Below are 144,179 nucleotides of genomic sequence, written 5' to 3' on the forward strand. Positions count from 1 at the left end.
AATGAGGGTTTTCTTGGCAATAGGGCTGAAAGTCAGGCGCCCATGAGCAACCCGACATTGGGTTGGGCTTGAGTAGGATGTATCGGGTTTGGTCCCAGGCTTGGGCTATACAAACACCAACCCGATAAAACTTGGGTCGGGCTTAGGTTGAAGTCTCGGGTTGCCCAACCCAACTTGAACCCGATCGATATATAAGTTACTTATAAATTATAATTGAGTGTGGATCGGCTGTGTTAAAGGCACAAGAAATTCCAGGGTCGTCAGGTTTCATTGGTCCACATCATTTTTGATGACCCAAGCTAATAGGATATGCCAAATTTCTCTCCCAAATAGATTGCGTGCTACACAATATGACTTTTAAAGGAGTAGTTGTCCTATATTTTAGCATGTTTGTTTAGAAAAATGAAGTTCCTTATAATAAATAACTACATATATAATTAATAAAAGGATAGTTACAAGAAATATAATGAAAATATAATAGACTAATGTTACAATGAAAATATTAGCATGTATGAACCCAGCCAACCTGACAGAGCCTGCTTGGGTTGGGCTTGGGTTGAGAATTCCTAACCCGAGGTTGGATTAGGTTGGGTTAGAGTTGAGATATAGGAACCTTGGGTTGGGCTAGGGTTGATCACCAACCTGCCGGCCTTCCAGCCCTACTTGGCAATTGGGCGATGAGTGGAGATGAGAGATAATAGGGCTGAGATAGGGACCCGGATTTCCTAGGAAAGCCTTTCGCATGAGGTTCCGGTGCTTGAAACCTAGGCAGGATCCACTGTGATGTTTGTGAGAAATATACCTTATCCGTCCATTTTATGAGCTCATTTTAGTGCATGGGGCCAAAAATGAGCAAGATCCAATGCTCAAGAGGGCGGAAAATGAGATGATTGAACATCCATAGTTGAAATATTCATGGAGCTACAAAAGTTTTGAATCAAGCTAATATTTATGTTTCCAATTCATCCAAGTTGGAATGACATTATGAACAGTATGAATGGCCTGTAAATATCACCGTCGACCTCGTGGAGGTTTCAATGGTAAGAGATTCCCTATCCAACCTTTACTTTCACCTTAGTGCGGCCCACTTGATTCTTGTGAATCCGGCTATTTTTTACTCTAGCTCACAAAATAGATGAACGAGGTAATTTGTCACAAACATCGGCCCCACTTAGGTTTACAGCGGAGAACGTCCTGCGAAGGACTTTAGCAGGAAATCCGCGTCCGGATATGGGGAAGCGGATTGGCTGATGTACCACACACCACCGACCTGGCCGGTGTGCGTATCTGTCGAGCGAAAGAGCGTCGACTCCCCTCGAGCTTCGAATTGTAATAACGGATCAGATGTTATAAAAGTAACATGGCCCCACAAATGTATTTATTTTATTTACACCGTTCATTCATTTGGTGATAATATTTCAGAGCAGCATGCCAAAAATGACCTGCATCCAAATTTCAAATGGACCGCATCACAAATAACGACGGGACAATGATTCTAACAGTTAAAACATTTATAGGGCCTGACATAACGTTTATTGTCCATCCAATTTGTTCATGAATCACAAAAACCTGTATGCATGGGAAAAACAAATATCATATTGATCTAAAACTTATGTAACCCCAGAAAAGTGTCAATGGCAGATGTTCAATCCTCCACTGCTTTTTGCATTGTGGTCCACGTGATCTTTGGATCTGTCTTATTTTTAGGCTCAAGCATTATGACCAGCTCGCCAAATGGACGGACGGTTTGGATATAAGACATACCCCATGATGTGACCGTAGAACTTACTGACGTTACCTACCATTAAAATCCTCCTAAGGCATACTGTACTGTTTATTTGACATCCAATCTGTTGATTAGGTCATGCAGACATAGATGAAGGGAAAAAACAGAGATCAGCTTGATCCAAAACTTTTATGGCCCTCAAGAAGTTTTTAATGGTCGACGTTCATTCAACACTGTTTCATGTAATGTGGTACATTTGAGATTGGGATATACCTCATTTTGGTCTCCTACCTAAAAATAATCTAGAAAAATAAATGGATGGCATGGATGAAACACATATATCATAGTGGGGCCCACGGAGCACTGGCTGGTGGCAGGGGGAGTAGCCAATCCGTTTCCCAATCCGTTTCCCCAGTTAGAATGGAACGGGAAAAGAGCTGGAAATGAGGTTTTAAAAAATAAAAATAAATAAATAAAAAATAAAAATAAAAATAAAAAAACTGTATACGAAGCTGGGTACATGTAAGGTCCAACGTCACGTTAGTTCTGACAGTAAGATCCTTCACTAAATCGAACTGCCAGCGATGATGTAGGCTCAATCGTGTGTGTGTGTATATATATATGGGAAATATCTATGCAGTCGAGCTCGTGAGAACTTCCCATGAGGTAGAGCTGTGTGGGCCGCACTGTGATGCATGCCTAACATCAACCCCATCAGTCAGATGTACCATTCCATAGTGGACCTTGAGATTAAAAATCAAGTCAATCGATGACTTTTGTGGGCCACACCATGTACAAAAGTTTAGAGAGGTTATCCTCCCATTAAAACATTCATAATCATTTGTTGATCCCACTGAGGTGTGGTTCACAAATCCAGTCCATTAATTATGTGTGTCCCACTTAAATGAGGGGTCAAACCAAGTTTGAGATGCTTCTAAATTTTAGGTAAGCCCCACCAAGTGCTTTTATATGTTTTAGGTATGTATTCACCTGATTTTAGATGGTATGGCCCAATTGAGTTTGGCTGATTTTTAGGATATCTCATCATTTAAAAGGAACCCATCAAATACAGAGTGTTGATTTTCAGCACGCATCATGGTGGGGCCCACACAGCTCGATCTCATGGGAAGTTCTCATGAGCTCGAAGATAGGGAACCATTTCCCCTGCATACATACATACCTACAAGGAAATGGTTCTATGTTGTTGAGCTCATGGAAACTTCCCAGGTGGAGCTGTGTGGGCCTTGCCGTGATGGTATCTAACATCAACACCGTGCATTTGATGGGTCCCTTTAAATTATGGGATATCCCAAAAATCAGTCGTATGCGGAACTCAAGTAGACCATACCATCTAAAATCATGTGAAGACATGCCTAAAACATATAAAATCACTTGGTGGGGCTCACCTAAAATTTAGATGCATCTGAAACTTGGTCTGACCCCTCATCCAAGTGGGACACACTTAATGGATGGGTTGGATTTGTGAACCACAACTCAGTGGGCCCAACAAATGATTATGAATGTTTTAATGGGAGGATAACCCCCAAAATTTTTATACACGGTGTGGCCCACAAAAGTCTTCGATTGACTTGATTTTTAAGCCCGAGAACTACTATGGAATGTTGCATCTCACTGATGCGGTAGATGTTCGACACTAATCACAGTGGGGCCCACATAACTCGACCTCATGGGAAGTTCCCATGCACTCGACTGCATAGAACCATTTTCCAGCGGTCGAGCTCATGGAAACTTCATATATATATATATATATATATATATATATATATATATATAGAGAGAGAGAGAGAGAGAGAGAGAGAGAGAGACTTTGATGAGTTCTACGTGACCAGAACTTCCCATGAGGTCAAGTCGTACCATCCGTTAGATGCACCATTCCATGGTGGGCCACCGGCTTAAAAAATAAGTTAATGCATGACTTGGGTGAGCCACACCATATACAACAGTTGAGAAGGGTTAGCCTCCCGTTAAAACATTCATAATCATTTATTAGGCACAACGAGATATAGTTCACAAATTAAACCCATACATCGTGTATGTCAGATGAGGGGTAAGAGTAAGTTTCATCAGCATTCATAACATAGGTGGGCCCGATCATGTGCTTTTATATGTTTTATGCATGTCTTCACGGCATAGCCCGCCTGAGTTCCGTGTACAACTGATTCTTAGGATATTCCTTAATCGTAACCTAAACCACACAGCTCGACCTCATGGGAAGTTCCATGAGGTTGACCTCATTGTACCATTTCCCACACACACACACGCTTGTTGCTTCTATGTCTTATTTGTGTCTTAATCGTCTATCTCTGTCTAGTCTGTCGAAGAGATTGTTTGTCTAGGGAGTGGGTGGGAAGAGGAAAAAGATGAAGTTTGGGAAAGAATTTGCATCACAGATGGTGCCGGAGTGGCAAAGAGCTTACATGGACTACAACAAGCTAAAAGGAATATTGAAAGAAATCCTCCAAATTAAGCGGCAAAGGAATCCAGCTATGGCAGCGACTCCAGAGGGTGGGTTGAAGAGAAAGATGACAATGTACAGGGCCTTCAGTGGCCTAACAGGAAGGTACAGCCCCAACCAGAGGAGTGAGAAAGGGGAGTTAAGTGAGGATCAGGTGATACTGGTGAATGCGGTGGAAAGAGGTGGGGAAGGAGAGGAGAAGGTATCAGGATCGGGATCATCATACGAGACGATGTTCCTAATGTCATCGGATGATGGAGGTGAGTGCGAGGTGATATTCTTCAAGAGGCTGGACGAGGAGTTCAACAAAGTGAATAGATTCTACAAGGCAAATTTGGAGGAAATGATGAATGAAGCCAACTCCCTTAACAGGCAAATGGATGCTCTCATCGCCTTCCGACTCAGGGTCGAGAATCCACATCATCCCACCGCCTTTAACTGGTCGCCGCCCACCCCAACCATGCCAACTACTCCTGGACCAGGTCCGTGTTACTTTGCTATCTTTCCCTTTCTTTTAATTAATTAATTTATTTTATTTTATTTTATAAGAAAGTTGATCATCATCATCATCCCCAACTACGTACTCCCTGCTTCAGGTCAATCAAGGTAAGCAATTCGTCTTCTGTTGGGTCTCTTTCTCTATTAGCTCCACGGTAGTCATTTGCTGTCAAAACATATTTACCCTTCAACTCCCATCAATTATCATCTAAGACAATAAAATACAACTTAGCCATCCAGAGTCAAAACTGGAACAAAAAGTCTGCTCTACTTATTTAACAAAATTAATTTATTTTTTTTTTTAAAAAAAAGAATATTTGTTTATAGCACACCTGGTTAATGTTATGCCACCGCTCCAACCGATTGGATCACAAGTTCCCAGTACATCAGGGGATAACTTCCAACGTTAAATATACCAGCGACATCAAACCTCCATAATGGACTCGGATTGCCTGGTGTAGCACACAACACCGGATGCGGACCAACACCACCTCGACTGGGTGGTGTGTCAAGGTTTCGGGCGCTGTGGGCCCATCGTGATGTATATGTTTTATATCCATGCTGTCCATTCATTTTACCCTCACATTTTAAGGCATGAACAAATTTTATTTTAAAAATAATAATAATTGAAGTAGAAAAGCTCAAGTGAACCACCTTACAGGAAATTGTTGTGGTTGAATACCCTGCCATTGAAAACTTCATGGGGCACAGAAATTGTGGATGAGCTCATATTTGTGTTTTTCCTTCATCCAGTTCTAAGTGACCTTACACAAAGGTTTCGGATGTTGAGCAACCTTACCAACAGATTGAATGAAAAGTAAACATTACCGGTTGTTTAGTAAGGTTTCAACAGTGGGTTTATTCTCTCACTATTTCCTGTGTTGTGGTCCACTTAAGCAGCCCATCTGCTTCATTTTTTAGTGCATGCCATAAAATTTACCATGGATGGACGGCATAGATGTAAAAAAACATACATCATGCTGGGCCCACAGCTCCCATTTCATCAACACACCACTGCTGGGGTGGTCCGTGTCCCATAGCACCCACAACGCATACTATGTGCCCCTCACCGTGATTTTTGTGTTTTATGGATGCCATTGATCCATTTCGTAACTCATTTTATGGCCTGAGCCCAAAAATGAGGCAGATCTCAGGTTGGCCACACCACTGGAAACACTAGTGAACGGACGCCCCCATTAAAAACTTCCTAACGCACTATAATGTTGATTTTCCATCCAACTTGCCGAATAGATCACACGGACCTGGATGAAGGGAACTTTAATAGCCTCAAGAACTTTTTAATGGTGGGCGTTCAATCACCACTGTTTCCTGGTGTGGTCCACCTGAGATTTGGATCTACCTTTTTTCTATTATTATTAGTGTCCTAAGATAAGCCGGTAAAATGAATATTTGGTGTGATAGGCATATAGATCATTGTGGGACCCACATAGCCATTTCGGTAGCAGAGGCGGACCCATCTCCAGCTGGGGAAAGCCACTGTGATGTATGGGGTCTTAGCCACACTATCCATCCATTTTTTTCTGTATCATTTTAGGGTACAATCTAAAAAATGAGGCAGATCCAAGGTTCGAGTGGACTATGCAACAGGAGTCAGCGGTGATAATGATTCTTACCACAGAAACTTTTTTAGGGCCCACCGTGATGTTTATTTGCTATCCAATCTATCCATAAAGTTACATAGAATTGGACGAAGAGAAAACACAGATAACAGGTACCCTTCCCAGTATGGGACACCGTGTGCTGCACTACATAATCGGAATCCCTCTACAATAAATTGGATAGGCCCCATTGCGCGTGGATCAACTTGTACAACATCAGCCACATCTACTCTTACAGCATTCAGCAGCCATTCAATTTTGTCAACTACTCGTTCCACATTGAGCAGACAAAATCAGCTGAGTAAGAGTTCCTCTACAATTAATTGGATAGTCCCATTTATTTATTTATTTATTTATTATTATTTTATTTTATTTTTTTTTAATTGTCAATAAGAATTTCTCACACCCAACCGGTTGGACACGTAACTTGCCATCCAGCTAGCTAATGACTTCCAACATGCTCGGCATCTCACAACATTTTAACGGTTGCAATAGTTGGCTCCACCATAAGGATCAACTTATGTAAAAATTAATTAGACTCATCAAGCGGACCACACTTGTATTTTATTATATATCAACTGTTATACATTATTTCCTATGATGTAGCCTACCTGATGAGTGGATGGCATTCAATTTTGCATATTTGATCATCATGAGCAGGCCAACTGATTCAATGGGGTGGATGTCTCAAGCACATGACAGGCTGCGTTGATGACAACTTAGAAATGAGAATTTAGCTTTATCAGTGGCTGGACATTTGTTTTCTATATTGTGGGCTACCTGATGATCATACAGGATTGGTTTTCACAGTAGGTGAACTTCATGGTGGGGGCAAACCTAGTACAAGGGTTGAATGTGCAATGCACGTGAAATGATGGAAGTTATCAGCCGGATGCATGTTAACTTGTCATCCAATCGGCTGGACTGAACTTCTCTTTTTTTTAAAATAATAATAATAATAATGAAATTTGAGTGGGTAAGCAGTACAATGGCACCATAACACTAGAAACAGTGACGAAATGACCATTAAAATCTTTTTGCAGGCCACCAAAGTTTTGGATTAATTTGATCTTTGCATTTCCCTTTCATCCAGGTAATATTGACATTATCAACAGATTGGATAGAAAATAAACATTATGAAAACCTTATGATGGGCCCTTTGAAATTTTTAATGGTGATGCACTCAAACAACACTGTTTCCTGTGATGTGGCCCTGAGATTTGGACTGCTTACCTTTTAGGAATGCGCCATAACATGGCCCTGAGAAACGGATGGATAGCATAGATATATAACACATCATCAAGGTAAGTCCCACCGCAAGGGTAACAATCAAGGTAACACCTAATCCTAAGTGGTGGGTGGTACCTAGTGGTAACCCTTTCTTTCTTTCTTCCTTTCTTTATTTATTTATTATTTTTATTATTTTTATAACACACGACACCAGACACCCGACACACACACCTACGCACACCATAGTAGGATTTCACCACCTATAGGTCTCAAACCCAAGACCTTTGTTAAAACTCCTCAGAGTCTACCTAGGGGCAACCTAGATATATATATTCACAACATTCATCTGTACACTGTAAGAAACCCAGGCTATTGACCATTAAAAACCTTTTGTGGGATACAAAACTTTATATATATACAGGTTGTGTGGTCATAACATTTGGTGTACGCTATAAAATTTTTATTGTAGGGCATTCAATGACCACTTGTTCGATCTGTTGGGTCCGCCTAAAATTTATATCTGATTATTTTTGGAAATATATTATAAAATAAACTGAAAAAACATGTACAATGAATACGTGAGGTGGCCCTTATGGTCAGGGTCTCACCTACATCTCGGGTCGCAGCAAATTCGCGCTGTTACATTTAAGTTGGGTCCTACAATTGTTGCTGTCATCAGCATTAATGTCTCTATGCATGATATATGCATAATATGTACTGGGGCGGTGGATTCCTGACCGTGGGGGTTATCTTGATGTATCTGCTTACATCCACACCGTCAATCCGTTTTGACAGATAATTTTATGGCATGTTTGAACTAGATCTAAATCTTAGCTGAACCACAGCACAGGAAAAAAGTAGTGATTGATTATTAAAAACTTATTACGGGCTAGGAAAGCTTTGGATCAAGCTGATAATTATGTGGTCCCTTCATCCAGTTATTTGTGACATTATTAACACATTGTATGGAAAATAAACATTAATTCCAGTGGCCTTCAATATGTTTTTAATGACAGGTATTCAATCACCGTTATTTCCTATAGTGTAGTCCACCTGAGATTTGCATCTACTTTATTTTTTATTATCATGCACTAAAACAAACTGTCAAAACGATGGAGGGCGTGGATTTAAGGCAGATATAGCAAGTGGGCCCCAGAGGGAACCACCGAAGCCGTGCCCAGCTTGCAGATGATCTCAGCTGAGATGGGCCTGGTTCGTTCACTCGTCAGGTTGGCTCTCCAGAAGAAAATGGATGATTAAAAACTTTCAAATGAGACCATATTCAACGTCCCCATGTGGAACATGTGATGACTGGACTAGCCTCGCTTTCCTGCCGCATTATTTTCACTGTGAAAGACGTGGATTGAGTACTATACCAACCAATCCCTAGCTACCAACGTACAGACTCTTAAGGGATCACAAAACACGTTCATTCATTTTTACATATCATTTTACGTAGGCGGATTCAAGGCTCAATTAAATAACACCCACTATTGAAACCTTCCTATGGCCCACTGTGATGGTTAATTACCGGCTAACCTCTTCTCAAGGTTGTATAGACCTGGATGAAGGGAAAAAAACAAAAAAGAAAATTGTTAGCTTGATCCAAAATGATCTATCAACGTCGATGAACAGCATGGATATAGAATATATGCCCCATAGTAAGTGCCTCACGATCTTTGATGTACACAATTTGATGTAGAGAGGGTCGCGGACAGTTACATGGCCAAGATGGATCAAAAAAGGCCCGGTCGACGAAAGAAGTGGTCCGGATCGTCGGACTATAAATCAGGCGTATCTTGTAATCCGGAATGAGTTATTGGATGTAAAATATATGATTTTGGGGTAGAACGAGCTACATTAGCCAACCAACCCCGTTACGCCAGGTTGCACAAGCTGGATTTACAAAGCCGGATTTGCGAAATACCTCTGGATCGACCGTCGTTTTCCTATTTTAATTTTGTTTTTACTATAAATAGTAAATTTTAGTTTGATTATAACTCTTCATCCATCAAGCTTTAGGAGTTAAGCCCAACGTGAAAAGAGCTTAGAATAATTAGGAAAACAGTTTGGTGAAGCTAAATATGACACTTACTATTTTTGGCCGAAAACCATATGCATAAGTTTACTATTTATAGTAAGTCACGAATTCTAGGAGTTTTAGTCGTAGGTTGATTCTGATTTCTCTTGTATTGCTTGGTATCCCTATTTAAAGGGTTGTGAACTCGTTTTTATTCATTCATTAATAAATTTCGAATTTATTAGAATTTATTTCTATTTTCTTGTTTCCTTTCCTCGTAAATTCAAGTCTCTATAAGGAGTCTAAAGAAGTTCCGTGGATTCAGAATAGTTATCTTCTACTCGACCTCACGTCCTTCCCTCCGTCACAATTTGTAAGGATTAGATGTGCATGCGACTTGCCTATCCCATGCCCATAGAAAGTTCGCCGAGATAATAGAGGTGCCCCTGAAAAATCCACTCCATCCATCAATTTCTTGAGGCAATGAGGATCGGTGTCAAAGGTCCAGGTTAGGGCCTTAAATTTTTGAATTTTGAATAGCCCGTCCTGATGGCTCGGCCCGAAACATTTCAAAAATCTGGGCCAAGGCCTACCTCAGGCTCGGCCCATTCACAGACCTACTCCACAGACGGGTTGGAAAGGGTACGGCTTCGGTGGATCCGGGTGCCACCGGGGTGGGTGGAATCCTGACCGTAGGTCCTACGACCTTTGATGTATGTGCCTTATATTCATGCTGTACATCTGTTTTGAAAACTCATTTTAGCATGATCCAAAAAATGAAATAGATCCAAATCTCGGGTGGACCATAAAGCTTTTGACTGTACGGATTCAATCACTGTTATTTCTTATGGTATGGTTCACCTAAGATTCGGAAATGCTTCATTTTGGGTCACGCCCTAAAATGAAACGTCAAAATCGATGAACGGCACGGCACGTATGTAAGGCATATACATCACAGTGGCCCCACAGTTAGGGATCCACCTAAGTTTTGGATCTGCCTGAATTTTGAACTCATAGCTATACTAGTCTTGCGAAACTGATGGACGGATTGGATTTGTCAGGGGCATCTCTGTGGGGCCCACATAGCTTCCGACCACACGATCTTCGTGTGGCCAGGGGCACAGGCAAGTCGCGTCCATTAGATGTCAACTCACGTGTAAAGTTCGAAGGTGTGCCAGCTGTACAGGTGCGTGTGGGGCTAGCTAGTCTCCAAAAATATTTATAATATTATGGAAATTTTACCAAAATAAATTTATTTTAGATTTTATTTTTTTTATTTTTTTCAGAAACTACTGTTTTAACTGTTTAAATTTTTGATTGAACGTGTTCGCGGTCATTCCTAGGAAGAAACACTTTGTTCTAATGGAACTCAACAGTTTGAAATTGGTTTATGCTACAGCAGAAATGCAAGACACAATAAAAGTTTCAATGAATCAGTTTTTAAGTAGGATTGGGACGCGGTTTAAATAAATTAAAAAAGAAAACTTTCATGTTGGTATTGAAGGATGGACGTATGGAAACTCCCTGTGATAGAGAGAGATTCAGAAAAAGAAGAGAGATTGGTCAAAAAAAAAAAAACAAAAAAAAAAAAAAAAAATTTAACCCGTGCATTAGGTGCTCTCCAGTGTTAAGATTAGACACCTCAAGAAATCAGTTGAATGATACTACTTTTAAGACAAAAAGGAAATTTATTATTTTTTTTTTTTTGTAAATGGAAACGGTGCAGGAAAGGCAGCGGCACGCATGGATGCAATACAGGAAGTCGAGATGAGCAGTGAAGGGTACTCAGCAGAGGGGAATGAGGAGGATGAAACAGGAATTGAGATGAGCAGTGGAGGGTACTCAGCAGAGGGGAGTGAGGAGGATGAAACAGGAATCAATGTGACCAAACCCACAAGCAATGCTAGTAATAATAGTCACCAGGAAAGAGAAGAGAAGAGCAGAAAGATGTCATCATCTAGTAGACCATCTCCATTACAAGTCCTAAAGCATGTGAAGATCAACATCTCACTTGAAACTCCACGTTCAACTTTAAAAGGCATGTTAATGGATTCCAATCATAAAGAGTTGAGTTTCAGTAAGGAGGAGCTGAGGAAAGCTGAGGGACAATTGAAAAGGGCCTTTATTGAATTCTACCAAAAGCTTCGTCTCCTCAAGAGCTACAGGTATTTTACATGACAAAAATAATAGGTTTTAGGTTTATTTTGATCCATCTATGTTTGTTAGTTTTCCACATTTATTCCTCCTATCTTTAAAGTGGGATGGTTTATTTGCTTGATGAAGTGTATGATACTTTCGCTAATGGATGCAACAGCTTTCTGAATCTTTTGGCTTTCTCTAAGATCATGAAGAAATATGACAAGGTCACATCTCAACCAAAATGCTCAAATGTTTTCTCTCTTTTCCTCCTCTCTTTTTTTTTTTTTTTTTTGTCAGCTTCAAACTTGAGTTTTTCTTGCACAATTTTATACGTAGGCCTCGTTTGTTAAATCTGAAGTCTAAAGACCGAATCTGAAATCTGAAGCCTGAATCTGAAATCTAAAGCCTGAATCTGAAATCTGAAGTAAAAAAAAACTTGTTTGATAATTATGGCTGAAATCTAAAAATTAAGTACTGAATCTGAAACAAACTATTTGTTAACAAACATCTTAAATGTGTGAAATATGTTAATTTGACACATTTGTCCCTATCTCTCGTTTGGAAATGTTTATTTTTTTATTAAATGAAAATAAAATCATTATATTTAATTCAAATAAACTAAAACACTTAATAAAAAAACTAAAATATCATCATAAGGCCCTCAATTCTTCTTAACAAGAAGATTGTCACTATATGTTTTATAAGTTTGAACACCAATATCAACAAAACCTTCAAATAAGGCCCACCTTATATTTATATGCTATCTAAACCCTTTTTATAAGGTCATTCCCAAATGGATGAAGTGAAAACATATTGATCCAAAACTTCCGTGGCCTATTTAAGTTTATTTTCCATCCAATATGTTCATAAGGTCACAAATACCTGTATGAAGAGGGAAAAAAAAAACCATATTGATCTAAAACTTCTGTGACCCTAAAAAGGGTTTCAATGGTAGACATTTAATCTCCCACTGCTTTCTGCAGCTCATTTTTCATCTCAAGCTTTAATACGAGTTCGCCAAATGGATGGATGGTTTGGATATAACACATACCTCATGATGGGACCCCATTTTACTTGCTGATGTGAATAAAGCAGCAATATAGTTGGTGTGAGGTACACCAACCAATCCGCATCCTACTTGGACGTGGATTAGCTACTGACAGGTTGAAGAGCGAGATTCGCTACCGAAGTGACTGCATCAAGTTCCATGGGCCCACTATGATGTATGTGGGCCCACTATGATGTATGTGCTTTATCTACACCGTCCAACTGTGTGGACATTTAATTTTAGAGCATGAGTCAAAGAACGAGGGATCCAAATATGTAGTTGACCCCACCACAAAAAACAGTGGCCAAATTGATGCCTACCATTGAAACCTTCCTAAAGCTCACCGTGATTTTTATTTGAAATCCAACTTGTTCACAAGTTAACACAGACATGAAAGAAGGGAAAAAACAAATATAGCTTGATCAAAAACTTTTGTGGCCTATTTAAGTTTTTAATGGTGGGCGTCACTCTCACCATTGTTTTCTGTGGTGAGGTTCACTAGAGCTTTGGATTTGACTCATTCTTTGGATCTCTACCTAAAATTATATTTCCAAATGGATGGACGGCGTGGATACAAAACATACATCATGATGGACCCACATAACTTGGTGACGTAACTTCAGTAGCCAGTCTCGCTACTCAACCTGGCAGTATCCAATCCGCTTCCACGGAAATAGATTCGTTACTCCCTTGCCACTAGCCAATGGCTGATGGTCGGTGCTATGTGAGCCCCAACATGATGTATGTGTTTCATCCATGCCATCCATGTTTTTAGATCATTTTATGGTATGAGACCAAAAATGAAGTATATCCCAATCTTAAGTGGACCACATTACAGGAAAACAGTGTTGAATGAATGTCGACCATTAAAAAGTTTTTGGGGGCCATAAAAGTTTTGGATCAAGCTGATCTTTGTTTTTTCCATTCATCTAGGTCTATATGACCTAATCAACAAATTGGATGTCAAATAAACAGTACATTGGGCCTTAGGAGAATTTTAATGGTGGATATCCAATCACTATTGTTTTCCTATGGTGTGGTCCACCTGAGATTTATATTCCTCTCATTTTTGGTATCAAGCCCTAAAATGATCTTTAAAAATGGATGAATGGAATGGATGAAACACATACATCATGGTAGAGCATAGAGAAGTTTCACAGGTTAAAAGTTGATTTTGTATTGCGCAAACAATTTTAAAAAAAAATATTGCCGTAGTAATTGAAAAGGGGTAATTTGGGAAGCAAAAATTTTTGTTTAATGAAAAATTCATTGATCCGCATTCACCATTAAGCCAGACTCCTATCACAGAAAGAATTCAGTGAAAAACCACTTAGCACTTTCCTTCTTCTACGTTAACGATGCATAAACAAACACTTAGCCCTTATATAGTATGTATTCAACTCTCTTTCGTTTTGCTTCAGTGTTATAATCAGGATAATCTACATCGGATAATTGATGATGGTTTTGTACATCACATGTCTAGTCACCAAAACTCTGTTTTAAACTCTGTAATTTTTGAAAAGCAAAACTCTGTTTTAAAATAATAATAATAATAATAAATAAATAAGAAATAAAAATAAAAATAAAAACTCTCATAATTGATCACGTTTAAAACTCTGGACATTTTGAACGATAGGCAGAAAAAAAAAAACTCAATTTTTTGGGCAATCTGAATTAAACATTTTTTTCTTCAATAAAACATGTTTTATCAAAAAACTTTTGATACCAACTTAAAGAATAGAAATTGGTAGTCACCACCCATCAACAAAATTGAGTAGAAGGTGAAAATTGTTTAACAGAGATAGATTGATTTATACAAGGATTACCTGAGAAGGAAGGATTTCAGAGAAGCAAAAAATGTGTTTAATATAGAAAGATTATTTTGATTAAATTTTCTATTTTTCTGAGTCCAAACTGTACTAAACCCAAACTTTTCATTCTCCAAACCTTTGGCGTTCCCTTTTTTCCGTCTTTTTAACGATCTACACCAAATAAAACACGAAAATTTCTCACACCATTTTTTATTTTTTATTTTTTTGCTGTTTGCTGTTTTGCAACTATGGTCGGAAGTACGATACGACCATGAGCCCATAAAAAATTTGAAATGGAACCTTTTTAAGTAAAAAGACTTTTGACAATATCGATACATTAGTGATATTATTGAAATATCGTTGATACACTGGCAATACAAGCTACACCTGGAATTTACACAGTAAAAAATATTGGCAATTTCAATACATTGGTGATACAAGCAACACCTGAAATTTACACAGTCAAAAATATTGACAATACATTGACAATATTGATACATTGGCGATACTCAGCGATGCCTATAATTTCTGAGACTGCCAGTGTTATCGGCATCGCTACCAATGTTATCGGTATCACTGAGCTGGGCTTATGGATGATATCAGGGATACTCCTAACAATGCATGTACCAAAACATGTTGGTGAACCTCAGTTCATCTTGGAACATTGCCTCAGATTCCGTATCATCGACAGTGAAACAGAGAATGTTGTAAATCCTCTGTATGTATTGGCTCTTCTCACAACTCACTTTCCTGAGTTACATCAATCAATGTTTAGAAGAGAAACAGTGACATTTGATTGGTCCCGAACTAAGACAAGTTGAGTCTTGGTTGGGCCATGAAAACCTAGTCCAAAATTTACATTTGTGAGAACTACAACCTATTTAATCATCGACTAGATCAAGGTTTTACATTCCAGGATTATTTTTTTTTCAACATTCAACTGAGTTAAACTAATAGAATTTGAAAGGCCTATTTCCTAGTTAAACCTGAAACTTAGAGCATTAATAAGTACAACAGAAGTTATTCTGCTTAGGAAACTCCACCTGATAGCAATTGCACTCGTCGGTCCCCAAACCTGGTAAAGGAGGGTTGATGTCAGGGGAGTAGACGATTGTAGAACTTTGGCCAACCTACCATGAGAATTCCTGTTTCAAATTTTATTTTTTTGACGAAACAGGATTCAGGAAGCTTCTAGGAAAAGGCTATGATGATGTTAAGTAATTTTGTCCATGCAAGCTTATTACTCTGCCTTCTGTGCTTGAGTTAGAATAGGCAAAGGTTTCTCTGGGCTGTTAAGCTTAAAAGTCACCATAAAACTGGATCTGGATTTAGCAGGCTCTTTTTGGGGGTCCAATATTCCTACAGAAGAAAACAACCTCACCAGTTGTCTAGCTAACCACAAAGTCGTTCATTTAATTGCATTTTTATGTTAATTGCACCTTAATTTATATGTAATCATGGTAATCTAAGGTTTATGCATGTTCATTCAATACAAATACATAAGGACTACTTGGAGACTCTCTACATATTGAATGTACAAGCCATCTCTCTTAAAGCTACTTTAACGACACAAGTCGTCAAAAGGTTTTAATCACGAACATCACAGTCAATGTCTATCCTTGTCCATGTTTTATAGATGGGTCCTTACACAGCTTGCTATAGAAAAGTTATTGAAAGAGGTTGTTGTAGAGGGAAATGCATTATTTCTTGTTTGCTTCCGATTGGGTAGGCTTGGAACAAAATTTCAAGTTTTACTTTCCTTTTGGGTAGCTTTGGATCATGTTTATGTTTTCACTCACTGTAATAAAAATTTTCTTCTTTATAACTGCAGATAACTTCGAGGAGTGCGTCTAAACCTTACTTGAACATGGTGGACAATTCCTATCTTGGCAGCTCTGATGAGGTGAATTTTGCATTCATCATCCTTGTATGAAATTCATGGTGTGGTCTATAGATGAAAAAGAGGCACTCCACTAGTTGAAAATTGCCTTGTGTGGAACGTGGATATGTTCATGGAAATGGGTATTCAGACATCTTTTCTCATGTTCTCTTTTGGACGTAACCTTTCTCCTTTGCATATTATGTGTCCTGGTAATATCTTTCTACCTATGTAGCTGGATTTTCCTAACATAGTGCTTCTATGAACTAATATTTATGTAATGATACATCTTTTGGATTCCAATATTATAAATTGACTAGAGAGAAGTTTTGGTATATATGGTTTGTCGACGGAGCCATCTAGTACCCTGTGTTTGTGTTTGGCACTGAAACACATATATCTCATAGGGCCTATGGTATCGGTTGCCATTGATTCTTTTTCCGTGCATCTGTTGCCTTATAGTTATCAAGTACCTTGATTGTACCCTTCACCTTCCCTTCACAGGTTACCAGGCTCTTGCAGAGGGTGGAGGATACCTTCATCAAGCATTTCTCCAATTCAAACCGTAGCAAAGGCATTAACACCTTGAGGCCAACGGCGAAAAGAGAAAGGCATAGAATAACATTCTTCCTGGGTAAAGATAGATCCAATCATATGCATCACACATCTTGTCATATCTTGAATTGATTGCCATGATTTATGAATCCTTGGACGCAAGTGTAGGAAAACCTCTCAAGTTCAATCATTAGATGAGCATTTTGAGACTACATGCATGTTCATGTGCAAGACTAGCATATGGTAATAGAAAGGATATCTTTTCATATTTATTTTCCAACTTTTCTTTTATGGAAAGTTGTTTGCTGAGATCCTTCCACAAAACATTTTTTGAAATTATATCCCATTCTCTACTGTTTCTAGATGTAGGGATGTTTCTATGAAGTTTGAATCAATTGTTTGTAGCTTCAGTGGTAGCTTATTCCAGTTCATTGCCTTTTAAAATTGGTTCGTAAAGGTTGTGAGCTTACCTTTTAGTGAAGTGTTGCCAGCATTGAAGAATTAGTGCATTACATTTCATCGGGCAAAAATAATGAGAAAATACTATTAACATAAATCACTATATATCACTCACATGCTTGATAAGAAATGGAACATATCACAAAATGCAATCTCATGATAGGAAAAGAGTATCTAATCTTTCAAATGAAGGTCATATCGTCCTTGCAAACATGATATAGAAAGCATAAAACAATGCGATAAATTTTTTTCCCAGGCAGTAAGAGTAGGTTCTCCATTTTAATTGATTTTGTTGTTCTTAAACAACAAAAATTTTCTTTGTGGAATCTTTTGTAGGGCAAGAGCTCTATGGTAACTTTTCTCTATAATCATTTGCAGGCTTTTTTTCTGGTTGCTCAATATCACTCTTGGTGGCCCTTATTTTGATAGTGCGAGCCCACAAAGTTTATGATCAGGAAGGGAGTACTACATACATGCTAACCATGTTTCCCCTTTACAGGTAAGCAATGACTAGGCATACAACAAAGACTTTGGAAACACATACATTCCTCTTTTTTTAGGAAGGCACTACCATTAATAATAGGGAAAAAAGAAGCAAACTAGAAGTAATTCTGGTTGCTTCTCTGTCCAGTTACAGTTTTTCTTTTCTGTATTTAGCTCCATCAGGGTGTATATGATAGGCGAGGCGAGGCCTGTCTCTTTTTGTTGGGACCCGCCCGAAGATCTGTAAATTTCTGTGGTTAATGAATTGGTGGCAAGAGCCCACTCTTTTCTTTAAAAAAAAAAAAAAAAGGAAGAAACAGAGAAATGCCCAAAAGACTGCTTTCAAACTTCTACAGGTATAGTTGATTTGGCCCTTTACTAAAATTGATTTTCAAAACACTGATCATGGCCTTTTGCGAGAATACCTTCACATAGGTGTCTCCAGTTTGCTCTATCATTTTCATAATGTAACTAATGATGGTAACTCTCTCGAATTCAACATTTTAACCCCAAAGTAGTATTCTTTCCTAAGTCAAAGTTGTTTATATGATAATAGTACTGATCAAACTCTTTCCACTTCTTTATCCAATATGTTATCAACTTCCTCGCAGCCTTTTTGGATTCATCATCCTACATATGCTTATGTATGCTGCAAATATCTACTTTTGGAGGCGCTATCGTGTCAATTATCCATTTATATTTGGATTCAAGCAAGGAACCGAATTGGGTTACAGAGAGGTCTCCCTTCTCAGCACTGCTCTTGCAGTATTAGCACTGGCTGGTGTCCTCACTAACTTGGATATGCAGATGGACCCAAAAACGAACGAATACAAGCCATTAACCGAATTGGTCCCTTTGGGCTTAGTCACAGTAAGATTCTGCCGACAAACTTCTCTCTTAGCGATAGCACATTGATTTGACAATGATAAAAATGTAGCAAGCACTTCCCCCCATCTAAAAATCTGTCTTCAGATAGCGTATGCTCAGACATGCCTATGTGGATGTCCAGTTTAAAATCTTTTTTTTTTTCCATTTCATACTTACTATTTATATACCTCTAACATACTTCTGTTCATCTAGATAATTTTCTACACCTTATGCTTTTGTTAATGTAACCAAGTGGTATCAGGTTGGCCTCACTTCTTGATTATTACCAAGCTACCATTTAAGGGCCAATTAAATGGGTCTGCCTTACCTAGCCATGTGACAGATGATGGGCAAGCTGATGCATGTGTGCCATTGCCTTGTCTTACCATTTTCACTTGTTAATATATCTCCCCAGATTATCATACAACTGCATGAACATATAAGCTAGTTGGATTTTCCAGGGTCACCAAATCAAACACTAATGCATGTCCAGGTCTAGTTTGTCTCTCTCCAGCATTTTGTAGGGCATCCTTGAATTGTAGATGTCAATTGTAGTATATCTCCTTGGATGTAATGGATTCAGATCACCTAACTTATGATCATTTATGCAGTTTGTACTTCTTGTGACATTCTGTCCTTTCAACATCATATATCGTTCCAATCGCTTCTTCCTACTCCAGTGTGCATTTCATTGCATTTGTGCTCCTCTGTACAAGGTATGATATGAAATGAATTGTTCCACAATTACAGAAGAATCATGATGTAACGTATGCTTTTCTTGCTCTACAGGTTACCCTGCCGGACTTTTTCTTGGCAGACCAGCTAACTAGCCAGGTTTGGTATCATGATCTCATTGGACCTAGTTTTTATTAGATGTATCAGAAACTCTTTTGCCTGGGGAGGTGGAAGCTAGAGACATTAGATTTAAAGCATCCAAGTCAATGTACCACAGTTGCATTACTATCATGACAGTATCATCTAGTGCAGTTATGATAATTGAATTGTAACAGGTCAGACACTTTGTGAGCATTTGTTACAATTATTTCACGAAGATTCATGCAGCCACAAAGGAGAGAATTCCTTGGTGTGGATAAGTTTGAGCCTGTAGTTCAGATGGTGCACCTTCTCTAGCATATAAAGGAAAAACACATTCATTTTTGTCTTCTTTTTTCTTTTCTTTTTTTAATGTCTTAACATGCATTACGTAAGAACTTTGAAATAGTGGCTCATTTCTAGCTCAATCTTTTTCCCAACATCTGCTAAGTTTATCAGTTGATGCAGTCACTAAGTGGACAGTCTCTTTATTGTACAAATTCATTCAATGCAATGCAACACAATGGGTTTGTTTGATGTGTTGGGGTCATGAAATTGCAATGCAGGAACTTAATCGATGGATTGGAACCTATATTAAAAGGGAAATACGTTTTTTAAAGAATGCCATTCTAGACACTGGATTCTAGAACTTATTAGGATAGTCTAACCTTTATGTAGTTCTCATTTGGCTTTATCTATAAGGCACGGGTAGGTGACCCGTATGTTATGCTTGTATGAATTAATCTCAATATGATAAAATATCTTTCAAAGGTTTTCATGTTTGTCACCTATAGACATGCACTAGTCTATTCCGACACATGCCATCACACATATCTATGTATCTGTTGCATTGATTAGACACAAGTTATTTTATGGAAAGTTTAGATTATGACACAAGTTGAATTGTATTTTGTTTCAGGTGCAGGCCATTCGTAGTCTTCAATTCTACGTCTGCTACTATGGTTGGGGACATTTCAAACAAAGAAAGAACGACTGCCTCAGATATCCTGTTTATAAAACTTTCTTATTCATTGTGGCAGTGATTCCATATTGGGCCCGTCTCCTTCAGGTATGTATTCCCATCATCCTTGTAGCCAAAATTCATCTTGTCATTTCGTTACCATTGGATGGCTTATTTTCCTTCTTTTTCTTTTTCAGAATTAGTGGAAAATCAAATTTTATTAACAATATTATTAGATTGAACTGAACTGGGAGGGTTGGTTTTACTTTTTTAAAACATCCAAGCAATGAGAAACAAATTTCAGTTTCTTTGAATCATATGTACCTGTGCAAGTTAACCAGATTCGAAACATCTCTTTGCTTTCATTCAAATGATAAGTATACTACTTTAAAAAGTGAGTTCGCACTCTTATTTATATATATAGACACACAGGCACGCATGCAGTATTTATAATGATCTTTATTTTTTCTAGAATTTCTAATCCGCTCATTGAGCATTTCAAAGTCATGGATTGTTACAGAATGTTTATTATGCTTCTCAATTTGGTCTTTTGCATTTAAAAATGGGAAGTATCAGTCATTTCAATCATCCAGTTCGGTTGACACAAAAGATGAGGCCTTCTATGTGTATTGCCAGCTGTAGATACCGAATTGGTTGGAAAATACTTCACATTTCAGGATTTTATTTGCCTAAACCACCATTCTAATGCCCAGAATTCCAAGCTACTTTTAATCACACGACATTCTCAGTACTCATTTGCTGAAATTTTGATTTGCCTAAACTACCTGGTTTTGCTTTTATTAAAACTGCATAAGCACTTTTAAACTTTCTGCTTGAGGCTGCAACCTCTCCACTGCATGTTGGATCGGGCATTGCGAACCGTTGCCAAGGAGAAAATTTACACACACAGTCACAGGCCTCCTTCGAGCAGATCGTAAAGGGGCTGCTTACCTGAAAGCAAATGGATGGGTGTTTTCGAAATCCCCCTGACCATCAAGTGTGTGACTCAATTTTAGGTAAGGCAGGCCCGCAGTCACTCAGGCCAGGCTTGGACTGGTGTATCAAGCCCAACGGCCAGGCTCAGGCTTAAAAGTCAAGCCCACCCACCCATTAGAGTTGCACACCTAAATCACAAATGGGTCTGATCTTTGGCATCAAACCAATGGTTTGAATGAATTTTACATAATGATCATAGTGGGCTATGTTAAAAATAAAATTACGGACATCTCTCTCCCAAGTGCTTCCTTTGGTGTGGCCCACCTAAATCACTAGTCAATCTTATTTTAGGCCCCAGGCCTAGAAACGGATGACTCAACTGATGATCAGAATGAATTATACATGCACATCATGGTGGGACCCATAAAAATTCAAGGTTGGTGTCTACTTTTTGGGCCTTGAGCCTAACGTAAGTTGATACATCAATGGTCGAAGTGGATTTCAAAAACATATCAAGGTGGGGCCCACCCGAGCCAACAACCCCTTTGCTCGCCTAAGTAGACGGTCTGGTTTGCGGGAGACGCCATGGTTAGGGGTGTTAATAGGCCAGGCCAAGCTCTATCCAAGCCTGGCCCTCATTGTCCATCTAAGTCATGGATTGGCTTGATTTTTTGGCCCATGTCTCACGAGTGTATATGACTGATGGAGGCAGATGTCTGACACATCACGAGTGTATATGTATGTATGCATTGCAGTGTGTGAGGCGCACATTTGAAGAGAAAGATGTAATGCAAGTATACAATGGACTGAAATACTTTGCGACGATCGTTGCAGTCATCATGAGGACTGCTTATGAAATCCAAGGGGGGATGAATTGGAAGCTAGTGGCTGGAATCACTTCAGCAGTTGCAGCTGTTGTCAGTACATACTGGGACCTTGTCTATGACTGGGGACTTCTGCAAAGGACATCCAAAAACCGTTGGCTGAGAGACAAACTCCTCATCTCGCACAAAAGTGTTTACTTTACAGCCATGGTAAGGGAATGAACTTAAAAGAGAGAGAGAGAGTGATTACTGATGTTCAATGCTTCCACATTGACATTATCTCCCAAAATGCAGGTTTTGAATATCCTACTGAGATTTGCTTGGCTGCAATCAATTTTCAATTTTCAAGTGTCTTTCCTGCATAAAAATGCCTTCAGTACAACTGTTGCCTGCCTGGAGATACTTCGACGTGGCATGTGGAACTTCTTCAGGTTGGTTGTGTTTCTTTTCTTTAATTTCTATTCACTTTAATGGTTGAAACTCACTTGTTCTGACTGGGTCAAAACTATGGATTTTTACAAAAGAATATATATATATATATATATATATCTTTTATTGAGTTAACCATCAAAGATTTACTCATCTTGCATCAACGGTTTAAGGATATATGAACTACAAACATCTTTTTCCCAAATTAAAACTAAGAAGCTGAAGTTGAAGAAGAAAACAAGGGAAATATACAGGATATTCAGAAAATCACTTTATTCGAAAGCAAAGAGGCCTCAAATATATCTGGTTGTTAAATGCAACTTTATGCAAGATGATGTAGATTCTTCTCATAGAAGATTCTAAGCTTTGGACTTGTTTACTCCGATCTGAAGGTCTGGAACACTGTTAGTAGGGGCTAACAAATACATGCTACATGGATGTACCAAACATGGCATGCGTAACTATTGATTTAATGTTTGCCTCTGAAAAATAGTGCCAAACGGCCATAAACACTAATTTCTCAACTTACTAAAAACCATGCCGCATCAGGAGTGACTGAAAACCTCATACTAATAGCTTTTGTCTATATATTATTCCTTTCACCAATAGTGGTTGGTTAATTCATTCAACAGGTTGGAGAACGAGCACTTGAACAATGTCGGAAAGTATCGTGCATTCAAGTCAGTGCCCCTTCCTTTCAACTACGATGAAGATGAAGATAAAGATGAGTAGGTACATGAGGTCTTGAATGTGAGATGATGGATGAAGCAGTCTCCTTAGGATGCTAGAGTGTTATATTAACACAATGTATAGAAAAATTCACTGGAACAACAGAACAGCCACATGCCATGACATCAAAGACTGAGAATGGAATACCAAAGGAATGTATCCATCTTGGCCAGTACCCTGTTTGTGTGATCCACTATCAATCTATCATTCATCAACTCAGTACGCAAACTAAAAGTGACAAAGAGTCATGAAAAATCCAACATCACCTTTCCTTAAATATTCTTGTTTCACCATTTGTCTTTGCTTTTTCTTTTTCTTTTTTCTTTTCTTTTCTTTTCTTTTCTTTTTTTTAGTGGTTCCATTTACATACAGTCATACTTGAAAACATTGTTGGATCTTCATTGAGTCTGTACCAGAACTCTTGCTTTACTTAGTAGCAGCTGAATTTATTCATTCATTTTTATGAAACTGTAATGTATAACATGGTTGAGATGTCATACCCCTTGGATGATATCTTTTTTGTTCTGTTTAGTAGAAGCCAAATGTATTCATTTTTTATGAGCAACATGGTTCGGATGCTATAACCTTTTGGAAGGCGTCTGTCAAGTTCAGAATGTTTGTGTGCAAGATAGTTCCTGATAACTTGATACTCTACAGCCTTGTGAGAACTCCCACAGGCCTTATTTCAATAAATCAGGCATTTACAAGTTGACCTTAGAATGCAAATGACCCATAGGATTCATTAAAAGAGGGGATGCGGGGTTCGAGATTATTGATGGCATAGACTACAGATCTTGTTGAATGAGTGGAGATTTAATGAATACAACAAGTAGCATGCTGCAGCTGATTTTCGCCCAGTATCTGTTTAATGTGCATGTGCTGGGTGCGCCATGAGAGATTATTAAAAAATTTAAATTTGATTTTATGATTTGGACGCTGTATTCTGGAAAGCTTTTAAGAAATACCTTTTTTTTAGGCACAGACCCTCACACCCACACACCACAATGGGTACTTGAACCCATGACAGTGTTGAAACTCTTGCAAGTCTACCACCAAGCCATGAGTAGGGACACAACTTTCAAGAAAAACTTTTTACTAGTTTCATATAAATTTAAACGGATCACTAGAACAAGAATTCAATATGAATCCAGCCCCTTGCGGTTTCCCTATAGGGTAAAGATCTTCAGAACGTTGGTTTTCACTATTGGTACAGAAAAAGGAACTCTAATCCTCAGTACAGGCTGATGTATGGCATGGTAAAATGATATTAGCTTCTCCAAGACCCAGTTCCCACTTCTCTTTCAATGATTTACATTCATTCTGTTGATTCCAATAGTTCTGCAGTTCTCTTACGGTAAATACTACCAAAACTTCCAAACAATTACCATGATTTTTATAACTGTTGTTGCCACAGATTTGGAGTCCTTAGAATTACAAACCTGTTATAATAGCTGGCCATTAAGGGCCCGTTTGGATCGTTAAGTTGCTTGAGATAAGTTACTCATGCCACAAGTAATTTATCTTAATTTCTACTTATTAAGAAGATGAGTTTGTTTGGTAAACAACTTACTTATCAACTTCTCTCTTTAGTCTCTCTTATGCTTCTCTTCAGCAACTTATAAAAGTAGAAAAGCTTTTTTTTTTTAAATAACTGAAGTGATTAAGTACTTTTAGGTAAAAAAGTTACTTATAAATAATCATAAACCAAACTTACTTATCTGAAATAAGTTACTTATCCACTGTTGTAAGTAGAAAAGGTAACTTATTTGGTGGTATCCAAACGGGCCCTAAATGATGTTAATTGTTATAATGGTTGTTGCTTGAAATTGATTACGGCATTCAAAGTAGCAGTTAGAACAGAAAGTTAGGTGATAACAATTAAAGAAAGTGAAAAAGATCACTCCAGGAAGGAAAAAAAAAAAAAAACAGGAACAGCTGCTATAGCTGTTGTAAGAGATGTCATAAGCTTAACTATTGTGGCCATAATGGTAGGAATACAATAGTGCACTTTTTGATAGTTTATCATCTCTTTATGGCATATAACAGCCATTACACCTGCAAAATGCATTATGAAAGCTAGGATTTTTAGAATGCCAAGATTTATTAAAACAAACAGAAATATGAAATACAACTCTTCATTGGCTAGTGGCCATTATGTCGGAACTCACCTTCCTCTAGGACAGCAGAAGGAATTTGCCCCCTTTGCTTATGCAGGGCTAACAACTTCCATGTGCATGATATCCAAACTGCTGTCCTTCAGGTGGGCCATCTAATGTTTAGACTTGAACCTAAATGTCACACTTGTCCCAAACTCAAGTGGGCCTCATGCCACAGGAAACAATGTAAAAGCATGCCTAAACAAATGGTACAAAACAACATGATTTTTGGAATGTCGAAATTAACGAATTGGATGGCATATATAGAGCTTGGTGGGCCTAACACTCAGCTAATGGTAAGCATCTTGTCCAAACTCTTTCCAAGGGTGTGGCCTTGGTTTTAGAGGCACACCGTGTTTGGTTACATGTAATTGGGACTTAGGAAGATGCCATCTTTTTTTAGAGGCACGCCGTGTTTGGTTACATATAAGAGAATAAAAGGAAGGAAGAGATATGGGATAACCTATTCTTCCGTCTTTTTTTCTTTTCTTTTTTTTTTGACAACACAAGGTGTCCCTGTCCCCTTTTGAGGCGAGACTATTCCTTGTGGATGCACGCAACCACATGCATTGGGTAACGCTGGGAAGGGAAGTCAAACCCATGCCTGTTGGGAGAAAACCCATGGTGCTAGCCACTCGCCCAAACCCCATCAGATTTCTTGGAATACAGAAAATAAATAAATATTTGTGAGTTATGGGACAAGTTATTCTACTGTGGAGGGAGAAAAAAAGGTTTCCTGGAATACATCCCATTGTATTGGGATAACAAATGTTGGGACTTGAGCCGCTGGATTTGGGTTTGTTTCAGTGACCCAAACTGTTTATGTGATGGGGCTACCCTTCTAATGGCGATGCCTGAAATAACTCTTAGATTGAATATTTCAACCCTTTAATTGTACAAGGGCTATGATGATGATCCATGTCCAAAGCAAACAAGCTGAATTATCAAAGGGTTGAAATAATCCAACTGAGGGCTTTTTTTGTTGTCCGTCCACGGTACAAAGTGATAAACACCATAGAAACGATTTGGAAGATGATCCAAATTCAAAGGCCGGGGTCCTGAAGTATCTTATTGCAATAAGGGATATATTCCAGCAAACCTCAGGGAGGAATAAAAAAATTTAATATATTCAAATTGTGTGGGTTGTGCAAAATCTGACTTTTTCCTACTCTTCTTGCCTCTCTCATTTGCCTATGTCAAACTTATAATGATCTCCAATTCAAAGTTCACAACTATCAATTTAAGAAGTCATACATTCCAAATCAAGACAACGTAAGTCATAAACAGACTGATTCAAAACTGGAGTCAGGAAATCGTATATTAATTATACAGCAGTCCATTCCATTAAATTGATTGTAGAAGGGAATGTGACTTCCATTTTTATTAAGTGAAGGACAAGATAATACATACCTTGTTCCAGAACCGACAAGAGAAATGCAATGTTGTGAAGATTTACATTCCAAGTACTTGATTAGGGGGCATGATTAGGATAAGTTAATTCAGCTAATTTTGGTGGTTGGCTGAGTTTGGGTTTGAGCAAAGGTGAGGATTGGGGCCACGGTTCATCAGATATAAGACAAGAAATGGGTTAGACATCTAACCACCATTGCAATTCAAAGTTGGCAAGTATTGCCACTTCAATTGAAGTTGGCTTCTCCTCACAACTAGTAACATGAAATGTTGCTAGTTCATCCACCTACATTGCTGCAATCTTACAAATGAAACCCCGCCCATCTTTTAAAACTCCAAGTCCCACCACCTTCAGAAACTGCCATTCCAATCCCTGTCCTCCCCTCCTTGCACATACCTCTGTAATACAGCCTCCACTCATCATCTCCATCCATTGGAACCAAACATGGAGAACCGACTCCTTTGTTATCCCATCCATCTTCTTCCATCAATGGCAATAGAACTGCTCCATCATGGATCCTCTTCCAAGATTTTAACCCGTCTGGAGACTCCACCAGTCCGATACTCCTCTGCCCATCTGCTGCGACTGCTTCATATGCCATCACATACCCCCCATCTTTCTTCAGTACCACGTGTCCATTCATAACACCAGCCTCATCAAAAGAACCAACTGCCCCACCACCCATGATCTTTCCCAACTTCACCCACCTGATTCCATCTCTCGACCTTGCAATCCCAATGGTGAAACATTGGCATTCCATGTCAAATGAATGGTAATACATCCGAAGATCACCCAGGGTGTGATAAACAACCTGAGGGCTGGAGATGAACAGAGAGTCCCAGTCCCCATCAGCACCCACATCAAATAGTGCGCCACTGTGATGTTCACCTTCAATTCTGGCCCAATGCCGGCCATCTTGACTAATTGCCAGACCTGGCAAGGACCTGAAGAAGGCATGAGTGGGAATTGACTTTTCTGGGTTTTGTATGGGGAACCTCAGAGGTAGAGAAGCATCGGATAGTTGGACCACCTTCTCCGAACTAAACCCAGTGTAGTAGAGCCAATAAACAGCGGTGGCAGCTCTGACCTTGGAGCTGGACATGATGAGGACCTCGGAAGGCCTGATGCTGTAGGTGTCGAAAGCCCACCAATCCCTGCTGCATTGCATGACCTGACCCATGTCGCTGCTGGAACGGGCGGGTCCGGAGCCTCTCTCCCAGTGGATGCCATTGCTGGAGATGGCCAGTCCGATCGAATCGACAGCATTGGTGGCACCATGGTACCACAAGTACCAGCGCTCCTGGTCATCGCTGAGGTAACGTTTGACAACAGGCGATCCAATATCCAGACAGTCCCATGATGGAGTGGGGCCGACATGAAAGACGAGGCCGTGAGAGGAAGAGGGGGTGTGGGAGTCGGGGGAAGGTTCTAGATGAGTATTTGAATTAGAAAGAGGGGAAGAAGAAGCAGAAGAAGCAGCATAATTGCCAGTGTCACTGCCAACATCTGGTTTGGTGGAGCAGCAACAGCGGCGACTGTGGAAGAGAGGGTGTCTAGGTTTAGGGTTGGGGGAGGGAAAAGGGATGAAGGTGGGGCTGCGCCTGCGAGCGCTGAAAGATGAGAGCACGTTTACTGCACTTTGGATTTGGAAGGTTGGTGTTGCTGCGGCTGATGCCTCCATACCAATCAATTAAATAAAATTTAAAAAAAAAAAAAAAATTATATTCTTTTTATAAATAATAATAACATAGATTACAAATAACTGATACCAGTATTTGTATATACAGAAGCAAGAAGAAGCAGCTGTAGGCAACAGATGTATTGATCGGATAAAGGAAGGAACAGGAGTCGAGTAGATGAATGAAAGAACAAGGGAATCTGCGTTGCTTCTGGAAAGAAGACGAGAAGGTCCAGGTCAATAGTCAAAAGTGGAATGGCGCCTTTTGATTTTTGGGTAGGGTGTGAAGACTGAATGGAGGAGAAATTTGGAAAAGCCACAAAGGCAGGGGGTCTTCGTTTCCCCTATCCACAAGAAACGAATGTGCCGGACACTTTTACAACTTTTTAAGATTGGAAATCTACATGATTTAACTTTGGACGATATAACCGTTGTCCCAATTGATTCGGGTCCACGGCATGGATAAGCACACTGTAACAATGTACACAGACTATTACATTAACATAAGTTAAGTTGATTACAATCAAATGCTATTGAATAATCTATTACATATATTGATTAATTTGAGACTATATGCATTAATTTCTGAATAACCACACTAGCCTCAGCCTTGTGTCCTAACTCCCAATTACATGTAACCAAACACAGCGTGCCTCTAAAACCAAGCAAGGCCACACCCCTTGGAAAGAGTTTGGACAATATGCTTACCATTAGCTGAGTGCTAGGCCCACCAAGCTTTATATGTACCATCCAATTCGTTAATCTTGACATTCCATCAGTGATAGTGTTGATTGGGTTGCTGGAAGATCTTGGGGTTTTGTCCAGGATTGGGGTTAATGTTTTGTGAGTCTTTTTTTATTTAACAGGACTGATGGGCTGCTTTTGTTTCTTATATTTTTTGTCACCTTTTGGCACCTCTCTAATAAAATTTCAGTAATTCTCCAATTAATAATAATAATAATAATAATAACAACAAAGTAGAAGAAGAAGGGAAAAAAAAAGAAAGAAAGGAAGGAAGAAGCATTCAATTCCCAGGAGTTATAAAAAGGGCAAAAACAAGCCATCTGCAGTGGAATTTTGAAATCATTTCTCACAAATCAGACAAAAGTGTTTTAAATGAGAAATCACTGTCTCTGTGACTCATGAACCGTGCTGGCATTTTCATGTCAACAATAAGGATTTTCAGAGGACACAGATGAGCATATTTTATCACCAAACCTTCGAAAGGTCTTTCAACTTCCACAAAAAGGACACTATAAGAAAGCCACTTACATCCATTCAGGGCCATCTTGTGCTTATAAGGCATCTCAGGTAGTGGTTTTAGCTGTTTAATGTGGGAACCTATTTCGCCTTTTATTTTTTGCTTTCCAAGTTCACAAGCTGCTTGTGTGATGTGAAGTCAACTTGTTTTCCCTTACATTTGTTCCTGAAACATCATCCCCTGGTGTTGCACTTATATTTTTGCCAATCCATCTCTTGTCTGCCCATTCCTGAATTTCGGGCCCCAAAAATAACAAGGCCTGACTAGGGCAACAAGTAACAACCCAGCCAGCCCGGTTCTAGGCTTGAGCCATGGACAGGCCTCACTGAGAAATACACATGAGGTCATGCATGCCCTTTTATACTCAAGACTCCAAAGCAAGATGTTTGTCTGTTGATGACATTTATCGGTACCAAGTAATGATCTGGCAATTCACAGTCTACTAGAGACGTTCAATTGGTTGGGAAATTTGTATACAATGAGATCTGTGGGGCCCACACCCAAGGAAGGTTCCAATGCTGTGCATTCCATCCCCGCCGTTTCCCTGTGGTTTCTCCCACTTGGGGTATTGGATTAAGCCTGATTTTTGGAATTATGTCATAACATGAGCTGGCATAAATGATGGACAAATAGATGCCTCAGGCACATTGCAGTTGGACCCACAGATTTGTGTAGCACGCCTATGGTGGATTGCTATCACATTACAAATCATCCATGCCAGAACCTCTATGAGGGGATGATCTTCTTCTTCTTCTTCTTCTTCTCTCTCAGTATAGTAATCAACTGTTTTCACATTTCAGTTTCATACAAACCTTGCTGATCCTTTCTTTACTATCTATTTGCAGCTTACAAGTTTGGGGGCATGATCCGTCCACCATGGAGCTTTATCTCAGGTGAATGGTCTGAATCACACCAGTGGTACAACTTAAGGAGTTGTGCAAATTGGAACAATATTCAGGGTCTTGACCTGTGATTGACTTAAGAGGGGGACAATCAGTCGATCCATCCTCCTTGAACGGATGCAACATTCCAAAGAAACACAGAGCTTCATTAGTCTTCAGAAGTTACAGTTGGAAGTAAATTCCAGGAATAGGCAAGTCCGTTGGAAACACTTTTAAAGAGTGGTTGTTCTGTCTAGTATTGCAGTAAGTGGATGGGAATAAAGACTTTGGGAGGAAATAACCAGTGAGTAACCCGGTCCTTCTCCAATTGTATAACCCCCAACTGCAATTACTAGTCCTCCAATTGTATAACCCCCAACTGCAATTACTCAATTGAGGATTTGGATGTCACTGTGAATCAAAATGAGGCCTCCCATTCTTGTCATTTTACGTAACAACCAGTTCATGTGAAATTGAATTCCATGTCAGCGGGTCATTATTTTTTTATTAAAAAAATAAATAAATAAATTTACAAAGGGTCTTGCTCATCTTAGTTTTGCTAAAAGCCCACACCAGTTTATAAACGCCACCTCGTATGTCAGTGCCACACCAGATGCCTCCTACCTTAAATATGTTTTCGCCCAAAATATCAGGCTGCTGCTCATCAGTTGACCCACATCATTAGAACAGGTGGGCAGCTTATAAAACTTCATCCAAGTTTTCTTCAGCCGTAAATTTGTTTCATGAATTGTGGAGAAACTGATTAATGGACCCACCTTCTTCTTGGGACATGGCATCTACCTACCGGGCTGCCTGATTCTTGGATCTAATCTGGTAGCTATGTAACATGCCAAAACATAGAGTGGCCTCAATGTGAGCTGCCTTGTACACCTGTTGTAGGCATAGCAACACTAGTATTCATTATATTTGTTGGGTATGCTGATCCATATCTCCCCATTCTGCTACCTTCAGAATCCAGTCTCAAGGGCCTTCCGGGGCGGACTTGATCCAGAGTCCATGAGTGGAAGAGCAAGTTGTTATTTTTCACTCAGGTCAGCTGTTACCGGCAAGGAGAATGGCCTTCCTAATTCCCAAGGCATTCCATATCATGCCAAGGTGACACTCCAGGGAGGAAATAAAATAAATAAATAAATAAATAAAAACCAGCAGCAGCAACAACAACATCCTTATCCCAAGGCTACTATAGATGGCGTAGAGCGACTCCAAAGGGATTTCGTCTGGAGTTTCAGCTGAGAATCATGGTCCCCACCTAATTTAATGTGAAAATGTTGTCTTGCCAAAGGATATGTTTGGGGATCTGCACCCTCAAAACGCTTAACAATGCTTTGATCATGAAGTTAGTGGTGCTTCTTGAAAGCCACTAATGAACCAGTCTGTCAAAAGAATAGATACTTAAAAAGGAACATGAGCTTCTGAGACAGCGACAGTAAGCCAAACCAATCCTGGAGAAGAAAGTGAAAATGTTCCCAACTGTTTTGGCATAACAGATTATAACTCATTTTATCCATTAGTGTTGTCCGGATGGCAATGTCGCTTTTTTTTTAGCACTTGCAATGTTGTTAAATGTCAAACAGTTTTTTTCTTTCTTTCTTCTTTTGGGTTCACCAATAAAATCACTTGAAAAGATAATTTCAAAACATTAACATTCAATACTTGAACAACAAAATATTACCAAATAACCCAAAATCATCATCTGTTGAGCCCAACTATGGATGAACCATATGTGGGAGTGAGACAGTTGCTACATGTCAGACCTAAGGTCCAATAATCATCTAACAACTCCAATATCTTGATTTCACGCTGGGGTATCTAGCCGAATTGACTGCTTGGGCCACACAACCCTGTGCCTAGTACACGTGCTGTCACGTAGACAAGCAGCTCTATGCACACGTGTAGGCTAGGCGAAGAATAGAACTTCAAAAGGAAAAAATGACAGCTAATCAGAGGGAATGTTGCCTGATCCCACACACTGGCTATCAGCCTCCACAAGCCTGCAACACCCCAATGCTACTTGAAGTCATGGCTTCATCTAATACCTTAGCTCTCTTGCTTGTGCAGCACTGGCACAACACCCAAATGCTACTCAAAGCCATCTTTCACATGTGTGCACAACCAAATGCTATTCTGGCACTCACACGATGCTCAAATGCTACTCAAGGCCATCTTTCACCTGTGTACACAACCAAATGCTATATCATAAGAACCAGGCTAAGATGCTAGAGAACACAAATGCGAAAGATCTTCTAGTGGACTAAAGGGAGAATGTTACAATTTTACTAAATGAGGAGAACTTGCCTGCAAATAAACCAAAAAACACTTTGGATATGTTACATAAATAGCCCAGATTATGCCACTTATAGAGGGCATTTGGATAGGCCTGTTACTTAAGATAAGCTACTCATGCCTCAAGTAGCTTATCTTAGTTTCTACTTATTAAGCTGATTAGTATGTTTGGTAAACAACATACTTATCAGCTTCTCCTCTCTTCCATTTCTCTTTATGCTTCTTTTCAGCAACTTACGAAAAGTAGAAAAGCTTTAAAAATTAACTGAAGTGATTAAGTACTTTTAAGTAAAAAAGTTACTTATAACTAATCATAAACCAAACTTACTTATCTGAAATAAGTTACTTATCTACTGATGTAAGTAGAAAAGGTAACTTGTTTAGTGGTATCCAAACGGGCCCTTAGTGTCCATCCAACAGTCCAAGAACCATCCAAAACTTATAAACCAGAGAAATCCTAGAAAACTCCATAATTCTTCAGAGATCTCTACATACTGTGGGAGTCTATCCTAATCTAGAACCTCCTACATTCATCCATTATTTACAAACTTTCTGGTGCAACTGGCTGATAGGAAGGATCCGCCCAAATGTAGGGACCTCCAAACTAAGCAAAAGAATCACAAACAAATTAGAAACAATAACGAGAACTTTTATTCATTTCTAAGATGCCTTAATAATACTCATGACAGACCCTTAAATAGGACTTCAGACGTACAAAGAATGGAGGTTCTTAATGTCATTAACAACTAATGACTTTCTATAAAAATGAAAAAGTAAATAAGAAAAATCCTTAATGGGTAAGAAATGTCTAATGAGATTTTATTGCATAGCAAGTTGATTGATTTTGCATAGGAGGCTTGGGCCTCCTTATTGATGGGCCAGCTGTGGGACTTGGGCTTGGGCCAAGCAACTGGGCCCAGTTCAGCTCCCATCACTTTCCTATTGTAGATATGTAGAGTCAAAATGGATAAATCCATGGTGTCAGCCTCTTTGTATTGTAACATTTGACTTGTGTTTAAAGATAGAGAAATGATGTACTGCCTGGCAAAAATAGGATTTTGAATCATTCTCACCCTATGTGTCCTAAGTTGGCATGTGTGTAGAAGACTTGTATCGTTCATCAGATGTTCAACATCATCATGAATTTGCCCTGGCAAAAAATCAAGTCTTCAGTTGGTTAAATATCATACTCTTGAGAGTAGCCATATTGACCTTTCAAAATTCTTGTGGGTTTTGCGAGTATGGACCAATCCAAGCACAAAGCAGACCCAACCAAGTAACTACCCTGTCAACTGTTATTCTTGTATCTCTTGAGAAATGATAAGGCTGTTCATACACAACAGGAAATTTTGGAGTCCATTCAACCCATTGTTAGCAACATGCTAAGAAATTGCATGGGAAATTCTCGCGTTTAATATGGTTTTAATCCTTAAAAAGCAGTCAAAGATTTGGTCAAGGAAATGTAAACCTAAAAATTACATAATGAATGGTAGGTTTCAACTCAGAAAAAACCAGAGTGAAAAAGAAAAAAAAAAAAAAAAGTTCTATATAATGTGTGTACACATTGTATATAAATAGTTAAATACTATCAAAATATGGAACTTCAACTAAAACGGCTAGAATATATGTGCATGAGTATATAAGTAAGCAATCAGTGGGTTAATATCATTTTGTCTCTATCAAATCCTTCATTTCCAAGTAACCCTATATAAATGGATCCCCCTCCACTAAAATTTCCACCTTCCACTCAATTCTATCAATCAATGATGGCGATCAATCATTGCCGGACCACCCTATAAGACCCTATAAGGCCCTGTTTCGCAGATGCCTAAAAATCAGTTCATCTCATTTTAGTTAACAGTAGTTATGCATCAGAGATCTTGATCTCTAACACATATTAAGTTCATGTTAACAGAAATTATGTATTGGGGAAGGATCTCTAATACATTATTGTTATTAACTAACATGAGATGAACACATTTTTAGGCGTCTAACAAACAAGGACCGCAGGTTCTTCCTCTAATACATGGTATGCTGGGGGTAGGATCATGTGGGTTGCTCCAATACTTACATTACATTTATGCAAAATATACTTTTACATAAGCATTCAAATTGCAAGTTATATAGGAAATTATGAATGTTATTATTATAGGCCCTGCATGCATAGTATTTTATATTATAGGCATGCCACTGAATGGTAAGCATAAATCTCTACATTGTAGATATACATTTGGATTACAACCTAATTAACAGTAAGAGTATAGAACCATAATTAATGGCAATCCATATCACAAATGACCCATAATTGTGTGAATGAAAGACGCAGGGGGTTTGGTGATCTAGGTAACAATTTATTTTTTTTGGAAAGGTATTTAGGTAACAATAGTTTGAACATGGATCTTCTGAAATACATGGGAGTTTTAAACATAGAAGTAGTAATACAATTTTTTGTCCAAATATGGAGTTCTACACGGAGGTCTACTAACCATGATCCGACCACGTTTTAGACAGAGCCCTGCATGTGCCACTGCATGTGAGGATATGGATGTCCATTTGGAGGACCTACCACAGATGCGAGTAAACCTGGAAAGGAGGCTCATTAGGTCATCAAGTTGGACACTCCTGCACATCAAATGTGGACCATTGGCAAATTCTTCTTAATCACCCATTTTATCTACACGTGCAGCACCCATCTGATGACCAAACTGATAAACAACCCAATTCTTGCAGAAACGAGCCCATCTGGCAAGCATGTGTGGAAGAGTTGCGAGTGACTTCACATTTCTCTTGACCCAGTGGGCCTTTATTTTTCCATCAAATTTCATGGATTTTACAGTTCGGGCATGATTTTGATTATACCTGAAGCTGGATAGATTTTAACGAGAGCAAAAGAGTAGTCACCTGAAAGATGGTTTGGGCATGAATTTGATCATATCTGAAGCTAGCTAAATAGATAGATTGTAAAGGCGCAGGACCATTCACTAGAAAGATGATAGCCCTGCTAGACGCCGGAACTTTTCATAAGAAACCCAGAATACAAACTGCCAAGGGCCAAGCCTAGCCCATGTAGGGAAGAAGCCCTTCCACATTGCCAATATGCCTTCATGTTTCACTGTCTTGAGCAGACAATCATAAGAATTTCTGTATAGAAATTTAGTATCTTTGCCGGAAGACTGATTCATCATTCTCGTCTTCACTACATCGGCAGGACAACTCAGAGTGGTTGCTGAAAGGCCAGACATGATAGACGCCAATGTATGGGCATAAATGTTATCCCCACAAACTTGGTTACCGACAATGAAACGCTTGGCATGGTCATAGCATGCTAGCTCCCCCATGTTTACCAGAAATGCTCTCTGGGAATTGGGGAAAACCCCTCTCCAGAGCCCCCAAAAACCTTCCGTCCGCACGATCTTGCTTAAAGCATCAATGATGCCTTTGTATCTAGGTGGAAGACCTTCGCCCACCAGGCGACTGTCTGCTTGCATCCTCACCTTAACAAGATCAGCAGGACTTGCCACAACCTGTATTGTATTGGAAAGACAAACAAGTTATCAAGTGTCTCATCTCATGTTTGAAAGATGAACAGAAGAAAACTACTTGATTATAAAAAATTTTAAAATAATAATAATTAAAAAAAAAAAATTAGTGAGATGAAAATATATCAAAAAAAGAAGGAAGATCATCATATATTCTGCCCAGCCATTTATGAATTGTGATTGGTTCTCTTGTGTGTGTGTGTGTGTGTGAGGAGAGAGAGAGAGAGAGAGGTGTGGTAGAGTGGGATAGGATCAGGAAGGGTACCTGGGCGAAGACGCCAGAAATGCCACCGACTAGGGCCTTGGCAGAGAGGGAGTCGGAGGGGACAGCGAGGCGGAGGTGCTCGTAGGAAAGGATGCGAAGGGGGGTGTAGAAGAGATGGCGAATGATGGCGGGAGAAAGGCCCTGGTAGAGACCGGAGAGACCTTGTCTCTGGAAGATGTCGGAGGCAACTCTAAAGGCGTTGGGGGAGGGAAGGAGGTGGGAAGATTGAGTGCGGAAGAGTTGGAGCCTGGTCTTGGTGATGTCTATGGGGAATGTGGCTGTCTCTGCAACCATAGCTGACATCGACGTTAGCAACATCTTCTTGTACGCTTGATTTCCCTCTTTCCCTTCCCCGCCTTCTGCTACCATTTCGTTTTTCTTTTCTTTTTTCGTTTTTTCAGATACAGGATACCCCGGTCCAGCCGGAGTTGGAGCCTTTCTTAAGTGCGGAGGAGTTGGAACCTTCTTCAGAACGGGGTGCGTCCTGCCATCGCTCGGACGGATTCGGTCCAGCTGGAGGCATGCGGAGCTCACTGTCATGTATTGGTTTTATTCAATCCGTCAAATCCATTTTTCCGTATCATTTGAGGGGGCGCGACCCTGGCTGATGTATGTGCCTTAAATCCGTACGGTTTAACCATTTTGATAGCTCATTTTAGTGCATGATCCAAAAATTAAAGCTGACCTAATCTTAGGTGGACTGCACCGCAGGAAACAGTCATGATTAAATTCCCACCATTAAAAACTGTATGAATTCCATTGGAATGTTTATTTGTCATCCAACCTGTATATAAAGTCACAGAGACCTAGATAAAGAAACCACACAAATATCATCTTGATCCAAAGCTTTTGTGGTCATGAGAGGTTTTTAATTATCAATTATCACTATTTCTATGCTATGGTCCATCTGTTTCCTTTTTGGACCGTGCTCTAAAATGAACTTCCAGTAAGGATGGATGGTGTGAATGTAGTCACATACATCACTGTGAGCCCTGCAATCAAGGGAGCCACCCACCTAGGTGATCCACCAAAGCCACCTCATTTTAGGGTATGAAAAAAGAAAAATAGAAATGGGGTGTGTTTTTTGGTTCCTTACTCATGGCTCAGTGATAGCCTCACAAGAGTTTCAACACTAGTCATGGGTTTGAGTACCTAGTGTGGTAAAAATCCATGGTGTTGTGAGTGCGTGTGGGGTGTGAGTGCGTGGGTAAAAAAATAAAAATTTTAAAATGGGAATTGGATTGTGCAGTGGCTATTGGGTAACAAATTTTAAAAATGGGAATTGGTGTTGTGAGTGTGTGTGGGGTGTGAGTGCGTGGGTAAAAAAATAAAAATTTTAAAATGGGAATTGGATTGTGTAGTGGCTATTGGGTAACAAATTTTAAAAATGGGAATTGGTGTTGTGAGTGTGTGTGGGGTGTGAGTGCGTGGGTAAAAAAATAAAAATTTTAAAATGGGAATTGGATTGTGTAGTGGCTATTGGGTAACAAATTTTTAAAATCGGAATTGGATTATGTAGTGGCTACCGGGTAACTCATACACTTTGCAAGCGCACTAGGTAAACTATGTGGGCCGCCCCAAAAAAAAAACCATTTTAACACAATAAGAGAGTGAATTGAGCACTTACCATTAAAACTTTGGGGGACGGGGGGAGTTGATATTTGTGTTCTATTCGTCTGTTGGCTATCAAATAGTATCAATAGAGATGATTATAAAGCATGAATTTGGGTGCTTGGTGGAGTGTAATGGTCTATACGCATGCACTCATCAAACTGTATATGTGTCATGGTTGAAAATTTCATTCACTTTGTATAATTCTTCAAACCACTAATAAAGGGTGTTGCATTGCACAATGGATGACAAAGAATGAGGCAAATCCAAAGCTCAAGTAAATCACACAATACGAAACAACAAGGATTGAACACCCATTTTAAAGTTAATCAGCACAGGATTCTTGTTAGGCCAATCTCAAGCTCAAGTGGGCAACACGAAATGGAATAGTTGGATTATAGGCCCACCATTGCAACATCTTGGACCGTGGCTCACTTTGAGTGTTGGATCTCTCTCATCTTTGGGCCCATCCTATAAAGTAAGCTAACAAAATAGATAGACGGTATGGATTTCTCACAACTATTAGGGCCTATATGGCTGGGCAGATTGGAAGGGATTGGATGGTATTGGAAGGGATTGGAAGTTAAATCCCAGGATTGGCCAAGCGTGCCAAACAGATTGGGTGATCTGATCCCGGGATATAGCAATCCCATGGATCTTAAGACAATTCATTGACAACACCATCACTACCTTTAAATCCCATCAAATCCACCCTAATCCGTTCAATTTTGCTTGGGACATGTTTGGTTTGAGGGATTAGAAGGGATGGGAAGGTTTAATCTCAGGATTGGCTGAGCGTGCCAAACAAACTTAATATAGCAATCCCGAGATATAGCAATCCCATGAATCTTAAGGGCGTGTTTGGATTGCAGGCCCAAAACGTACTATATTGTTTTATTTTTAAATAATACATTATCTTGCGTTTGAATCGGATTTGAAATCCGATATACATTAGCCGCCCATATACATCTTTGAACCATAAACGGATGGGCACGCGTCTCTATTCTAATGTCTACTTCGACAACGGATCTGCAAACAACCCCAATTTACCATCAAAACCCTAGTCTTCAAAGAAAAACCCAAATTTTTATAACTAATCAAACCCACCACAAGACCATAATCCCGCTTTACCCCATCACACTCTCAATCAACCAAAGACACAAACAAATCAAATCTAATCCCGCTTTGCCCCATCACACTCTCAATCATCTAAAGAGGGATTTTGAATTCCACCCCCTTCAAATAGTTACTTCCATCTCAAAAAGGCAGCTTGTTCGTAGCAGGATTTTGCGAAAGCAATCAAAGGAAACAATGATATTTTTTAACAAATTCGGCATGTTGGGGTGGAATTATCAACATTAAGGGTTAAAAAAAAACAAGAAATTATGGTTTTTTCAATGGAGATACCTGCTTAAACTCTGGAATCAAGCTCCTTGTGCTGGAGGAGCCTTTTCTAGTATTCACTGATGATGCTGCGGCGACGCACTGCCTCTTCTCCATCGTTCATCTTCGGATCGACAGTTAATAATTAATCTGATTTTTAAAAAATATTTCGAGAGACAAATAGGTTACTTTGGAGAAGGGTAGCGAAAGAAGAAAAGCAGGGCTGTTGGAATATTTATAGAGGGGATGAGATACAATAGAGCTGAAAGAATTGTGATATGATAGAGCCATCTCTCCACGGGATAAATGATTAGAAGATGTACAAATCAGGTCCTCAGAGCATCGAACATCATCCATTAAGGTGGTGTCGAGTTTTAGTAGTCAATCTGTGGTCCATACCAACCATAGATGTGGTTTGTGTTATGGACTTTTCGCACTAGGGAGTTCATTCCTTAAACAAACATTGATTTTGGTATATCCACTGATTACATTTCCAAGGTCGCTCCATACCAAACATTCTACTGATCAATAATAATACTCATGGATACAATGTACAATGTCCAAAGTATATGCGTTGTACGGTATTACATTGCAATACAATACTATACGCGAATCCAAACAGGCCATTGGGGCGTGTTTGGGCGGATCGATCCCATGGGATTAGGAGGGATGGAATGGAATTTAAGGTAATGATGGTGGTGTCAGGTCTGTTCCCTAATCCCATGGGTTTGGAATAGCCCATGGGATACACAGCAGAGTGTTTGGACTGTCACGAATGGATGAGTTTGCATCTCCACTGCTTCTCGCGGTGTGCCTCACTCACTGATGGATATCTGCTTCAAAATAGGTTTATGGCTAAATGTAGGTTGGTGAAAATGATGGAGGGAGTGGATATCTCTTTGATATCTCGGTGGGCCCCACATAGCGATGAAAACATACATCCTAGGATTGGCAGGATTCGGGTGGCATTTACAAGGGCACAGTGGATGAAATCCATCCCTGCCATCTCAAACAACAGTTGGGATGGGATGGCGCAGGATAACCCTCCTAATCTCACCTAATTCCATCACTCTTGACTGTCCAAACACACCACAAGACAATTCACTGACAACACCTTCACTACATTGAATTCCATGCCATCCACCCTAATACCATGTAATCCCTTCCAAGTCATCCTGCCAAAGGTGGAATTAGAAAGGATCTGGTGGGATGAGATTCAAAAAACATAATTATTACCCATGGCAGGGATTGTCCCCTGTTGCCATGGGATAAGATTAATGCCATGCTTTGTTGGTAATACGGTAGTACATTGAATGGATGTACCCACCATCATTTGAAATTATTGAGAATAACACACGTGTCATATGTAAACATTTCATTTGTTTTGTAACCTCATCTTATGGCATGGGCCTAAAAATGAGGTAGATCCAAAACTTATGTGGCCCCAAAGGAGTTTTCAACGGTAAGTATTCAATTCCTGTTGCTTTTTATGGTGGGGTCCACTTGAGCTTTAGATTTACTTGATTTTTTGACCCATGCTCTAAAATAATCTCGAAAAATGGGTGGACGGTGTGGATATAGCCCACACATCGTGGTGGGACCTACACAACTTGCTAACATTGAGTGAAATTGGCACGGGCCAATGCAATTCCATCTGATCTAATTCTAAGCTTTCCCATTCTTCCCAAACATGGAGTGGAATTGGCACAGGACCGGATGAATCCCATCCCACCTAAGCCCTTCTAATCCACTGCCCAAACACGCCCTTAAGGTGGGGCATGTACAATCGAGGTTAGAGGGCAAGGGTTGCCCCACCGTGGGTGGGGATATGTTTGTGACACACTTCATCCATTGAAATTTTTGTATCATTTGATGACACGTGCCAATATGAGGCCGAATTAAAGCTCAAGTGGGCCAAAGGAATAAAAAAAAGAGGATTGAATGCCTATGGTTAAAACACTTTTGTGACAAATCTACCTCGCCCATTTGTGTTTCCAGATCATTTTAGGAAATGGGCTCAAAATGAGGCAGATCCAAAGACCGAATGGGCTACATGATAGAAAATAGTGGGGTTGAACGTGCACCATTGAAACATATTGAGCCATTGAGGGGCCCACTTTGAGCTAGGATCTGGCTCATTTATTTGGCAGATGCCTTAAAATGAGCTTGGAAAAACAGATGGGCGGAGTGGATTTGTTAAAAAACATCAAGGTGGGCCCCACATACGGTCTGGGTTAGGTAGGCACAACAATCCAAGTCAAGCAATGTGCCCCCAGCCAGAAGTTGGAGGTTTTCGGGAAATTCCAAGTCAAGAGGGTGAGAGGATTGCTCGACCGTCGGTGAGGCCACCATGATATTTGTGACAAATCCACTCCGTCCACCGGATATTCAAGTCAAAATGGTGAAGATTACTTAACCGTAGGTGGGTCCCACTACGATGTTTGTGACAAATCTACTTTGTCCGTCGGATTTTTCATTTGATTTGAGGACCAAAATGAAGCCGATCCAAAGCTTAAGTGGGCTAAAAGAACATGAAACAATGAGGATTGAATGCTTACCGTTGAAATATTCATGGGGCTATGGGATGTTTATAACAAATCCACCCCGACCGTCTGTGTTTTCATCTCATTTTAAAACGAGGTTGATACAAGTCCTGGGGCATTGGAAACAGCAGGGTCTTTACTCATACCTTGGTGGCAGGCTACCAAGAGTTTCAACGGGAGGTCATGCATTCAAATACCCGTTGCGGTGAAATCCTACTGGTGTGAATGGGTGGGTAAAAAAAATCCCACCGTTAAAACAGCTTGGGGCCATCTTGCAGCCACTTTTAGCTTTGGATCTGTCTCAGTTTTTCGGAACATGCCATAGCATGAGTTAAGGAAACAGATGGATGGGATGGATTTTTCACAAATATCAAGATGTGGTCTACGTCGGGGTTAGTTTGGCACGCAAATGAATCCAACGCCTATTGAACGGAGATTGCTAAATGCCAAGCGCGGCAAAGAGGTAGTTTCATCAATATGAAAAAATACAAATATTCATTCGTACCGGTAATTAACAGCGGGCAGTGCAATGTCTAACAGTGAAAACTATGAGCGGGTTTCAGTAAATAGCTTAAAGGCGGTTGGTTTTAAGTACATAGCCTAAAAGGCAAGCGGCCATATGGAAAAATCCTCTAAAAAAAATCCCATAGATTTTCATTCCTCATCGGAGGTCTGTTTCTAGGCGGCAAACCAAAGGACGAAAATGCTCTCCTCTCTCTGCCTCTCTGATACAGTCATTCTAGCGGTTGGGGTTCTGCCCTATGTCGTCGAAATGAGTAGCTGCAAGAAGAAGCGGTGGATTGACTTTCAGATAGAGGGCTATCATAGGTTTTGATCCTCAACTCCATCTTCTGGGACGTTTCTCCCGCAGCCTCTTCTTCAATGCAGAACCTAGCTATTTTTGACTCGCTGACGGATGACTCCATCAACGAGATTCTGCAGAGCTCCGCAGCCTCTTCTTCAATGCAGAACCTAGCGATTCTTGACTCCCTGACGGATGACTCCATCGACGAGATTCTGCAGAGCTGGAACGGTTACTGCACCTGCGCAGAACTTCTCCTCAAAGACAAGGGGGATCTTTCTATTGAATCCGAGTTTGTTTCATTTGTTAACGTTCTCTGCAAACATGGATTGGATTCTCTCGTACAAGATCACTTCCTTCAAGCCCTAGAAGTATATCTAATTTTCTGCTGAATTCTTTCTTTCTTTATTCGTGTACAGTTGAATGCAAGCTCCTTTTTAGTTTGCTGCTGGGGAATGAATTTGCTAAGGGTAACCTTGTTGAGAAATTAAAAAAGGGTTGATTTCTAGAAAATTTCCTCCTAAATAATTTTGATAGTGAGGTTCATTTGGTTTGGGAGCTTGTATTTGGAATGCATTGGAATCCAAATTACAAATCAAGGTGATTCTGAATCATCATTTATGTTTGGCGGCTTGTAATCAGAATGCAATGGAATCCAAAATGAGGAATGCATTGAAATTCTATAGTATATTTATAAGAAACTTTAATATCCTAAATTAATTTACATATGTGATATTTGAGGAATGGTTATACTAAGCCCACTGAAATATACACTTTGACCAAAATTGATGAAATTCTGAGCCTCAGGTGGGCCACAAGCATAGGATCACAAATGAGTTACTCACGTTTTTTAACCTGGCCAATGCTTGTACTGTTCGGATCATTCTATTGATGCAGCCAATAATTTGATTGTTTTGGGGTATCATCAGCGTGACACATGAATAATTGATTAGTAGACTAGTGACACCTTTGTTACACATTCAACTCTCCTGTCTTTAAGTTGAGGCCAAGAAAGACATTTCACTTCGACTCATAACAAAAGGGAGAGATTTCAAAACATACCAAAACTATATATTTCAAATACCTCCGATTCCAAGTACCTCCGAATCCATTCTGAATGCACTCAAATTCACGCTTCCAAACAACCCCTAAAAGTTTTTAAGTGGTAAGTGACTTATGGCTGAAAGTCACTTCCAGGGAAGTGGCTTCTCACCTCCAATCCTATGAAGTTTCCTGGCAGTTTTGCCCATAAGTGACTTACAGGTTCATTTCCTCTACCAAATATTGCTTATAACTGACTTAGTTGTGAGTTACTTCCCACTCGTAGAACTTACGGGCATCCAATTGACCCTAGGAAAAATCTTGGAAATGAAATTAGTAGAGCCCTTCAATGCCATATTTGTGGTTTTTATTGGATTAATTGTGATAGACTTGCCCTTGCTTATGTTATTGCTGGTGGTTATATTACTGAAGCATATTGGTACTTGGTAGTAAAAAGTGCATTTGGCATAAAACATATCGGTACGATTAGGGCCCACACTTCTTTCTTTTAAATGAAGTTCTTTGGTGCACAGACATTCTGTTTCCATACTCTAAATTTTTTTTTTTTTTTTTTTCTTATAAATTTTTTTATGCATGTCCGTGGAAATCTTATTTTTGCAATCCACGATGAATGCCCCTTCTTTGCTAAAGTCTATATTCAGGTTATAGTTTCCCAAACCCTACCATCCAATTCCCCAAATCTAGGCTAGGCCGGGCTAGGCCAAGGCCAATGGTGAATGGCTTGGCCTGGTCTAATAATCAAGTGGGTCATTTTTATACAAAAGGATGGATGATTCGAAGACACTTGTGAGCCATTCTCCTCCTCATCTTCCTCCTCTTCTTTTTCTTCCTTCAAAAGTCGCTTTGATCAAATGATCCAAATCGATCAACCAATGGCTATGAAAATGGATGGTCTATGTTGGTTATACTAGCAAAAAGTCTAGTAATTGGTTTGGGCTATCTACAATGCATGGTCCACCCTTGATTGTCCACCACTCCCAAATCACTCCAATATGGTGGACCAAACCAGTTGATCAATGAATAAGAAATGAACAATCAATATTTATTATACTAGAAAAGGTCTAACCAGTGCTATGGACCGTCTGTTGTGTGGTGATGATTGATTACCTTCCCTCTCAAAAATCACTTTGACTGGAAGATCCTAACCATCTAATCAACGTCTAGGGAAAGGAAAAATCCATATATGTTATACCAGAAAAGGTTGGTCATTGTTCACCATGTGGGGCCTGACCATCTGTTGTGTGTTGATGATTGATTACCTTCCCTCTAAAAAAACACTTTGATCGAATAATCCTAACCATCTAATCAATGTCTAGGGAATGGAAAAGTCCATATATGTTATACCAGAAAAGGTTGGTCATTGTTCACCACGTGGGGCCTGCCTTAGATTGCCCATCCCTTCTAAAATTACTCTGATAAGATGATGCTAACCATCTGAGCAATTGCTTTGCTTGGAAATGGATGGTCCATGTTGATTATAACCATTTGATCGATGACACATTTGTATGGTATTTTTCCCAAGTTAGCAAGGTTGGACTGGTTCTAGTGGTTTGTATAGAGAGAAGAAAGCTATATATATTGTTTCATTTCATTTGTACATTTGGTCTTACAAATCATTGCTTTATATTTTTGCAGGAGACATTCAGGAAAAATGGGGTCATGAAGTTTTGGCAACATTTTGATGCTTATTGTGATGTTGCAATGTTGGAAACCGAGAAACCCCTCGTATGGAAACTATGCCTTTTTATCATCTATTATTTTCATGTTACGCATAATCATAAGATTAGTTGCTATTACTTTTCTTCCATTTAACAAACTTGCATTCAAGATATATGTTGTATGCCAAAAGGTGCTCTCCAGCTTCTTCCAGAATTTTGATGGATTTCGTATTTTAAATATCTCCCCCCTCTACACACACACACACACACAAATGTATCGTTTGATAGAGATGCACGTGTTTGTGACTATATAGTGAATTGAAATATTGAGATACAAGACGGTTGCTGATGTGATAAATAAACCGACTCTTTGGTAAATTCTTTGCTGTTAATTGGAACTTCTTACATTAGCCTTAGTCAAACATCACCGACACTTGACTGATCAGAAGAAGACAGGGAAGCATAACTCTGGATCGAATGTTGTTTAAATGTAGCTAGGAATTGGGATCTTGAATCTTGGATTTTAGTATTCATGTTTTTCCATTTGACTTTGTTTAATATCGTTTATGAATCAAAGTATATGTGTAAATCAAAAGTATAAAAAAGATTAAGGGCCCGTTTGACATTGTTTTTGCAAACCGCAGAATTGACTAGTAATAATAAACAATTTCCGAAAATTGTTTACTGCGAATTACTAATGCAAAAATAAACACAAGTTGTGGAGAAAAGGACAAGTTGTGTTGGCAGTTGGAGAGGTCGGGGTGCTACTCAGTCCGTTCTTTCTACAAGTTGATTCAAGCACGAGGCAGGGGCTATGACTCTAGTGGCGTAGGTGCCACCAATTTCATTTGGTCTCACGGCGCCCCACTGAAAGTGGCGGCCTTTGCTTGGTTGGTTGGCTGAGGAAAGATTTTGACGGTGGTCAATCTTTGGAAGAAGGGAATGATTCTCCCGAATGTGTACCTTATTTGCACTGTTAGCCACCTATTTATGCAGTGCTCGACAACATCCTTTTTGTGGAATGCCATCCTATCAATGTTCTGGGTCTAGTGGGTCTGCCCAAATTCCATTGAGTTATTCTTATTGTCTTGGCATGGGTGCAACTCAACGAGGATTTGAGAATCCTTTGGTGTCTTTGTCTCTTGGCGGGGTTTTGGCCCATCTGGGAAGAGAGGAATGGGAGATGCTTCAGGAACATGAGCCACTCTTTGGGGAGTGTAGTGTTGAAAGTGAGGGCCTGTGTATTGAATGGGCCTCAATCTTTAAAAGGGATTTTGATTTTTCTTCAATCTTGTAATTAGTTGGGTGGCTGCCCTTTCTTTGTACAGTTTTTGCCTCTTGCCTTTTTGTCTATAATGCAATTTATGTTGCCTTTAAAAAAAAAGTTTGGTAAACATGCATGAAACAACAATTTGACCCACTATGTTGATTTGTTGGCCCCAGAATTAGGTCCATAAACTAATTAGGTAGGCCACTTTTTATGAAACCAATGTAGGGCTTACAAAACTTGCTCAAGGTTTTTAAAGCTATCTACTTGTTTCAAACATTATTGCTAACCTGATCAGTGCACCAGCCTACTTGGAGGCTGAGAAAATCTTGAAAGTCAGACCAACTTGATTGATGTTTGATATTGCATGTCTGCAATGATGGCTTGTAGATGCTATGCGTTGTACATTCATGGGCTTAGCAAACCTTTAGACACCTTACAATATGCAGGACTGGATTTTGAAATATCCTACAAAAGGGATATTTAAAACCATGCTAAGTAGGCACCCTCTCTATGAAGTTATTAAACTGTAACATGAGGAGGTATAAACATTTTGAAACAACACCTTTTGCTTTGTGATGTGAAGATAGATCTTGTTATGCTTGCTTTTGAGGCAACATATGGCAAATGTTATGTGAAATTGTTAATTACTTAATAATGCTTAAAAAGTATATATATAGCTGATTGTATGTACGAGCAGGCGTGTGGATGAGTGCTTGCATGCATGTGTGCACCCACATCTCTATTGTGGGTGTGCATGTGGGTGCGTGTATGGACGAGCATGTGGGTGTGTGCATGTGTGCGTGTGGTATGCATGCGTGTGCACATTGGGCTGCGTGTGCTGCTTGATAAGCCGTCACTTAGAAATTGCACACGAATCATGCACTAACTCAAATTGAACCGACTAAATTGTGGGGCACATTATCACTAAGCCATGGTCCCAAAATCAGAGTGTTGGACAAATCCTAACCTCTGATTTGATGCAGGACAATTAACCACTTGCTCTAAAAGCTCGAACTGTTAGAGTATGGCGAATTAATCCCTTTATCTCATAGCCCAGGCCCCACATCGCATGGATTAGGACCTCGGCCGAATCCCCTACATGGGCCCCAAATCACATGAGCCGCCCACCCCGAGTGTGTCCCCGCATCTCACGGGATACCCCACTCGAGCCTGGTGTGAAATGCGCATTAATCACCCCCAGTGAGGAGTCTCGAACACGAGACCTCCTCCGTAGGCCACACCCACCCCGAGTGTGCCCCTGCATCCCACAAGCGACCCCACTCGAACCTGGTGTGAAAATGCCCCTGCATTAATCACCCCCAGTGAGGAGTCTCGAACATGAGACCTCCTGCTCTGATACCAATTTGATGCAGGACAATTAACCACTTGCTCTAAAAGCTCGAACTGTTAGAGTATGGCGAATTAATCCCTTTATCTCATTGCCTAGGCCCCACATCGCATGGGTTAGGACTTCAGCCGAACCCCCTACGTGGGCCCCAAATCACATGGGCCGCCCACCCCGAGTGTGTCCCCGCATCTCACGGGCTACCCCACTCGAGCCTGGTGTGAAATGCACATTAATCACCCCCAGTGAGGAGTCTCGAACACGAGACCTCCTCCGTAGGCCGCACCCACCCCGAGTGTGCCCCTGCATCCCACAAGCGACCCCACTCGAGCCCGATGTAAAAATGCCCCTGCATTATGATTAGTGAACACTTGTTTGTTGAATTTTGACCATAAGATATTTTATTTTTAGCAACATAGATAATGTAGATGTAATATAGGGATTACCAAAAAAAATATTTACATATACATGTTATGTCGGTCGGGTTCAAGTTGCTCAGGTTGCCAGAGGCCTCAACATGAGCCCAAGCCCGCTTGGGGTCAGGTTGAGGGTTTCTAGCCCGAGCCCAACCTGATTTCAGCCAACCCAACCCAACCTGACCCAATTTTCAGGTTGGGCCAGTTGGGTTTGGGTTGAGCCCTACCCAACTGGCACCTATACTTTTCACCCCAGACTAAACCAGCTAAAATTTGAGTTGAGCTTGTTTTGGGTCCAAGTCAAAATAAGCTAATCCATTTCTTTAATGGGCCCGGTTTGGTTATAGGAGGATCCCGACCCGACCCATGATATTCATGGGTCATGTCCGGGTCAGGCCAAGGGATTCCATAGTAATACCTACATGATTGATGGTCTAGAGCACATGAGCAACTAGATCTAATAAGAGCTTCTTGGGACGGCCTTCTTTCCCTTTTCTTTTGGCCCATTTGGTAGACAGATGAGAAATGATTACATGTGACGGTTGTATGTGAATTTCAACATCCGTCTATTTCTTTCCCCCCAATTTTAAAATGTGAGAGCATCCTATCCCATCACCTTTCACATCCATCCACTAATTAGCTATATTATGGACAGTTTCTATCCTAATTCCTACTTCTCTTGGCTTATAGTAATCAACAACATTCCTAGGACGCGCCTGTGGTCCATTTTAATATGGCCTAAATTGGAATTGTTTAAGAATTGGGTTGAGGTTGGGTTGGATCGGGTTGATTTTTGGATGTCCCAGACCCGACCCATTTAGTAACTGGGTTGAACTTTGGACACAGATCCACTCCATGGTCCAATGGCCATTGGCCGACCTGGTCCATTTGACTCCTAGTTTAATTCATTGAATAGGAGGTATACAGCACATTTGTAATGGGTTCATGTACACATAATTGTGATTTTGGAGATGCTAACTTATTGACGTTCTCTTCACAGCTTTGCATATTGAATTTATCCTCTGGCAAATGACTATTAGCTCTGGTTAACTTGAGAATGGTTTAATATTGATGACTTGCTTCCTGATGTTCAAAATATTACTACAGATTCAGGAAAATTGGGTTCAGAGAGTACTATGCGAATCGTTGGAAGAAATATGCTTAGAAAAACGATATCAGGAAAAGTGCTTGTTGATTCTGGTTCATGCTCTACAGTCATACAAGGAAAGTATGTTGAAAGAAAGTGAGAAATCAGAGGAGGAGAAGGTCAATCTTCTTTCTGGGTACCAGTTGATGGTATCTTCAGTTCTGCTAACAACCCTTCCTTGGCATTTTCCAGGTGCTGAATTGCATATTTCTGCTAAAAACTTCTCTTTTAAAGACTGCCTTGGCTAAGTTTCTGGGATGAATGTCTGCTTAGTTGTTGTCTCTTTGTATGCAGATCAAGTATTTTTTCACCTGGTTTCTTTCTAAGTGTTTGTGTAAGATCAACACCTTTTTTCCAGTTCTGATTCTCTGATAATTATGTTTTACATTTTTCTTTTGGTAATTGCTACTGAAGGTCAATAAATTTGGAAACGTGCTGCCTCACATATGAAAATACTAGCTGTTAAGCAAGTCATCTCATTACAATAGTTTGGTTGCACTGTCTTTTGGATTAGGTAGTAAGGTTCATTGCTGGCCGGGTGATACTAGTGTCGCATGGGCAATTTCCTATCAATTCATGTTTGCTTCTGAGAGCTGCCACCATATACAACCACGATTCAGTTTTATTTTATTTTTATTTTTATTTTTTATAATCTAGTTGCAAATGGCTATCAGCATTCTGATATAATAGAGCCAAAGAATAGAGAATGGTGCAAGCACCATTTGTTCCAAATGAATGTGATTATTTCCCTGCAGTGATTTTACAGATCATGCGACACTTAGTTGCCTATCATTAAGCCACTGTTTTTTATATTATGTGCAATGGGCTACTGGCATTTGCCTGTTTATTCCAGGCGGAGGTCTACTGACACCACTTGGAAGTAGCTTGTTTATTTAGTTCCTTTATTTTACTTTATTAAAAATACAGGCATCTCCTATAGATTCTGTCTTCTTACTTGGGCCTTCATCTGTGTATTTGTAAACTTTCAGAAGGGTTATGGGATCCACCCCGGTTATTGGAAGAGTGAGGCTAGTTTCCTATTTTTTGAGCACGTATGTGTGTTTGTGTTTTGCGGGGATGTATATTGCATTGATTAAGGCAGCAATGCGAAGAATGCTGATATACTTGTTGCGGTCTCATTGCCCATCTACAAATCGGAGAGAATGTAAATAGAATGTCTAAGGTCCGTAATGGAAGAGGAGAGAAAAATGACCTCGTGGAATGGAAGTCTGTAAGCCAATGGTTCCCAGGGGAACGAGAATCAAGTCCCTCAAAGTCATGAGTCTAGCCTTTTCTGCAGAATGGCTGAGGAGATCTGGTGATGAGGAAGATGGGTGTGCAAGAAGGTGCTGGAAAGTAAAAGTATGGTCATGGTGCAACTTGAAGGATCATACTAAAATGGACTGAATCTAAAAATTTGTACCAATGTAGATGTTCTCATCTTCTCCAATCGAGTCAAAACTCCAAAATAATTGAATAGTGATTGCGAGCTTTATTTGGTTCATAACGGTGAGCAGCAAATAAAACGATAAATATGTGGAATTGCTTTACACAATCCTTATGGTATCACAATGCAGGAATCAAGAAAAAAGCTGCATTCTTTCATTCAAATAAAATTATCAACAAGTCTTCATAAGTCCATACATGGTTTTTATATAGCCATATATTTTTTTTTACACACGCACACACACCCCCACACACTCACGCCGTAGTGGGATTTCACCACCTACGGATACTCAAGCCCTTGACCGTAGTGTTTACATATTTATGTTAAGCTCTCTTTTGATACCATAAGGCCTACAAAAGAAGGCTTTCTGTTGGATGATGTAAAAATTAAGAAACTAATCCTATTGGTCATACATAAAGCGACCTTTTCTACACTGCTTGCTGTTAAACTAAAAGAGTACAAATACAAAGAAATAACTGAAAGTCTGTAGGTAAAGACATTCAAACCAGTTATGCCTCCCATTATATCAACTGTACATTTCTCAAATAGGCTGTAAACTATGTTTGAGTATAATAGGCAAATGGTTGATGTAAACACTATGTGATGCCGATTGATTGACATAAAGAGGCTACAGTCTACTCTAGATCTGTATATATCATGCATACAGGCCTCCTTTACACCCATAAGGATTTATGATGCCGTATGGCGGCACAAAATCCTATTATTTTGCAGCTGTATGACATATCAGACACAGTTAATGCTATGGAGACTGCAACTTCCACCATAACTCCTCCATATATCATTATATCATTTATATGCTCTTATACACAATTATCTAGCTGTATATAGTTGTATGATTTGTAGACAAGCCTCAAGGTAGCAATTGATTCATATCTATGGGCTGAAACACCGTCTGATTGGACTAAAACACCATTTTATTGGACTTAGGGGACCCCCAATCAATCAAGGACCTCTGCAATGTATGGCTTGGATGCAGCATACTGGGTCAGAATTCAGGTGGTCCACACATGAGTCATCCAGATATCAAGTGTCAGTGGTGTCGAAAGAGGTTCATAATGTGGTGCACAAATTTAGTGCAGTGAATTGGATTTTGAAGCATAGATGGTGCACTGAAAGGCTGTTGCAATTGGAGTTTAAATCTTTTACAATCTTGTCTCTTCAGAAGGTAAAAGAACTAGTGGGAAGGGGAGTAAACGGTATGAGGATGCTGCCCTTCAGAAGAAGCATGATGGACAATAAAAGTGAGGACCTTGTGAGGCTCATGGGCGTTTTGGAGTAGAAAGGGGTATACAGCTTTGGAGATGGAGCTGCTTGGGTGCCGTATGAGTTAGGTCGTGCTACTCATATTAAGAGGGGGGAGTAGTGGCAGTGTTTGCATAGTTGGTTGCGTGGGACAAGATTTTGACAATTGATAATCTGAGTAAGCAGCATATTTTGTTGAATGGTGTATTTAGTGGCTCTCTAGTGCTGAAATGCTGGACCATCTTCTTATCCACTGTCCGTTATTGGTGGTGATTTGGAGAATGGTGCTTTAAGCAGTACGGAGTGGGTTCTGTGATGCCGAAAGCAATATGCATGTTGTTGGAAGCCCGGGATTATGGAATAGGAGGGGGCAATAAGGAGAATGGTGTGGTGACTATCTTTCGTACCTATACTTTGTCCAATTTGGAACATTTTGTAATACCTCCTCCAATCTTAGACAGGTGATAGTGTTACAGAAAGAGAGCTTTCCTTGGATGTGGTTTGAATTTGTAGCAGTATTGAGGGAGGAGATGTATTTGGGTTGAACTTGTTATGAATCCAATTTATATTGGGGTTGTGTTTTGTCTGTTATAGCTGTCTCATTTCATTGGAATGAAATATCTTTTTTTTTTTCTCTTCATTAAAAAAACTCCTATTTGTCATAAGCATCTTTGCTTCTCATACTGCATTTCAAGTGCAGAAGGTTCTGGGTGTTCTCTTTGTTACTCCAAGTGATTCTTCTTATGTTTTTAGGGTCTTGTCATCTAAGTTGCTTATGGTGTTCTTTTGTTTACCATCTTCTTTTCTCTCAACATTTTTGCTCAAACTGTACTCTTACTAGATACATTTGTCTGTTTCTCATATGTTTCATAAAATCAACTATTGAGTGGTTGGACTGATTTGATATGTTCAAGCCACACGTTTTGAGGGCTTTCCGACATTTATTCTTTTAGGGTCTGTTTGGGTGCCATTAAACAGTAATTATATGTTAGAGGTTTTATATATTAGATAAACTATAATATCTAATGCATAATTACTGTTAACTAAAATAAGATGAACTCATTTTTATGTAGCACCCAATGGGCCCTTATGATTTCTTCCAACTTGTCGACTAGCCCTCGTTAGTTGAAGCTAAGGCCGTCTATGGGTATTTGGACCTGCAGGTACCCAATTTAATGGGCATGGGTCCCATATTTTGGACTCGTTAAGGAATTGGGTTGGGTTTGTACCTCACTTTTTGAACCCGGTTAAAAATCGGGTCTATTCGGGTTCGGGCCTGGTCCATGTGATGGACCCGGTTAAAGTTGGGCAGGTTGGGTATAGTTGGGTCCAGTTGGGTCTAGTTTGACACACGAATGGTGTTTAAATGAGCTCTCTCACAGGTGTGTGGTTTGGGGAACCTCATTTTGTTGCTAAAATCATCAATATATATATTAAATATAAATAAAAAACTAACTAGACCCAACTTTAACCAGGTCCATCACATGGACCTGTTCTGAACCCAACTAAAGTGCTACATATATGCGATCTAAACCATCCATTCGGTGGGCACATGTAAATGTTCTCATTTTCCCTAACCCAACTTAACCTAGATCCAAAAACCTGATGGTACCTGAATTCAATTGGATATGGGTCCGGGTATTCAAGAACTAGATCCAGATCTGGAGGGACACGGAACCAGCAAGATCTGAACCTGGTTAGCCTGTGTACGAGTACCATGTGACCCGACCCGAACCCTATCTATTGACGGCCCTAGTTGAAGCATGGAGTTACATACTGTAGAGGGATTCATGACATTTATCAGGATTGATTGTCTGTAATGGCAGTTATTCTTTTGGAAGCATTTGGTTGCATCATAGATGTTAGAAAGAGTTGGATCACGACTCACACTATTCTTTCACCTTCTTTCATTAGAGATTCTTCGCTTGTATTTTAAGGAGAGGTTGGAAGAATTGAGTACAATGATGGCTGGACAAGACGAAGATGGGTGTGAAACCCAATTCAAAGGTGGTATTAATTTAGATAAAAGTAGCAAGCTTTTCTCAGGAATCGATGAAGGGGATTTTGTTGAAAGTCATCATGAGACAAATTCTGCGAAGAACAACATATTGGTGAAAAACATAGGTAAGGTTGTTCGTGATTTAAGGAGTCTTGGATTTACATCCATGACAGAAGATGCCTATGCTTCTGCCGTATTCTTGCTTTTGAAGGTAAGTTCTGTGCCATTGGCATTTGTTCTATCTCATTTAATTTGGAAGAGTTTCCTATGGTTTCCTTCACAATTTTTTGAACTGAAGACCAACTTCCAAGTTAGTTTCGAATTTAACATGTAACAATGTCTCATTTGTGTGTTCACTGATATTCTTGTTTTCGTGACAGACCAAAGTTCATAATTTGGCTGGTGATGATTATAGGAGTCCTGTCTTAGAGTCTATTAAAGAGTGGATTCAGGTAACTATTTGTCTTTTCTCTTTCCTTTCCTTTCCTTTTTTTTTTTTTTCTGTAAAAATGCAACTCAATTAGTATTTTATTTGACAAATATCTGAAAACATTTGCCATTTAGCTGTCGGTTTTGAATGTATGCATGCATGCATGCATGTACGTACATATGTAGATACATACCTATGTACACGCATACATAATATTCAATATTCAAATGTGTATATATTTGTGTATCTATATGTACATACACATATCTATATGTATATACACATATACATGTATACATACATAAATATATATGTATATGTGCTTGTGTGCATGCGTTTATTAATAAAAATTGTGTCGGGAGAGGAGATAATCAATTTTATTAGAGCATATGCACTGCAGGTAGGATTAGAGGATAGAATCAAGTGATGACTTTGGGAGGATCTGGATGGACTAGTGCAAAAAAATCCGTATGGAGATAGGATATTTGTAGGAGGAGGCTTAAATGGTCATGTAGGAAAAAAAAAAAAGAGTAGAGGATATGAGAGGGTACATTGAGGATATGGTTTTTGGAGAAGAAATGAGATGGGGGGTGCTATCATTGATTTTGCCATACGACCTAACTCTAGCAAACTTGTACTTTAGAAAGAGAGATGAATATATTGCTTTCAAAAGTGGAACATATACAAGCCAAGGAGAGATGTATATTTGCATGCTTTGGTTTCGGCCTTTATATCTATATATATATATATCATCATCATCATCATCATCATCATTGTTAAATAAAAAATAAAAAATACAAGCCAAATAGATTTCTTTCTACATAGGAAGATAGAGCGATCAATATGTAACGACTGCAAGGTTATACCAAGAGAGTGTTTGGCTGTGCAATTTAGGCAATGGTTATGGGTGTTTACAATAAGAGTTGGAAGAAAAGAATGAAATTAATAGGTTTCCAAAAATTCGGTGGAATTTAAAAGGAGGAAAAACAAGGTTATTCATAAATATATTTATAGAAGAAGGAAAGTGAAATGCTGAGGAAGAAGTAAATTTTATGTGGAATGAGATGGTTGGGTGCATTAGAAAAGTGGTAAAAAGATGTTTTCTAGGAGTATCTAGAGGGAAAAACCATTCATATTTTAGGAAACTTGGTGGTGGAATGATGATGTAGGGAAAGCTATTAATGAGAAATGTTCATGTTTCAAAGCCTGACAAGGGACTAGAAAGGATGAAATCGTAAACAATATAGGATGGCTATAAGACCACATGCTTTACATGATAAAATGTTGGGCAGTGAAGGAACACCATGTTCCTAGGATGAGTGTAGCTAAAATGAGGATGTTGAGATGGATGAGTAACAAGATAGAGAAGAATAGAATTAAAAATGAATGCATTCAGTGGATTAAGTTGAAGGAGACTAAGATAGTTCGGTCATGTGGCAGTGTAATAGAGACCAAGAATTGCATTGGTTAGGAGTGAGTTGGTATGAGTTGAAGCCTCTAAAAGGGCAAAGGGAAGGTCTAAAAGGACGTTGATGGAGGTAGTAAGAAAAGACTTGATTTACGGTTTAATTGGAGCTATGGCCCATAATAGAGCGGAACGGTGGAACATGATTTTTGTAGCTAACCTCAAATAATTAGGATAATGTTTGGATATAATGTGCGTGTTTTTTTTTTTTTTTTTTTTTTGGGGGGGGGGGTGGCGCATCATCTATTCACGACATCTGACCCGATCGAATTGTTCACCAGATGCATTGCTCCACATTACCTCCAGAGCCCAAAAACTTGTTCAAACAAACACTTAGGTCGGCCAATGGACATGGGACAAATTGAGAGGGGACGCTCACACTTGATTTGCATGGGGGCCAAACATGCTGTGCATGGAATCTAGGCCATCGTCATTCTCGCCAAGGCCCACCCGAGTTGTAGAACAACTTTATTTTTGTTTGGGCACGTCATCTATTAACGACGTCTGACCCGATCGAACTATTCACCAGATGCGTTGTTTCACATTACCTCCAGAGCCCAAAAACTTGTTCAAACAAATACTTAGGTCGACCAATGGACATGGGACGAATTAAGAGGGGACGCTCACACTTGATTTGCGCGGGGGGCCAAACATGCTGTGCATGGAATCTAGGCCATTGTCATTCTCGCCAAGGCCCACCCGAGATGTAGAACAACCTTATTTTTGTTTGGGCACGTCATCTATTCACGACGTCTGACCCGATCAAACTGTTCACCAAATGCGTTGCCCCACATTACCTCCAGAGCCCAAAAACTTGTCCAAACAAAAACTTAGGTGGGCCAATGGGCATGGGACAAATTGAGAGGGGATGCTCACACTTGATTTGTGTGGGGGGCCAAACATGCTGTGCATGGAATCTAGGCCATCGTCATCCTTCATTTGCCATGGATGAAGGGTCAAGACAAAAATAAGGCTGTTTTGCAACTCGGGTGGGCCTTGGCAAGAATCAAGGGTGAGTATCCCTTGCCACGTTGTTCCCTCTAGTCTGGCCGACCCGAGTTTTGGATCAAGCTTATTTTTAGGCTTGTAGGTGACTTTTTTTATTTTTTTTTTATTTTTAAATTTTAATTTTTAATTTTAAACACACGCACACACACCCCACGCACTCACGCTAGTGGAATTTCACCACCTATGGGTACTCGAACCCTTGACCGTGAGTTGAAACTCCTGAGAGTCTACCACCCGAGCAAGAGTAAAGACCCCCTTGTAGGTGACTTGAGGGGACGCTTCCGATGGATGGGTCAGATGTGATAAATACACCATCGGGCCCCACTTTTGCTCAGACCACTGGAGCACACCTCACACGCACGTGAGATATGCTCATATCTAGCCTGTTGGACAATAAGTTACCATCCAACCATTGGGTAAATTCCAAACTGTCATGTGGGTGCGATATCCAATCCTTCCAATAGTTGGGCCCACCACGAGGATTGCCTAATGCTAATGTCAGTGAGATTCATTCATTAGGTGGGCCATAATATAGAAATAATGAATAGCCAATAATATAATAGAAGAATGCATTTTGGCCCACTCGATGAGTGTATCTATCTAATTTTTACGAGAGGCAGTCATGATGGTGGGGCTAACTTTTTGCAGTGGTTGGATGTAGTGTTTAAATTATCGGCGACAATATCAAATTGTCGCAAATAATATCGGTATCGCTGGCCGAAAACCCATTTATTCAAATCGCTGCCAGATATCATCGATAATGTCGCCGATATTTTCGAAGGGTGAGTACTGTAGCCAACAAGAGATGTTTTTGGCGATAAAACCGTCGAAATCAAAAACAAAAAATGCAAGAAAATACCTGTTTTTCGCCCGGATCTGGTTGAAGATGCGAATTTCAAGAGCTTCACGGCTGTTGAGTGCAGATCGGCAACTTTCCGGTAAGATTCAGCCCCAAAAAAATCGATTTTTCCGTCGAAAAATCCTCTGGCAGCTTCTCAAGAAAAAATCGGCTTGCAAGCTATGAAAATCTCGAGATTTTGTTGGAAAATAGAGGTTTTTTTTAAAATTTTTGGGACGAGGGAGAGGGATTTTCGGGTTGAAAATCCGGAGATTTTGGTGGGAGGAGAGGATTTTTGGGGTTTTTACGGAAATTGGGGATGGGATTTCATTTTAAACGGGGGTTTGGCTTTTGACAGTGCAGGTCGGTGTTCCGTGGGCCCCACCGTGATGCATTTGTTGTATCCATGCTGTCCATTAATCTTTAAATATCATTTTAGAGCTTGATCCAAAAAAATAGGCAGATCTAAAACTCAGGTGGACCACACCACGGGAAAACAGTATTCATTAAATGTCCACCATTTAAAACCTCCTGGGGCCCACTATAATGTTTATTTGATATCCAAGCTGTTGATTAGGTTTTAAATACCTGGGTGAAGGGAAAAAAGAAATATCAGCTTGATCCAAAACTTTCGTAGCCCGCAAGAAGTTTTTAATGGTAGATCGTATACATTCAATTAACATTGTGTGGTCCACTTGAGATTTTGATCCATCTCATTTTTGGACTGTTATCATAAAATGATCTAGAAAAATGGACCGACGGAATGGATTAAACATATGCATCATGGTGGGACCACAGAGCACGGACCAGTGGCGAGGCTTTAAATTGGATTGCGTACTGAGCTACTCACTTTTATGGTAACTCAGTACGCTTTTATGGTAGTGAGTCAACTCATTTGGGCCCACTGTTAATGTATGTGATTTATCCACACCATCTATCCATTTTTTCTGCTAATTTTAGTGGTTGATTCCAAAATTTAAGTAAATCCAAAGCTCAAATGGACCATACCATGGGAAACAGTGTGGAATAATGATTTCCACCGTTGAAACCTTGTTAGGGCCCACAATTATGTTTATTTGTCATCCAACCTGTTCATAAGGTTGAACAGACCTCGATGAAGCAAAAACACGAATATCAGTTTGAGGAAAAGCTTCTATGGCCTCCACGAATTTTTCAATGGTAGAGGTTCAATCACATTGTTTCCTGTGGTGTGATCCACTTGAGCTTTTTATATTCTTCTGTTTTGTGGTAAGGCCATAAAATTATGTGTTAAAATGGATGAATAGAGTGGATGAAATAAATAAATAACGGTGGACCCCACAGTGTTTACTTAGTACACTAAGGGTACTGAATAACTCAGTACGCAATCCGCTTCCTACCAGAATCGGATTGGCTGGTGTAACTCACACCAGGTATATATCTGGTGTATTCACGTAAGCAAGTTCTGTGGGTCTGATCATGAGGTATGTGTTATATCCAAACTGTCCATTCATTTGGCATGCTGGTCTTAAGGCTTGAGACGAAAAATAAGATAGATCTAACTATCAAGTAGACCACACCGAAAAAAAAGAAAGAAAAAGCAGTGGGAGATTAAACGTCTACCATTGAAACCCTTTTCGGGGTCACAGAAGTTTTCGATCAATATGAAATTTGTTTTTCCTCTTCATTCTGGCCTTTGTGACCTTATGGACAGATTGGATGGAAAATAAACGTTATGGCAGGCCCTACGAATTGTTTAACAGTGAAAATATTATCTCTGCTGCTATTTGTGGTGTGGTCCACATGATCTTTGGATATGATTCATTTTTTGAATAATGCTCTAAAATCATCTATAAAAATTGATGAATGGTATAGATTTAATAAATACATCACTGTAGGCCCATGTAACTTTGATCTACTTTGAACCATCCATACAAGAGGAGCGTCAGTGCTTGTGTTCACACGACACGTACCTACAACAACTATATATCTGTTGTGTGGTACACCAGCCAATCCGCTTCCGCTTTGTGCACCTCCGTACACAAAACTTTTACTGAACCGCTGAAATTGTGGGACCCACAAAAGTTAGGTTATGTCCTAAAACCAGATTGATTGGAAGATTCCTGTGGGACCCACAAAAGACACTCCCCCACCATGATGCATGGGTTGTATCCATACCATGCATTCATCTGGAGAGATCGTTTTATGGCATGAGAAAAATAATGAGATAGATATAAAGCTTAAGTGGACCCCACCATAGAAAACAGTGGCATGTGTTGTATCCATGCCATGCATCCATTTGGAGAGATCGTTTTATGGCATGAGAAAAATAATGAGATAGATATAAAGCTTAAGTGGACCCCACCATAGAAAACAGTGGAGACAGTGACATCCACCGTTCAAAACTTCTTAGGGGCCACAGAGATCAAGCTTATATTTTTGTTTTCACTTCATCTATCTCTATGTTAACTTGTGAATAGGCTGGATCTAAAAAATACATCATGGTAGGCCCTATAAATGTTTCAACGATGGGTGTGACTGATCTCACGGTTTTCTGTGGCGGGTCCACTTGAACTTTAGATTTATATCATTATTCTTGTAAGCTTGCATTTGTATTATATAAACTTATTTTAATTACTACTTGAGTGATTTCTTACGACAACGCATGCCTTTTGGCCCCTATTAAATGAAAACTTATTATTTAATACATTTTTTTTGCAATTTTTTCATTCCTGAATATGTAAATATGTGTATTTAGGCATGTCCTGAAGTTTCACTGAAAATTCCACCATTTTCTCCATGTTTCCCCCTTTTTCCCTGCATTTCCGGTTATTGGCGATATTATCGGCGATAACGATATTATATCTTTATCTCCGGCCAGCGAAACTTGTGGCGATACCGACAACTCGAACACTGGTTGGATGTTGGACACATATATTACTTTGATGGGTCAATCTATGATCAAGAAGGCGGATGGCCTAGGGCAACTGCTTCCATTGCACTTGGGAGGTGGGTTGTTGGAGTGGACATCCTAATTTGTGGTAGAGGGGATACGCATTCGCACAGCTCCTGTTACCAAAAAAAAAAGAAAAAGAAGTCATCTTGAAAATGATTTCAAGGCATACTAGTAACCAAGATTTTTGAAATGGATTATTTTCACTGTTCATTTGACTTTGTGCAAGTGACTTAATATTTCAACCAAAAGCTTTCGAAAATAGAATGGAACAGGTAGAACTTGTCATACATCTGTGTACCTCGGCTACTAGTTCTAGTTCTTAAAAAATGTCTGTTTTGCATTTAAGTATCCTGTAGCCAGGCAAGCAGTCCTTGTTTTTTATCAGCTTCTAGAGCATTTCTCAGTACTTCCATTCAAGAAAAAGAAGCAAGAAAAAAAGAAGTATCTCCAAGTACTGTTAGACTGGCTGATTTTTAAGCGTAATGAGTGCAACCTATGCCTAGGTAGGTAACCTGTGGAACAAAACAACTTCATGCAGGACTTTTTATGCATTACCTTCGAGCATAATATGTCACAAGTCCATTAAGTGCTGTTCATTTTCTTGTGTTCAAACTTCAAATGAAAAGGTTTCATTTTAGTCTTTTGTTGGCTTGTATGTTATCTTGTCTAACGCGTTGAAGCTATCTACAAAGAAAAGTGAATGATTTTTTTTTTTTTTTTAATACCTGGATGATGCATCTGATCCAACACAATGTTAGTAATGCTCATCATAATTTACCCTTGCATCATAATTTTTCTCTTCCCTTAATGCTATGTGTATAACAATTCTCAAGTACAGTCATAGGTCCATTGCTTTAATGAGCAATACCCATCTGTCATCGAAGTCCTAGGAATTATTCCAAATGCCTCACAACAATTGTTCATATTTCTCAGCCATAAAGGGGATCATGTGGAGAAAGTTTGTGCCCAATATGCATGCAGTAGATTATAGTTGGGATTTTAGATATGTGCTTTTTTGTTTTTATTTTTGGATTGTTGGGACCTGTGTTTGTCCATTTCTCAGTTTCTTTCGTAGAGCTATGTATAATTAATTGTCACACATGGATTCCTCCTTATATTCTTCTTTACTTGCATGCAGGCTGTACCTCTCCAATTCTTACATGCTCTTCTTGCTTATTTGGGGGACTCAATTGGTTTTGATAGCGCATCATCTGGTATCAAGTCGCCTTTGGCTTCATGTCCATCATTATGTTTCCCTGGGATTGATATTCCTTCTGAAGGTCTCATTAGATGGCAGCTTCGGCTTGAGTATTTTGCTTATGAAACGTTGCAAGACTTGAGAATAAGCAAGCTTTTTGAGATTATTGTAGATTACCCTGAAAGGTACTCTCTCTCTCTCTATTTCATTTCCCAGGTTTGCTAAGTATGTTATCGTGTAATTTTACATCTAAGAATAAATTTTATAGCTACCACAATTCATGTCTTTTTCCATTTTCTGGTGCAAAAGTTAGTAGTCTTTTAGTCATAGCACACAACGATTAGTTTTTTATTTTATTTTTTAAATAAGATATTTTTGATTGATTTCAAGCAATATGGTAGAGTTATAAATTCTTTATTTATTTATTTATTTATTTAAAAAAAATCAGCAGTCATATTGGCTAGTCCTAAACTGTTAAGATATGGTGCGTATTGGACAGCATTGGATTGATATTGGGCAATGCATGAGCCTGTATCAGCTGAAATAGTTTTTTTTTTTTCTCGAAAAATTATCAGAAAATAGGGAAAAATTGCAAAACGCTAGAGTCCACTCTTTGATAAGAATGCTGTCTGTTGGCTTAACCTGCTGGAAGTAAACTGAATAGGCTTTAATTGAATGTAGATCAAACATTATTTGGTGGATTAGGGTCATTACATTGAAATACAACAAAATGAGGATTTAAAAATGAAAGAAAGTGATGATTTACCCCTAATTTTCCCAAAAGTATAAATGTCTTTTATTCATTGAATCCCACTCAAATCTTGTGCAGTGTGGATAAAGGCTAGGTACAACTGCCTTTGGTGCGTTCGAAACGCCTAGGCACATGCTTGGAGATTCTAGGTGCAACCTTTTTTAGAAATGTATGTTTAAATCTTATATGTTATATATTTGTTACATATTGATTTTTTGAATCGTTATAGCTCTAAAACTAATTCAATAAAATGATACAGAATTAATTGTAAAGTTATATGTATTTTAAATAAAGCGATAGTTAGACATCACTTCTAAAAACTTATATCTACTCGGACATTCCAATGAATCGACAAAACCCTTAAATTTCAAAATTTCTTAATTTCCCGAACCTTGGAACTTTTTTTTTTTTTTTTTGGGAAAGATAACTAGAAATTCATTAAAAGGGCATTGAGATGGCGCAAAAGGAGAAAAAGAAAAGAAAACAAAACTAACACAAGCGACCCAAGGTTGTGCCCCATTCTAACACAATATCCCAAACATGATTGGCTACCCAAACGACCCTACTAAAAATGTTACAAAAGCATTTTCCATTCCTTTCGCCCCAAATTGTCCATAAACCCGCAAGGAGGCAGCCTTCACAGCACTTGCGAATTCTTGTCGAGGGGCACTTCGTGCCAAGTAGAGAAGATGTTGCCAATATCAAAAGGAATGGACCATGCTAGGCTGAATCTCACTGTAATGGAAGCCCAAACTTAGGTAGCAAAAGAGCAATGAAGAAGGAGATGCTTCACTGTCTTTGCATTGGACATGCATAGAAGGTAGATATTTGGAATAGTTACGGATCGCCTTTGAAGATTGTCTATGGTGAGGATTCTCTTTTTGCCAGCTAGCCAAGCAAAAGCCTCGATTTTAGTAGGGGCCCCATAATGCCAAACATGAGCAGTATTCGCCACACACGTCCCTTTTTCCTGAAGCATGAAGTAGAAAGATCTAACCGAGAAGCACTTGGACTTGTCATTGGACCACAGGATGCCATCATTATCGCTAAGAGATGGCCTGCAAGAGTGAAACCATTCCAACATGGCAACATACCCCTCAAGCTCCTCATCTGTTGAGGATCGACGATAAGGAGGGGGGTTTCCAAACAACTGATTTGCTGTGAAGCTCAAAATATAAATTTATAAAATTCCCAATTCCTCTTAGCTCACAACCAATGTTTTAAACATCATTATTGCGCAATGTATCGCACCCTTAGGATACTGATAAATATTGGTTATCGCATGGGATATATCGGTTGTACCGTGTAATGTATCGTTGTTGTTAAGAAACATGGGAACACTGAGAAATTGGATGAATGTTTCAATGAACTTCAGAGATTGTTTTAAAAAGACATCAATACACACTTGGAAATCAAAACATTACAAAAAAAGTGCACATAATAAGGGTTTCCTTTGTATGGGGTTCTAATGTATGTGCTTTCCAACTGAACTGATGGAAGTATATTCAAAGTGTATTCATATAATTTATAAATGTAAGAGGACATGTATGGAAACACAAGCAATACATTCAAAAGAAAAAGAAGAATCACTAGATCAGGATACGTACACGTTTAATTTTGTGTTTGGATACAAAGATTGCTATTGATTTGTGAGAAATTGAGAAATTTGGTTTTTTCTCATTTTTCCGCAACTTGACCCCCCCAAATCTCGAAATCGAAGTACCAAATCCGTAATTTTTCATGGAAAACATGAAGAATCATAGATTTGTAACCATTTGACACTGGTATAACATGATTTACAACAAAAACATGGATCGAAAATTGAAAATGCTCATTGGATCGAATAGGTGGGATATATCGGCACTACTTATGCGTTTCATATTGCACAGGCGGGATACAAGATATATCATGGAATATATCGACTGATATCTAACACTGGTCACAACCCCATTTCCCCAATTTCTCATAAATTCCCCCAATTCTAAACCATGATGTTCTGATTTCCTTAAATCCTAACTCTAAATTTCCTAATTTCCTCGACTTCACCAAATTCCCCAACCCAAAATAAATTTGCTAATATCCCTAAATTTTTTCAAACCATAAGAATCCAAATTTTCAGTATACATAAATCTTACAACATAACAATTTTGAATTACTATAAAATCCCCAGTTTGTCATCTATCTCTTGTATGGCACAAATAGAAACTCTAATTGCTTTTAAGAAGCTCAATGTAGTGTTTGAAACACCAATAGAAGAATGAAATCAAGAAGAAGATTTCTTGAAAATATAAGAAATTCGGGAGAGGCATTTTCATAATCAAAGCTTTGATACCAAAGAACAACATGTCTCTCCACCCTTGATGGGTGTCAACATTCAAAAATATCTTTCTATAAGGTACTCAAAGAATGTATGTTGCAACATTATGCAAGTGGCAGCTGGGTGCACCTAGGCCAACTTAGGCATTATGCACTAGGTGCACGCACCTAGGCACACCTAAGCACACACTTGGGGATAGCGCATCGTCTGGGGAGACCATTGTTCATCATCTATTCCTCACTCTTTGAAACTATCATTACCACTTAAAAAATGATAAAATATTCCCCCAACATAATATTGAAGTTGGGTTTGTAGCTCAATTGGTACAGTTCATTGTTGATCCTAATAGCTGGTAGCTTTAGGACCCCAGGGACCAAAAAGTGGATGGACCTGGATTCAAGTCTTGGGGAAGGACCCCTTATCCAATTATACATGTTGGGTACTCTAGACTCTAAAAGGATCAAGGTATCATAGTGGACAGTATGCAGTTGTTTCCTGCAGATAATATCATTTAAATTTGCTTATAACTGTGTTGAAGGGGTTCTCCTTTTCTTGTTTTGTTTGGAAAAAACTTGATCCTGCATATCTTAATATTTGCTTTTGCAGCTCTCCAGCAATAGAAGACTTAAAGAAGTGTCTAGAATATACTGGCCAACATTCAAAGCTTGTTGATTCATTTATTTCTGCTTTAAGATATCGCTTGCTTACTGCTGGCGCTTCAACCAACGACATACTGCACCAGTATGTATCAACTATTAAGGCACTCCGAACAATAGACCCGGCTGGTGTATTCCTTGAAGCAGTAGGTGAACCAATAAGAGAATATTTAAGAGGAAGAAAGGATACCATAAAATGCATTGTGACAATGCTTACCGATGGGACTGGAGGAAATCCCAATGGGCCTGGGAATACTGGGGATAGCCTTCTTGAGGAGTTAAACAGAGATGCAGAAAATCAAGAGAATGCTGATTGTGATGATGATTTCAACTCTGATGACAAGCAGGCATGGACTAAGGCTGAGCGGTATGCTTTGTTTGTCATGACTTTCAATGGAAAACACTTTGGTGCATGTTCTTAGATTTGCTTCAATATCTTCTTTGGTAGATCTAGTGAGTTTGCCTGTAACTCATCCTTCAAAAAAAAGTTTGCCTGTAACTACCCATATTTAAAATAAGGTTCTACCCTGTAATTGATTTTATGCTCTTTTTTTCTTCAGCTGGGAACCTGACCCGGTAGAGGCAGACCCATTGAAGGGTAGCAGGAATAGAAGAAAGATTGATATCCTAGGTATGATGGTTAGCATAATCGGCTCAAAGGATCAACTTGTCAATGAATATCGTGTAATGCTGGCAGAGAAGCTTCTGAATAAAGCTGATTATGACATTGACTCAGAGATTCGTACTTTGGAACTTCTTAAGGTAGGTTTTCTTGTTGAATGCTTGGGAGTTTTATCTTGATTTATTAGACCTATTGGTGTTGTCGATTCTTATTTATTCATTTTCTTACTTTATTGTATCAAGTTTGTTAGTCATATTGTTATTTTGTAGTTTAATTGCTTTAACCTTTTGAATAGTTTTTTTTTTTTTTTTTTTCGAATAGATTTTTATGCCATTTTCTGGTTATCATTTTTAGATACACTTTGGAGAGAGCAGCATGCAAAGGTGCGAAATTATGCTTAATGATCTGATTGATTCCAAGAGGACAAATGCCAATATAAAGGCAACCATACAGCCATTGCAGAGAGGTTCTTCTTGAAACTGAAACTTATGATACAATTATGTAGACTGTGGAACTGGTTATGTGCTTTTTTCCAAGAAAGAAAACCGCAGGAAACTAAAGTATCTATCATTTTGGACATTTGATTTATAAAGTCTCTCGCCTTTGTATCTTTAGGTGCCGGGCAAGAAGAAATGGGAGTGTCGCTGGATGTTCTTGATGCTACCATAATATCTTCAAACTTTTGGCCGCCAATCCAGGTACTAGTGGCAGTCTATAGCATCATTTGTATCACTATTGTGGAATACAAGATTAGATATAAGATGAGAACAGAAATTGAAGCTTATTAAAACTTGGAATTTTTGTTTTGCGATTCCTCTGTGATAAGGAGATGCTTATATACTTTTAAGGGTAACTATGATTGCTTGAGGAATTTCGTTGTAAAGGCCTATGTGAACACGAATTAATGACATTGTTCAAGTGCATTCAAGTTCCTTGGTGTGGCTTATTGAATCATGATACATATTTCCAAATTTGGGGATCATAGACCATTATGGAGAAAATCAGGGGTAAACCATCACAATGTGTGTGTGTGTGTGTGTTTTTTTTTCAGCCAGGACAATATGCCCTCCGATATCGACATCAGAACCATGATTTTTATATGTTTTCAAACAAGTCTCTTAACCAATTTCAAGCGTAATTGTGAAATTTTGTGCACCCTTAAAAAGAAATTATGACATTTAGTGCTGTTTGCCATGCTCTTACTGTTGCTGTTATAGTTATCACTTCTGCTTTGACAACTCTTTAGGCACTGATATTGATAATAACTAGTTCCTAGGAGTGTAGTTGCAGGCGTATCCATTTAGTGCACCTTACAGTATTTCATTATAGTTCAAGGTCAAGCTCCTAGCATTTTAAACAATAAGTGTTCCTGCTGTCAACTGTGCCTAATGTAGTCCAAGCTTGGCCTAAACTGCCACATACGGAAGCTCAATTAATTGGTCTCTTTCTCTAGTCTGGTGGTACAATATTTCTTCACACATGATTGTGACTCTATATCTAGTGTCATTCAATATCGGAACAACACAAAGATGTTCCTGTTTGAAGGCTTGTTAAGTTAGCTTTCTATTGAGCCCAAGATCATGTAATTCTGACACCAATCGAGCAAGTTATGACCAAAATATGGGTATAGTATTGTGCAGAATCAGGAATCTAAGAGAAAGGTGATCATGTCGCTTCACTCGGCCCCATGTATTTGATTGCTCGATCAGAAACTAATTCTAGGGTTTGTTGTTTGAGTTCTAGATGTTTCTAGCATTCTAGATGTCTCTAAAGATGTTTAGTCAGAGTTGAGTTATGAGTCCTTGGGGATTTTGAAATGGTGTTTTGAAGTTGTTTAGAAGGTCATTAGTATGGAGTTTTGGGTGGGTTATCAATTTGGACCTTTCTAAAACTATTAATAATATACACTAGAGAAGTTTTTAACTGTTTACGCTTTTGAGTGTGCGATTCAACCAGTATTTATCCTTGGAATTTCTTTATTATCTATATTCTTATCTCTTCTTCTTGGTATTTCCGGGCTTTGTTGATGCCTCTTGTCAACAACTTAGGTGCTGATGCAGTTGTTCACTTGAAAATCTATACACATGTTCTTCTGCAGAGTTCTCAGTATATTATCTGACAGATTGTTTTTTCAGAATTATTTGATCATTGCATATAAACTTTTTTGTTGAGCTCTATTTGTTGTATGATTGAAGTATCTTGAGTATGCCTTTGGGTATATGTGCTTTTGCTGATAGCTTATCAGAAAACTATATTTATTCTACAAGTTTTTGTGCACTATGGTTGACATTGAAGAGCAATGGCAGGCCGAATCCCTTAACATACCTGCATCTGTGGACCAACTGCTTTCTGATTATGCAAAGAGGTTTCATGAAATCAAAACCCCTCGCAAGTTATTGTGGAAGAAGAATCTTGGAACAGTCAAGGTTAGAAACGTTAACAGAGCACATTAATTGAGGCTATATTATTTTGGAACTCTGAAATGATTACTTGGCTGGTGAATTGCTACAATTTTGTGTAGCTATAACAGAATTTCCTAATTTATGATCACCAGCATCATCTAAACCGTGTCCCAACTGATTGGGGTTGGCTACATGAAGCCTAATTAATGATGAAAGGAGGTTTTTTAATTGACAACTGCCACTATGATGCTGCTATTTCAGTTGGAGTTGCAGTTTGAAGATCGGATTATCCAGTTCACGGTAGCTCCAGTGCATGCTGCAATCATCATGCAATTTCAAGAGCAAACAAGGTAATTGAGGATGTTTCACCATTTTATTTTATTTTATTTTCCGTTGCTTCTTCTAGTACTAATTAATGTTCACTTCTTTCAGTTGGACTTCTAAAAACCTTGCAGCTGTAATAGGGGTGCCTGTGGATACACTAAATCGAAGGATAAGCTTTTGGATAAGCAAAGTATGTTAAGAGAAAGTTACTTTTTTGCTTGTTGAGAAAAAAATATATGGAATTCATTTTTAGCTGCTGGAGTTGCTCATATACATCGCTTTCAGTTGGAAACACCTGGTTCATGCTTTAATGGAATCGTGTTCTAATCTTTGTTTAGTTTTACTAGTACACTAATGCTGCACTCCAATGTCGAGCAATGAAGTCATGAGGCTATCTGCTTATTGCAATTATAACCTTGACCTTTTGTTTTTGTTTTTTTTTTTGGGGTGTATCATCATGAGTAATGTGTTTCAATTTGGTCGGTCTAAGCTGCTTTTCCAGGCCCTATATGAATACAATTGAGCCAAGCTATAGAGGTCTTGGATAGCTGAAGATCTTTTTGAAGTCTTTGGTGGGGCATTCTTTGTTAGTTCTTTGTTGAAGGCAACTCTCTGAGTGCCATATCATGGCACTTAAAGAGCCTGTGTTTATGGAGGTCAGCTTTTATCATTGATGAAATCATGGATTTGTCTAGTGGTCTAAGCTCTCCTTCAGTAATATTCTCTGTAACTCTACTGAGATATCCAACACTCTTTGCTAAAAGCAGTTCTAGTTAGAGGTGAGCTACGTGCATGCCTGAGGCATTTAGACCATACGTTCTCCACCTGGGCCCTAGGTGAGGCAACTGATGCATAGAGGCCCCCAATCGCAATAATGTGCCACCTATGATCAGACTGGTAGGGCCCACAAGTGGTTTGGTGAGAGTGGTTTCATTATGCAAGCATTGTTCACGCATGCACCATTCATTTGTACACATGAGCAGACTAGTCTAGTTAACAAGATAGTAGGTTCCTTTTGGTTTCAAGTTCAGTAGAAGTTTCCTTTTTAGTTGTGCTAACTCTCTTTGTGAAGGGGTACCTTGAAGGCTGGCTCCTTGTTAACTTCGAACGAGTCTTCAGAAGGGCTAGCGAGGTGTGTGAGGTGGTGATCTTGCATGTTAGGGGCTCCAGAGCTCCAAAGGGATTCACTTTTATCCGTATGAGAACAGAAGAGGAGATGGGCAAAGTGATAGAGATGCTCCACGATCAAAGCTTTGGTGGCAGGAAGTTCTTGGTGTAGCAAGCTAGGTTCGGCTCCGATTTGGCGAACAGGGAGGTGGAGGCAAGGGGAAGGAGATGAATGGGAAAAGGGTCCTGCTGGGGTGGTGCGTCACCGAAGGAATGTAGGGCCTCTTGCTCCTGTGGAAGCAAACCCTAGTAGCTTCAAACATGCCCTTCAGGGAGGTTGCGATAGGGTGCTGACCCTGGTTCTGGCTGCGAGTTAGGTAGAAGGGACAGATCCTCCTTGCAGGTGGGTTTAAAAGAGTCTCCGTCAGGGATGGAAATTCATGTGGACCAGTTAGTGGTAGACAATGCGAAGGCACACCTCCAGTGGCTGATTGTAGTGCTTACCAAGGAAGGAGCTACTCTGTCTCAAGTGTGGCTTTGGTTTATGGCCTGCAGCTGTATGGAAGAATGGGATTACCTGATGAAACATCCGAGCGGTAACGAGATATGGATATCTATCAAACCCGGCACGACCCAAAATCAGTTGGTAGAAGTAGGGGTGTACACGAACCGAGCTAGCTCGGTTAGCTCGCTTGACTCGACTCGAAAAGGCTCGATTCGACTCAGTTCGAAGCTGAGTTTGAGCCGAGCCGAGCTGATTTTGTGAGCTCGAAAATGAGTTCGAGCAGGCCCCAGCTCGACTTGACTCGGATCGAATCCAGCTCGAATCGAACTTGGATCGAACTAGTTCGGTGACTTGGTTACTTTGCCATTGATGTTGCTCACCAAGTGTTTGATAAAATGACTCAACGAAGTGTGGCTGGTGGGAAGGAAGGTATAGAATTGTTTTTCATATGCCCCATTTCTTAAAACATTGTTGTTCGAATTTCTTCTTTGATGTCTTCTCTCAGATCACATCATCACATTAGTAGTGGGATGTGGGGCCAAGACGGACCTGATCTCTCTCTCTCTCTCTCTCTCTCTCTCTCTCTATTCAAGTGATGAGCAGTGATATGACAATGGAGCAAGGTCAGATCCATTACAAAGCTTCATATAGGTTAAGCTTGGGGCCCATGGTGATGTGTATCTAACCCATCCACCATGTGCTCCCACTCATGTTCTTGGACCACTAAGATCAAGCTGATTGGAAGGTCAGGTGGGCCGCACTAGATGGACCAATTGGGATAGGAGCGTTCACCGTTAAAGGCCATTCAGATTGCACGTTGGCCATCATGTTTTTCATATACCCCATTGATGCTGTTTTACATACATTGATTTTGAAGGTGCAGTCTAGGTGTTTGTGAAAATGTTGCACAGGCAAATTCGGCTCGATCTTGGCTCGAACTATCCGGAGCTGCTGACCAAACCGAGCCTAGCTGGCCAATCAGGCTCGAAGACCGAGCCGAGTCGAGCTGAGGCCAGCTCGACTCGGTTCGACTCGATGTACACCCCCAGGTAGAAGCATGAGAGAGGCATTATGGACTAGTTCTCTCAGTGTGCAAATGGAAGAACCGGTCATATTTCGGGTCTAAGACGGGGTGATACCTGGTGTGGGGTATCCCACTGGAGCTATGGAACAGAAACATCATCAACACCATCAGAGAATGTATAGGAGAGGTCTTTGCCTTCGATAAAGCAAAGGATACATGCGACGATATTAGTGTGGTCTGCCTCTGTATCAGGAGTAGAGTTGTTGAAGCTCTTGAAGAGATCAAGCTCCGTGGGGGTGGGGGGGATGATTTCTCTTCCTTTGAAGGTTCAGCGGGAGGTTGCCTGGGTGAGCCGTGTTGATGGGGGGATTTATGGAAGCGTAGGATCTTCTCAGGAAGTATTTGTTCTCTGTAGGTTGTTGGGAGAAAGGATTAACTGTGAGATGGGCGGTTGGAGTACCAGTTCAAGGGGGACGTGTGTTGCTCAAACGAAGCCGCAAGGGGTAGGTGGCCAGCTAGAGGTCTTCAGGCCCTTGGAGGTGGTTGAGTGTTCTGCGGGAGCATGCTTGAGATATCGTGTTCTGCTCATTAACTACGTAGAGACATGAAAGAGTTCGCACGCGCCCGTGAGCCCTACTCGTGCGGTTAGGGATTCCAAATCTCTATGCTTGGATGAGGCTCGGGTTCATCGAGAGGCTAGGGCTGCAACTGCTTGGCTGTCGCAGGCTCGGGATCCTAAGGCATTTAAAAAAATAAAAAAATAATAATAATTTTAATGCTGCTTGGGAATGAGCCTCCCATAGATTGATTTTGACATCTACGCGTGGCCCTTTAAAGCCTATCCGAGAAGTCGCAAGCTGGGTTTTGTCTCTAGGGAATGTTTTGATTTCGACGCGTGGCGCTTCGTTGGATAAGCACACTCATTCCATCTCTCATTGTGAACTTGTGCGAAGATTGCACGGGCATTGGGCATCCTGAGAATACACGTGCATTGGACTGTGCGTATTTGTAGGTGTCTACCACTCTCACCTTAGCAACGGCACCTGCACGTGTTTCGGAAGACCAGGTCTCGACTCTCACTTCCCCTTAGAGACTTTTTATCTTACCTTATAGCAGAGGAGGTCCGAGAGCTATTCTACTCGGAAGAGATTTCCTATCTCCTTCGGCACAACTCAAGAGGGAGATGGAAAGGGCAATGCATATTCTCTGCAAGTTTCGACAAGCATGGGTGAAGATTTACATAGGCGTGATCATCTAGGTGATTGTGTAACTCTTAAAGCTGATGGTCCATGGGATTCGAGAGCCCCGACTCTGGCCCCCTCTATACGTTATGTGTATGGAGATTTGACTTTGATTCCAGGAGATGGGATGGAAACTCTGGATGTGACGTTGCTCCAAGTAACAACAGGGAGTACTTTCCTCCAGAAACTGAAGGTTGTCCAAGTGTAAAGAACTTAACGAGGTATGGGATGCCTGTTAACAATCTCTGGTTAGAGGACAAGCTTGTTTGGACTAAGGACATGATGAATATGGTGGGAAAGAAGATTGATTTGTCGTTCCATGCGACTAATGATGACACAGTGGCCCTATTCCAGTTCATTGAGCAGAGGGGAGGATCAATGTCTAATCTATCATGAAACACAATAAGAAAGGCCACAGAGAACTGCTACAATAGGAAAGTTCAATTAATTATGAGGTGGGGAATGAGGGAAGTGGTTTGAAGAGGGGAAGACAGGCAAGGTTAGTTTCTTAATGAAGATCCTCTCATGGAACGTCAGGGGGCCGGGTACTAGAGAGAAGCATAGGTAGGTTAGGGAGGTGTGTGATAAAGCTGAGGCTCAGGTCATCACCCTTCAAGAGTCCAAGCTTACCTCAGTCAACAAGTCGTTATTGAATTCTTTATGGGGGCTAAAGCTGAAGGGCCTTATTTGTAAGGATGTTGTGAGGTCCTGGGGGGGATTATTATCTCTTCGAATTTGAGTAGTATGAAGATTGATGGCAACTGGATAGGTGAATATTCAGTGTCAGTTATTTTTGTGGATTTATCCTTTGGATTGAAATGGGTGTTCTCTTCTGTCTATAGGCCTTGCTGAGCTACTCACATGTCTTCTTTTTGGGAGGAGCAATTTGCTATCCTTGCTAGATGGCAATTGCCTTGGTGTATCGGAGGCGATTTTAATGTTATGCGATTCTCTTTTGAGAAATCTCAGGGAACTCGTCAGACTACAATTATGAGGGATTTTAATCAATGGATCCAGAAGTTTGATTTGGTTGATATTATGATGTTAGGGGCTAAGTTTACTTAGTCGAACGGGCAGGCTATTCCTATTCTTTCGTGTCTGGACCACTTCTTTGCGTCTCCCGAATGGTTGGAGAAGTTTCCATTAGCTTAGTCGATGGCGCTGCCTAAGCCGACGTCGGATCACAAGCATATCCTCCTTCAGGTGTAGGCAGACAGTTGGGGACCTAAACCTTTCAGGTTTGAACTGAGTTGGCTTAAAGCTGAAGGTTTTCATGGGTTGGTGGAACAAAGGTGGCAATCGGCTGATGTTAAGGGACCAACGGGTCTGAGGTTACAAAGATTATCAAAGAGAATATGAAAAGGTGGAAAATAAAGAACTTGGGGGCTAGGGATTGTGAGCTTTTTAGTCTATTGGGTAATATACATTCGTTGGACAACAAAGAGGAGAACGAGGGCCTGGCCACGAAGGACAAATAAAGGAGAGTCTCTTTCGAAGAAATACTCTCGAATTCTAAAGGAAGAAATTAAATGGAGGCAAAGATTGAGGGCCCTTCAGCCTAAAAAAGGAGACAACAACACAGTTCTTTCATGGCATAGCTTCGGCTAGGGCTTGGGTTAATCGGATTAGTTCTTTGGTCATAAATGAGGCAAGGGTAGATAAGAATGAGCAAGTTTGTGACATTATTATTGATTTCTACCATAAATTATTGAGTAGAGAACAATGGGTGAGTCCAAGATTGGATTTTCTTCACTCTGATAGCATTTCTTCGAAGGCTACCGAGCAGTTGGAGTATCCCTTTTCTGAGGAAGAAATCGAATTAAACGTCTTTGATTTCGGTCGTGATAAAGCCCTGTGTCCTAACGGCTTACCCTTGCCTTCTTCCAAGTTTTTTGGGGAGGTGGTTAAAAAAGACGTGATTGATTTTGTTAATGAGTTCTCCGATTAAGTTCTTCCCCATCAACTTGGTGCTTCGTTTATTGCTCTCACTCCTAAAGTGGAAGGTGTGAAAGGATTAAAAGACTTTCGGCCGATTAGTCTTATTGACAACCCTTACAAAATTTTGGCGAAGCTGCTTGCCACGAGGTTAAGGGACGTGCTTAATAACATTAATTCCCCTAACTATAAGGGGCGTTTGTAAGAGGTAGGCAAATTATTGACAACACTCTTATTGCACACGAATGCATCAATTCTCGATTTAGGGACAAAATTAAGGGGGTGGTGTGCATGCTTGATGTGGAAAAGGCTTATAACCATGTGGATTGGGACTTTTTGGACTGCATTTTGGGCAGAATGGGGTGTGGTTCTAAGTGGAGGAGATGGATAAGGCTGTGCATTTCTTCTCCGTCCATCTTGGTTCTTGTGAATGGATCCCTGAAAGGCTTCTTCAGGCCATTTAGGGGCCTTCGTCATGAGATCCTCTATCCCTTATCTCTTTTTTTGTGGTAGCGGAAGCTTTCAGTCGTATCCTTGCCAAAAGTCAAGACTCGGGTTTGCTTTTTGGATTTAGAGTGGCTGCCTTAGGGGATCGGGTGTTGCACCTCTAGTTTGCTTATGAAACCATTATTTTTTGCGACGCGATCCCGATCATGGTTGAAGACCTTCGGAAGGTGGTTGTAAGCGAAATGTTGGGGATTCATTTGCCCAAGGAAGAGCTATCTGTTCTTGCTAACGTTTTTGGGTGTAAGGTTGATTCCTTCCCGTTGACTTATCTGGGCTTCCTTTGTGCATAGGGAAACCCCCCCAAGCATCTGTGGGATAGAGTTATAGAGAGGATAGAAGGCAAGCTATCAAAATGGAAATACAAATAGCTATCTTCAGGGGGTGGTCTTATTCTCATCAAAGTGGCTTTTTCCAACCTATCTTCAGGGGGAACGCATATGGTTTCAAGGTTCATCTTATTAGCTGGGAGGAGGTTTGCAAGCCCATCTCCTAGGGAGGTGTCGGGATCAAGGATCTTCACACTATGAATATTTGCCCTCTTGGGTAAGTGGTTGTGGAGGTTTGGGGTGGAGAAGGATGGTTTTTGGCGGGGGATTATTGCCTCAAAATATGGTTTGGAGGAGGGAGGGTGGGAGACTAAGAGGTCCTCCATGTATAAAGCATCCCACATTTGGAGGGTGGTTACTAATGTTAGGGAAGACTTTAAGAAAGGCATCTCCTTTGCATTGGGAGGCGGGTTTGAATCAGATTCTAGGAGGATCTTTGGTGTGGGGAATCTCCTCGTCAAATGGAATTCCTAGACTTAGCTCGGGTGGCTTTGAGACCCGGTCTTTGTGTGATCGATTGCTATTCTTGGGTGGGTTCTCAGGTGTGTTGGATCCCGAGATGCAGGAGGAACCTATTAGATGTTGAATCGAATGAACTAGTTAGCCTTTTGTGTTGGTTGCAGTTGGTCCACCCTTCTTTAGAGGAAGATTCATGGGTTTGGCAGGTGCACTTGTCAAGTATCTTTTCTGTCAAGTCTTTCTACGGGTTGCTTCGGGCCCCCAAGATCTGCCTCAAGATAGTTATGCTTACCACTTCTGGTCCTATGGAGTGCCATCTAAAGTGGTTCTCTTCACGTGGTAGGTGGGTAGGGAAAAAGTGCTAATGATAGACAATTTAAAGAAAAGAGCCATGGTGATCCCGAACACGTGTTGTTTGTGCTACAATGACAAGAAGTCGATCGACCATCTCTTGCTTGTTTGCTCGAAGGGTGTGGGATCATGTGCTATCTGATTTGGAGGTGTAGTGGGTCATGCCAAGATCAGTCCGGGACCTCCTATGGGTGTGGCAAGGAGTTTATAGTAGAAAGTACGGGAGGGTCAAGTGGTTGGTGGGTCATGCTGGGATTGGTTCGGGACCTCCTATGGGCATGGCATGGAGTTTATAGTAGAAAGTACGGGAGGGTCAAGTGGTTGATGGTTCTACTGGCCGTGTGGCGGGCCTTATGGGGCGAAAGGAACATAACTCTTCAAAGTCTTTCAAGGCAGTTGTTGACTCGATCTTTTTGTTAGTTTCGGAATGGAGCGTCTGTTATGTTAACTGTTAATTTCTAGGTTCCCCGGGTTAAGGGTTTATCTTCTCTTTTTCCTTGTATTCTTTTCCTGCGTTTGTTTCGGCTAGCAGGCCTTTAATAAAATTCCACTAATCTTCAAATAAATAAATAATAATAAATAAATCTATGACAAAATATTTGAGCTTTGATTGGATTTCTTGCAAGAAAATTTACTTTTTATTTTTCTACAATCTTTGAGTGGTTTTGTAGTATGATTTGATCATTTGAATGGTTGTTGTTGATTCCCTCAAATGGTTTTGTAGAATTTGGTTGGTTTAGTTGGAACTGTAACTTAATTCTTTTGAATGTTTTAATGGACCTAAAATTTAGGGAATGGATGATCTAACTGTCCAAGGGTGTAGCATCTGAAGTAACTTTAAGATTAGTTCTATTTCATTGTGTTAAAATTAGTCCTAGAGATAAAACTATTAAATATCAGTGTCTATGTATGATGTGATATTAAATACAATAAAAACCCAAAATGCACCTGGAGTCTCCAGGCACGCGCCCAGGTGTAGCATAGTGCCTCAGGCGTTCCAGGGGCTGATGTTCCTTGAGTGCACCTAATCCTTTAACTACTCCGACTAGAAGTAGTGTAACTCTGGCTCTGTTGCAATTTTGCAGTTCCTTATTTTTAATTCTCGTTTTAGGAATTTCTTGATGAGGATCCATGTGCATATAGATGAATCATCTCAGGAATGATGTCCATGCAATGTGCATGAGTTGCAGTACTAACATAGTTAAGAAGGTATTCAATTATGGTAATGATGGCTGTAATGGCCAGTCTTATGGTCATCATGATACAGGCTTTAATGGGCATGTAATGGTTAAATCCTTTTTTTAAAGGAAGAAACTGTATCAGGCCTGTATTAGACCGTTATAGGCCGGTCATGGGCCTTCTTCTTCTTCTTCTTCTTTTCCAGAATAGCCATTATACCTCCATATCGACTAACAGGTCACACCATTACCATTACGTAATGGCCATTATGTAACCTTTTTTGAATACCATGGTTCAGATTGGTTAACATCTTGAATCCTTTCTAAAAGAGTTTGTTTACATTCCAAGTAGCATATTATTATGCATGCGTGAACATTGCGAGTTCTTTTGAGAAGCACAGATGAACATGGCTAGTACATCCACTGTTTACCAGCTAAAAGAAAAATACATTTTAATATTGATGATGCCCGTCTAAATGTCTCTTTTGAAGCTGGGAATTTGTTGAAGTGCAATAATATGCTTGTCAGGTATGAAGCTACTTTTCATTCAGTTGTCTGTGTAAAGAGATCCCTGCTTGTTCATTTTATTTAAATATTAACGTGTGATTTCATCAAGGAAAATAAGAATTGGAAACTTATCTGTGGCTGTCCTTTAGTGAGAAAGTAGTGTTGCTGCCAATTTCTTGCACATTGTTACAAGATATTGTGATTCCTTTCATCTGTTATTCTCAATATCCGAGGAACTCAGTTCATGTTCCCTGATAATTTATTAGCTGTTGCTTCGCGCTTTGCCTTGGAACTTGACTTTCAAGTCCATGTTCTGTGTCATTACCTTTTGATATTTATGGGGGCTAGGGAGCTAGTTACTTATTGTTACTTGGATTCTTTATTATTTGTTTTTTATATGTTTTTTTTTTTTCCCAGGGAATCCTTGCAGAATCAGTGGGAGCAGAGTCTGATGACCATGTTTTTACTATTGTGGATGACATGGCTGATACAAATAGGAATGGTGTTAACAGTGGGAGCTGTGAAGAGCTTTTAGTTGCTGATGAAGAGGGGGAGAGATCTGTCGCCTCTGTTGAGGAACAACTGCTGAAAGAAATGACTGTCTATGAGGTTTGAGCTGTCCTGGACCATTGAATTTGATATATAATTCTGCGTGCATATGGAAAAGCCTTGATGTAGACAATCCCTGGTTTTTGCTTGCTAAGAAGATAAAAATCCATGAGAAAGCAATCGAATCACATATCTACTAGGCAAGTATGCTAGAGAAGGGTTGACAACAGCTTAAGAGAGACCCAAGGAAGCAATGCCTTCAAGTTCTTCAAGAACAATAGAGAGAACATGAACAATACCTCCCTACTTCATCTAATTCTCAGAATTAAAGAAACAAGTTAAAATTGTGAATTGAAATCCCCCCCCCCCCCGCTTGTGAGTTTGAAGTATTATGCCCTTTGGCTCAGTCAAAGTTGTGGTAGACAAATAGGTTGCATTAATCGTTTTCCCCCCCTCTCATGAAAGCAACAATTTCTCCTCTGAAAAGATAATGGGAAATTTATTATTGCAAGATGGGCTAACAATAGAAATCTGTTGTAGAAGAATTCTATGGGAGTGTAAGAGAGAGGGGAGAGAGACCAGGGCAACAACTTGTGTTGTGTTTGTTGTTAGTCAAATGACCAACACACGCGCGCGTGCGCGGCAGTACACAAGACTTGAACTTTATTCGTTTGTTGAATATTCTCTTCAAGTAGGAAGCCATAACAAACTCGATAACCATCGAGTCACCAACCCATCATTTTTCATGCAAAATTCTCTCGCAAACATGTGCAACTTGCACAATAAATGAGTGAACTACACTTACAACACTTGAGAAAATACACACACAATAGCATGTGGAGACATGTGCAACACGTGTAACACAATGTGAGTGAATTACACTCACAACTAACAACAAGGGCCTGATAAAGGATGAGATGATGAATTGAAAAGGAAAGATCTACTAGTAAAAATCACAACGTTCCATGTTGCCGACCACTTCACTTGAAAAAAAAAAAGAAGAGAAAAGAGTGGGGTTCCCTAATTTACTAATAGATTTCATAGTCACTAAGCAATGTCAGTTGTTGGTGTATGAACTCGGAATCATTCTGATGGCATGTCAAGTTTAGTTAAGCATTATGTCGAACACTTTGTGTGCGCAATATACTTCTAAGCACGAAACGAGAACATCAACTTCGCAATCACCATCAACAAGATTCGATATTGCATTTCACAATCCCATAACATTAAAACAAGGAATAAAGAAATTCCAGCAAAAAAAAAAGAAGAAGAAGAAAAAGGAACAAGGGCCGGTGGCACCCACTTCTCATGAAACATGTCATAGCACACTCAAATCTTGACAAGACTTCGTGATTCTTATTTATGGTGATTGCATATGATAAACCACACCTGTTCCTTGTGGAAAATCTGCCGAAAAAACCTTAAGAAAAACAACACAACAAGAAAACCAAAATCTGGGCTTTTTTCAATTTTTCTCTAGTTTCGCCGAAACACCGCTAAAAACTTAACCAAAAAATGCAGAAAATCACCATTATTCCTCTAAAATCAAGATCTACCATATCCTATATTTTCTTGCTCCAAAAAAAATTACCTGGTTGTACACTGCTGACATCATCCATACATCAGGATAATGTCAGCAGTGGGCCCCACTATCATAGGCTGCATATAGGTCCCGACAATCGTAGGCTATGATACCAAGTAGAAATCTGCCGTAGATGAAATCTGCAGGAGAGAGGGGAGAGAGACTAGGGCAACAACTTGTGTTGTGTTTGTTGCTAGTCCAATGACACACACACTCATATTAACTTTGAAAGAAAGATACAATGATCCATAGGAGTACACGGCATACACACATACATAAACAAAATTACATGTATTTCCACAATAACTACATCCAAAAGCAAATGATAATTTAAGAACTCCCAAAATGTATTATTTTATCATGAGACCTCCATTGTCCTATGCTTGGTGAGATGTGGTGTGGAGCATTCTAATGGTCAGTAGGAAGTTTCAACAATGTACATCATCATGATCGGTCCTGGCTAATATTTTATTGGTTGCAGAAATTTATTTTGGGGATGCTTACTAATTTCGGCAGCATGGCGCTGGATCGGATACACAATACTCTGAAGGTAGAAGTTTCAGCAGAACTGACGTAATCCTTATTTTTCAGATCATCACAGAAAACAATCTATTCTGACGAGTCATTTTGCAATTGATTTTTGGCACTAATTACAACCTTGTGTTGCAGATGTTCTGTGTAGCCGAACCTCCTTATGACAAGTCACTCCAACAGCTGCAAAGCTTTCTTTCTGGCCTCATATCAGAAGAGAAGTTAGAACTGAGGGATGGGATGTACTTTCTGAAGAAGTAACCATGGAGGTGGAATGCATCGGGCTTGAGCAAATGGCCCATATCATTTTTCCATCTTATAATTATTACTCTTAAGCTAATCATGTTGTGCATTTAGGGTGCATTTGGATGCAATATGAATTTAGTTGTAACAGTTGGTCCAATGAAGTGGAAACAATCAACTTACATTTCCTTCATCAGCACTGACATTGAAGGAGTGGTCTTCAGGCTGCAATTGGGTTATTCTCATGGACTCAAAAGGAATGTTTTTGTTGCAGTTTGAGGGCTACTTCCTCATAATGAATACCAGGAAACATAATAAGGTTTTCATCAATTCATTTGTTCACCCAAATGCAGCCTTATATATTTGTTTACCAGAAGTTTTCAAGGTTTGTTAACGTATTTTACTGTTATCACACATGACTTAAGGTAGCTCTTTGTGTCCCTACCGAAGCTGCAGTGCGAAAGAATGAGGAGCGAACAGGATTAGACACCCTGGTAGTCCATGCTGTAAGTGATGAGTGTTTGCCCTTGGTCTATGCATATCAGGGGCCTAGCTAACGCATGAAACACTCCGCCTGGGGATTATGGTCGCAAGTCCATTCAAGTTTTTTTTTTTTTTTTTGAGAAATGCCAACATTTGGCACCCCAATATGTTTCTTCTTCTAGAATTCTTTTTATCTTTTCTTTTCTTTTCTTTTCTTTTTTGCATTTTCATGTTGTTGTAACTTGTAAACCTTATCACATTCAGAAATGTACAGTTCAGTTGGGTTTCAGCCTGTAACTCAATGGTAGACAGCGTGCATTTCAACATTGAGGTCTCGGTTTCAATCCCAGCTTACCTATCAAAAAGACAAAAGAAAAAAAAGGAAATGTTAGGTTCAATTCAATTAATAGTTTATTGGGCATTTAATGGGGTCATCAGTTGAATTTTGAGCAGTTGGATTTTATTTTGCAGAGATTGGAGATGTTCGTCAATGTCATGAGATTTTATTTTGCAGGGATGGAGATCTTCATCAATGTCATGATAAGTTTTGTGTATTCTAGACAACCATGGTCATTTTGTATTTAAATGCACTTATTGTTTGCATCTGATCAAATTCTTACACTGCCTGCTTTTCATGGTTCTTCAATAGCATACATGCCCATGCAATTTTGCAATAGCTGCACATTGGAAGTGCAGAAATTGTCCTGCATCCCGGATACAGGACAACCAAACACTGACATATTGCTGGTCTTAGTGCTTAGGGTTTACGGTTGCTACGCACTGAAGTTGCTACTGTTTTCTTTGGTAGATTTTGGGGCCACCGCCAAACTGAAACCGTTATGCATGGGACTGGAACTCAGGTTTTCCTCATGCTAACCAACTGGATTCTTGAGCTTGAGGCCACAAACGCTCCCTATTTTAAAAAAATAAAATAAAAATGGGGAGAAAAGGAAATTTGAGCTCAAATCAGTGTGTCGTGGAAAGCGACTATTGCCTGCTCGAATGGCTTGTATTGAATTTAGTTCTTTTGTCTTCTGCTCTGGCACGTGCGCTAGGTCTCGGGTATTCATCAGCGTGGAAAAAGACGCAAAATCAGCAGTGGAAATGGGCTTTTGTTCTTTTGCAATCCACCCTATAATGGGCCTTTGAGTTAAACAAGGGATACCCTGTGAGAGTAGGATCTGGAATTGCATCCCACATGCCAATGCAGCGGACATGGGTCCTACTGTGCGCACAACATACTTGTATGGACACCTGTTGGGGGGATATACAGAATCCTATGCAACGGACATGCTGCTTACTGTCATCTTGATTTTTATACAAGTTAAGGTATGCTAATGAGGGTAATTGACCAGCTCCTGTCTACCTCATCACATGATGTGGTCCATACCATTCTAGGTCCCATTTTATGTTGGCTCCACCATGAAAAACCTCTGTGATCAGTGATGCACAACATCCAGATAAGAGGTTTTTGTTTTCAATGTTTGTGTTGTGTTTAAATCAAATTTTTTATGAACGATAATATCTTTGATGGATGAGATTTTTTATTTTTTATTTTTTAAAAAAATGCAAAAAATAATTACTTAAAATCTTTCTTTTCAATGTTTTCTTCTGCATTGCTCCACAACCACGAGATGTGTCAGGTGGACTTGAGCAAAGTTAGCCACCCAGTCCAATGCAGAAGGCTGGGTTTCATCCTGCAACCTTGGCTGTGACATTTATCACTGCCCTGAGCCAATCCATCTTCAATCTTCCAGGTAGTTGATTCACCAGCTACTTGTCCAAGGGAGGGTTTGTCGTTGCTGATGGACAGGTAGTATCAGGGGAGCGATGGAGGGTTTGCTGTTGCTGAAAACCTTGGGAGACTCCCAACTGTTCATAGCAGGCAAGAGGTGGGATATCTTTGGCCACTTTCTAACAAATGAGACAGCATTAAGTGCCATTCCTACAATAGAGCTGGGTTCCAATCACCTTTCCACTGTAGCCCACGAGACGTTGCACGAGCGGGTTCAAGTGAATAGGCCCAGATGGTGTCGTTAAGGTGAAGCCTGCCATGGGTTTTTATCAATTTTAATAGTCTCACACAACTTTTGTTACTTTCACACGGAAGTGGCGTAAATGGCATTGTCTCAGGAAACCTAACCGGGCTGGTAGCATTAAAATCAATTTACATAATTAAAATTAAGTAGACGCTTTTTATCTTAGGTCCAAGTTGGATCCTTAGTTGAACCTGGCTAGACCCGAAATTAGCTGGGCGAGGGAGGGAGGGCAGTAGACGTGGGTCGTGCTAGGAGGTGCGGTTGATATATCGCCTGCAAGTAGGTGAGAATTTGACGAGAAGAGGAAAAGGGTTCCTCATCTCTTTTCACGTGATAAGATGGACACTTGGACCGTCCGTTACTCATTTAGCCGACGGTCCAGATTGCTGGATCTCCTCTATTTATATTTTATTATATTCTTAGAAAAAGGCAGTTTCGGGGATCTGAGACAGAGAGCGAGAGAGAGAGAGAGAGAGAAGCTCCTTCAGAAATTGGATGCCTTAGAGGAATTGTTTCGGCAGTAGGAAGGGAATGGTGATGACATGACACGGTACCTGTCTATTCTTCACAAAGAGGAGCATCTCTTCTTCTTATTCTTCTTGAAGCATCCCTTCCCCTCCTCTCTCTCTCTCTCTCTCTCTCTCTCTAGAAATTTATATTTATATGTTTTATTCCCCTTAATTTATATTTGAATTTGTAAATATATATATATTTTTTTTGTCTCTCATATTTAGTTATTTATTTAATATTGAGAATGAGAATTTATTGATATTATGTAGGTTGTTTGTTGTTTGGTGTTGTGGTTGTCATTGCGTCATGGGAAGAAAGATGTGAACATTGGAGCTTTATTTTTTTTGTATTCGGATTTTCAGGTGAGGATCTTTTGTGAGAGGACAAGTCTTTACTCGTCTCACCCCCTTTCCCCTTCCCACTCCTCTTTTATTATTTTTTGTCTCCTTCAATTTTCTTTACCTGCGAAAACAATTTTTCTTTTTCCATTTTTGTCCTTAAAAATCAAAAATAAAAAATAAAAAATCAGGAATATCCCTCTTAAACTTTAAAAAGAAAGAAAAAAGAAAGAAAAGAAGAAGAAGAAGAAGAAGAGTGGAGGCCTGAGGCCTCCCTGTGGTGGTGTAAAGCTGCTGCAAGTCCCATTAGTATAACAAAAGTGCAGGCAATACCTTAGGGATTCATATGTGCTTATTGGTCCCAATAATCAATAACTTCAAAACTTATACGAATTCACACTTGGATCTACACAAATCACAAAAGAAAAGGCAATCTCATCACTAAAATACAGGAAGGCTCTAATATTTTGTCCGACACGGTTTCTATTAATTTCTATTTATTTCTTATTCCCAATCTTGAAATTGCAACTTCTTCTTTTTTAATTTTCATATGTAATTATAATTTCTTCTTTTTTGTCATCACCTATGGCAACCATCTACCACTGTTAGATGGTTTAATAGGGGTGGCTATGAGCTGCGGTTGGGCATGAAAGAAATTTGTTGTGCCAAGTCCAACCCAGCCTGAAAATTGATAAAATCTCAATTTCCCATGTGAATGTTAATAATTCATCCATTAACCAACCAAGAAATCGACATTAGAGGAATGAAACCGTTGGTCTGCATTCAAGGTGCACGTGTTGCGTGATCAAGAACGTGTATATGTAGTCGGACTGGTCCAAAGATGAATCTGGCTCACCATGCAACTTGGGCACTTAGGCCATTGCCCCAATCCCCAATAATCTAGTGGACTATCATTATATTCAACGAATGGTCAATTTAACAATGCACATTAGTCGTTACCAATTCAACATGCATCTATAGTTGGAAGAAATAAATAGGAATCACGGTCATCTTTCATCAATCCAAATAGCTTTATATGAAACTCGTCCCTGATGGAGAAAAAAAAGAAAAGAAACGAAAATTATTATAGGCTATTTCAAACCTTTAATTAATCAACTCCTCTGTTCCTGACAAGGATGGGCTGAGCCAACCCTATATTCAACTGATGTCCATGGGATTAGAAGGAACATATTGTGGCAGTGGGTCGTGCATGAGCACAACCATATCTAAGAAAAAATCGCAAGGAAGGCAGATGGGTGTGTTTGTCCATTAGTTAAAAATTGAAAAAGGCAGCGTGTTGTTTCAGTGCTATCGACAGTCGTTGAAGGAGCAGCAGGAAAGAGGTGATTAACCTCATTCTCTTGGTTACTTAAAAACCCAACCTATAGTTGAACTGATTACCCTCTCACGCCCATTTTTTAAAAATTTATTATTATTATTATTTAAAAAAAAAAAAAAAAACTCACGACTAATGTTAGACATGTAATGTAATGGTCCAAAACCCAAGGGTGACAATATGTCAGGTTTTGGACGAGGCAACCTATTAGCCAGTCCCCGGCCTGACCAGACTTAATAAGTATATGTTTTATATCCGGTAAATGTACCATTCTACTCATATATCTTGAATCTAAACGGTTGATTTCATTCCTCCCATGTGTGACCCACTCGATTGAACATTCAAGTGGGAAATAGGGATTTTTATCACCATCGTCATTCAAATGGACGGAATGAGTATAGAAAACAATTGGCATTGGATCTCAAGATATCCTCATTTTGGAAGGGTTTGACTTATGTACAGCTCTCTGCAAAGTCCTAAGGCTTAGGAGGATGATGACGACGATGACGATGAAGTTCTGTCCATGGTGTGGGACCTACCAGTGGATGGGTTTAATTTTGAAGGATGGAAAACCGGTGTAGCCTTTCTTTAGCACCATCGTCATGCAAATGGTGAGGGCCCACTATGATGATCAGATCTGGTGCCCACTCGTGAAATTGAAGCCTGCACACGTAATGAGTGGATTGGCCTGATTCTCGTGAAAGCCTGAAAGCTAATCTTTATGGGGCCGCAGGGCCACTTCCTTCACACGCAGACCAGATAACACGTTTGCAGGAAGGATGAGCTGAGTGCTATGCTACCGCTCAGCCTGGTGAAATGGGGTTTTTTAAAGTTAAACTAACCTACATTTTTCATTTTCTTATTTGGAAAGAGAAGCCAATTCAAAAACCAAAAAAAAAGAAAAAGGAAAAAGTAACAAAAAAAAAAAAAGCCCAAGAAAAAAATAATAATCTATCTATCTATATTATCCCCTGGATTTTCATGGCCAAAAACACACTCTATGCTGTGCAGAGCACTTGTAGCTGATCAAATCTCAATTAGAAATTACGATTCATCCTTTTCGATTAATATATATTACGGAATGTGGGGATATAGAAGAGGTTTGTGGATTTTGGTTGATTCGGCATTTAATCCGCTGATGAAGTGGAGACCAGCTACGGTCTCAATATACTCTAATTCCTTGCTCCCCTTCCATCTTGGCTACACCCATTTTTCATGTCAATGTGATCTTTTGACAAGTCTTTCCCCCAGTGGGTGGTCGGATGCCTTGAAATTTCATGGGGAAAAAAAAAGAAGAAGTGAGAAGTCGGCATTCCCCTTATGCAAAATATGTTAATGCTATAGTTCGGAAAATGAACTCTAGGTGTGGCAATGGCCCTAAACTTAGCCCGTGGGCTGAGTGGTGAGTGAGGCAGGTCAGTGATGATTGGTTCGGCCTTGTTTGATTTGAGAGGCCAAACTGTTAGACCCTGATGTAGTTTATCATCCAAAAATTAGGATGGACCATTAATTAAGCAAGCTACACTACTGAAATCAATGGACAATGGAAAAGTCTCAAATAATGCACGTTCAAGCCCACCTAACGAGTGGATTGGTCTGATTTGAAACTCAATTGATCCTTAAAAGGGCAGGCCAAGGACAAGGCCAAGGCCAGAGCCTTTTCAGCCTTATTAGGGGTAGGGCCAAGAGTGAGGGAGTAGGGCTGGACTAGGGCCAAGTCTCAGCAAAGTTCATGGAAGAATGAGAACTGTTTGGTTTTAAATGGATTTAATGGGTCATATGACGAGTGACAGCAACACTAGCAGAATAGATGGATTCTATGTTGTTTCTTGATGAATGATGAGCATTACTAATTAGTTATTTAGTTATTTTTTTCAGGGTACCTAAAGAGAAATAAAGAAGAAAAGAAGAAGATGAGGGAAGGAGGAGGGTGTTATGGGAAGCTCGGATCAAAGTTCAGGGGTTGTAATTACTGTAAGAGATGGGCAGCAGCATACAATTACCCTCTTTCTTCAGAACATTACCATTCTCATCATAAGAGGCATCACTCCCACTTTTTCTTCAAAGCAAAAAGACAATTGAAGAAGAAATTCCAATACAACATCCATGCCCCACCTAGTGCCCCTCTCAACACCACTTCTTACCTTATCAACTCCAAATCTCAGTACTCCCCATTTTCATTATCACCGCCTGCTGTCTTAGATAGCTATGGTTCCATGAAGGGTCTGTTAGCCCTCCATCTAATGACTGAAGAAAATCCAGCCCTGGTGTTGTCACCATCAAACTCTAGATTAGTACCAAAACTGCTCGAGTTGAGGATAAGGAAGCGAGATGAGCGGATAGCACAGATAGAGGAAGAGAGGGGGATGATGAAGGAGAGGCTGATTTGCATGGAAGAGGAGTTGGACGGTCTCAAGGATAGGGTGAGAGTACTGGAGCTGAGCAATGCAGTGAGGGTCGTCTCTGATGCCTCCCATCAAGCTTCTTTCTCTTGAAATAACCATTTCTTTTTTTTCATTTTTTTCTCTCCTTGTGCTGTATATACTATATATACGGCTTTTGTACATACCCTCTCTTTTTAATTAAAAAAATTTTCAGCCTACTTTTCATCTTCTTCAATTTACTTAGTTTGATGGGTATATGGCCCTCCTATATATGTGTGACAAAGAAAGAGGGAGGAAAGGAGTCCCATCCATACAATATTGAAGAAATTTGAGGCAGGCACCATAACCATCAACTGTGTTTATCTTCAGAGATATGAATCACCGAAAAATAAAAAAATAAAAAATAAAATTCCTGTAACAACACGTCAAGAAACATGGCAAAACCTCTTTCACTGTTCGGTTTGATGCATATGACATGTAGAAGAAATGAGATGTCCATCGGCATATAAAAAAAATAATGGAATTCATTTAGCCAGTTTGTTCAAGTGAGACTCATAGTTCTAGTGATCAATACCGTTGGTTTATTGAATCATCAGCAAGATTGATGGAACCCTCACTAACTCAGTTGGCTGCTGAGCTTTCAATGGATGATCTGCTGCTGCTGCTGCTTGTCTACTTATTTTGAAAGAAGAAAAATTTATTTAGGGTTTTTACGCTAAAATTTCACCACAACTCTTTATTCTACTTGTCTGAAAGTGGTTGAGTCGATCATTGGTGTTCGTATGATAGCAACCCGACTAACTGGTGCAACTTGTCATGATCATCACATTAACAAAGAATGAGTCTGATCTAATCATCAGGTGCAATTCATGTGTTTGAAGGTTTTTGGGTGGTGTATATTATTGTTTACAATACGGTCCACCTGTTCATTGGAAGTGTAACATGGATAAAAATGCACTCTTTTCCTTTGATAGAAGTGGTGGATTGTAGCCCTATGTAGTTTGTATATGACATCCAACCCTTCCAGCAGTTGCATTCCACTATGAATTTTGCGGTATCTTAATTATTAAATGCCAATCGGTGGTTTTAAAGGGGATCGGATTGGCCAAGTCCATTTTTTTTTGGTTCTTGAAAGGCCCAAAATTGCTGACTAGGATCTTCAAACGGTTCAAGTATGCCAGCAGGATTAATCCATGTGGAACGAAACATAGCAACCAGGATCACTTGAACCGCATTGGCCTAGCTTTAAAAAAGTAAAAAACTTCAACAATTTTACTCATGCAATTAGTCTTTGGAGAGCCGTGAACATTTAAGTTTTAAAAAGATATTAGGAATTATTGAAATATTTTGTTGAATCAAATGGGCTATTTAAAAATCGGAAAAGGAAAAAAAAAAGAAAAAAAAAGGAAGAAGAAAGGAAGACTTGTAGAGTTTAGTAGAGGGCTGATGTGAGTCACTTGGCTTGAAATTGAATTTGCTTTCCTTGAATAGCATCCCAAGTGCAACATGTTTACAGAGCAACCTACATGATACAATGACTATAATCTGGTCCTAATGGTGCACTCAGTATGCATGGCGCTCGAACCACTTGCAATTTAATTCGAAAGTGTTGAGTTAACTCACTGACAAACTCAACAATAAAAAAATTGTAAAACAAAAGAGGAACAAAGAACATTTTTCACAGGAAAATAGAAATAATTTGTGTTTTTTAGAACGGAATGAAAGTCCTCATATACTTTGGTACAAAATAAAGTCTCACGAGTACTCACACACACACACACACACACACACACACACACACACTCACCCACCTGTAGACCCTGCTTGGCCCAGCCTGTCGTGCATGCCACACAGGCTCGAACTTGGGCTTGGGCTTGGCACGAAACGACTTGGCACAACATGGCTCGGCTTGGATCGACACGTGTGCATGTGTGTGGTTAATGGTATATATTAGAGCCATTAGTATAGCCCCTCATACGATCAAATTCACATGCCCCCTGATTAAGGCTCAAGCCTAAGGTAAAAAATCTATCAAGAAAAAATTCTTAGCAAATTCGATGCAGGACTAAACCCATAACTAAAAAACAACAAAAATAAATAAATTTGGAGGGAAACTAAAATATTTGAAATTCTTGCTTTTTATGTGCATTTTGAAATAAATACAACATTTCCTTGCATGTTTCAAAGTACAAAAGAAAAACTTTCGGGTTAACGTGTAATAGTTGTGCAATAGTGTCGGTGTCACCAGAAACTTGAACCGACATTCGAGTAAGCAAAACAAGTTTACATGAATCAGGTGACAACATAATCTTAAACATGAATCATTTTTGTGTAAATTACAAGTACATGCCACTCACACAACTCTTCCTATGCAAGTGATTTTGTGGTTCGGTACTTTTCAGTCATACACAATTATATGAATTTCATGAGTGATATCGAGAATTTGCCTAGATTCTCATAAAAAAAAGGCATCCACCTCCACACCCATATAAGTGAATTCCATCAAGTGTATGAAGTAACTATATACACTACCAAATATATGCTTATGGATTAATTAAGAGTTCTAAAAATTCATCCTTTTACGTTGTTGCTCGTACTACTATACCACAGAAGTGACTCATTTATATAAGTGCACTTGTCTACCTTGTGTCTTGTTGTTTACCCATTGAACTTATCTCATGGGATCTCCATTTATACAAGTTGGATTGCCAACACTAGCATCTTATATATTAGGCTTAACTTAATTCTCTTCAATATCTCATTGGTTAATTTTTTAGATAGTCCTTTAGTCAGAAGATTTGTCAAATTCTCTTTTTTTTTTGACATTACAAAGTCAATAAATATAACTCTATTATGCAACACACGTTTTACTAAGTTATGTCTGAGTCTAATATACATAATTTTTCCATCATATATTTTACTATTTACTTTTGTTATAGTTGCTTAACAATCACAATGAATAGATACGGCTGATATAAGCTTTGGCCACAACGGTATATCAGCTAAGAGATTTCTAAGCTATTCAACTTCTGATTCAATATTTTTTAAGGCAATAAACTCGAATTACATAGTTGATCAAGCGATACACGTTTACTTGGTAAACTCTCAAGAGACTTCTCCTCCACCCAAAGTAAAGACATATCCGCTAGTGATTTTTTTTCATTTAAATCAGTGATCCAGTTAACATTATTATATCCTTCTAATACATTAGGATAACCATTATAATATAAATTATAGGTTATACTATTTGTTGAGGGTCAAATATTGCATATTAGACCCCAGTTATTACCTAATTTTACAAACATGATACTGTTTAACGGCCTATTTTAATCATGCTTATGTTGTAAGGTGAATTTAGGAGCTTAGACTGAAAAAGGGTGCTAAATGCATGTATTTGACGTTCCAAAATCACCAAGGTAAAGGATGGACCCCAGGGGACCAAGATCGACGAATTTACACATCAAAAATTTGAGAAAATCAAGTAATTGAAGTGTAAGAGGCCTAAAAATTGTCTAAAATGCAATATCACAGGGTTTCCACAATCCGTTCGACTCAAAACTTTATATATGGCCCGAGGACCATAAATTAACCATACAAGTCAAATTTCAATCATGGAATCCTTATGGAAGTGGCCCAACGGGCAGATCAGCTACCAAAATCCTAATTTGAGACCCGCCTGATATCTGGATATGCTTAAAACTCGGTCTCAACCCCTTAAACAGGGTGAAAAAATGGATGGACGGAGCGGATTCCTCATTTGCATCACAATGGACCCCACTTAAGGGAGTGCATGTGCAAAGTGTGCGTGCTCCAGCTGAGCATCACAAATCAAGAAATCGGTCAGCTTGCGCTGACCAATACTTCTTTTAAAAAGATAAATTCAAAACTGCTAGCGTCTTCACCACAGTCCGTCCGTTCTTGCTTGTGGGCCTCACCCATCATACATTCTGATGATCTGGACCGTCCATTTTATCCATAGGAGTGGCATGACCATCGCTAAGGTGGACTTTTGGCCCCATACAAACGTACATATGTGGATCTCCAGAAGACGTAAGATGGACGATGAGTTGATTTGATACAGTGGGTAATACCAAACTTGACCAAAACCACCCATTCCTGACTGGTTTTTCACTGGGAATCCAATGGACGGGGTGGATTTCACTGAAAACATCACTGTGGGGCCCACTGAGCTTCACAACGTAAGAGATTTCGCTGGCCGTGCATCTGTGAAAGCCGGCCATTCCGGGCGGTTCTTTGATCCCGATCACAATCGGATAGGTGATCTGGATCGTCAAATTTGTCCATAGGGAGGCTGTGACCCTATCCAAGATGTCAAAATTAATAGATGAGTTGATTTCGCTCTGCAATTCTTCTCCAAACGCAAGAAGTTTCCATTGTTTTCTTAGGCATGCCCGCGTAAAGAGAAGTTCTGCACGTGACTTCTTCACACCGATGCAAGTCTCAGTCGATTGATTCCTTGCTGGCTATAAAAGGAGGAGAAAGAGCAACGTGCAAAAAACATCTTTTTTAAGACGTGAGGAGCAAGAAAGAAAGAAAAAGTGTGGAGGACTGGTTCAAGACAAGAGTTTGCTTCATTATTCTTCATTCTTTTGTTATTTTCTTTAAGAGTCTTTAGCCTAATCATGTCTATGGTTGGCTAACCTCTTAGCTAGGGCTAAGAGGTGAAGCTTATAGTGTGATGGGAGACTTTTTATTTATGCCTTTTGAATCATGTTTATTTTGAACTAATTTTGATCCTAGTTTGATTATAAGGAATGCCTTTAGTTTTTAATGGTTTGTTGTGACTTAAATTACAATAGATCTGCGATAGCTTTGAGCATGTCCTTTTCATTATTATGATTATGAAATTAGGAGGCCCTGTTGTTCACCATCGTTTCTTGGGCATGGTTGGATAATGGAACCCTTCCTAATGTTCATAACCCTCTCAGATGGATGTAGATTGGTTAGATTCTGTTGTTTGTTTTGTCTCATGGGCATAACCTTGTGATGGAATCAAGTCTAATTCTCATACCTCTTATCCATTGATGACTATATCAAAAGAAGTTCAGATTTGATTTTTAAAGTTATGTCAAGCATAGATCTCCCTAATTTCTATAAGTAGATCTTTGGCACCCTAGTTTCCTACCTTTGAATTTCACAAGTCTTAATTTAATATTTCACCATTATTATCTTAAAAACCTTTTATTTAGATTTCATCTTCGCCTAGTTCTAGTTCGAGTTACTTTTAGATTACGTATAAGGTTCAGTCCTTGTGGATTCGACTTTGGTCTTATCGAGATTATTACTACATTACAATCCTATACTTGGAGTGTGAACACTATTTTTTTAGGTATCCTAGAATCTTAGATAATGTATTTTAATGTTTTTTTCTTCAAGGTTATGCATATATCTACTCAGCCTTTCTATTGCAAAAGGTATATCTGGTTTAGTATAGTTTTTCAGATACATTATACTACTAATTATCCTGAAATATTACAATTGAGACATACTACTACCTATATTTTTCATAAAAGTCAAACTGTAATCATAACGTGTACTGACAAGTAAACAGTCAAAATGGTCAAACTTTCTTAATAGTTTCTTAATGTAATGAGATTTTGATAATACGAGACCACCATCTTTCTTGGTTACTTCAATATTTAAGATTATACTCGCCTCTCCTAAGTCTTTCATATCAAATTTAGATGACAAGAATTTTTTAGTGACATTAACTAATTTAATGTTGTTTCAAAAATAAACATGTCGTTAACATAAAGGCGGATAATAACATTATCAATTTCAGAAAATTTACTATATACACATCTATCTGCATTATTTATATGATAATTAATTAATTTCAAAACATCATTAAATTTTTCATGCCATTATTTAGAAGTCTGTTTTAGACCATATAATGAGTTAATTAGTCTATACATTTTATTTTCTTTACCAATATCCTATAGCTTAAGGTTGTTACATATATATTTCACATTCTAAGTTTCTATTTAGTAAAGCTGTTTTGATGTTCATCTAGTGTACCACTAGTTTATATATGGAAGTTATTGTACTATTAAGACTCTAATAGTTGTAATCCTAGTTATAGGAAAATATGTATTAAAACAATCTATTCCCTTATTTTGTTTAAAGTCTTTTGATACTAACATAGCTTTAAACTTATCAATAGTCCCATCTGATTTTAGTTTATTTCTAAACAATAATTTACAACCTATTAATTTATTTTCATATTGTAGGTTTATAAATTACTAAGTACTATTGGATATAATAGATTTTAATTAATTATTTATTGTTTCCTTTCAAAAGGTTATATTTGAAGAGTTAATCGCTTCTGAATAGGTTGTAAGATCATCTTATATTAAGAATGTGACAAAATCATCTCATAAATTAGTTTCTTTTCTAACTTTGGTGCTTTTTCTTGGTTATATCTCTTCTACTACCTGCTCATAAGTACATTTACTGGTAAACATGATATCTGATTTATTAATTTCTTTTATTGTTATACACTTAAATTTTATAAGGAATATATTTCTAAAGAATTCTGCATCCATAGCTTCTATAATTGTATTAAAATGTAAAATATTATCATTAGTCTTTAGAACTATAAATTTATAGGTAACACTGTTTTGTGCGCACCCTATAAATACACAGTCAATCGTTTTAGGACTTAGTTTCATTTTCTTAGTTTCAAGCGATTCTACTTTGTCAAGACAACCCCACACTTGTAGATATTTAGAAATAGGAATATGGTTCTTGTAAAGTTCATACGATGTTTATTCAGAAGATTTAAAACGAATCATATTTAGAATATCATAAGCTGACAAAATTCCTTCTCACAACATATTTAAGGGAAAGCATGAACTGTTTAACATAGCATTCATAATCTCTTTAAGAGTTTTATTCTTACGCTCTATTATTCCATTTTGTTCTGCTATGTAGAGAGTTGTAGTTTGATTAACTATCTCACTATTTTTATATAATTTTCTAAATTGAGAAGATTATACCCAGTATTCTATCTGTTCTAAGTTTTTTAATATTTTTATTTAATTGATTGTCAACCTCAATTTTATACTTAAAGAAAGCTTTTAAAGCTCCATCTTTGTTCATTAACAGATAGACTCTACTAAACCTATAGTAGTTATTTATAAAAGTTATATAATATTTTTTTTCACCTGTAGACATGTGATTTCTAAAATCACCTAAGTCGCCATGTATCAATTCTAATAGACCAGATGATCGTTTTATTCGTTTAAATGATTTTATAATGAATTTTAATTTTACGTGCATTTCATATTTATCTAATTTTTCATTTGATACATTGGATAATAAACATAACATTTTCATTTCCTTCAAAAATGCTACGTTAATTGACCTAATATACTATGCCATAGATTAAAAAAGGTTAAATGATATAAATAAAAGAAGATGTCTTATTATTGTTATTATCATTAAATATATTTATAATGAATAGACCATTACTTCAGTATCTTTTATCTACAAAAGTTTCATTTATAGTCATTACAAGCTTGTCTAAATCAAATATTAACTTGACACAAGTTGGATAGAGGAGCGGATTAAAGGCCAAGTTTCTTTTAATGTTAAGCATACATAAGACATCATTTATTATCAGTGTCTTCCAAGAAGTGAGTTTTAGAATTATTTTTTCTTTTTCTATAACTGGAGAAGTTCTAACATTACTCATGAACACTTGTTCGTCATATCTTAATGCTCGGTAAGAGGTAAATATACTACGATTTTTTCACATTTGTCGAGTTACACTAGTGTTTAACATCTATTTCAAATTATTTACAAAAATAACTTTTGACAGTATATTTACCATGTCAGATTTACAAATCATTTCTTCATGATTAAGACCAGACACAATTTAGTTGATTTTAACTATGAGACTTTTCATCTTAAACATTTTAGCCTGTTTTTTTAGCCCGGGTCCAAGCATAGGGTGGATCCCATCAACATGAAGTCGTTGGTTCCATCCACGTCAGCTAAAAGAAGTCAGACAAGCGTTTTCGAATGAAAGCCATGAAAATTCTAAAATCATAACCGTAATAAACAATAGCAATCCGAAGTAGCCGTTGCAAAACGGAAGTAATATCTAAAAGATGATGTTATTTTATAATTGTATTAGAATATACAATATTATCCTTAGTATTTAGAATTAGAAACCTATAGGCTATACTGTTTTGTGCGTACCACATATATACACAGTCTGCCGTTTTAGGACCTAATTTTCTTTTTTTAATTTCAAGCAATTATACTTTAGAAAGACACTCCCATACTTTAAAATATTTATAACTAGGAACATGGTTCTTTCAACGTTCATATAATGTTTGTATAGAAGATTTAGAATAAATCATATTTAAGATAATAATAAACTGACAAAATTATTTCTCCTAACATATATGAGGATAAGTCTGAACTGTTTAATATAGTATTCATCCTCTCCTTAAGAGTTTTATTCTTACGTTCTATTATTCCGTTTTATTCTAGTGTGTAGGGAGTTGTAGTTTCGTAAACTATCCCAGTATTTTCATATAATTTTCTAAATTGAGAATATTCATACTCCCTTTCTCTATTTATTCTAAGTCTTTTAATCTTTATATTCAACTGGTTTTCAACATCAATTTTATATTTAGAAAAAGCTTATAAAGCTTCATCTTTGCTCCTTAACAGATAGACTCTAGTGAATTTATAGTAGTCATCCACAAAGTTATGTAATATCTTTTTCCTCCTCTAAACATGTGATTTATAAAATTACTTAAGTTGTTGTATATCAACTTTAATAAAACAGATGATTATTTTATTTGTTTAAAGAGTTTTTTTCTAATGAATTTCAATTTTACGTACGTTTTACATTTATCGAATTCTTCATTCGATATATTAGATAATAAACCTAACATTTTTATTTATGTCACGTTCACATGACCCAATTTATTATACCATAGATATAAAGGTTTACCGATATAAATAGAACGAGCTGTCTTATTATTATTATCATTGGATACATTTATAATGAATAGACCAGCACTACAGTACCCTTTACCCAAAAAAGTTTCATTTTTAGTCGTTATAAGTTTGTCCGAATAAAATACTAACTTGACGCAAGCTTGACTGAGAAGCGAACTATAGACCAAGTTTCTTCTAATGTTAGGCACACGTAAGACATTGTTTAATATCAATGTGTTCCTAGAAGTGAGTTTCAGAAGTATTTTTCATTTTTCTACAACTGGAGAAGTTCTAACATTACTTATGAATACTTGTTCGTCATCTCCTTATGCTTAATAGGAGGTAAACATTATACGATTTTTTCCACACATGTCGAGTTACACCAATGTCTAGAATCTACTCCAAATTATTTAAAAAAAAAAAAAAAAAAACTTCAGAAACCATAGCCACTACCATATCAAGACTCATTGCTTGTTTCTCGAGATTAAGACCTAAACACAACTTAAATGATTTTAACTGTGAGACTTACCATCTCAAATATTTCGGCCTGTTTTTTGAGCCCAGAATCAATGCTTGTTTCTCGAGATTAAGACCCAAACACAATTTAAATGATTTTAAATGTGAAACTTACCATCTCAAATATCTCATCCTATTTTTGAGTCCGGGTCCAAACTTGAGGTGGATCCCATCAACATGAAGTGGGTTATGTCCACCTCAGCTAAAAGAAGTAGGAAATGGATTGGCTATTGACCTTAATGGCTAGTGGTCGGTGACCTGTGGGGCCCATCATGATGTGTGTTTCATCCATGCCGTCCACCCATTCTTCCATATCATTTTATAGTATGATCCCAAAAATGAGGTTGATCAAAATCTCAAGTAGATCGCAGAGTGTTGATTGAACCCCCACCATTGAGAACTTCTCGGGGCCACAAAAGTTTTGGATCAGGCTGATATATATTTTTTCCCTTCATCCAAGTATGTATTACCTAATCAACAGTTTAGATGTCAAATAACCATTACGGTGGGCCCCAGGAGGTTTTTAATGGTGGACATTCAATCACTATTGTTTTCCCATGTTGTGGTCTACCTGAGATTTAGATCTACCTCATTTTTAGTATCAAGCCCTAAAATTATCTTTCAAAATGGATGGATGGCGTGGATAAAACACATACATCATGGTGGGCCCACATAGCACTGACCACTAGCCACCTGGCCGGTGGCAGCGTCACTAGCCAAACCGTGTCCAATGAAGTCGGACGAGCGTTTCCGAACGAAAGCATTGGAAACTCAAAAATCGTAACCGTAATAAACAACAGCAGTCCGATGTAGCCGTTGCAGAACGGAAATCAAATACAAAAGAGGATGCTATTTTATGCCGGATTGAAATATGACCGTTACCATCCCTCAAAGTTCAAAAGAAGGAAGAATAATTCATCACTGCAGAAAGAAAGAGAACCACAGCCATGGAAGGGATTAATGAAGAGATGCAGCATCTCAGATTCAAAGCTTCGGAGCTCCTCCTCAGAGAGGAGTGGAACGATTCCATCAATGCCTACTCTCAGTTTATCTCTCTCTGCCACCAACACCTCTCGGACTCAGACACCCTTAAAGGAGAATCTGGTGCTGCTGATCAGACATCCAAGCTCACGAAGTCTCTCTGCTTAGCCTTCTCCAACCGCGCAGAGGCCCAATACCGTCTGAGAGATTTCTCTGGAGCGCTGGTGGATTGCGATCGAGCATTGGAAATAGACAGTACCCATTGCAAGTCTCTCATTTGCAAAGGCAGGATATTGCTCGATCTGGATCGGTATTCCAAATCCTTGGATTGCTTCAGACGGGCCCTCGAGCTTCAAATCAGCGGGGGCTGCGAAAACCTTCATGGGTTCTTAGATCGATGCAAGAAACTTGAATTCCAATCGAGGACGGGGGCTTTCGATCTTTCGGATTGGGTCTTGAATGGGTTTCACGGGAAATCTCCAGAACTCGCAGAATATGTGGGCCCAGTCCAGATCAAGAGATCGGAGAATTGTGGCCGCGGACTTTTTGCAACGAAGGATTTGGAAGCTGGAACTCTGTTAATCATGACAAAGCCGGTTGCGATTGGAAGAGCGATACTACCAGAACCTGGTGATGATTCGGGGGATTGTGCTCGGATGGTAATGTGGAAGGACTTCGTCAATAAAATCCTTGATGCTGCCAAGAGGTGCAGGAAAACCCTTCAATTGATTTATGCGTTGTCGACAGGAGAAGATGAAGAGGGCCTTGAAGTTCCTGATTTGAATCTCTTTAGGCCTGAGACAGAGGAGAGCTGCTTTAGTGAGGAGAAGCCTGACATGGGTAGGATCTTAAAGATCCTGGATGTGAATTCCCTAACCGAAGATGGAACTTGTGCGAAAACTCTAGGGAAGAAGAGTGGCTTCTATGGCGTGGGGCTTTGGATCTTGGCTTCCTTCGTTAATCACTCCTGCAATCCTAATGCAAGGCGTTTGCACATCGGAGATCACATGGCAATTCATGCATCTAGAGATGTGAAGGCTGGGGAGGAAATCACATTCGCCTATTTCGACGTGCTTGAACCGTTGAAGAAACGAAGGGAGTTGTCCAAGACATGGGGGTTCTATTGTAAGTGCAAGAGGTGTAGGTTTGAGAAGGAGATTAGTTACAGTGAGGAATTAAGGGAGATTGAGATGGGGCTTGAAAATGAATCAGAAATGGGGGAAATCGTTGTCAGACTAGAGGAGAGAATGAGGAGATGGATGGTGAAGGGGAAAGAGAAGGGGTTCTTGAGGGCGTCGTTTTGGGAAGCATTTTCTGGTGTATTAAAGTCAGAGAGATTGATGAGGAGGTGGGGCAGAAGGGTTCCAGCTGCGGAAATGGTAGCAGAGAGCGTGGCAGAGGCAGTGGGTGGCGATGAGAGGGTGGTGAAGGTGGTCGTTGACACGTGGAAGAAAGGTGGGGTTGTGGTGGACATGGAGAGAGCAATGAGGTTGGGGAGAGGTGTGTATGGTAAAATGATGAGAAAAAAGGCCATAAGAGCTCTGCTGGAGCTCGGCATTTGTGAGCAAAGCTATTAGAAAATTTCAATTCATCTTTTCGATTGCTTTTTTTTTTTTTTTTCAAGTGTCTTTGGTTTTCCTGACCAGGTTTTGGAATTGAATCACCTTCGTCAGAATGGGAATGGAATTGAAGATGGTTCAATTCCATTTGAGATTTGTACTTACGAGCAATATTACAAATATTTATTGTCATGGCACCATCTTCATAGCAAAATAATCAGATATCAAGAAACTAATGATTCAATTTTTATTTTTCCATATTTTCATCCTCAGGGATTTCAGATTTTTTTTTTTTTTCCCCTTCTCCCTTTGTATTCCGAGTTCATTGATCCGCGAATGATGCAAAAAAAAAAAAAGAAGTTGAGAAGCTGACGCGGGTACTTTGATCCGTGAATGAAGTTAAAAAAAAAAAAAAAAAGTTGCTGCATTTACGAGCTTCAATTGGTTGAGCCACCACAATGGTTCTTTGAACTTTCAAGCCATGCTCTAATTTATGCTTAGACTCCCCCTCGTCTGGTGAATCAAGTCAGCTCTAAATGTGCGCAGGTCGAGGTCATTGGTCATTGGGGTTGGTCAGTAGTGTATTTGAGTCGTATGTATGTCTTACATATAGTGAACATACATATAGAAGCTGCAATATCAGGCTCAACTCAGGCTAGATGATTTCTCGTGAATCTTTTGATTTTTAATAGCATACTAGATCAAAGAAGAGAAAAGACTTCAAAGTGAAGGACGAAGAGGGTTCCCACCCTTCCTTTGCATTGACGCATTACCAACTCCGACGGCTTGATGGAACATGATGAGATCCTGGTGTGAGGCGCTGCGTGCGGACAATGCGACGTGGCACTAATCTTTATAGGAATTTTTTTGGAAGAAATTTTAAATATTTATTTGCATAAGATGTTTAAATTTAGTTCAGAGGGCATTAGAGGTTACCATCGAGCATCAATTTCATAAGCCCGACCCAACATGGCATTACCAAGTAGCATGGAATAGGAGCCACCCAAGTAGCCATCGAGCATCATTTTCATGAGCCCTAAGCAACAGGGCATAACCAAGGCATGAAATAGGAGCGCACCCCGATTTTTGTTTAATTAAATTACACTGCCAAATATCTGCTATGCCACGTGCCGGCCTAGAAAATCTTTTTAAATCTAATCCATCCATCAAACTGAGTCCACGTAGATGCCCTTGCCTTTAAAAAAAATAATAACATAATTCACCCATTACCCATGACTTTGGAAATAGAAGGCAGGCCACATATTTCTCACGGATCCTGCACAAAGCTTTCTAAAAGCCACTTTCTACAAAGCCCCAATTCACCCTAGGCTCGTTGGTCTACAGGTCAGATTCAAACACGTCATGGAAGGCTAGTTTTGGACTTGAGTAATGACCCCTCAGTACTGAGGTTTGTACTGGTCGGTGCTGTGTGCTCCATCATGATGTATGTGTTATCCATACCATCCATCCATTTGGCAGGTCATTTTAGGGCACTGCCCCAGCAGATCCAAATCTCAGGTGGACCACAATAGGAAATAGTGGTGATAGAACACCCACCATTAAAAACTTCTTGGGGCACAAAAGTTTTGGATAAGTTGATATTTGTGTTTTCCTTAATAAAACATTACGTGGGTTGTAAGAAATTTCTAATTGTGGGATGGGGCCTTTTTTTAGGCCCACACCCACCCACACCACAATGGACACTCAAACCTAAGAACTTGGTGTTGAAACTCTTGTGAGTCTAAGTGATAAGTAGAGACCCTTCTCTTTTTTCAGCTTATGTCCAAAAACAAGCTGGAAAATGGATGGACATGCATGAATAAAACACATGCATCATAGTGGGCTGCATAGTGAGATTTTGGTATTGGAGTTGTCACTACTGAATCCGAATCCTAAATCATAAACCATTGATTAGCACTCAGGATTTGGTAGTGAGCCACCAGTACCAACGTGAATATTGGTGGGTGCTGGAAAAGCTCAGTGGGCTGCAACCATGACTTGTGTGTTTTGTACGTGACATCCATGCATTTTGCCAGCTTATGTTAAGACACGAGCTAAAAAATGGAGGCATATCCGTATCTCTAAGTAGATCACACCATATGAAAGAAGGGTGATTCACGCACGCTATTAAAAACTTCACAGGGACTACAAAAGTTTTGGATCAATCAGATACTATGTTTTCACTTTATCTATGTCTATATGAGCTTAATTAATAGGTTGAATGGCAAATAAATATTACAGTGGGCCTTGGAAAGTTTTTAATGGTGGTGTTCAATCACCACCCTTTCCCGTGGTGTGGTTCCCTTGAGATTTGGATCTGCCTTACTCTTGATCTCATGAATGGATGGATAAAATAAATACATAATGGCATTGGCAGGGTCCATGGGGGCACTGGCCAGCACCAGTACCTAAGTCCCTACTGGTTGGGTTACCACTGAATCCCAGTCACACTGGTTACCACACATTCCAGCTGTGTGGGCCCACTGCGTTCTTTGAAGGCCATAAAATCTGTCCATTGTATCCACCGCCCCTCAATAGTGATCTGTCTCCCAAAATTCCTCCATTACTCATATGGGCCTCAGGTGGGCCCTACCAAATGGGACAATAAGTCCCTGGGAGAGGGTGACACCCAAAATAGAAAATTTTCCGATGGAATGTAGGGACGTTTTTGTGAGCCATCCAATCCATGCATCAGGTGTTCCCATGAGGATCAAGGGTCACAAAAAAAAAAAAAATAATAACCATTTTCTATAAAAAGCTCATGTGGCGTCTAGTATTTAGGCATGATTGTGCATTGATTCCTGTGTTGTGCATCCAATGGTCTAAAAAATTAAACAGATTCTAAATTATAGTTTGAGGCTCGGTTAGCCTTATGCTGAATGACCCTGAGTGACAAATACTGTATAGGAACTTTTCATTCATTTTCTTATATTATTCGAATAGGACGTGGAACTAAAATTTAGCTTTTTTGATATAAAAGAACACATCATATTTATTTGCTGTTCTATTCTTTTGTTTTGTATATATATATATCTCTTGAAATACGTCTAACATTCCATCATGTATTTAGTTTAGGAGTGATATTAATACCCCGTCAGGGAGAGCCATGTTGATACAGTTGTCCCGACCGGCCACAAAAACGGTAAAATCATGAGCCGGGGTTTTAAAGCACAAAAAATACATGGGATCGCACACACCTTTCTTCGTGGGCACGAACTAGGGATTGAAATTTGATTTGCTTGAATTGAATGATCCGAAAATCCCAAAAAAGGCGGCAGGGCCTATCATCCACCTTGACATGTCTCTTTCTGCCATGGCACCGCTGCTCCACCATCAGATCCCTAAAGCAAATCCACGCCTTCATGGTCGTCTCCGGTTTCAACGCCCACCTTCCCTCCCTTCGAGAGCTCATTTTCTCTTCTGCCATTTCCGTCTCTGGGGCCATCGACTACGCCCACCAGCTGTTCGACCAAATTTTCGAACCTGATATCTTTATCTGGAATACCATCATGAGGGGCTCCGCTCAGAGCTCCTACCCTTCCAAAGCCATTTCTCTCTATATGCGGATGGATCGAAGCGGCCTTAGGCCTGACAACTTCACCTTCCCTTTTCTTCTCAAGGCCTGCACCAAGCTCTCTTGCATCTCCACGGGAAACCAAATTCATAGCAAGATAGTCAAGTTCGGGTTTGAGGCTGACACGTTCGTGAGGAATAGCCTCATTAATTTGCACGCAAATTGTGGAGATTTGGATGTTGCCCGCCGGCTTTTTGAAGCATCGGGGAAGAGGGACCCGGCTGCTTGGTCCTCTCTGACTGCTGGTTATGCCAGGAGAGGTGAATTGGGGACTGCACGCCGACTCTTTGATGAAATGCCTGTTAAAGATCTGGTTTCTTGGAATGTTATGATCAGTGTATATGCTAAGAATGGGCAGATGGAGAGCGCGCGAAAACTGTTTGATCTAGTTCCTGACAAGGACATAGTGTCTTGGAATGCAATGATCGCAGGTTACGTGCTGTGTGGTTCCCACGAGCAGGCATTAGAGATGTTTGAGGACATGCGACGTGCAGGGGAACAGCCTGATGAGGTCACTTTGTTGAGCCTATTGTCTACATGTGCAGACTCTGGGGCTCTAGATATTGGACGGAAAATACATCACTCAATTTTGGAGAGGGGTTGGAGAGATATGAGCATTGTTCTTGGAAATGCACTTATTGACATGTATGCCAAGTGTGGGAGTATAGGGGGGGCGGTCGAGGTTTTCAGAGGGATGCGAGATAAAGATGTCTCAACCTGGAATTCGGTAATTGGAGGGTTGGCTTTCCATGGGCACCTAAAGGAATCAATCCATCTATTCAAGGAGATGAGGAGAGAGAAAGTGAGACCAAATGAGATCACCTTTGTTGGAGTTTTAGTAGCCTGTAGTCATGGAGGGATGGTTGATGAGGGCCATCGATATTTTCATCTTATGACATGCGAGTATGGCATCGAACCTAACATTAAGCATTATGGGTGCATGGTGGACATTCTTGGACGGGCAGGGCTACTAAATGAAGCATTTGAGTTTGTAGAGGCGATGAGGATCGAGCCCAATGCCATCATCTGGCGGACTCTGCTTGGGGCATGCAGGGTTCACGGCAATGTTGAGTTGGGCGAGATTGCAAACAAACGGCTTCTTGAGATGAGACCAGACCAAAGTGGTGACTATGTTTTGCTTTCTAACATATATGCATCTATGGGGGAGTGGGGTGGTGTGGAGAAGGTAAGGAAGTTGATGGATGACAGGGGAGTTAGGAAAGAGGCTGGTTGCAGTGTAATAGAGGAAGATAACAAAGAGCTCATGCATTTCTTGCTGGATTCAAAACCTAATACGAATGCAGGAATCAACATCGTTATTTCCTGAATCCAAAGGATGAGTGATTGTAGGTTAAATGTACATGGTTTGCAGTTGGCTACATTCATGCTCAAATGAAGAGACTTAAATAGATTGGATAAATCAAACCGGTTTGCAATTCCTAAGGTTTAGATCAGAACCAATCTGGCAACTACTATTTTAAGTGGTCTGGTTATATACAATTAAAAGTAAAACAATGATGGGAATTCCAAAAGGAAGTAGTTATCTTTCACATAGGGATGTTTTTTGGTTTTTTTTTTTTTTTTTTAAATTTTTTGTTTTTTTAAAAAAAATAAATATATAATTGTGTTCGGGCTCTGATGCTTCACAAGCAGATACTAAACTGCACCACTCGTTCAAACTTACCCACAACATCATGTTTTGTTCTATTATTAGTATGATCCTTGAATTGTCTCCACGAACTCTGATCTGGTTCACCAATGAAATCCAAAAGAGAGAAATAAAGAAAGAAAGAAAAAGAAAATGGGAAAAGAGAAAAGTTCCAAACTAGCACTTAATCAGGAGGCTCCGCAGACCTTGTCTCAACACTGCTTAGGACCTAACGATCCCAACAGTGCTTAGGAATGGACAACCATAAAAGAAGGGGAAAAAAAAGTAATGCCCTTCCCTTCAACAGGCTAGAATCCATTCATTGGACATACACGATCCTTTATCAGTAGGAAAGAGTAAATAAAGCCAAATAAATTACCACTGATTGGACAGTCATGATCCTCCATCAGTAGGAAAAAGCAAATAAAGCAAAATAAATTACTCGATTTGAAGGGGTGAGATGGCCATAGACGGTCGTCAAAACTTGAATGGTCATGAGAGGTAGAGGTTTAATAGAATGTGAATTGCTACTCGAGGATTTATGGATCAAAACTTGAATGGTCATGAGACGTTTAATAGACTAAGGAATTGCTACTCAAGGATTTAGGGATTTGTAGAATCTAACGATTGGGTCACTGATATTTAGCTAAACTAAATTCAACTTGTTGCAGCGATGCAGTGGAAAAAAGTGGAGAACTAAACTATAGCGATCTAGACTTATTGCAGCGTGATACTAGTTAGAAGTGGAGAGGCTAAACTAGGCTAAGTTAAAATAAGATAAGCATCCATGTGAGACGAAAGATTGATAGGCAACATTGAGCTGAAAGAGAATTGTTTGGTTTGTTTGGCGGAGGTCTGAAACTCTTTATTTTGTGCTTCTTTTATGGACTTGGGTTAGATGTGTGACCTTGTGTATGGTCCCTTGGCATTTGGGATCAACGTTCCGATCAATTATCGATCTTGGTTTATGAAACGAATCCAATATTATGTTGTTGTGTGTGGTCTTGTTTATGTTTTTAGACGGTGTTCTCCTTTTAGCGTGCCACTTAGGAATCTAAAGTTGCATGTGGCCAGTTAAATCTGATTATGTGTCACTAGATATCAAGGCATTCAGCTTGCATTGGGTTACACATGCTCTCTGAGCGCTTTATGTATGTGTAACCTATGCTTGCTTGCCATGTGTTTCCTGAAGGATGATCATTTTTAGGGTTTTGATTGTGTGTATGTCTCTAAGCACTCTAGCCTTCCTAACATGACACATTTTCTACAGAGATGTGTTTAGGATCCTCATGATCTCTATGTTCCACGAGCACCCTTTATTGCCTTCATACGAGTGCACCGGCATGTGGCGGAATCCTACTCATTGAATCTGATTGTGACAAGTAAGGTATAAACACATATCTTATTAATTTTAGGTATAGGCCCTACTTGCAAGTGGCTGCTGACATATGTTAATTTGAGAAGCCCCACACCATATTCTACCATCACCTAATTTCTCTGCTTATCTATGAAGATAAGAAACTCATTGATAGTCTTGCAGAGTAGGACTATCTGCCAAACAGACAATTACCATAGATGTGGCACGCGGGTACTACAATCCAAATTATTGAAATGGCAGACCCACCGTAAATGACTAATAAGTGAATACCAGTACCACCATGAAAGAATAATCATAACTGGCTGATTTGCAACCACAAAAAAGGATGGTTAAGATGAAAAATGGTCAAAGATCCAAAATCATCCACTAATTGAGCATTGTCCAGTCAATCTGATTTTGGGGCTTGGCCCCTTCTATATCCACAATTTGGACCGCCTGGATCAAGTTTCATGTGTGGCACATTTTACATGGGCAGTGACACCTTATGTCTGACGTATCAATAGAGATTGACCATGAGTAATTAACTAGGACAGGAGTGGGGTCGGTTTTGAAAGCTGCATCTTCATACATTCATTCCGGCTTTCAATAGATCAGATGGTTTCAATGCATCCTCAGCAACTCTCCCAACTACTTTTTCGCGGAAGTAGTAACAGTAGAAAGCAACCATCCAAGAGAGCAGAGGCTCCTTGAAGCCACGTTCCACCATGAAGGACTTAACACTACAACAAGCCAGGCCATCCAGGCAAACACATCCGTCATTATCCTTTATCATCTTCTTGATTTGGGTGCCCTGGGTTCATCCTTGTACCCATGACCCACCTGGGGTTTATCGTATAATCTCAGACTCCAATCCACTAATTATCTGTATGTATCTTGGTTTTTTTTTTTTTTTTTTTTTAAATTTCATTTTTTTATTTTTTTATTTTTTTAATGGGATGAAGAACAATTGCAGTTCCATGTAATTCCATGATATGGAGAATCGCCATGCATACGGGCTTTAGAGAGCTTTGATGCATTACAAGTCTTCTCTAGAAGATGAAAGTGGAAATTTGGAGCGGCCAATGAGGATACCTTACGTTTACTCACTGGCATGGCACTAAACTGAATTACAATATCAGACCCATGATAAAGCGTTGTGGTTGTATGACTGATCTTCTTGTGTCAGCAGGGCTCAAGGAGCATTATACCTATGGAGTTGAAATCACCACTCTATGGCAGCAAGTGCTGGGTGCATCTGGCTTACATGGAACCTTGAAGCTGGTGATAGCAGGCATGAGGAGGCATCTTCTGAAGCTGGAGCCAAATCATGGAGAGGATGATTGTTCTTTTGCTGAGCATATAGGCAAGTGTGGATAGCTGGAACAAACACGCTGAAGGTGAGATAAGCAATGAAAGACCAAGGAGCTCAGAAGCCGGAGCCAGGTAAGAGTTAATTCCATGTCCACCTTCGTATGCACAAGGCAAGAAATATATTTGAACTAACAATAATTTAAACAGACTGGTAATGCAATGCATGAAACCATGCATGGATTTTCTTCTTGGACCGCATCAACAACAAGTACAACCAGCTTCTCTTGAGAAATTGACTTCTACAGTTATCTGCTGCTCCAGCAAAGGTATGCTACCACTCAAGAAAAAAGAAGTGCCTCATTATCCTTTTCTTAGCTGGTCCATGTAATGGCTTCACGTACCCTGAGATTGAAGGTTTGAGGAGTTGGTGCCACCATGGTAAAAAATGATATGTGCATTACGCTTGAGTCACTTCCACTGATCTACACAACTTTTCTAAGAGGCCATGTGATGGGCACATCTCGCGCACACGCACGCTCCCCTTATGCACGTATGCAAGGAGTGCCCCACCTTCGATCTGAATCAATGACGACATCCATGGAGGGTCTCCTAGTTAGAGATCTGTGTTTTGGTTCCTTGGGGTGGACCCGATCATCATGTGGATCCCATTATTGGATCTCATGAAATGGTCAAGTACCCTAAGTGACCTACGACTTTAAGTTTTGCTTATTATCATTATTACGAATATCATGAACGGTTTAGATTGCATTGATTAATTGTTATTTTTTTGTTACTTCGTCTTTAAGTAATAGTATGCGCACATGACGCGGCTTTTGGGGTATACGTTTTTCTTATAAATAGGCAATCCCTTATATGATTTTTTTCATTGAAGATGATTAATAAAATTCTGCGTTTTCCTACTTCTCTAATTCTCTGACTTGTGGAAACCTAATTGAATGCGAAACCCTCCCTTCTTCAAAGGACTAACTACCGTGGTGCGAAGCTAAACCCATCCCAAATCACCCACATCTCTTACCCTCCATATTCCTCATCTCCTACAGTCATCCTTTCATCAAATCTACCCACGTTTGCGCTAATCTTTCCAATACGGCAGATTTCCATAATCTGGCCCTGCAGGAGGGCTGAAACTTCGGCGGAGCATCGTGTTCAAACCGATCATCCGTTTGCCCTGAAATTTAGAAGGAAAGTGGCCCATCCTTGGTCGACCAGGCCCTAGCTGGCCGATTCCAGATTCGTAGGCCCCACACACGTGCGGACCGCCATCCACGCACGTGCGTCAGGCCGGTTTGCTGTCCATACGTGCGAGCTGATCAAAGGTTCCATTTCGTCTCTATTTCACTCCTATTTCGCCTTGTTTCCATAACCCTAACCCTAGATCATCTTAAGTCCCTAAGTTCTATTCCACTTTTGAAACCCTAGGTTTTTCCGAATTGAAACGTGAGAATCCCTTGGATTGAGAAATAATTCTTTCCATGTGTGGATGAATCTATTATCCTTTAAGCATTGTTTGGTCTATAATTCTTAATTGATTCAACCCTAACATATGTAGGCTTGGACCCGCATAGATTCCCCTTGATTGAGTGCTTGATTTTATGTGAGATGTGGAATTTTGTGTGATTGTTTCTAATTTAGTATGATCTTAAGCCTGAATTTTTTCTTCATATCATGTTTAATTTCCATGTCCTGCATCAAATTTGGTATCAGAGCTTAGGTTTGTCATAGGGAAATGCATTGCATGTTTAGGGTTTAGTCTTCTCACGTTTAATTTACATTGTTTAATTTGCATTAACTCTCATCATATAGGGCCGTTTAGGACCCATCATTCACATTAGAGGCTGCTGAATTTTCTGTTGGCAGACTCTTTGGGCAGATAAGTTGCTGGAAATTTGGTAGCATTGTGTAGTTTCCCTCATATAGAGTCTTGTAGGATCATCTAGTCTCATTTAGACGCATATAGTTGTGTTAGAGGGTCTTTGAGTTGAGGAGTAGTTAAATGCCCACACGTACTGGTCGCGGTTTTGGTTTGCACCCTACGCTAAACATGGAGCAATTATAAGAATCAATGGACAACCTAACTCGACAATTTGAGTCTTTGGGTAAGCGCTTGGAACAACGTATTGACCAACGCCTTGAACAGATTGATGTGCGCGTTACCCAATTAGAGACTTCCGCCCGGGCAAACCCCACCACTGGGAAAGATGTCCAATCTCAGGCAGGTGGTCAGGAGGATAGACCAAGGAATGGAAGTGGCCAAAGAAACAAACATGAGCGCGCACCTGTGCACCCACCCCGAGAGGGGTAGCATCATGATCATTATGACCTAGATGCGCAACTCATCAAGGGAGTTAGAGTAAAAGCCCCTACGTTTAATGGCCACTTGGGCCCTAAAGCTTTTCTAGATTGGTTGGCGGATGTTGACAACTATTTTGAGTGGTACGACATGTCGGATGCTAGTCGAGTCCGATTTGCCAAGATGAAACTTGTAGGCCAAACGAAGAGGTTTTGAGCTACTGTAGAGCGAAAGAAAGAGAGGTTGAGGGAACCCCCAATAGTCCATTGGGGAGAAATGAAAGAGACTCTTAAAGAAAAATACTTCTATTTCTCTTATCACTTAAGGTTGGTTGGGGAATCGAAGTCCAAGTCCAAGCCTCTCCATATTCTAAATACCAAAGACTTTGAGCGAGAGACAAAGTCGGACTCGATGGTGTATGCCCTTGTGGCTAGAGAAAGTGCACCAGAGGCTAGTACAGAGTTACCTACTGAGGCCATTCCGATAGTGGATGAGTTTCGTGATGTTTTTCCTGATGATCTACCGGATGAGCTTCCCCTTATGAGGGAAATGCAACACACCATTGATTTAGTCTGTGGGGCGACTCTACCAAACTTGTCTGAGGTGGTTAATAGGAGTCTGCGAAATTTGCTCAGGTATTTAGTGGGGGAGCACACCAGGACATGGGACAGTGCACTGCCTATCGCCGAGTTTGCATTTAATAGTTCTGTCAATAGATTCACAAGTTTAAGTCCTTTTGAAGTCATTACTGATTATAAACCTTGGAAGCCTATTGATCTTCTCCCTATGTCCCTGTCCCATAGGCCATCAGAGTCTGCAGAGTCCTTTGCACATCACATTCATTTATTGCATTAAGAAATCAGGCGAAAGATCAATACTAGTAATTAACATTATAAAATTTTTGCCGACCAACATAAATGATTCAAGGAATTCAATATAGGAGACTCTGTGATGGTCTGCATCAAGCCAGAGCGGTACCCTCAGGGAGCCATTCGTAAATTACACGCGCAAAACGCTGGACCATTCAAAATTATAAAACGAAACGATCTCAATGCGTATGTGATAGATCTTCCACCTTCCAGAGGAATTAGTTCCACATTTAATGTGGAGGATCTACTTGCATTTCAGGGGACCACTGATATATTGTCCAGCCTGTCACCTAACCATCCTGATTCCCCAGACCTTTCCCTTGATCCATCTTCTCAACCTCTACCTCTCATACTTACCCTTCCCACACCCAGAGAGGAGATAGAGGATATTATGGACTATCAGATAATATCGACGTCAGACGGCGAATTTCAAAAGTTCCTTGTCAAGCGGAAGTCACGCCCAGCTTCAAACAGTACATAGCTCATTGAGGAGGAGTTTCAAAGACTTGATCTTGACATCTTGGAGCGGTTCAAAAGTTTTGTTTCGCCAATGGCGAAATCTTCGTAGCCTGGGAGAGTTGATGGGGAAATCTTGCGCACACGCATGCCCACGTACGCAAAGAGGGCCTCACTTTTGATCTGGATGGATGACGACATCTATGGAGGATCTCCTAGTTAGAGAACTATGTTTTGGTTCCTTGGAGTGGACTCGATTATCATGTGGATCCCGTCATTGGATCTCATGATCGTGGTCCACTACCCTAGGTGACCTAGGACTTTGAGTTTTGCTTATTACCATTATTAGGAACATTATGAACGGTTTAGATTACATTAATTAGTTGTTATTTTTTATTACTTCGTCTTTAAGTAATAGTATGCATACATGACGCGGCTTTAGGGGTATATGTCTTTCTTATAAATAGGTAACCCCTTATGGGTTTTTTTTTTCTCCATTGAAGATGATTAATAAAATTTTGCGTTTTCTTACTTCTCTAATTCTCTAAGTTATGGAAACCTAATTGGGTGCAAAATCCTCTCTTTTTTAAAGAGCTAACTACTGTGGTGCGAAGACACTCATCCCAAATCACCCCCATTTTCTACCCTTCATATTTCTCATCTCCTACAGCCATCCCCTTATCAAATCCACCCACGTTTGCGCTAATCTTTTCCGTACGGCAGATTTCCAGAATCTAACCCTGCAGAAGAGCTAAAACTTCGGCAGAGCATCGTGTTCAAACCAATCATCAGTTTGCCTTGAAATTTGGAGGAAAGGTGGCCCATCTCTGGCCGACCAGGCCCCAGCTGGCTGATTCCAGATTTGTAGGCCCCACACATGTGCGGACCGCCATCCACGCACGTGCGTCAGGCCGGTTTGCTGTCCATACGTGCGAGCTGATCACAAGTTCCCTTTCGTCTCTATTTCACTCATATTTCGCCTTGTTTCCATAATCCTAACCCTAGATCATCTCAAGTCCCTACGTGCTATTCCACTTTTGAAACCCTAGGTTTTCCTGAATTGAAACGTGAGAATCTCTTGGATTGGGAAATAATCCTTTGTATGTGTGGATGAATCTACTATCCTTTGAGCATTGTTTGGTCTATAATTTTTAATTGATTCAGCCCTAACATGTGTAAGCTTGGACCCGCATAGATTCCCCTTGATTGAGTGTTTGACTTTATGAGGGATGTGCAATTTTATGTGATTGTTTCTAATTTAGTATGATCTTAAGCCTTTTTTTTTTTTTTTTGCATATCGTGTTTAATTTTCATGTCCTACATCACCATGCTCAAGCAATTCAAAACCAGACCTGGCTGGGATCCCTATATTTACTTGTAAAACTATTATTTTTGAATGATCCCAAAAGACTTGAAAAACATCTTCAAATTTTATTTATTTATTTTTTTTAAAAAACAAACAAAAAACAAAGCCAAACAGTTAGGAAGCTCCAAATTCGTATGCACACTCATAATCTATATGTGTTCGGAAGCACTGATATCCGATTTATAGTACAGTTATGTCTTTTTACTTGAGAACATACAAGTAAACTTAGAAAACTTACCTAGGCAAACATTATTACATTAACAAACTAAGAAGACTGACCTAGGCAGCATTATTAAATTAACAAACTAAGAAGTTTTCTTTTGCTTCTTAGCTTGCCATTCTTTGATTTCAGCATCTATCTTCGCTTCCACACTAGCACGAAATCCAGGATATGGTTCATAACCACAGAAATTTTGAAGAACCTGAAGCAACAAACAACATAAATCACTAAAGCCTTCATTTCAGACCCTTCTCACAATTTAACGGGATATGTAATTACCTCAAGTAAAACGAAGAAAGGAGCCATCAAAAGGGCTTGAGAAAGATTGTCCAGAAGAGCAGGAGCTCGCTTCTGCAAGGCAAACACATTATCTAGCTGACAACTAGTGGTAAATCCTCTTCCAAATAACATGACTAGCTAAAGGCACTCATATAGTAAATCAGGCAATAGTTACCTCAAACACACCATGGCCTATGAACTGTCCAATCCAACAGAACAACTGAGCTGCCAACACTACCTGGATATCAATTATGTTGCATTTTTATCAGTATTTACCATACATGAGAAACAAGAGGTGACTAGCTGTTTATGTAAGAAGAACATAATGATATGGTCGATACATTTTAGGCTGGAAAACATGGAAAGGCATCTCTAGGAGCAGTATTGCTTCCCCCATCAGATGCAACATAAGACTGCCATGAATATACAAACAACAAAGATGACGGCTTAATACACAAAAAATTAGCCAATGACATGATCAAACCAGTTCAAGCTAGAGTTTCTTGGTGGGTTTCTACCCGTGTTTGCAAGAGTCAATCACCTGACTTGATTTGAGTTGATTCAAAGTCGAATTTGACCATTGCCATTATCAACGTAATATGTTTCGTTTCTAAATCCTCAAACATCTGTGGTGGCAGAGTTAGCCAAAGACGTGTAGAGTTCAGTTACAACAATAATACCAAGTAAAGCCAGAATGATCTTGGCACGGATAGCCAAAGAAATTGCATGGGTCGTTTAACAATCAATCAATGCCTACCGATAATAGGGTTGTCGAACATTTAAAGATAAAGATATATCCCTCGTGTAATATGACAGCCAAATAAATAACTCAAAAGGGATATTAATTGTAGTTTTTTTAATATAAATTCAGACGCTGTTCAAATTTGTTGGGAATTTTACAAAAAAAAAAAAAAACTACTTAATATAGAATTTATACTCCGGTACCTTTTTCAAAAAGGTTTCAATAAGCTACCTCATTAATCTAAGAAATTATCACTAGAGAACCTTCCAATTGATTTATTAACAGCGGCTTAGGTCAGCCATGAAAACAAAGGGGTCAGCACTCGGGTGGGCCCCACCCTAGTGTTTATGTGAAATCCACCTCGACCACCGCATGCATCACCCCTTGTTAGGTCCAGGGCTCAAAACTCATTTCCATCCGTGATTCGAGTGGACCACATGATGGGGAACAACATGCAAGGCAATACTCACCCTCCAAATTGTTTCCCTTGGTGTGGCCCACCTGAATTATGGATGGGGATATTTTTAGGCCTCAGGCCTAAATTTTAGTGTGGCATCTAATGGTTGGAGTGGATTTATATAATCACCACAGTGGGCCCTATAGAAATCAAGGGTGGACGTCTCTCTCCTAGTCGTTTCCTTTGGTGTGGCCCACCTGAATCATGGGTAAGCTTGATCTTTTGGCCCTGGGCCTAATGTAGGATTAAACATCTAACGATGGGTGTGGATTTCACATGCACATCACAGTGGGCCCCATAAAAAATCAAGGGTGGGATACCATGAAATTCCCTTTTTTTAATATACATGCATGTGTGTGTTGGGAACAATTGATAGAGGGACGCTCCCTTGATTTTTGACGAGGCCCACCATGATGTGGGCATGTAATACACTCCAACCATTAAGACATGTAATCCCACATTAGGTCCGAGGCAAAAAAAGAGGCTGACCTGTGATTCAAGTGCTCTAGACCAAAGGAAACAGTTGGGAGAGAGGCGTCTAGCCTTAATTTTTACAAGGCCCATCGTGATGATTATGTGAAAGCCATTCCATCCATTAGATGCTACACCAAAATTTCAGCATGAGACCAAAAAATTAGGCCCATTAGTGATTCAGGTGGGCCACACAAGGGAAACAATTTGGAGCGTGAGCGTTGCATTGTACACTTATCCAACGTGAGGTCCACTTAAATCACAGATGAAGCTGCCCTGGGCCTAATAGGGCGCAACGCACTACGTGGTCAGGTGTATTTTCCATTAACATCACGGTGCCACTTGAGCCACCGACCCCTTTCCTCACATGGCCAACCTGAGCCGCCGTTAAGAAATCTAATGGAAGATACTCTAATGATAACTAAGATTAATGAGGTAGCTTATTGAAAACCTTTTTGAAAAAAGGTACCTGAATGTAGATTCTATATTAATTAGGTAGAATTTTGTGAATTACCCTTTTAAGTTTACATTAACATAATGATATGAGTATATATAGGAAAGGGAAATGTGAATAGGATGAAATGCCAGAATACGAGGATTGAGAAGACTGTTTCTAAGTCCTTTTCTTTTCTTTTCTTTTCTTTTTTTTTTTTTTTTTTTTTTTGAGGAAATTTCCATAAAAAAGGGGGAAAATAAGAGTTTCCAAAGTACAAGAAAGTACGTGAGGCCTCAGTCACTGCTAAAGGAATAGTAGGGACATTAGGACCCAATTCCACTAGAGCAAATGGTATGTTTAGCCCAAAAGAGAGATCCACACACAACTATACTTCCACAACAAAATAATGCGGAGATTGCTGGCCTATTATCACCCTAATCGACATCAATACAAAACCGACATCGCATATGACCAAGGTATTCCGTAACGGTAACGGTGGCCGTAACGGCCACCATTGTTACCTTTACGATACAGGCTGTTACGGCCCCTGTAATGGCTGTTACGGTCTCTCTTTTTTCTTTTTTCTTTTTTCTATTGAAAAAAAAAAAACTTGATAAACCTATATCAGCCCATAATGGGCCGTTATGGGTCCATTACAGCCTTTACGGGTCATTTTATCCATAACGGCCATTACGACCTTTACGACCCCATAACGTGTAATAGTTGCCACCATTACCTTTACGTAACGGCCTTTACAACACAACATGCATATGACTTAACAAGAGAATATTCTATCAAAAGAACTACTTCCACAAAACTCAACAATCTTAAACAAACAATTTTAACTCACCTTATGAGAAATTGGCAAGCCTTCATAATTCGACAAGGCGTATACGCTCCTTTTCACGAGTGTTTCCTTCTACTCGAGGAACAATGCAGAAAACAACATGTTTTTTGCACAAACGAACAATGAAAAAAGCTCCCCCTTGCTGTCTGATCAGCCTTCGACACGTTGGAAGGCCCACAAGAAAAAAGATATGGCAACTTGGGTTAGATCAGGGGGAATTACGGAGTCCAAACCACTTTCAGGATGGCTCGAATACCATATAAGTTGGTATAGAAAAGGGAAAAGTAGAAGAAAAGTAGAAAAGAAGAGGAAAAATGAGAGAAGAAACTTGAGAAAAGGGAATTAACAGCTAGGGTTCACTTTCCCAATTTTCTCTTATATTATTTTATAAATGGATAAAATTATAAAAGTACCCTTAAGTAAATAAAAGCAAAAATACCTGCTGGGGACATCACGCGCACTCACGCCGCCCCCCCTACGTACATACGTACGTAGAAGGAGGACCCCACCATCGATCTGGCTCGATGACGACGTCTAGAGAGGCCTCCTAGCTAGAAGTCAAGTTTTGGTTCAGAAAAGTGGCCTTATAGTCAAGAAAAGTCCACCATAGGATCTCATGATCGTGGCCCACTCATCGGATTGATTTCATATTTTAGGTTTTGCTTATTGTTATTATTTAGAACATCGTGAACGCTTTAGATTTTCTTGTTTGGTTTTTATTTTAGTTTACTTCATCGCCAAGTAATAGGTGTCGCACATGGTGCGAGTTTTTGGGTATAAGGTCCTCCCTATAAATAGGCATCCCTTATAGTTCTTTTCATTTATTGAAGTTAATAAAAAAATTCCTATTTTATTTTTCTGCTCTCTTCGTGAGTTGTGAAGAATTCAAAAGTGAGTGCGAAGTCCTCCCTTTTCGAAGGGCTAACTACCGTGGTGCGAAGCCACATCGATCCCAATTCACCCCTATCTTCCATCATCTTTTTTTTTCCATCTTTTCCCACCATCCGTACTTTGAATTTGTCCTTTTGTTGCATCAGATTTCTTCATTACAGCAGGTTTCCAGATTTCGGCCCGCAGGCGAGCTGAAACTTCGGCGGAGCACCACGCACAAACCGTACATCGGATCGAGCTGAGATTTGGGGGTTTTGGAGTCCATCCCTGGCCGACCAGGGCCAAGGTAGCCTTTTTCTGAATAGTAGGCCCCACATACATGCGGCCGGGATCACACGCACGTCCGTCTGGGCCATTGTTGCTGTCCACACACGGGATCATCTTTTGGCTCAGGTTTTTATCCTCTCATAGCTGTTTTTCATGAATCCTAACCGTAGATTACATGATCCCTAATTGATTTGCCCCTTTTTATCACCTTAGGGTTCCTTGAATTGAAATTAGGGAATCCCTTGGATTAGGGACTGATTTTTATACATGAGTAGTTGATTTTATTTCCCTTTGACATCATTTGGTTTATAATTTTTATTGGTCCAGTCTTAGCCTATGTCGGCTTGGACCCACATAGATTCCCCTTTTTAATTGAATGTTTGGATTTTCATGTGGGACGTGGAATTTGTGTGATTGTTTCTGAATTGGTAGGATCTAAGCCTGAAATCTTGCATATCATATTTAATTTTCCATGTCCTGCATCAATACCCCTTATACGAAAACTATGTTCCCAACACATCCCAAGACTAAGTAAATGAGCCATAGGCCCATAGCCACTGCCATTAGATGCCAACCGATCAATCCTCCTGTTTGAGATCCCCACCTCACCAACATACTCTTGCTCAGATTTACATTAAGCCCATAGACAACCTTCCTTTCAAGTTCATGATCTAAACATTTGACGCCTTGCACATCACTAGCATATAGCCTATGAATTCAAGGCGAGAGATTGAATTGGATGGACTGGCTTGAAATCCCTTGGTTAAAAATAATTATCCCCCTAGTCATAATTATGTTGAAGCCCTGTTCAGTGATCAAAAGAATGAAAGGGTTAAAAGGTCACCTTGCTGCAACCCGTTGGACCTCGCAAACAAACCCATCGGCATACCATTAATAAAAATGGAGAGGATATGCAAGTCTCCACCAAACTCCTCCATTTAGCCCCAAAACCCATAGGGTGCATCATGAACATCAAATAGTGCCGATCAATGTGGCTGTACACCTTCTCCATGTTGCTTTTGCTCACTACCCCTTCCCATTCAACTTTCTCCTCAAGTGAATACTCTCATTTGCCACAAGAAATACCATGCAGAAAATGCTTGTCCGAAAATAAAGCAGCTTAGAAAGGTGATTAGATCATTGACATAATCATCCTAATCTGCTCTGCTAACACTTTGGCTAGGACTTCGTAACTGCTGCTTATCAAAATTGTTGGTTTGAAGTGAGAAAGCTTCTTTGCTCCTTCCTTTTTGGAGACTAGACAAATGAAGGATGCACCTACAATTCTGCTGTTTTCTTTCCTCGCATGGAATCCTTTCAAAACAGCCATCAGGTCACCCTTAATAGTACCCAAATACTGCTAAAAAAAAACATTGTTGGGAATCTGTCAGGATCTGGGATTTATGTGGTTCCATGCTTTGAACTGCCTTGAGCACTTCCACCTCTCTAAACCCAACTCCTATTTGTTCCACTTTGTCGGTCGGGATTGACTTAAATTCCCCTCCCTCCACTGTAGGTCGACAGCGACTTTCTCCCGTGTGCAGCTTTTTATAGAAGTTAATAGCCTCCTGCTTTATAAATTCCCTATCTTCTATGAAATGGTCTCCTCTCTTGAGCTTGGATATAATTTTTTTTTCCTTATCTTGCAGTTAGCCACCCTGTGAAAGAAGGCTGCATTTTGATCCTCCGCCTTCAACCAGAACCCTTTCGATCTCTGCCTCCAAGTGATTTCCTTAGAATGATAAACGGTTCTGCTGACCTGCTCTTCTGGATACAACTCTCCCTTCACTCTTTCTCATCCAGACTTCTGATGCTGATTTCAATCATCTGTTGTTTCACTTTCTCTGCCAATCTTATCCTGACATCCCGATATTTTAGTTTTTGCTTTGACAATTTGTAATGCTTTCCTCATTACAAAACCAGCCCACACTTGCACTTGAGCATGCCTCCGCCATTCATTCATCATATTCCGGAAATTGGGATAATTCAGCTATTTGTTTTCAAAGCAGAAAGGTTTGGGACCCTAAGAGACGCCTTCTGTTTGGAGCAAAATTGGCCAATGGTCAGATGCTGGTTTAAGGAGGTCTTCTTGACTACACGAAGGAAAAATTGCATCCACTCCTTGTCTACAATGAATCTGTCGAGCCCACACAAAATCGAGGGATCTTGGCTACTTGACATGATTTTTTTATTTTTTATTTTAAAGATAAGGAGTGAGGAGCTTTTGGTGTGAAAAAGAAAACCTGAGCTTTGCTAATAAGCCCACGTGTACAAGATCGGTCATTGTGGCTGATGTTTTCTCACCCATTGAACTGTTTCTAATGTTGTGGTCTACCTGCTAAATGGATCATATTTTTGGGGGAGCACATGTACAAGATTGGACCTCCCCGGTGAACAACTTTGATATTGCACCCGTCAGCCACCTTGGCACTTGTGATGGTGTGTACAAGACTTTGCCTTGTACATGCGTGCGTGTTTAGCAAAGCTAAAAAAACCTTGTAAAATGGAGGAAAATAACTATGTTAGGTTATGCATGTTTCGGATGCTACAGGTGGTAATTTCTGCATTGGGTCATGGATGAGTGCCTCGACTAAGGGAACCATGTCATCCGACAAGGATAAAGTCCAGCAAACCCCAGTACAAATTATTAGGACGCAACATACAAGACAGACTATGATTGGTTGTTATCATCAAATTGATATGATATACTAAGAAAGGAGAACCCTTATCCTTACCTGAGGATTGAGCATCCAGCTTGGGTGTTCCAATTTTTTGAGGATCTATCATCTTTGTATCATAGTTAGGTGATGCTTACACCACACCACCCCCCCCCCCTCTGTGCGTGTGTTTTAAAAGACAACAATTTTCATCAAAGAGAGGAAAGCAATACGTCAAGACAAGTTTCAATACAAATGGGTGATAGATGAGCTCCCCCTTCAGCTAAAGAATCTGCCATAGCATTTGCCTCTCTCCCAACATAGGCAAATGAAATGTAAATAGGATAATGCTAGAAGTTCCTTTCCACAACTGCATGCAGATAGAATTCAATTTCATTCTCTTTTAACACAAATGAGATTGACAAAGACAAGTATTGCAAGCAATAAGCAAGGGAAATCCTCGTGTTTTTTTTTTGGAAGGTGAATGATTTTATTAGGCAGGGCCAAAGAAACACAACAGAAACAAAACAAACAAACACAGCCAACACAAAAGGAAGAAAAGAAAACAAAACCAAGGAAACCTGAGAACCTAAGATACAACAAACCAGCCCCATGGCTGGATCCACCCAGGTCCACAGTCTAAGGGGCCCAATCTCTGAACAAACTTATCACTCTAATAAAAATTCCGGCCGAAGCAACCCGAGATTTTCTGAAAACCCAATTATTCCTTACGGACCAAGTTGCCCAGAGGACCATAAGGAGACTTAGTCTCCATCTTTTCCTCCCAAACGAACCACCTTCTCCCTCATGCCAAGAGCAAAAAAGGCCTTCAATGGATGAAGGCATCACCCACAATGCACCCGCATGATCCAGCAATCTGGACCAAATATCCCACGCGAAAGAACAATGAAGGAACAGTTGATCCACCGTTTCCACTTCTTGGAAACACAACAACCAAACATTAGTAAGAGGCATTCCTCTTTTCCGGAGACTATCCATCATTAGAATTCAGTTCTTTCCAGCAAGCCAGGCAAACACCATGAAGACTACACTTAACACCATGAAGACTACACTTGAGGGATTGCATGTGGCGGGAGAGGGAGTGATGCAGGACATGAAATTTAAGTATGATGTGCGAGATTTCAAGCTTAAGATCACGTTAGTTCAGAAACAATTACACAAATTCCATATCCCACATGAAAGTCCAAACCATTCAATTAAGGGGAATCTGTGCACGTCCAGGCCTACACATGTTAGGGCTAGATCTGTTAAAATTATAAATCAAACGATGCTCAAAGATAAGCAGTAATCATCCACATATGCACAACAATCAGTCCCTAATCCAAGGGATTCCCCAATCTCAATTCAAGGAACCCTAGGGTGAAAAAAAAAAGGCAAATAAATTAGGGCTAATGCAAACTAAGGCTAGGGTTTAGGAAATAGGAATGAAAAGAAGAAAACCAGAGGAAAACCTAACCTAGAGAAAGCTCCTGCATGCATATGGTGACCCGAGGCTGACGCACATGCGCGGGTGGACTAGCCGCACGTGTGATGGAAGCTCGCCTCCCCAAAGTGACACCTAGGCCTTGGTTGGCCAGGGGAGACCTCCAATCCCTCCAAGTTTGACGACGATCCGACGTAAGGACGAGGCGTAGTGCTCTGCCGAAGTTTCAGCCCTCCTACAGGTCCAGATTCTGAAAACTGGCTGTAGGGGGGATGAATAGCTACAAAAGCTGAGAAATTCAAAGCAATAATGATGATAGAAGATGAGATATATGGATGGGAGAGGGTAGGTACGGATGGGGATAGATGTGGCTTCACACCACGTAGTTAACCCTTCGAAAAGGGAGAGCTTCACACCCACTTTTGAATTCTTCCACAACTCACTAAGAGAGCAGTAAAATAAAGCAGGAATTTTTATTAAGCTTCAATGAATGAAAAGAACTACAAGGGGTGCCTATTTATAAGGAAAACCCTATACCCCAAAAACTCGCACCATGTGCGCAATTTATTACTTGGCGATGAAGTAAACTAAAATAAAAACCAAACAAAAAAATCTAAAGCGTTCACGATGTTCTAAATAATAACAATAAGCAAAACCTAAAATATGAAATCAATCCGACGAGTGGGCCACGATCATGAGATCTCATGATGGACTTTTCTTGACTATCGAGCCCACCCTTTTGAACCAAAACTTCGTCTTCTAGCTAGGAGGCCCTCCCTGGATGTCATCATTGATCCAGATCGACGGTGGGGCTCTCCTTTTGGCGTACGTGCATATGGCGCCCGGCATGCATGCGCGTGTGTGCGGGATTTCCCCATCAGGGAGAAGCTAGAGCCTTGTAAAAGGACTTCACCATAAAATATCCCAAGGTGATTAAGCTCCAAATCAAGGAATCTTCTAACTCTGGGTAGGGGAAAAAGCCCTACAGTTGAGAGAAGAGGGAAGTCAGCTCCTCTGTTTTAGAATCTAATAGGTTTCGCCTAAATGGCGGGATCTAGACCCCTTTCGCACCCTCACCTGAAAAACAGTCTTTCACAGAACTATTGATGTCTAGGTAGAGAGCAGCTAAGGATGGGAAGTCCGAACTAAGGAGCAAATCCCCACGAATTTATCAATCCACAATCTTATTGATTCCTCATTACCCAAAACAAATCTCAATTCATTTAAAACTTTTGAAGTAACTCTGGCAATCCCTTTCCAAATCAAGGAAGAGTAGTATAGATACGAAGATTTGGTCCATCTACCACTCGGGTCCACGCCATATTTGGCCAAGGTACCTCTCGTCAAATCTTTGCCCAAGGCTCAAAACACTTTGCATTTTAGTCCATTTTATATTTTTCTGCTTTGCGTTTCCCACATCGTCAGCCCAACAAAGCATCCCCTCCACTTGCCCACTTTGTTAATTGGAGCAGCTTCTAAAACAGGGTGGAAGACGCATAGACCAAGGATTCCTCACTTAGAACACTCCTAAAACTCAAGAAGAGTCATGATCGGCATAAAACTCCTCCAGACTACAAATGCAGCCCCTGAATCAGTTCCCAGAATAATTTCCCAGGCACTCCATAGCCCAGAAACATGAATGATTCATCTGCTGGAACTATTAAGATGGAGATTATGCCCAAAGCAGGGGAAAGCCCCACAATTTCAGCAAGATACAAAAGAATTCAAATTCCCCTATCTAGCCAACAACAAACAAGAGGGAAGTCCACTACCCATTCAATCTTAACAAATCGAGTTAAACCAACAACTCAAAGACTCTAGTGAAGTACTGCAAAACTCAGTGACAGCACAGCATTACAATGCCCTTCATTAATAAAAACTGTTTCCTGAACCACAGGTGATGACTTAGAAGTCCATCATAAAATGCAAGACAAGAAAAGAGTGGATTCAAACGTCCATGTCAGGCAAGCAGTTTGCCATGGGGATGCTTTCATACAACTTCGACGATACAAAGTTCAAAGCTGTAGAAGCAAATCAGTTAGAAATACCTCCTACCTGCCATGAGGGACATGACCATTTGATCAGTTGGACTCATCCCTTACTATTCGAAATGCATATCGTATAATACAGACTTAAATGGTGAGTTACTTCCTAGAAATAGCAATTATAGAGTCTAACAAAAGCCTTTGCTTTCTCACATTTTGACCATTAGCAAGAATGGCTCAATTTCAAAGATGACATATGATTAAACATGTGAACAAGTCATATGTCCAATTAATCAAGAAACGTGAATCCAGCATTGATTTATGGACAGAAGAAACTCTGTGTTATGGAATTGTCAATAAAACATGCAACGACTAAAGTGAAAGAAAAGCAACCTAACATAAATTTGTCACATTATCAAAAGATGAAAAGAGCCATAGCAATTTGTGTGTTTGTGCAAGTCTTTTTTTTCTTTTCTTTTTTTTAATGATAAAGAGCCAGAGTAATTCCAAATCATCATAAGAAAATTTTGTACCCTTAACAAAATATCTGCACAAGAAAACCCGAAAACGGAGACCAAACCAATCAAATAAATACACAAGGTAGACAAAAAGAGATGTGATTCAAACTAATAAAATCCTAATCCTCAAAGCATGTAAAAAATGAGAGTGAAAGTAATACCTAAGTGGAAAGACTCATATATATTACGAAATGTTGATTTGTCAATAATCATAAAAGGAGAAAGACCCTTAGCTCATAATAATTCCAACTCCAACAAAACCAAATCTTATCCTAAAACACAGTAGCTACACACAGATATAGAAGAAGAAAAAGAAGAAAGGCAGCTAACATTTTTTGAAAAAGGAAAAATGACTGAAACCCAATTCAAAACAATAAAAAGAGGATAAGAAGAAGAAGAAGAAGAAAACTTAAACAAATAGCAGAAACAGATTATATGAAAAAGATTCAAATAAGCAAAGATAAAAAGCCAATTCGATCCTTATATATATATATATATATAGCAAAAGAAAAAAAGAAAAGATGCATCCACTTAACTTTCAAAGGCCTATGCCAGATGAAAAAGACTAATTAACAAAAGGTCACCATCAATTTTGTTGATTATCATAGAGCTAAGGAAGCACTGATAATAATAATAATAATAATAATAATTAAAATCCATAAAAAGCAACAATTCCACACCCTAGAAGAAACAACATGAGAAAGAAAGAAAAACAAGAATTTTTTTTTTTTTTTAAAGGGATGCAGATGATAGATAACATGAATGAAAGAAGCACATAAAAGGAAAAAAAACAAAGATGGAAAAGAGGAATAGAAGGGGAAAGGGGATGGGGAAAATACCTTCCAGGCAAGAGAAAAGCCGAGGCGAGAAGCAAGAGAAGAGCTAGAGAGCCAACAGAAGAGGCAGAGAAGGGCAGCCAAGGAACCGGCTCTCCTATCCAATAAGACATAGAAGGAGGCATAGAGCAAAGCGAAGAAGAAGCCGAAATTGAGAAGCAAAGGAGGGGAGAGGAAGGGGAGAGGAGGAAGTTGGATTAGAGAGGGTGTGAAATGGAAGAGAACAAGAGACGTGTAGAAAATCGGCCAAACGAACAACACATGGATTATTATGTTTATTGGGTTGCTGTGATAGGCCCCGTAGAAGGCAAAATGCCTCTCCAGATCAAGCACTCCCCTCCCCATGTTTTTTCAACCCCCCTTTTCTTTTCTTTCTATCTGAAGATGTTCAATTTCCTTTGCCTTCTTTTTAAAAAATATTTGGGTGTTGGAGAAAGCGAGCAACCCAGGAACGCCGATTGCGTCCTTGAACGGGTATTAAACTCTCACCGTTGAAAACTTCTTAGCGCCACAGAAGTTTTGAATCTAACTGATATTTGTGTTTTCTCTTCATCCAGGTCCATGTAACTTTATGAATGGGTTGGATGGCAAATAAACATCACGGTGGGCCCTTAAAATGTTTCAACGGTGAGAATTATTATCACCGCTGCTTCCTGTGGTGTGGTCCACTTGAGTGTTGGATCTGCCTCAGTTATATAATGATAACCTGAACTGGTAGGGAAAAATGGACGGACGGTGTGGATAAAACTCATACATCACGGTGGCCACTCAAAGCTCCTGCCCGTTCCTAGCTGGAGACAGTCGGGGGCAGGACGCAATCCGCGCTCGCAAGACAGAAGGCTTAGATGAGATCGAAGATGATGATAAAGAAGATTTTCTCTTCTTTTTAAAGTTTACTTTGAAATGGTCAGAGACGGACAAACGAATCAAACCAGTTGAAAACCTTAAAAAATCCCCCCGCTGCCTATAGAGCAGCTGTTTTCTTCGAGAACACCAACCTAACACACGAGGGGCGTGACTAGGCAAGGGGCTCTATGGGCCCACCGTGGTGTATTAGTTTTATCTATTGTGTCCATTTATTTTTCCAGATAATTTTACGACATGAACCCAAGACTGAAGCAGATCTAAGGCTCGAGTGAATCACACAGTGGAGATTGAACTCTCGTCATTGAATTGAAAACTTCTTATGAAAAGTAAAAGTTTTAGATATAATTGTGTTTTGACTTCATTCAAGTCTATATATGGCAAATAAACATCAGGGTTTTCAACATTAAATTTAATCATCTGCTGTAATTTTTTTGGACTAAAATTCTAAATTAATCTGAAAAAATAGATAGACAGCAAGGATAAAACTCATACATTATAGTGCCCCAAGCAGCCGCTATCTGGATGATTTAGCTTCAGAGGAGGGCAGGACACAATCCCCTTCCAGTAACCAGATGCTGACGTGGATTAATGACTTCATCTTCATTAGATCCACCCCCAACATCAATCTGATCCAATATTCAGGTGGGCCTAAGCATTGTAAAATCTGGCTTTAAAAAATCTCTAAATTTCCGTGGAAGCCTTCCTGAGCAGAACTAAATTTATGTCCCAAAGGTTAATACGAGGCAACACATTATGTTCTGGGGGATAGATCTGATGGACGCTTCCTTAGATGGTGCCCTGTTAGTTGTAACCCACCACCCTAATGATTTATGTGATCAGGCTAGAGCAGTTCCTCGAGCGAATGCCTGACATGGCTCTATCAAAAACCTGACCTGCTCCCCTCACATGTGCATCTGTAATGAAAATCAAGGATCTTTTAAGGACCTGTTTAATTTTCCAATTACAACAATAAATGATTGTAAATGGACAATGATTATTTATTTTTGTAATTATATATTGACATCTCTTATATTTGATTAAGATGAATGATTTTTCTACATTCTTTGTTTCACCTAGAATTTAGGTTTTATAATGTACAATTTATTTATCTACTTTTTTTAAAGTATATTTGGCTCTTGATTTATGAGCTACAATTTTTATTTTAAACAAATGTCTTAAAATAATAATAATAATGGTTAATTTACATTGCATTTCATAGGAAATTAAAGGACTAAACTAGCACTAAGTGAAATGATATGTTTTTTCCTTTCAATACAGCACCCATTTGACATTCTTCTTTTAAGCCATATCAACCCTTGGTTACAGGAAATTTGCATCCCTCCAAACCTATTAGGCAGGACCCAGCTTATAGATCATTAGGCCGTCCTTATCAATCTTCCTACTTGTATGGGTGTGGCCTAGATGATCGTTGAATTCATCTCACACTTAATGTTGTGGGGTCCCCATGATGCAGGGCTTTGATGCCCTATGCAAGTGAGAGCTTGGTACGTGCATCTACATGAAGAGTTGTGTACGGAAGCTTCTCTCATGTAGAAGGTGGACAAGCCTCCACCTCTCATGTCCAGGCGATGCAAATGAAAGTAGAACCTTGCCATAAAGTAATAATGATACAAGGGTCACCTGCTCAACTAACAGAGTTCCACAATGTCTAAATTAAAATTGATTTGTTACTTGTAAATAAGTAGTGTCGCAGCATCGTGGAGCTTAAATCACACATTTTGAATGATTATATGTTCATCATATACACAATCATCATACAGCATCTATCCGATCAACCAATAATCTATCCCCACTACAGTATATAGGCTTGCTTAAATCTTAACTAGGTATGACCCTGATCACGTTGATCTCTATGAGAATCTCATAAATTAAGGTGGAAGTACAATTCATACACACTACGCAACTCAATATACATTACTCTTGTTATGCATCATGCACAATGGTCTACATTGTGCGAAAAGTGAATGCCACCTTACAATCCATGGATATTAATCATACCTTATCATGAAGGCCAATTTAAATATTTAGGTACATATATTATTAAGAAAAAAAAAAAATCACATGTGAAAATTTCAATACATATAAACTCAAACATGTGAAAATGTCAATACAATTCATTGAAACATATGCCAATAATGGTTTGATGGGCTGCAAAAAGGTCAAACAAAGTAGTTAACATCAAATAGCAAGAAAGAAAAAAAAAAAAATCCTCATCGTAAGGTGTGAGATACAATCTAAATCGGGCAAACAGAGAAAAAGTATGAATTCACAAATTGGCCAAATCTGGCCAACAGAAGCAAAATGAAATATTGAAAAATAAATAAATAAATAAATAAATAATAAAAAATTCACCTCTCTAGCTTGGAAACAAAAGGAATGAAGCCAAACAAATTGGAAAAGAGCAGTAGCTGTTCGTGATCAAATCAAGAGTAGCTCTGTTGGAAATAAACATAATGGTTTTGATTAGGAACACAAGTTCTGAGCTTTAGCAACTTGTGTTCGTGGCTTCTAGTTATGGATTAAGTCAACCAGCTATGGAAATTTGAGAGAACTAATCTTGCATGACTTGGCTCAAAATCTCATTGAGTCAATTTGACTAGGCTGAGTTTCAAGTCAAGGCACCAAATTTTAGAATTTTGGTTGTCTCTTGAGGGCTCTTTCCTTGCAGCTTAATTCTTAGGGCCCCTTTGGATCGTAATTTTCTTAAAATAAGTTACTTATGCCTCCAAGTAACTTATCTTAGTTTATACTTATTAAGCAGATAAGTATGTTTAGTAAATAACATACTTATCGGCTTCTCTTGCTTCCATCTCTCTTGATTTTCTCTTCAAAAGTTTATGAAAAGTAAAAAGTTAAAAATTTAGTTGAAGTGATTAACTTTAAGTGAAAAAGTTATTATAACTAATCATGAACCAAACTTACTTAATCTGAAATAAGTTACTTAAATATGGTTGTAAGTAGAAAAAGAAGCTTTTTTGGTGGTATCCAAACGAGCCTTTAGTGTCTTAACACCTAATGGTGTAAGCAGAGCTAGGCTCGTTCTAGTAGTGCTAGGGCATTGCTGGCACGGGCAAAGAGGCCATGGTATGGAACAATAAAGTCTCGATGCATAGAACTTGTATATTGGGTAGTGCACCCAATCTGTGCCTATGGGACTCATGGTTGTTGATCCGGGCAGTTATCCTAAAAATCTTCAAGGTTGAAGGTCCCTTTGTCGAATAGTTCTCCCTTTTTATCGACCTTTATTGTATTTTCATTGTAACCATCCATTCGTAGAATACAAATCAAAATATTCGTAACCCATAATCTGGATGATTTTAAGCTACCCCCATCTACCATCTGGTCTCATGAGATCAACGGTTTAGATCACTAAAGAATAATCCTTATTTTTGCAATATTGCGCATCAAGACATGTACGTGAATTGATTGCGCCTAGGGCTGTACACGAGTCAAGCTAGCTCGAAAAGCTCGCTCGACTCAGCTTGGATTGACTCAGCTTGAAAGGCCGACTCAAGGCGAGTCAAGCTTGTTTACTAAAGCTCGAGTTGAGTTCAAGCCAAGTTCGACCATGGTGTATTTCAACTCGACTCGACTCGAACTCGACTCAACTTGAAGCTCGATCTTGAGCTCAACTCGGCTCAAGTAATATATTTTAATAATATATATTATTTTAATATTATATATATATATATATATATATATATATAATATTTAAGTTTTTTTTTTAAAAAAAGTTAAAACTTAAAAGTTTTTACTAAAAAATCCTATCCGACCCTACCCGTCCCCATTTCCTCTTTTTCTTTCCCTTACCCTATTGAGGTAAACTCAACTCGACTCGAACCATTAGCTTGACTTGAACTCGACCCGAAAGCTTTGGCAAACAAGCCAAGCTTCAATGTTGAGCTCGAGAGTGAGCTGGAGCTTGAACTCAAGTATGGCATGGACGAGTCAAGCCAAGCTTGGCCAACCTCGAATCGACTCGGCTTGATGTGCAGCCTATTTGTGCCCCTGAACAAGAGAGAAACGGATTGGCTGCTCCCTATACCACCAGCCAATTGCTAGTGGTCGGTGCTCTGTGGGCCTTACCATGATGTATGTGTTTCATCCATGTCGTCCATATATTTTTCTATATCATTTTACGATATGAGGATAAAAATGGTCTATATCCTAATATCAAGTGGACCACATTACAGGAAACAATATTGACTGAACGTGGACCATTAAAAACTTTTTGGGGGCCATGAAAGTTTTGGATCAATCTGATCTTTGTTCTTTCCCTTCATCTAGGTTTGTATGACCTAGTCAACAGATTGGATGTCAAATAAACAGTACAGTTAGCCTTATGAGGATTATAACGGTGGATATCCAATCACTATTGTTTTCCTCTGGTGTGGTCAACCTGATATTTATATCCCTCTCATTTTTGGGATCAAGTCCTAAAATGATATGGAAAAATGGATGAAACAGACACACATCATGTTTGGGGGCCCACAGAGCACCGACCACCAATCCGTTTCCGGCCAAGAGGAAGTTCCTGTGAGCAGAACTATGTGGGGCCACCATGATGTCTGTGAAAAAACCACTCCATCCATCAATAGGAGCTTAAAAGTGATCCAAAACTCAGGTGGGCCACATGACAGGAAACACTGGGGATCGAACGCCTACCATTGAAACCTTAGTAGGGCTCCAAAAGTTCCGGATCACCCTAATGTTTGTGTTTTCAGTTCATCCCGGTGGGGATAACCATATGATGGGTCAAGATGACATATAAACATCAAGATGGGATTCGAAAAGGTCTCAAAGGTCCGCACGGTGTATACTTCACTTCTGACAAGTGGACCCAGAGTTGTGTATTGAGTTCCTCCTCAGATGGAAGATTCCACACATATCTCCTCCTAAATTAGAAATCCCACCGGCCGATGTCAGAACATAAATAGTTGAGTGGGGACCTTTCCTGCATTTCGCTTCTTATATATGTGAGTATTGATGCCACAGATTAAAGGTTAAATGACATTTAAAAAAGAAAAAAAAAAAAAAAGCATAGTCAGTTCATGTTAGAACCCAACAGAGCATGGTCTGGATTACTGACAGAAGTGAACCATGAGTCTCATCTGTCAAAATTGACAAACCACATTTGTTGTCTAGTACGGTACAATTCCACCATGGATTCCACAGAATAAAAATAAAATTGGAGTAGTTGGTATTAAATGAGATATTGAAAGGTCCATTCAGAGGGTGCAGGTAGAGTAGGTATGCAGTTGGTCCGTCCATTATCCAAGCACTTGGAATGAACCTAAAAGCATTTTGATAATTTGAATTTCCAAATGTATGTAAAGGTTCTCACAAACCAGTGTTTTTGGACAGTGGTGAAGATGCCTGCACACTGAGCTCACAGTATCTTTTTCCTTGTACCTACCATGGGTGTGGCACTTGCAACGTACATGGAGAGAGAAGAAAGAAAAGGCAAATCCTGTATCTAGAATTTTATTTTTATTTTTTAACCAGAATACTCTGCAACACCTGTTTTATGCAGTGCCTAAAACACCCAAGTTCTTTAGGGCCACCATATTATATGTGAAATCTAGCCCGTCCTCAACTGCCATCTTCGATGCTAGGTCCCAGGGACAAAACAATTCAGTTGAGCCACCCCACATAGAGCAATGGAGATGGGACACCAACCGTAGATTTATGTGTGGAGCCACCATGGTATGCTTCTTAATTTCACCGAACCTATTTATCAGGTGTGACTCACCATGACCATGATGATCAAGGGAAGATATAAAAAATAGCCTGATCCAGAACTAAGGTGAGCCACAGGACATGAACTAATAGTCTGTCTATGAGCCATCGGAGCCAGACTCAATTATGTAACTTTATATGGTTTTCAAGTTGTAAAAGCACAATGATAGCGCTTTTGCAGTACATTGCTGATGTAATCTGCAACCTTCCTTGGCCTCCGATAACACACAATTTTAACATTTCAAAAAACTAATCATTTGTACATTTTGGCTCCTAGCTACACTCCCAGATCGTTATTATCCATGCAAGAAATAGAACTCTAATAGGAGCATGCATTATTTCATTAAATAAATTACTAAATTAATTTTATACTTTGCATATGCAAGCAAGCGACCAACAAGATCCTGCTCCCAGTGTACCTTGTATCAGAGAAAGTAGAATACGGCCAACCCATTTCCATACCATGCATCAGAGCGACCCAACAGTTCAAATTCATACATAAGAGAAACTTCCTTTCATTAACAAGTTAAAGAGAGAAGAAAATGAAATTCCACATCTGCAAATTACACAGTTTCCACCATTACAAGCCTTAACCCAACTCCTAGGGGAGTGTTGGCCTCAAATCATCAACATAAGCAGGAAAATATTTAAATACCGCATGGACATGGCTGAGCGCACACATGCACAATATCCCAAACACAAACAACCATAAAAATGTATGGAGGGGTGAAAAAAAAAAAAGCATATACTGTTGCTGAACTTGAGTCAACGCCGGGAAAGGGCAACGGCAGAGAACAATATAATCAGTATAAACATGATCATTGCGCCAAAGGAGCCAATTAAAGAGCCGGAGATTCGTTCACAGAAGGAGTTGAACTGTTGGCAGATGGCGAACCAGTTTGCGCTAGCATTGCCATTGTGTGCTAGGTATACTATTGCTGCCGCTGCAGAAGCTCCGGCGGTCAAGAGCGCCAGCATTGCCTTCATGTGATTAAAACACACTTCACATACACAGTTCTCACAAAATGAAACCAACCTTACTAAGGACTCAGTGATCAGCAATCAGTTCACACATCGACAAACTAGGGTTCTCTAAGCATACACATATCTCCCACATGCAGCCACAATTAAGCAATGTGTTAGATTGATGGGCCCCAGTTGTAAATATCTCAGGTTGGTCTACTCATCAGGTGGTTCCCATGCGTATACTAAATAAGAACCATTCGTTTTTCTTCTTTTACCATTATTTTAGGAACTCGCGGGGCCCACCTGATGAATCGTATTGGCCTGATTTTAGGGCCAGATCACCAACATGCTGGGGACTATGTAATGATGTTAGGTAAGCCACATGTGCTACTATGTGAAGGTGTGGTTGTGGACATGTGGATACACGATTATCAAAGCTCTCTAATGGAAATAGGTTGGTTGGTGCTAAGCGGGTATAAGTGGGCCAGGCTAGCATGTTCTGGGACAGACTTCTTTGGGGTGGATATATGGAATGAGCCTGAGGACCCATGGGCTGGGTACTCTATCTTCGGGCCAGATAACCGATTGGGCTGAGCCTGGGCTTTGGTAGGCCTGAAGGCTTAAGAGGATGACCTTGCCTCATTGAATTTCGTTGCTCTCTCGACTATGGTAGCAAGATAGCATGTTACTTCCCTATTTTCACTTATTAAGCAGAAAACTTGTAATAGAAGAATGGATATAAATAGATATTAAATAAAAGGAAAAGAACATGTATATACTATGTATATCAAACATTACATATGATGATTAAAGATATTAAAATTGATGTAGTAATTAAATTCAAACCCATGTAAATATACTATGTATAGCTACTTTCGGATTAAAGGGGATTTTGAATCCAGGGTGCCAAACACAACAAGAGGATTTCAAATTCAGGGGATTATAATTCCAGGGGTTCCAAATGCACGCTCCCAATCAGGGACTCTGTAACAAAAGACAAATTGTATACTGACACCACCCATAGCGACTCACTACTGGATGATGCTCCATAGGCCCTTCAATGATGTATGTGTTTGCCCGTCCATCCATTTTTCCATCTCATTTCAGGGTATGAGCCCTAAAAATGAGGCAGATCCAAAACTCCACACCACAGGAAATGGTGGTGATTGAACACTCACCATTAAAAACTTGTTACGAATAGCATTTGCTGCTATAGTTTGAGCAGAGAATGGTATCCCTCTTCTTATTCCTCTTAATCCACAAGTACCAGCAGAGGATCAAGAAACCATCTGACCTATTAAATATGTAACGACAACTGTGGTAATATGAGTTCCTTTTGATATTCTAAGCCCACTCTTAAGTGAGGCACCTAAAAGTTTTGGATGAAGCTGATATTTCTGTTTTCTTTTCATCCAAGCCCACGTGACTTATTCAACAAGTTGGAGCCTAAGAAGATTTTACTGGTGGGGAATCAAATAACCACTGTTTTCCTGTGGTGTAGTCCATCTGAGATTTGGATATGCCTCATTTCTGGGCTCACGGCTTGGATAAAACGCATACATCATTGTGAGACCCACAGAGCACTGTCCAGTAGGGACGTCGCTGCAGCAATGTAGTGTGTAATCCCCGTCGCTAAAACCAACTCAAATCCTGACTAAACAACAACTCTCCGTGTGCCCATGCAAACCTATTTAGTAGACAGTCATGAGCCTGAGCCGGAAGTTTATAGTTGAGGGGCTGGGCCAGGAAAATCCTATGTAGGATCCCCGCCCAACTTCACCAATAGCTCTCATCAAGACTCTCTGGTCTCTGCATGCGTAAAATGATTTTCAGGCCTTAGCCTAGACAGCTGGCCCAGAATCAGGCTGTCAGGCCCCTGAAAGCTATAAACGGCCCTGTACCCGTTCTAGTGTCCAGGATAGCCCAGGCTCTCTCTCAAAACAAAGGGAGCTTAGAGAGAGGGAGAGAGAGAGAGAGAGAGAGAGAGAGAGAGAGAGTCAAACTTAAAAGAAATTACCGTATCAAAAAAGATCAAGATGAGCCTGCTGCCTCTCGCTCTGCTCCTAACAATGTGGAAGATGGATACGGGGAGAGACAGTACTATATATCCACATACGATTGCATTGGCTATCACAAAGAACCTACATTCCATACATGAGAGAAAGATCATAAGCACATAGATACCATTACTAAAAGATTGATAATTAAACAAGAAAAAAGAAAAAAGAAGAAAAAGAAAAAAAGTGTGTGATGGGATGACAGATGAATCATACGTGAAAGACGGAAGATCGTCGTATTGGGCCTTGAATTGGATGAACTGGGTAAAGAAAGGGAGGGTTTCATCAGTGGTCCCCATTGATATCGCACTTGCTAACGTCCCCACTATTGCTAACAATCTCATTATGAAATCAAGTATGGACAATCCTTTGTTCACCCCACTTTCACTTCCTCCAATCAAAGCCTTTGAGGCTTCTCCATTTTCTAAAGCGATCCCTCCTTTCATTCTCTCTCTCTCTCTCTCTCTCTCTCTCTCTCTCTCTCTCTCTCTCTCTCTCCTGAGAATGAATGGAATGGCCTTGCTCCTGCACCTAAAAAAGAGATGATTTAGCTGTTGAGATGAGGATATATAGAGACATGTATTTATAGTCGAGACTTGAAAGCAATACAAGGAGGAGGAGACTAAAATTGGCTTGTCACCCTTCAAAGGGTGGGACCCGCATCTCTCTGACCATATATCATAACACCTGGAATGTTTTCATGCGATCCTACTTTCTAAAGCTTTGCTTGCTCTTTTTTTATTTAACGAGCATTTTGCCATGCTTGCTAGAGGATGATAACCTGTATGCATTCAGGCAACAACTACACACATGTGGCAAAGGTTTACCTCAATCCAAATTGTCTGCATCACGGAATGATACGTAGATTAAGAAATAAACCCGGCCCAAAATCAGGTTGGGTTGGGTGATCATCACCACTGATTAGCGGAAAGTCGATTGTTGAATTAGGACAATTGGCCTTTTTTCCATTTCACCCGTCCATTCAGTGGAGGCCAATCAAACATTTAAGACATGTGATTCTTAGACAATCTAGATTGAAGCACGTACGCTTAGGGCACAAGAAAAGTATATATGAGCATGGTTATGGATCATCATAGTCATGCAGACAATGAAGCAATCTCTCTTGAGTTGAGTCCCACCTGCCCTCAGGATGTTGTAGTGCCTCTTTCTGCTCCAACAAGCTATGCTTGTTATGGCATATCTTCAATCTTTGCTGTCTTAACAAAAGTAGCCAATATCTGAGAAGATGGTTTAGGTGGTTTGATAACCACCAATGTCGTCCTACGTTGAGTGGTTGTGACTGGTTTCATTTTTTTATGCACTGCATTATCATACCATATCCCATGCGATGTGCGATTGTGTACGAGTCCAATTCAATCAAGACACTTGTACATCTGGTCAAGCTTTCGTGATCGTCCGTCATCTAGGCTAAAATAAAATTTAAATAAATACCAAATGGATCATTATAACTATCCAATCAACTGTCTTAAAAATGGATGATCAACATCATTTATTAAATTCCAATAAACAATTCAATAATTGATTTATTGGGATATCATTCATTGGTTATAGTTTAAACGCATCACTTTTATCGGTACATCCAAACTACCTTCTCCATTGCTTTGGAAAATCAGTATCCATTAAAAAAATTTAAAAAAAAGTAATCTTACGGCCGGATTTTTGGATCAATCTGCATTTGCCATGGCGCACAGCCAATGAAATGAAATGTGTGTTGGAACTAATGGACAGCTGGATCTATTTGTTGATTGTCGACTCAATGCTATCATTCACTTTATTACCATTGCCAAAAAAAAAAAAAAGAGCAATAATCTTTCATATTATCCTAATCCATTTTCAACACCCTCATCACAAAAGGAAATATCTAACTTTCACCTCACAAGTGAGAAATTTATGCACTCACCTTGAACTAGTTACAATCGATGCACTGTTCATCCCATAACTCCTAGAAATAATTTGAAAGTGGAATATAGTTCTAATGCATGATTTGATTTGTGTCCTTGAACACTTAGTTATATGTAGGCCTATGTTTTGGGGATACCAATTTACCCAGCCTAATACTCCAAGAAATGCCTTTTTGAACTCGAGGGTTTGGAAAAAGTAATTACTTACCCCATGCATTATGATGGTTGAAAATCAAAAGATCAGAAATGAAGAAGGTTTATTTAGAACCACTCAGATACCAATAAAATATCAAAGATTTGAACTATTGAATATCGTGCAAATGAAGAAGAAAGCGTTATAAGCTTGATAATGGCAATGGGAGTGTGCTCTCCAAAACCGTAAGTTGGATTTTTCTTTTCTTTTCTCTTTTTTTTTATTAATTACATTTGTAATGGGGTTGTGTTGTCAAATGTCTTCAATCTATACATGAAACATGGGTTAGATCGATCAACCACCTTGGCCTATCAATCGAGTGAACTCTAAATTATATAGATTGGTCTTTAGATAGTTTTGGATAGTCATGATCAATCAAGCTGTCAAGTAAATTGATTAATAATATTTAAAAATATTTGTAAAATCTATGGACACTTTTGAGAATGTTCGAATAATCGAACATACAGTGTTCAATCGATCAAGGACTGATCAATTTTGTCAAGCAATTGATGCTTAAATTGATGATGCGTAAAATTTTACGTAATTATGCAATTAGTTTTCTATTCTGGATGTTATGCTATATATGTGGGTGTGGTTATGCGATTATGGTATTTCAATTGGGGTTTAAACGTTTATAGAGTTTGGAGAGGAGAAAATTATGATTTTCTTAATTGTAGGTTTTTCTATCTCTTGTATTTATCGTTTTTATAGTGATTTTTGCCGTTTTGTGCCATGATTTTTTTTATTCTTTTCTTTTTTTGTGTTTGCATTCTTTATTTTTCATGGCCCATCAAAGGTGGCCTCACATGATGGACAGTTCACATCAGAAGTGGGGCCCACACAATGGATGATTCACATCAAAGGTGGGGCCCTAAGTGATGGATCATCCCCATCAAGGTGGGCCCACATAATGGGTACAGTCCACATCAAAGGTCAACCCCTAATGATGAATGATTCACATCCAAAGTGGACCCGGTATGATGAACAATCCATTTTGCAAGTGCCACTCACATGATAAACAGTCCATAGCAAAGGTGGTTCCATATGATGGATGACCCACATCAAGGTGGGCCCACATAACAAATAGTCCACATTAAAGATCAATCCCTAACGATGAATGGCTCACATCCAAAGAGAGCCCCATATGACAAACGACCCACTTGAAAAAAAAAAAGAAAATGAAATATTCCCAAGACCTATTGAAATTACCTAAATCCATAACTCCTGGAAGAAAAAAAAACATGTGTATGCATTCGGGGCCATCAGTGGACATGTATAATTATAAATGACCGATGTGAGGGGGTTGGAAAACCCAGGGTAAAGACATGACCACCAAAACGTGTTTTAAGACGAGAGAAGGCTATTGGTTTGGGCCTGGGCCGAGAGAAATAGAAATTTTGGAATGAGCCTAGCTGATTCGTTGAGAATTCAAGCCCCAACCCAGAAAGGCCTGCTCACAACCATTGTTTTGTTCTAAATGTCCTTGTCATGGTTTCAGTTTCAGTTATTCAGGATATAGTTAGGCCATTGGAGATTGCCCAAAATCTCATTGATGGGACAATCCTAACCATTTGATTGGCAACTGGCATTTAGGCAGTTTGATCTACAGTCAAATATGATATTACCAAAAATTGAATGAACAGGATGTGTCCATTGGGAGAATGGTGAAGTATGGCCTGACCAAAGCGGGTCAATCAAATTAACAGTTTAGATCATTTAATCACTGCCCCCCGTGTATTCTCACATCAAGTACTATCATAATTCCGAGAGTAAGAAATCAACCGCAGTCTCCTTAGTAGGGCAGGCTGGGCCATAGCTCATCCTGCAGAGCCTGTGACATGATCTTGGGTTCAACAATAGCCTTACACCTGAAGGTACATTCAAGATGGGCCCTGCAATCTCAACCGAATAGACTGATACGTAGTTAGGCGGGGCGTGATGATGATCTGTAACAAATTACTACAAAATTGCAGTGTCTGCCATGTTGGAGAGGAACATTGAAACCCTCGTAATAGAGAATTCCCCAACAAATATCACAGCAATCAAATGATCTAAATGCATGTGTGCCGCTAATAATTTGAAAAAGTGGGAGGGCCGTTAATATAGTTCTATCAGTGCAGAGATGGGCAAAAGGGTGACCACGACTTGGATGAAGTGGATTGACGTACATGTCACCAACACGTGTAGCTTCTAGATTGTCAAAGATTGCGTGGATTCTCACATTCCTCCATAAAGAAAAAGGATGGCTGAGAAAGCGACTTCTGAAAACTTCCGAAAATCTTCTATTTCAAGAATTTTTTTTTCTCGAGAAATTAAAAGATTGTTGAAGAAGCTAGTGCGGAAAACTTCTGCATTATCTTCTTGGACTGTGGAAAACTTAAGACAATTAATGGTACGCATATAATAATTGGTATTTGATTTTAACAGCGTAAAACACTCTTAAATGTATCATGATCATGATATAAAGTTTGGATTTGTCAAAGATCCTTAAATTGTATTTATTATTTATTTCACAATGATTTGATGGTCCAAATTGAAAATAAACGGTTGAATAGTAAGATCTATTAATGAAGAGTATTCCCAATAGTTGAATTAAGGAATGATAGAGTATATGAGTGGCAGTGACTATTGACAAATGAACGACCTATATTTAGTGATGGAAATGAAAGGATTTCTATGTCCATTTTGGGAAAGAATCGAGGGATTGATTTATATTCGAGGTTGGATTATTGTAATCGGCCTACGAACATCATCACATGTCTTAAAGTGTAGATTTACTGGATGGGTTCAATGGTCATTGATAGTGTAAGTACACCGTGATGATCATGGGTTAATCAAAGGTAGATTGATTTCTAAACTTTACAGGTTTGCTATGAATTACTATTGCTTGGGGTTAGACAGTTAGAATAAGCTGATTTAACGTCCAAGTGAGAAATCTATTTGAACAGATCCAATTAAGTGGTGAATATGTTCAAATAAGCTGCCTTTCAATATAACATTGGAAAGGAGGTAGGAATTATGAAGGAAATAATTATTATTCATTTAAAATGAATTACAGATGATCATGCACATGTGTGTGGATATATGATAATTATCACATCTTCAGGCTGTGTAGGGCCCAATTGTGGTGTGCATATAGAATCTACATGGTGCATCTAATGCATTTTCTTATAATATTTTCACTATAAGTCCAAATAATCATCCTAATATAAAGTTTTAAGTGTAGAGTGCCACAGGGAGCAATATACAATCATGCCCAAAACGTGTATAGTTACATGGCCTGGGCCATCTGAGTTTTGGGATGGTGTATCACTCTTCCCAGTACTGGGTTGATGACATATATGCGGCAAATGATAAACTCACATTCCATATGGAAGTTTATGTTGTGGGCGCCCCCCTCACAACGTCCCTCATTGTACGGTGGCTGACCTGAGTTATGAATCAAGCTGGATTTTCGAATCTAGGCCTAACATGTGAGGGTGCATCTAGATGGGTTGGATGGCACTTAGAGATCATAGTGGGCCCCACTCAACTTGGAACATATGGAATTCGCGATCATTCCTCTCAAGGATAGGAAAGTTGCTTACTTATGAGAGGTATGGCCTCCTAGGCACCTTTACATGCAGCAGGCATGTGGGACGTGAACAGTGCATGAGGGGGAAGGCCGTTGTGAAGATGACCATACTAAATAATCAGGCCGTCTTCTCACACAGCGGGCTACATGCATGGGAGTAGTGAATGTGGGGTGGTGGGAAGTATTCAAAACCGTCCATTGTTTATGCATAGCCTGATAACCAAGCCTGTCCAACTTTTGTGCATGGTCATCTGCATACTTGGACCACCCTATGTCACATGCTATTTCTCAATGAAGTTGGCATGTGGGTTGCGTATGGGTGGAAATTTAGTTGGTGCATGGGACATCATGGCTAGATCCGTCATGTCATGTCATGTCAAAGGGATAGGGTAGGATTATTGAAGGTGATTTTCCCTTTCAAAACAGCGGTTCTGAAAGGGTAGTATTTTGCCAGATAGGGAAAAAATCCACTTTGCCATATCATTCTCTCTCTAGATATCTCTCCCTCTCTCCTTGATCCTTGGTTATTTATTAGTTTGGCCAAGGCCTGCCTTTGCCAACTCAACTTTTTGTGACCCACGTCAGTTAGGCCTGCTTTTGTCAATTTAGTGTAGATCAACCATTCCAAACTACATCGTCTCACAGGAAGATGATGATGCGTGTCACGTCATGTTAAATGCTCACATTCTATTCCACCTAAAGCCCTGTCTTTCCCTGCCAAGAATTGGGTCATGCATGATGTGGACCGCACCATCATGAATACGGGAGATATCAAAATCAGTGTAAGATAGCCTGTCCAAACACTCCAAACACACCACCAAATTAGTGGGCTGTTCCGAATTTCATGGTATCTTTTGCATGGATGAGATGTCCCACTCCTATGCAGTTTCTCGCAACCATACATTTTAATTATTTCAGAAATTGAATGTCAAGTGGGACTCTACACCTGGGCCATGCATCTCATCAAAGAAACGGCCATGGTACCTTTAAAGAAGAAGAGAAAAAAAAGGAATCAGAATGGGAAAATATCCTCAACAAAGAAAAACTGTGGGCTCTTTAAAACCAGACCTCTAAAACCTTGGTCGGACCCTGCCAACCTTATCTACTAATAAGCCAAAACCATAAAAAGAAATAAAGAGGGTCCTACTTTAGTGGACTCACGTGTTGTCCTTGCCTATCAATCCAACCTCCCCTCCTCGCTCTTTTATCCAATCCATGTATCTATGTTTATTTATTATTTAAATCAAACCCGTCCATCCATCCATCCCTCTGAGAATAGAAAACCACTTCCCTTTGGATTCATATATTTGTGACGTCAAGGCATGGATGAGAATCCCAAACTTGTAATGCTAGATGGACCCACTTCACAGTGGAACCCACCTAGCTTCCCAGCGCAAGAACTTCTGCTAAAGGCTTTCACTGAAAATCCGCATCCCCAAATGCTCTTCCTGATCACTCTCTTGATAATAATAATAATAATAAAATGAATGGCCCCTCCCCACCCAATATTTACAGTTTCACACCCACCATGACCGCCCTAATTAAAAACTCTAGGTGATATAATAGAAGATTGTACCCAAGTATTAGTAGAGGTAGAAAGGATGATCATTTTACTCATTCATCAGTAAATAATTACATCTCTCATTTACAATAAGCCCATCTTTTCTATAAATTGATCAGTCTTGTTTCTTTTGCTAAGATGGGGACCTGGATGTGTGCATCTATGCATATTATCCCCCTTCATAATATGGATATCTACAGTGGAAATGGGTTTATTGGTTGCCGCAAATGGAGCCGCCTCTCAGTTCAGTGTTGTCCATACGGTTCATTTGATAGTCTCCACTATGGATGAGTTCTTAGATCACCCGAAAACTTGCTTGACTCGATATTCAGCCGGGTCAGGGTGACTCGACTGGATATTTAATTATTGTAAATTGAAAATATTAAAAATATAAATAAATATTTAAAATAGTTATATTCAGTACAAGTAATATATAATCTGTCTGGGAAGAATGCTTAGATCTTCGGCTAGAAAGTCAGGCCCAGGCAACATTAAAGTAAACTGATGGTTTAAAAATAATAATAATACTAATAAAATCCTGCTGTCCATTTGTTTCATATGCTGATGAGCTGATTTCCAGACCAGCAAATCTAAACAGTGCGTCCTCAAAACACACCACTAAACACTTCTTGTGAGCCTTTAGGTCATCTCATCAAAATAGTTCGCCCGCAGGCATATGTCCTCAAAGTGGATTCCGTTGACTGGACTTTTTGTAACCATTGTATGGTTCGTCGCAGGCATATGTCCTCAAAGTTTCTTTCTTCCTACCATCCACCTCTGCGTGGAATTGATCAAATAGTAGGGCCCCTTTAGTTGCTGTGATATATTTTTTTCACGGTGGAGAGAACCTAGTGAACGGTCCAGATTGATTATTTGACCATTGTCACATCTAAAATTACCAGTCGAAATCAGCCCATGTTCCACCTTAGCTTTTTAGTCCACCCTAGACCAAAATCATACACACACACACACACAAAATCCTCCTTTGAAATCGGTCACTAGCTAGCCTAACAGGTTTTTTTTTTCTAGGAAGTGACTATTCAATTCACACCATGACTCAGATTCAAAGCAATAATACCAGCTCGTCTGGAAGCATCATTTAAAAAAAGAAAAAAGAAAAAAGCCTACCACGTTTTTTTTTTCTAGGAAGTGGCTATTCAATTCAAACCATGAGTCAGATTCAAAGCAATAATACCTCGTTTGGAAGCATCATTTAAAAAAGAAAAAATAAAAAATTAGAATCATTTCTTGGATAATCCCCAAGATCTATGTGGTCTT

The 144,179-nt window shown here is 39.6% G+C and overlaps 9 protein-coding genes and 1 long non-coding RNA gene across 17 annotated transcripts; 6 read left to right on the top strand and 4 right to left on the bottom strand.

The window, feature by feature from the left end:
* The first annotated feature begins 4,046 nt into the window (after window positions 1-4,046).
* LOC131242032 (phosphate transporter PHO1 homolog 3-like) lies at window positions 4,047-24,108 on the top strand. The gene is made up of 13 exons (XM_058240387.1): window positions 4,047-4,684; window positions 11,296-11,734; window positions 11,884-11,932; window positions 16,399-16,470; window positions 16,951-17,080; window positions 17,839-17,959; window positions 18,555-18,813; window positions 19,422-19,526; window positions 19,600-19,644; window positions 20,543-20,692; window positions 22,276-22,554; window positions 22,639-22,775; window positions 23,406-24,108. The coding sequence occupies exons 1-13, from the start codon at window positions 4,108-4,110 to the stop codon at window positions 23,503-23,505; spliced, it is 2,463 nt and encodes an 820-aa protein (XP_058096370.1). The 5' UTR covers window positions 4,047-4,107; the 3' UTR covers window positions 23,506-24,108.
* Window positions 24,109-26,974: 2,866 nt separating this feature from the next.
* On the bottom strand, window positions 26,975-29,056 carry LOC131242035 (uncharacterized). Its single transcript, XM_058240390.1, has one exon. The coding sequence runs from the start codon at window positions 28,748-28,750 to the stop codon at window positions 27,371-27,373; it is 1,380 nt and encodes a 459-aa protein (XP_058096373.1). The 5' UTR covers window positions 28,751-29,056; the 3' UTR covers window positions 26,975-27,370.
* Window positions 29,057-32,523: 3,467 nt separating this feature from the next.
* On the bottom strand, window positions 32,524-37,417 carry LOC131242036 (mitochondrial uncoupling protein 3). 7 transcript variants are annotated; one of them, XM_058240397.1, is made up of 4 exons: window positions 36,998-37,417; window positions 36,095-36,717; window positions 33,522-33,797; window positions 32,524-33,080 (listed from the first exon to the last, which is right to left on the bottom strand). In XM_058240397.1, the coding sequence occupies exons 1-2, from the start codon at window positions 37,364-37,366 to the stop codon at window positions 36,175-36,177; spliced, it is 912 nt and encodes a 303-aa protein (XP_058096380.1). In that variant the 5' UTR covers window positions 37,367-37,417; the 3' UTR covers window positions 32,524-33,080; window positions 33,522-33,797; window positions 36,095-36,174. The 7 variants fall into 7 exon arrangements, with proteins under 7 accessions (XP_058096380.1, XP_058096376.1, XP_058096378.1 ...); XM_058240393.1 differs by lacking the exon at window positions 33,522-33,797 and adding an exon at window positions 34,267-34,343; XM_058240395.1 differs by lacking the exon at window positions 33,522-33,797 and adding an exon at window positions 35,680-35,776.
* Window positions 37,418-43,174: 5,757 nt separating this feature from the next.
* Window positions 43,175-82,527, top strand: LOC131242038 (anaphase-promoting complex subunit 2). The gene is made up of 16 exons (XM_058240398.1): window positions 43,175-43,707; window positions 46,034-46,123; window positions 50,195-50,426; window positions 54,859-55,154; window positions 55,324-55,395; window positions 62,758-63,002; window positions 66,492-66,908; window positions 67,102-67,303; window positions 67,518-67,629; window positions 67,779-67,861; window positions 69,470-69,589; window positions 69,827-69,915; window positions 69,998-70,079; window positions 79,447-79,638; window positions 81,642-81,710; window positions 81,830-82,527. Exons 1-16 carry the CDS (start codon window positions 43,417-43,419, stop codon window positions 81,950-81,952), a joined length of 2,715 nt encoding a protein of 904 aa, XP_058096381.1. The 5' UTR covers window positions 43,175-43,416; the 3' UTR covers window positions 81,953-82,527.
* A 2,712-nt stretch (window positions 82,528-85,239) lies between these two features.
* On the top strand, window positions 85,240-89,228 carry LOC131242039 (uncharacterized). The gene is made up of 2 exons (XM_058240399.1): window positions 85,240-85,328; window positions 88,519-89,228. Exon 2 carries the CDS (start codon window positions 88,554-88,556, stop codon window positions 89,133-89,135), a length of 582 nt encoding a protein of 193 aa, XP_058096382.1. The 5' UTR covers window positions 85,240-85,328; window positions 88,519-88,553; the 3' UTR covers window positions 89,136-89,228.
* Window positions 89,229-99,056: 9,828 nt separating this feature from the next.
* On the top strand, window positions 99,057-101,317 carry LOC131242040 (methyltransferase FGSG_00040). Its single transcript, XM_058240400.1, has one exon. It carries the CDS (start codon window positions 99,467-99,469, stop codon window positions 101,075-101,077), a length of 1,611 nt encoding a protein of 536 aa, XP_058096383.1. The 5' UTR covers window positions 99,057-99,466; the 3' UTR covers window positions 101,078-101,317.
* Window positions 101,318-104,117: 2,800 nt separating this feature from the next.
* LOC131242041 (pentatricopeptide repeat-containing protein At5g15300) lies at window positions 104,118-106,090 on the top strand. The gene has a single exon (XM_058240402.1). The coding sequence runs from the start codon at window positions 104,308-104,310 to the stop codon at window positions 105,958-105,960; it is 1,653 nt and encodes a 550-aa protein (XP_058096385.1). The 5' UTR covers window positions 104,118-104,307; the 3' UTR covers window positions 105,961-106,090.
* A 2,257-nt stretch (window positions 106,091-108,347) lies between these two features.
* Window positions 108,348-125,387, top strand: LOC131242043 (uncharacterized). The gene is made up of 4 exons (XR_009169494.1): window positions 108,348-108,523; window positions 108,828-109,081; window positions 109,157-109,275; window positions 124,560-125,387. It is a non-coding gene; the product is annotated as an uncharacterized LOC131242043 (long non-coding RNA).
* Window positions 114,070-126,412, bottom strand: LOC131242042 (2-hydroxy-palmitic acid dioxygenase mpo1-like). Its single transcript, XM_058240403.1, has 4 exons — window positions 126,005-126,412; window positions 114,626-114,688; window positions 114,451-114,522; window positions 114,070-114,373 (listed from the first exon to the last, which is right to left on the bottom strand). The coding sequence occupies exons 1-4, from the start codon at window positions 126,344-126,346 to the stop codon at window positions 114,257-114,259; spliced, it is 594 nt and encodes a 197-aa protein (XP_058096386.1). The 5' UTR covers window positions 126,347-126,412; the 3' UTR covers window positions 114,070-114,256.
* A 6,631-nt stretch (window positions 126,413-133,043) lies between these two features.
* Window positions 133,044-136,121, bottom strand: LOC131244324 (casparian strip membrane protein 1-like). Of its 2 annotated transcripts, XM_058243952.1 has the most exons (3): window positions 135,868-136,121; window positions 135,612-135,735; window positions 133,044-133,609 (listed from the first exon to the last, which is right to left on the bottom strand). In XM_058243952.1, the coding sequence occupies exons 1-3, from the start codon at window positions 136,095-136,097 to the stop codon at window positions 133,394-133,396; spliced, it is 570 nt and encodes a 189-aa protein (XP_058099935.1). In that variant the 5' UTR covers window positions 136,098-136,121; the 3' UTR covers window positions 133,044-133,393. The 2 variants fall into 2 exon arrangements, with proteins under 2 accessions (XP_058099935.1, XP_058099934.1); XM_058243951.1 differs by having other exon boundaries at window positions 135,612-136,121.
* Window positions 136,122-144,179: the final 8,058 nt, after the last annotated feature.

The sequence above is a fragment of the Magnolia sinica genome, chromosome 4 (assembly GCF_029962835.1).
Source record: "Magnolia sinica isolate HGM2019 chromosome 4, MsV1, whole genome shotgun sequence".
NCBI classification, from domain to species: Eukaryota; Viridiplantae; Streptophyta; class Magnoliopsida; order Magnoliales; family Magnoliaceae; genus Magnolia; species Magnolia sinica.

Coding starts and splice junctions, on each gene's coding strand:
- LOC131242032 (XM_058240387.1), top strand. CDS start 4,108: ATGAAGTTTGGGAAAGAATTTGCATCACAGATGGTGCCGGAGTGGCAA. Junction 18,814..19,421: donor TCCCTTTGGGCTTAGTCACA/GTAAGATTCTGC, acceptor TCATTTATGCAG/TTTGTACTTCTTGTGACATT. Junction 22,776..23,405: donor GGCATGTGGAACTTCTTCAG/GTTGGTTGTGTT, acceptor TTCATTCAACAG/GTTGGAGAACGAGCACTTGA.
- LOC131242035 (XM_058240390.1), bottom strand. CDS start 28,750: ATGGAGGCATCAGCCGCAGCAACACCAACCTTCCAAATCCAAAGTGCA.
- LOC131242036 (XM_058240391.1), bottom strand. CDS start 37,366: ATGGTAGCAGAAGGCGGGGAAGGGAAAGAGGGAAATCAAGCGTACAAG. Junction 36,718..36,997: donor TTTCTGGCGTCTTCGCCCAG/GTACCCTTCCTG, acceptor AATACAATACAG/GTTGTGGCAAGTCCTGCTGA.
- LOC131242038 (XM_058240398.1), top strand. CDS start 43,417: ATGCAGAACCTAGCTATTTTTGACTCGCTGACGGATGACTCCATCAAC. Junction 63,003..66,491: donor ATTGTAGATTACCCTGAAAG/GTACTCTCTCTC, acceptor TTGCTTTTGCAG/CTCTCCAGCAATAGAAGACT. Junction 79,639..81,641: donor AAGAAATGACTGTCTATGAG/GTTTGAGCTGTC, acceptor TATTGGTTGCAG/AAATTTATTTTGGGGATGCT.
- LOC131242039 (XM_058240399.1), top strand. CDS start 88,554: ATGAGGGAAGGAGGAGGGTGTTATGGGAAGCTCGGATCAAAGTTCAGG.
- LOC131242040 (XM_058240400.1), top strand. CDS start 99,467: ATGGAAGGGATTAATGAAGAGATGCAGCATCTCAGATTCAAAGCTTCG.
- LOC131242041 (XM_058240402.1), top strand. CDS start 104,308: ATGATCCGAAAATCCCAAAAAAGGCGGCAGGGCCTATCATCCACCTTG.
- LOC131242042 (XM_058240403.1), bottom strand. CDS start 126,346: ATGGGGAGGGGAGTGCTTGATCTGGAGAGGCATTTTGCCTTCTACGGG. Junction 114,689..126,004: donor GCTTTTCTCTTGCCTGGAAG/GTATTTTCCCCA, acceptor ATTGATATCCAG/GTAGTGTTGGCAGCTCAGTT. Junction 114,523..114,625: donor TAGGCCATGGTGTGTTTGAG/GTAACTATTGCC, acceptor TTTGCCTTGCAG/AAGCGAGCTCCTGCTCTTCT.
- LOC131244324 (XM_058243951.1), bottom strand. CDS start 136,097: ATGAAAGGAGGGATCGCTTTAGAAAATGGAGAAGCCTCAAAGGCTTTG. Junction 133,610..135,611: donor TCTTGATCTTTTTTGATACG/GTAATTTCTTTT, acceptor AATCACATGAAG/GCAATGCTGGCGCTCTTGAC.